This window comes from Lineus longissimus, chromosome 8 (genome assembly GCF_910592395.1).
Source record: "Lineus longissimus chromosome 8, tnLinLong1.2, whole genome shotgun sequence".
Classification (NCBI taxonomy): domain Eukaryota; kingdom Metazoa; phylum Nemertea; class Pilidiophora; order Heteronemertea; family Lineidae; genus Lineus; species Lineus longissimus.
Window position 1 is genome coordinate 13,942,487 of NC_088315.1, and position 144,179 is coordinate 14,086,665.

A 144,179-nucleotide genomic window follows, 5' to 3' on the forward strand; every position below is an offset into this window, starting at 1 on the left:
CTATTTAAAGGATCGTAATATTTACGCGAAAAATCTTGAACAATTTATACAGGGTGTCTCAAGACAACTGAAACCCCTTTCCTGCTAAGTCGCCACCTAGGCCGAGTTCTCCTTCCGTCCATGAACTCAATACCATCGTCCCATTCTCCTTCATCAATTGGCAGTGGCCCCACACCATTCTCCCTATCATGAAAGGCCGCTTCAAAATCGTTCATGATAACTGCTGCATCAACAGCATCCCAAGTCTGCCTCACGATATTGACAACATCAAGTAATGCGATTTTAGGACATTGTCTATCATTAGCTGTGTTTGCACTTCCAGTTCTTCCATTGTTTCTTATCATGTGACGTAAATGACTTCATTACGGTTACATCCATTGGTTGAGCGATGGATGTTCACCCGGCTGGAATGAAATCAATAGTTCCACTAATTTCTGTCACTGCATGTCCGAACATTTCAGTCCTATGTACCCGATATCTGTTCACGAGAATGAGGAACTGCTCACTGATTTCTGCCTCCACATGGGACGAAACACTTCATCAAGCCAATGCTCTATACAACTTTCCAGAAATGGGGTGCTGTGTGTAAACTAGGTTTACAGGCCACCGTAGACAAATTCACTGTAGTGAAATATGACATGCATTTATGGAGTCACGTGGTTTATATGTTCACCCTTATAATAATGTTGTAATAAAGATCACTTCGCATGTGGAGTCACAAGAAGCACGTAGTTCCTCTTGCGTTTGTCCCTGTGGGCTCTAACAGGAATCTGGTGTTTTAGTATTGATGTTTACAAATGCTGAGTGTCCGAAATAGTGATGTCATAAGGGGAAACTGGGCCTTATGGTGGAGGGACCAAGGAGATAGTCATGGTTGACCAACACACTTGAATGCCTTTAATGACGGACAAGGGGAAAAAGTTAGTTCCAATGCAAGCCACCAAAATATTCCTTCCGACTGTTTTTCACCATTAACCTCCTACAACATTACGAACGTAAATCATCCCAAAACACTCCATTGCAGACGGACCGGATGGTTGCGAAAACTCCCTATTTTCACCGTCACGTTTATTCGACTTTATGGTATGTAAAGCCCGTAGCACACTAGCCGCCAACTTCGGCGTTCACAGGCGTTTTTTGCTGCAAGAGTCCTGAACGCCTGAAAAATCCCTAGTCTGCTACGAACGGCGTCGGCGAACGCGACTTGCCGCCACTTGCCGCAACTAAACGCCAAATATCTAACATGTTTGATTTTTGACGCGTGTCGCCGCGTTTGAACGCAAGAAGAAGCCAGGTGTGCTACGGATTGCCGCCTGAATTGGCGTCGGCGGCGAGGCTATGGCCAATCAGTATGCGTCTTGATGTCACATGATTTCAAAATGGCAGCCTAAAGTGGCGGAAAAGACGCTACTGGACGCCGATTCTGGGCAGGTGTGCTCTGACCGGGATCCACTGCCCGCCAACTTCGGCGTCGAGAGGCGTCAGCTGAACGCTTCTTGTCGCCAAAGTTGGCGGCTAGTGTGCTGCGGGCTTTAGGTTCCTAACTATCCGGGTATAACTGACCAGACTCTATTATCGGAAGAAACTCGAAATGAATATGCAACTTACAGCAACGTCGGCCAATACCAAATTGGTTTTCAGACATTCACTATAGGCCAGTTTGCACAAAAGAGTATTCAACACCAGTGCATAATAAAAAGATGGGCTAAATTTAAATTTCTCCTTTGTAAGGTCTCTTACAACCGGGACAAGAATATTTCTGAAGTTATTAAATCTTGCTTAGTTTCTATATAGTTCAGTGTATTACGCATACCTGATAATCCCATCATAATAGGCTGTTTCCCTAGGTACCATCACTCCTGCTGTATGAACCGTAAATTACTAGGCAACCTGCTGCGGCAAATGATACAAGTAGGTACTGGATTTGATCAGGTGAAAAGGTTTTGAAAAGTCCTTTAGATAGAATGTCCAGGACACAACGGATTCTAATATGCGATCAAGTCTCAGTTATTGACAGTTATGGCCTCTATACGACCATATACCATAATCAGTCAGAATACAATAGGGCCCTACTCTTTTTCGAGGGTGACATTTCCTACTTCTACACTGGCTGTGTATGCTTTTATTCACTCGATGTATGTCCCTCTGTCCAATGCATAGCAGCACGCTGAATCGCTGTACGGTAGTCTAGTGAATGTTATCCCCTGAAGGTGAAACAATGAACGTAGTCAGTAACACGATTGAATGAACATACTTGTAATTCGAAAACGCTTTAGCGAGAAAACTTCACCAAATTATCAGCAAAACTCCAGATGATCAACGGTGCCTCACCGTAGGATATGTCAAATGCACGCGGTCAGTACAAAAATAGTAGATAGCCATGTAATCGGCGCAGCGAATATTTAATGTGAATCGTGACTAGCATCTGTGTTTATTCAAACCACCTAAACTGATGAGCCAGACATCTTGGAAGTATCAGCAAGTTGACTTGCCCATCTTTTCTCTCATAGTCAGTCAGTCCATATACTCGTAGAGGACTGTGATTTTGGATGATACGCCGCCATTTTTACCGTCATAAATTGTTGCCAACTACGAATTACGAATTATATGTACACTAGTAAAATATTAGCAACATTTTACCAACATTTTACCAACATTTTTACAACAATTTAGCAACAAGCCCTTCAAGGCCATGTGTACACTAGCAAAAAATAGCAACAAACCTTTTTTTTACAACATGTTGGTAAATTGTTGCAAACTTTTTAGCGGAAAACAGGTATTTTGGAGGGAAAATGGATGATTCCAAGGAGAGAAGATGTGTTTTGAGTGCTTCTGCAGCAAGTTTGGCTGTCATTGTTGAGAGGCGGAAGAGGCGGCGAAATAAACCAAAGAGAGTATGGACCAGGCCTTGGATCAGAATGAGGGTGGATCACGGGGCATATCACTGCCTGTTAAAGGAGTTGCAGCTGACTGACAAGCCATCATACAAAAACTTCCTGCGAATGGATGAAACTGCACTCGAAGAACTTCTTGAAAAGGTTTCACCACCCATTACGAAGCAAGACACTCACTTGAGAGTTGCTGTACCAACCGCTTGTTCAAGTCACATGACCTCAGGTAGATCACAAGATGCAAATTCTATTTCTGATTGGCTGAAGAGTTTGCAACGTTTTTACAACATTCAACAAAGAATTGCATTGCATTTAATTTGCAACAATTTTACAACAATTTTACAATATGTTGTGAGACGCGTTTTGCTCTGTACACACTAAGCAACGTTTTCGCAACATTTGTTGCAACTGAAAATGTTGTAAAAATGTTGCTAATATTTTACTAGTGTACACAGGCCTTTACGAATTATATGATATTGATCATACAGGGTGATAGTTGGCCAGCCGATATATATACACATACATCTATAGTTACATTTTGTTTATTCCCCTAGTGTTCGGAGTTCTTTCTTCTGGCTACCCAGTATATGGACTTTTGCGTTTAAAATTGTTAGTGTCCACAATGTCATTGATGTCCTGGTGCAGCACAAATGGCTCTGGTCGTAATCATAATCAATATGATTACGACCATTGTGTTTCGGACATACGCTACCGCTAATGAATGTGGTGTGTATGATCGTTGTTAAAGTTGTCAGTACTTATGGCCTGACAGTTCACACGGTTACCGGTGAAGGGCCAGTCAAGTTAATTCACATTGGATATCTCTTGAAGTTTGCTAAAAAGTGAAATATAGGGGACTCACATATTCGGGTGAGTTTGCTTATTCTTTCGATAATTGACTTGCGGCGTAACTATATTGAGATCATCATTAAAATCCCCTTCTGTTAATAGTACATTTCAATAAGTTCATGGAGCCATGGCAAATTTCAGGCTGCATAGTACATTTGTATTCTATGCCTATGATAGGTTCAAATAAAAACTATTAAAGATGTGCGTGGCATTGTATTTTTCTCAATAAAAATAGATTTTGTTGATTCCTTTTTGCCATGCTCGACACTTACCATTGCTATACCTTAGCCAAGCAATAGCCTGCGAAGGGATCGCTTGACCCACCTTGGCACTCAAGCCAGAGTATTTTTAAATTCTTTCCACTAAGGGTAGCCCATCCACGAATCAATGCTCGTATAGTGATTTTCTGACATGTTTGAGTTCATTTTAGAAGACTGTTTTGATATCATGCCCCATTTTATTTAATGCTTGAGCAGTATAAGGTTGGTGTAATGATGCCAGGGTTAAATTTAGCAAGATGTTAAGAGCGAATGCCGTCTTTTAAATGCATAATGAACCGTTGCTACACATAAGTGAAGTTGCAGTTCAGAAACGGATCATCCCTGGGCATTTCTTACGCAGATCGAGTTGGCTTCTTGTCATTCTTGTGGGTATCAGAAATCATTATCAGTTGTGCACCGAAAACAGTTGTGAGCTACATTTGTACTCCCGCGCAAAATTCGGAGATATTTTTGCTTGAAACCAACAAAACATGATCAGTTTGTGCCCATGTTTTCACTTACTCTAGGCAAGTAATAGGTTGAAAAACTAAACAAAATTAATTAAGTTTATAAAGGTATTGATACCGAACTGGAGGTATTGGCTGTCTCACCCAAGCCGCGAGGATGGGGCTAAAATGTAGACCAAAACCGAGGCGTAGCCGAGGTTTTTCCCAATATTTTATCTCCACCCGAGCGGTCTGGGTGAGACAATCAATACCGACAGTGAGGTGTCAATTTCTACTCTAAAACATATCAAATTAAATATCGGATATTGTGGTTTTAAATGCTTTTGAATGGTTCCACATTTTGCACAAATCCAAGCTGTTATGGTTGTCTCACCCAAACCTCTGTGGTGAAAACGAGGCTATATACATTAGCCATTATGAAAATGAAATATTCTCACTCGGGTGTTTTAGAATATCCAACTAATGGTTAAGGTGAGACACGCATTTTAACTTATGCCTCTCGAGTTAACCACAAACTGAAATTCCTTGAACTTATTGGTCCAACTGACTCACCCAGGGAATCGTTGGATTCTAAGATAGCCTGTCATTTGGACAATATCCATCAGGTATTATACATGCACTGTTTTTCTCTACGGAATACGTCCATCTGCTCTTGTTCCCCACTGAACCCCGTCAAATCATGTTTTAAGTGTAGTGTAAGAATGATAGATTTATTATCATGATCAGAGCTGTCATATTACAAGTGGGGCTGCATGTATAGTGATGCTTTGAAAAATGTAATGTCTATGCTGTGAAATTATCTATTGATGCATTGGAAAGTTTAATGTTCACTGTGCATTGAGGTACTGCATGTGTCACAGCAATGCACGAAGACAGTGTACCCTGTCAACATATTGCAATGCGATGTGTCAATTTTGTCAATTTGTACAAATCATATTCTTTAATCAATAGATCCAACTTTAAGAATTTGAGCCCAACTTTTTTTAGCCTACCTATCTCAAACATGTTTTTAGTCGAATTGAAAAAGGTAGATACACGAAACTTCGTTATCTCATTTTGGGAGTGTCCAGACAATGCCAGTTGTATCAACTTAAAGGCATTAATAACCTATTTGTAGCACAATATTTTGAACTACAATTGTACTACCACAGGAAGTTTGTCTATTGGTATAAAATAATTCTAATTTAGACACTTTAGATACCATTCTTAAAAAGTAGTGCAACAATATCCCTTTTTGGAAAACATTTTCATTTGACTTGGGTTTTACTAGAGTCTTTAAAAAAGAGAGTCAGGCAACTAGGGACCATATGGCTTCAACAGCAAAACCGCCGCCTAATTCGGAAGACGCGCGTTGTGACAGAGCTCTCTCGGGTCACGTGGTACACCCAGGCCAATTTCGCACAACTGGACTTTGAACAAATCTTTGATCAGCTGAACATGGCCATTACAAACAACCCGTTTTAAAGCAAACGCCTGCTTCAAAGTAACTGATCTCTATACAACTATTTAGATATAATTATATGACAAGTGATATGCTTCGCATTTTGCTTTACGACAGTTTGAGGAGAAGGGATGGCACTGGTTTGAACATAAATTTTCGGAAAGCGTTTTTCTACTCCACATTATCACATATTTTTGTGGTCGGCAGTTTAGTATGTTGTCGGTGCTGAATGGACCATCTTAAGGTATTACATTGTTCCATTTTGGTTGTCGTCTAATTGGATATTCATATCTTATTAATTTTGACCAACTGCAACCAGTTTGATAGCAGGTTTAATTTCGCGATCGCGGTAAAAAACGAAAAAAACATGAAAAAATGCAAAACGTCTCGTTTTTTGTGGTTAGGTGTTCACATGTTAAGAAATCGCATTTATGTCTATTGATATTATTCTAATTTAATGAAGCTGTTATTTAATGGGATATTTTATAGTTTTGTGATTAGGAGCCCAGTTTCTAGTTTATTTAGATAAGAAAACGGTTCATTTTCTCATTTCTTTGCAATTTGTTATAAAAATCCATAATTATGTTGTAATCAATGGCAACATATACTGTAAATTGTTTCTCATGAGGTGACTCAAAAATTGATGTGCACATCATAAATGTTTGTAAGGTTTAAGCATATTTGCGTGTTCAACAATATTGGACAGTATACTCACACCACTTTGCGCTTGTGTGCCAAAATAAGCTCATCGATGGGAAAATGAACCGTTTTCTAATCTATTCCAAATCACCAAATTATCAAATATCCCAGCTTATATAACAGCTTCATTAAATTAGAATACTGTCAATAGACATAAAATGCAATTTCTTAACATGTGAACACCTAACCACAAAAAACGAGACGTTTTGCATTTTTTCATGTTTTTTTCGTTTTTTACCGCGATCGCGAAATTAAACCTGCTATCAAACTAGTTGCAGTTGGTCAAAATTAATAAGATATGAATATCCAATTAGACGACAACAAATGGAACCATGTGATATCTTAAGATGGTCCATTCAGCGCCGACAACATACTAAACTGCCGACCACAAAAATATGTGATGATGTGGAGTAGAAAAACGCTTTCCAAAAATTTATGTTCAAATCAGTGCCATCCCTTCTCCTCAAAACTGTCGAAAAGCAAAATGCGAAGCATATCACTTGTCATATAATTATATCTAAATAGTTGTATAGAGATCAGTTACTTTGAAGCAGGCGTTTGCTTTTAAATTGGTTGTTTGTAACGGCTATGTTCAGCTGATAGAAGATTTGTTCAAAGTCCAGTTGTGCAGAATTGGCTTGGTTGTACCACGTGACCCGAGAGAGCTCTGTCCCAACGCGTGTCATCCGAAACGGGCGGCGTCTTTGATGTTGAAGCCATACGTTCCCGAGTTGCCTGACTCTTTATTTAAAAGACATAAACTGACGCTTGGCCTGCACATTCTTTTGATTGGCAGCGGTGAGTAATTAATATTTTGTGGTTCCGTTGTTAATCAATCGATTAATCATATGTTAAGGTCGACGGCTGTTGGGCTGCTATTGGCATATGCGATCATTATTACCGGCATCGCGACTTAATGGATTTTTGCTCGAGGTCATAATACCAGCTATTGCGAGCCTGGCCAATTAAGCCACTGAGCACACAAGCTAAATTGGTCATGGCAGACCTAATAGAAATGGATAGGAAATATCAATAAAGTTGGTTTTCCGGGCAGGGTGTTAAAATAATCCCAGCTCCCGACTTCTGACACAATTCTATATGTCAAGGTATTTGCAGACAAAAAATGGAGCGATTTGGATGCAAATTCGATGTGTCCATCTATAGGTTGAAAATTTTGGTAAATTGTTAATGCTTAGCTCATTGCCTGTAAAGTGTAAATTCTTGAGAAATCGGGATTTGGGGGCTTTTCTAGCTGCGCTAGCCCTGAAACTACTCATTTGATATGAATTCCCGACTTCGGACCTGGTTAATATTACACTTTTCAATTAGAATGACTTAAATTTTAGCAAACCGTCGATAAGTAATTAAGTACATGTACTTGTAACAATACGCGTAAAAAATTACTAGTATTCTGTAACACCTTACATTCAACCTCGTATTCATAGCCTGTTTATCTGATTTGTTGGACACACTACATGAGGTAGGATTAGAGAGTGTACTGTATTACGCTGGTTGTGCTCTGATTGGCTGAGGTGGTTATTTCTTATAGTTGGTGATGGCTGTCATACTATTCAGGTGGTGGATAGCAATGAGTCACAGTATAGTCTTGGCTGATCCAGTGTTTCCCGATCCAGCTTTTTCGAATACCCTGAAGGTATTGGCTCATCGGTGCCGGCCTGACTAACTTACTGAACTTGCTTAATTACTGTCGTTTTCACAGCGCGTATTGGTACATTTCGTTAGCCTCATAGCATAATTGCCTAACTCATATTCATTTTGAAGGTTTTGAGAAAAATTAAAGAACCATTTTTTTAGACAACGCTTAGGAAATTTTTATTCGAACTTTAACAAAAACTTATAACAGATGTCTCAACATTTTTAAAACCATTAAATAAGTAAACAATGCTTGAATAACACAGAAAAGTGACATAGACATAATATTTTCACATTATGGCCAAAAGATGACTTTAGGCAATTATGCTATGAGGCTAACGATTTGGTAATTTATCACTTTTCTTTAAAATGTCTACAACAGTTCCCAGTCATAAAGGGTTGATGACAGTTAAGGGACTTGCATTGACAGTGACAGATCAAATGACCTCTTCAAATACTGTTGGAATGGACGAAAACGTATTGCTTTCCAGCCTCTGTAACCATTTCGACTATATTTTATCAATTCTTTATTCGCACCAGTGAGTACAATTCAAAACCGTGCAGACAAGACACTTGACAAACTGTCCTAAATGTAACATAAGTGGTAAACTAAACATTCCAATAGCATCAGTGCCTGGTAGAGAGGATTAAGTTGAGCAATGATTAAACCAATGAGACATCAATTTAGAATACCGCAGTTCCCAAGCTTGTTTTGGAGACATGGTTAACCAATTTTATCGTAGATTGGCTTTTTCGGCTCATCGAATTACATTTCATATTAGAAGGTATAAAAAATTTAGAGTGCAATTGCAAACAAACGACATTAATAAAATTATTCTGTCTGGTATAACGCGAATATCTGCCTATCGACAACGCCGATTCCGTAATGGACTTTTTTTCGATCTAGTTCCTATAATATATAAGGATCTCGTTGGTAAATTTTGGTTAACAGAACAAGATTACTTACGTCATCGGGACCTTATTTTAATGATATTGACGAGATTTTACTTGCAAATGAAAAGGAAGTGTCCCCACTCTTGTCCTTTTTGGCATCTGGAAAATGACTGTGATAAACACCGCTGGTGCGACTCTCTCATTCACTCACTGCGGCAACATGACGTGTTTGTCTACGTAATGACACGTCTACACTCTCCTTTGTCTTGGGCAGCTGTGCTCAGTGCATTCCTCCCTTCACCTGCTGACTCAGCATGTCTTGTCACTGCGTCCGCTGGTGCGAGGAAACATGCAAATCGGTTCCGCACCTTTTCAGGGGTACATCTGTTGATAGTGAACTTTAATATTATCAACATCTTCGGTGCCAGAGAGTTGCATATGAATTACTACGTTGTTACTAGAAATGCCATAGCAAGGCCGGAAATTGACATAAACGGCAATGGACACTCGCCACTTGTCTACCAAAATTGAGAAAGACGACCTGTCGTTCTGGAGCATAATCAAACTTGTCATTGATGCCAACATCGGTTTGTCAGTCACCTGAAACATAACCCTTAACATAAACGCAGACATGTTTGCTCAACGGTATTTTATAAGGCAAGTTTTGCAGGTGCTCGAAGTAAGATTGCTTCAAAAATCACCCCTTTTTTTCTTCCAACGGTTTAAAGTGAAATTATAGTCATACTTTGCGCGTGTTTTTTTTCTTTTTCTTTGAGATTCATAATGTTTAAGAGCCACATCTATAAGTTACCAGAAAAATTAATGAACTTACTTAACACAGCGTTTCACCATGTTTTAGGGGTATTGATATCAACATCAAATCATGGGGAAGCTAAATAAAGTGCCTCTTATGCCCCTTTTTGTGAATTATTGCATAAAATTGAAATATTTCCGATAAATGTGGCCGACGTTAAAGCATTCCTTTTAGTATATTAATAAGAAGTGAGTATGGCTGTCACATTTCATCATCATCATCATCGTCATAATTTCCGGCCTTGCGAATCTTTTTGGATCTTTGCCAATAAAAGTTATACTGAACTGCGCTTAAAGACTCGAAAATTAAATGCAAATAAACTCAGCTTGTGCCGCAAACAACAACAAGATTGGTCAAAATTAGTCATTATGTTTTGTGTACTTATATTTCGTCCCAGACATTAAGAATGGTCTTTGGTTTTAAGGAACCTCTTTTTTAGACATGGCCCGTTTATTGCTGGTCATATTACAGAATATGCCAAAGATACCAACAATAAGACCCCTAAAATATAAGGAAATATATGAAGAAAAAAAGTTGTAAACATGTTGTAAACATGTTGTAAACATGTTGAATATAATTTCATTGAAATTTACACTTGTATGCCGCAAAATCCGTCAATAGATATTGATAGCATCGACGATTAGCAAGAAATTTCCCCGACTTGACCAGACATTTTAACAAAAGTCATCTGTCTTAAAAGTCATCTGTCTGGTCCCCACAATTCTCTTGGAATTAACTTGTGAAAATGACGTCAGGCGGAGAACTGACCCCGAACATGATTTGCACAGTGATTCTGGAAACATAAAACATATCCTTTTTTATCCACTACGGATAGTGCTGCAGATTTTGGGAATGGTCTGTTATCCATACATGTATTTAGTAAACAGCGTTTTGGGTGTTGATATCAATGTTGAAATGCATTTAATGCATTAATAAGCACTGGTGTGATTAAATCTGGGAAACGTTACCCTGCAATCTACTGTCCTTCTCTGGTAGGCCCGGCTGTTAGAAATAGATCTTGAGAAACAATACCATGTTGACATGTTGTTAAGTGTGTACTGATGTACATGAATCGGCATGTTAACATGCTGTAACGGGTTACCATGCTTTCTGACTACCGGGTCTGGTTCTTGACCTGACCGAAGATCACAACAGATTTGTGTGGCCACGCACTTCAACATCAAATATTATTCTTTCATTCTTCTTTTTGTATTACATGTACACTTCGTATATATTGGCTCGCACGCGCATGGCTTTTGAAGAACCGGACAACAAATCAATAGTGTTTGATCATGGGCACATTGCATTAGCACATTGGCCACCAAGGTTGCTTACACAAGCTTACAAACCTTTGCCATTTGATGATAATCTAGAAACCTACAAACTGACAAATTATGCAATATTGTTATTACTTATTCGAAGTCAAAAGTATTTCAAATTGATGTATGCCTTTGATTCCTGTTGTTGCTGATATTAAATTTCTGTATCATGGTGTAAACCAAAGTATTATTTACATATTGAGAAGCTATTCTCGTGTTGTATTTACATGTAATTTCAATGTGCACAAATCTAGCAAGGGGTATCTAATGTACAGTTCGGCTTCAACTTCGCTGTTAACACCTGGTTATTGAAGTACCGAATTTGACTGGTGTTTGCAATTCGATTGTAAAGTTCGAAGGCAGAAAACGCTTTTGACTAAAATTGGCTAAAACATGTCGTTTAATTTACTTTTAGCATGGCAATGCTGATTTTTTTAAACAAGAGTTTGCCAAAACTGTTGGTTTAAATAAAATCAATATTCCACAACATGGTTACATGTACATGAGATATTAAATGGAAGAAACGAAAGACAAAAATAACACAAAAGGTTATATCTATTGTAGCGATTAAAAAGCCTAATTCACATTCCGATATGCGACTGTTTTTGAAAGAATTGTGATAGTACTTAACATTTTAGCGATGTTGATACAAAACAGCTTCGGCAACACTTTTTGAATTTGATAGTGCTTTCATTTGCATTGTACGTACGCACGATTTTCCGAATTCGGGCGACCCAGGTCCACCGTTTACATGCACTCATGAAAGCACCACCTGCATACGTACATGTATGCAGACTATCGTTAGTCGGTTGTGTATATAGCTAGACAATTACACTGTTAAAATATCAACCATAATATGGTTGACATCTTATCGTACGAGAATGATTTAATTATGTAATAATTAAAATAACTTGAAGAGTGACAGGGACAATGTTCTGGATATTTGGAATAATGAGGATTAAATGAAACATATGAGCAGTAACACACCGCTAGGTTGAAACTCACAGTTGAAAATGGCAGTTAAATCAGAGTCCCACTACGAAGTGAAAATGAAATCAGATACATTTAGAAAAAAAAAGGTTTATCTTTCATGACTGGCTCACTGAGGATTAATGGTGGGATACATTTTGAGAGGGATTTCAACTCATAAAATCGTGTCACTCCTATTTTTGACAGCTAAATAGCATTATTCAACTTAGCAAGACTATTTTTTATCTATGCCATAACAATCAGGAGTTGTGTATCGGAGATGCGTGTTCGCAACCGCGCATGATAGAATATTTTGTCCAGGACACCTTATCCTAGGACGCGTTAAACTATAACTACGGATATAATTCCGTAGTGCCAACAACAATCTCAAATGATTAGTACAGAGTTACTTAAATCTCGAATGTTCTGAAAAAAAAATTTTGCATCCGACATGCACGTCCGGCCAAGCATGGGTTCATTTTCAGGGGAACGAAATATCTGATTCGTCAACTTCGTTTTGTGTTTGTACATTATTGCGAAATGACGTCTTCCATATGAACATCAGAGTCACCGGAAAGCTTTTGTTTCTGTAACCATGCTTAACTCAGGATCCTTGTTAGCTCAGGGCTTGAGCGAATCATTGTGTCAAATCGTGTTGCTTTAGCTATTGACACTGAGCAAAGACTAGTGTGCATGTATTTGCTTTCATGTGTTCATTATTAATTGGTTACATTAATATTGCCTCGTGAAATACAAAAGATTTTAGCACGGAATTGTCATTCTTTGTGTCGCCTGACAATCCTATGCAATGTTAGCATAATGTAAGCAAATATCATGAAGCACCATGTGACTTTTCACTGTCAATATTTAGTAGTTAGTTTTCATTGTCAATAGTTAGAGTAGTTCGGCGCCTGTTCGATCAGAGATCCCTTGTTACGTTTTGCAATAGACAGCCATCATGACGGGGTGAACTACCTTATTCTAATATATTAATTATATGTACATGTAGACACAAACAAACTGCTGCAGGAAACAGGAGATTCTATTGATGCGCTTGCGTAATCGGCCACTCGGAATTGTTTTACACTAGGAGTCATATTTCACGAAGGTAAAAATTATAACAACGGGCCACCAAGACAAAAGCTCACCTGATTAGACTTACATTGTCATGTCAACACTGGACGAATATCTCATCCCAAATGGATAAAACCTATAGGGTGATCAATAAAAGAGGATATATTCCAATATTGTATTACGATCGAGATAGCCTTTGACAGGAAAAAGTGCAAGTTGTTGCAAGAGTAAAACGCACATGACTCAACATGGATTTTTACGTCCAGATTTTTTTTCTCGTTAACGTACTTATCGGAATGGATTGCAGCGAGACGACTAAAAAAATTGGTAAGTACATATTTTGCTTTATTTCAGGTGTTGATTTAAAAGGGGTTGACAAATAGATTGACCAGCTATCTTGTTCTATTAATGTTTCTTAACAGAAATACTTTCGTAAGATATGATAATGTTGTCACTTTGAGTTCTAATTGCCTTATGATTTCAAGTTCTAGACAAAATGGCGGTGCCTATGGTCAAAACCTACAGACATTTTAAAGTCTACATGCTCATGAATGCGATTCCAGGCCAATATAGATGCTTCATGAGTCGAATCGTTGGTCGCCATAAGCGGGGGGGGGGGGCACTCCACTTGATCCGCGCCTGCATTGGCGTGTGACCCTCAAAAGTTTAATTTTGCAGTTAACATCGCAAAGTTCTACTATATTAAATAGGTGGCTAGTAGGAGTTTAGCGCTTACCTCTGACTCTATCAACCTTGATTTTTCAAATTACATTAAACTTGATTTCCATCGATCGATGCTCGCTTCATTGGCTACCCTTAAAACCTTAAAAGATCCCGGTTGAATTGGGTGGCAATATTTGACCAAGCAGATTGAGATGGGAAGTACTATACGGTGAAAGTGAAGAGACAATTTGATTTGACAATAACTCTCATTTCTTCAGAAAAGAAACCGTTATCACTCATCATATATTTTTGAATTGTAGATCCCATGACCATTCGCTAGCATACTGCCACTTATTACGCAATCGATTTCATTAGCAGTGTTTAATTCCCTCAGTTCATTTACTTGGAGTCAGACGTTTGTTATCAGATTTCAAAAATGGCACGTCAATGCCCATGACTCTTGGTGGATTAATAACTGTAACTGTTTATAGGGATTTCACCACATAAAATCATATCGCTGCTATTTTTGTGAGCAAGAAACCTTTTTACAAACAGTACTGAAGTTTAAACGTCGCAAGACTCTTTCTTACACTTTTTTCAAATGTTTTCAGGTATTCTCTACGATGGAAATGAGGAGTCGATGGAAAATGTCATCCGCTCGACCATCAACTTATTCACAAATGATTCTGCTGTTCAACTTACTGCTGATGTTAAAAAGATTGACCATGCTTCACCATTAGAAATAGGGTTCGAAGGTTAGTATAATGACAGCATGTAATCTATATTGAACATTACCTTATATATGACAGTCCAGTACAACCTCTCTAATGCGGACACCCATGTGACTGGGCGTTGGTGTCCGTAATGTAGAGGAGTCCTTTATAGGGAGGTTATGCCATTATTGTCCAAAAGGTGTAGTCATGTTTATGAACACGGGAGTCGTGAAGCCTGCATATTCCATATTCCATTTAGTTTGTCAAAAAAATGGATTCATGTGTAATGTGTATGAACATGGGGGTCGTGAAGCTTACATACTGTAAAATATGCGATAAGCGAACGGCCCACAAAACTGGTCGAGAGGAAATCATTGCGTATACATGTGCAGGTCCTTTGAAATAGGCCTAGATGACGCTAATGACATGATTTATTGAGCATGTACATGTACCACAAAATCCATGTCTGATATCACTTTGAAATTAAATGACATTGAATAACCCGATTTAACGCTGGCCTACTCGTGCATTTAAGATTGTCAATCGCAAGTGTCAGCAAGAAACCAAGATGATGTGCACTATATTTTTTGGCATTTTGATAATGTTTTCTGATTTCTTTCATCCAATGGATAATGGCGACATCAATAATGTTGATGAGAATGTCGATGCCTTATAACCTCCTGCTCGGCGTCACCGATCGTATTCACTGGCGGAGAAAATCCGTCTGCTCGATGACTATGAAAACGAAAACATCAGGCAGCCTCATGGGATTTCATCGGCCCAGTTTGCCAGGGAGCATAACATCCTCTCCGGGACTATGCGCCGATGACTCCGCGAAGAGGATGACCTCCGAGAGAGACATCGCGAAACTACGAGCAGGCAGGTCAACAGGCGCACACAAAGACAAAGGGGCACTGGTGAGTGCTGTATTGTACTTTTAACAGAAAATTAACGCCATCTTCCATGTCATTTTCTTTTCAAATTTGATGTCCATGAGAACCTGGAACTTTAAATTTGAAATTGTTCTTTTCTAAAGTCCACATTGTTTTCTGCCTTATTGCCAGAGGTTGACAGGTCAGTTCGTGAATGGATGGCAACAAGGCGACAACAGGGATGACCTGTCTCGGGCGACGACATGATGATTAAAGCTGAACAGTCTTTCCGAACATGGTGGGCAGACACTACTATCGTAGGTTAATGACAGTCTTCTCCCTTTTGTAGGTGATGCCTTTCCATTTTTGTTGATATGGGACATGTTCCCAGCCCATAGAAATGCCCAGGTTCAGCATCACATTGAAGATGCGCCTGGTTTTATCCAGTTGGTTCCAGGAAGATGTACTTCTTTGGTCCAGCCATTTGATAAAACTGTCATCCGTTCCTTCAAAATTAACATGCGTAAAATGTGGAAGGCCTGGAAGATCCAAAGTAATGATGAACATGGTCGTTGTGAGCCAATTACTAGGGATACGCTTTTGCGCATTATCAGCGACTCCTGGGCCCCTACAACGGAAGAGGCAATCCATACGGCCTGGCGTGCGTGCGGACTGCTTCAAGGAGATGAGCCAGTGCCAGATCACGTTGATCAAGACATTATTGATTTTGGTAACATTGAAATCGAAGACAATGATCTAGAATTTGTAGATTTGGACGAAGAATTGACTTAAACCCAGTATTAATCATCACATCCTGTTTGTCTTTCTTTTCATCCAATTCAACTCATGAATGAGCCCAAGTACTTTTGCACGAACGCGGTAGAAGTCTACCACCAATAACCTCTAGGCTATAACCACATGAAAACGACACTTGTCATCAGCGTCATCTAGGCCTATTTCAAAGGACCTGAACATGTATACGCAATGATTTCCTCTCGATCAGTTTTGTGGGCCGTTCGCTTATCACTACATATTCCATTTAGTTGTATAGATATTAACTACTTCAAATAATTTGATGCCATTTATGTATATGTGTATATAAATATGTTTATTCGTACTTTCAAATTGAAACGTACAGTTACAATTACAAATGATTGTGCAAAAAAGAATACAGAGTTGGGTGCAAGTGCAGAAATACATATATATAGTATAAATGTTAACCCGGACTGTAAACACCAACAACATACTAAACATATACCGTACTGTTAGATCAACCGGTACTCTAAGATCACCCGGTACTCAAAAACGTTATCAATATGTTAATCTCCTCTATTGTCAAAATCTGACCCCCTGTCTCCCTCATTTCAAGCAACTCCCTTACTTGGGTGGCAACCAGATTTTACTCTCCGATTTATTTCCCTTAGCATGACATATTCACCTGGTAGTTCATCCCTCTTCCAGCTATACCTTTGTACCAACTCAGTAATACTTTTCCCCACCGATGATGTGCTCCCGGCAAAGAGTAACCCAACAGTAACCTTCACTAATGAATTTCCTGACTTCCTCAAACCACTGATGAATTTTACTAACCTCTTCTCCAACTGAGTTTGAATACTGCAGTCTTTAATAATGTCCGGTAACAAATCGTTATGAGTGCGATAAGGCAAACACAATACCTGACGAATACATTTGTGCCACGCAATATATAACTCTTGCATGTATGGCTTCGGGACATCTAATAGCTGATAACCGAACAAAGACGTGCAAAAACTTTTGAACAATCTATATCTTATTTCAAAGTCGGCGAACCTAAACTGAGCCATTAATATGTTAGTCCGTTTGTAAAGATCATTTACTAAAACATGAACCCTTCTTCGACGAAGATCAGGGCCAATAACAATGCCCAAATTAATTTCTTCAGTAGAAATTTTAACCCTTGTACCCTCAAATACAATCTCTCCTGATGGGTCATCTGACCCGAAAATTAGAAATCTGCTCTTTGATGCGTATAAGATAACCTGAATTCAATAGAAAAATTATGAGCTGCACGATGGTGCTACCAGAATCACATCATCGGCATACGCACATTCACCACAAAATATGTTGCCAACATGGCAGCCGATTCCGTCAGTTTTTAGACTGTTGATAAGCTCTAAGTTTTGTACGCGAACTTGAAAGTAGTTAATTGGCATTTCTAGTGGAGGTAATATTAATTTGCCTACATTGATATATGCAGGTGGTGTTCGCACGCTACATATTACATAGACAGCGTACATCATTATAGTAATACTTGTTATTAGAGCACAAGGGGACAAACAACTCAATAGACTGCAATTAATGTTACAATATACAGTAGCTTGGCAACGTGATGCACAGTGAAGATGATTAAACAATACATTCTGTTTTAATTAGGAGAGCAACAATTAAAATTAATAATTAAAACAGAATGGATTGCCAAAAAGGTGTAGTCATGCTTATGAACACGGGAGTCGTGAAGCGTGCATATTCCATATTCCATTTAATTTGTCAAAAAAATGGATTCATGTGTAATGTGTGTCAACATGGGGGTCGTAAAGCTTACATATTACATATTCCATTTAGATATTAACTACTTCAAATAATTTGTTTACTGTCCGTAATTGTGAGGTGATTGGACCAAAAAGTCACCATGGTCGTGTCCGCAATTCGGAGTAAAGAGGTGTCCGCCCTCCGAGGTTTTGGTTAAAGCAAATGACTTAGAAAAAAAAATCGGGACTGAACGAACATGTCCGTAATGCGGAGGTGTCCGCCTGGCAGAGGTGTCCGCAACCATTGTCTAATTCATAACTTCAAGATCAAGAAGCTGACCTCGTGTCGTTTTCATACAATAGTTGTTGAGGTAATAGGCAAGTTTTGCAGTCATTACGATCGAAACAGTGCGAAGTACGGATGTAAATTATGGTGTCATGATGAAATAGGAAAAGGTGACAACGAATACAGTGCAATGAATTAGAACTCTATACTAGTTTCGTCTCATTCCGTCATATTGTACACATGTATGCTACTTCATTTTAATCGGCACTGGAACATCTTCTTTCGTACATAGTGGAATGTGGCATCGGGGCAATTTGCCGTCTTATTGAATTTGCTGTTTTTATCATGTCGAGCTTAGAAGAATCCCCCTAAAATGTGTTGATTCGATTATTTGTCAAAGAGCAAGAACTGCATTAACGAGAAGATACATGTACAATCATCTATGAGTTGTACGAATATCACTCATGTAGACAACGAGATGTACCACTGTTATGCAATTTAATTCCGACGACATGTCGTCAAGGTAGTGAATTAGTGTCGAATTCGTCAAAGACTCAATCGTATACTGTTTGCAATCGAGCCTCATTCCGGTAGATGTACTTCGCGATACACTTTTCATCATAGCATCCACAACTGACCACTGGTTTCATCTCGCCACTGATTTTAAGTGTCTCTGTGGTCAATATAGTGAGATTCAGCTAAAAACCTTTCGGTCTCATAGTGTAGCTCGTCCAGAATTAGTTCTGAAGAGTAACTTTCAAGGTAAATGTGGTCTGGCATTTTAATCCATATATTCCCTTAAGAAAGATATGTTATTTACTCCTAGAATTCAAATAATTTGTATTACACGTACTTGTATGTTGTCGAAAAAGCCAAATGCTGACTAAAATTACAACATGTTTTTGGAAACAGTTCAGTTGCCAAAAACCATACGGAAAATGGGATCCACTGGCAAGAGCTTAGCATCAGTTATTTTCCGGAAAAAAACAAGAGTACGGAAGCAAACGACGGACGACACGGGACAAGCGTAACAGGCAACGACTTTTTATTAACTCCACCCCGCCTAGAAGCGGAGTCATGAATTTGCATTGGTGATAGTTTACGCCAATTAACCAATGACATCATCCTTTTCTGAAACTCTTTCAGCGTGCAAACTTTTAAAGAACAACGTCACGGCTATGATATCAGTTACCAGCAGTTGTGAAGCCCAGTACTACCTTGAAGACATGTTTACTAGCTTGAATCAGCCTCTGCTTGCTGTTGAAGGTAGCATCTGTGAACATCCCAAAATGATGCTGACAGGTTCTACAATCACCATGCACCCAGCTAGATATCACCTGCAGCAACTTCTTGGCATGGAACTCATCAAGCATCTTCATGTTGGAGCTATGACGATATTTTTTGATGATACTACAGGTATGTCATGCAATAACTGCGTCGGGGCTTTTGCGAGATTTTGATTTGACATCAGCGTCCTGGTGTTAATCTGGCATTTGCTGTATATGGAATCGATGTTATTGGAACGATGCCACTTTAACATCGTTTTGCTACTAAAATGACATCAGGAAAAACGTGTTTTTTAATTGTAAACGGGTTTCCACCTGAAGAATCCTCATTCAAACTACCTTTATGGTTATTATAGTTGCATTCTGGGCTTCAAGTTAAGACGGATACTACGGCGTATCATGACAACTGAAGAAGGGTAAAATGATTATGAAAATGTGATAAATCTGTGTGAAGATCGTTCGATATATTCACTTTCAATCAGCTGACCATGAATTGTTTTGATCCGATAATTATTTCATTGAGATAGTAATGTGGAAACACCATACATAATTGCCCACCACAGAGGTTTTTAGTCAAAAGTTGAGTGGAACCAAGCACAAAAATTATCAGAAATATTGAAACATTCACCCTTACGACAATCAATCATTGATAATTCCTCTTTAACGATGGCTAATTTCAATAATTTGCGCCTTGCTTATCTCAATGACCAATGTCACCCATGCTTTGCTGGAACGTTACGCTTTTTGTTCGGTAGTATGTAAATGTTGAAACGAGCCAAATGAAACAAGCCAAACTAAACGATCCAAACAAACGTTTTAAACCTGAACTGAAAGATCCAGTTTACATGTAATATTCATTGCAGGATTCGGTCAAGTATGTTTATGGCAAAAAATATAATGTCATTCACATATATCCATTCGATTTGGTTCATTTTAAGTTTTGCATGGTGTACCATGGAATGTTTCATTTTCTCGTTTAGTTTGGCCATGTTTAAAACTTAAACGAGCCAAATTAAGTGGGCTTGAGTAAATAAAAGTGCTTTTTCAGGCAAATATCAACCTAACGCTTGCAATCATTTCATTAAAACGTGATCTTCAATTTCATGTTAAGAATGTTTATTTGGTTCGTTTAGTTTGGCTTATTTCATTTGGCTCGTTTCAACATTTACATACTACCATTTTATTCATTTTCTGCGTGCATTGCATTGTCTTATCGATGTCAATATTTAACTACAATGTATAATAGATAATTCAATTGAACCTGCGAAAAAAATCATCTGATCGTGAATTGTACCGATAACGAAAGTTAGTTTTTACACAATCAAAGTTATTCGTCAACTTGACCTTTTTAAATGGTTACACCATTTTTCTTCCGAAGTTAGTGTGACAAGGTCTGGCTAGATGTCGTAGCGGACAGACTATGATCCCACACGTGACTTAGTCTGTAAACCCCTTCGTCTCGATTAATGTTGGTGGTTGTACGAATCCAAATCGCCTCCTCACCCATCACGTAAATCGTGTTGGCTCTCTCTCTACCACCTTGCTTTGTTTCCAATCGGTGTAATGATTATCCTTGGCTGCACGATCTGTGATGGCCGAATCGTTGAGCTCGCTCAACGAAGATTTTCTATTGGCCAGAGTATATTTACGATATTTTGCAGTCTCTATGTCTTTCTGGTATTCTTTCAGCCTCACCGAGCATGTTCTGCTGTTCTGCCTGTCTCCCCGATATACGACTTTGATATACAAAGTCTGTAGTGTCAAGCATATCCCATTTCTCCTTTGATTTCGCCAACAATTGCCTTGGTGGTGTGTGTAGTGTGAGGATTCGGAAAGTGTGAATAAATCACTGTCCACTATGGTTACCAAATCGGCGAGGAGACGACAGCAAATAAATTGAAAGCACAGGCAGATTCAACCGTGAATATTTCCTGTTCTATGTCACTCGACGTGGATTTGCTGGTTGGTTTATAACAAGCACTAAAATCAGTGTTATTGTAGCCCGAAGCCCAATTAAGGGTACACATTGCGCTAATATCTACCATATCCGCCTACGCTGTGATTATCATTGCGCGGTCTGTGTAGTGTAGCATGAACCCCCGAATAGGAAGATGTGATAACAAGCACTTGGCTCAAAGTGGTTCATAAACGTGACTTAAAATGCAGTTAAAGGAGGCAGACTGTCTGTTATGGTTACATGTGGACACTGTCATGACTGTCAACTATGTTTATGGTGTAACCATAGCGGACAGTCACACAGGTGCACAGAGGTAACCATAGCGGACAGTCTGCCGTATATTTTGAATTTTAAGTCACTTTATAGAACACTTTAAGCCAAGCGCTTGTTATCACATCTTCCTTTTCTGGTGTATATGCAAGACAACACAGCCCCAGCAATAATCTCCACAACTTAGGCAATCATGGTGGAAATAAGCGCAAATTGCGCCATTAATTTGGCATAGAGCTACAAAAAACATTGATTTATCTACTTATTCAGGACAGCTTTATCAATATAAACCTATTAACAACTGTGTTTAAGCTGTCATATAGAAATGCCAACCAGCAAATCCACGGCGAGTGCCATTGAACAGGAAATATTCGCGGTTGAATCTGTTTGTGCCTGTCCGAATCCACACACTGGTGTGGCCTACATGCTGTTGCCATCCCTGCTATCCCCATGTACCGTTCTACTGTCTCGGTGACACCTTTGTACGTAAGGCAAGGCAGCTATTGTCGTTTAGTCCTGCTACCAGAATTTCGAGCGTCGCCTCTCTTCATCTCGATTCATGTTGATAACTTCACAAACTATCAGTCATGAGAACTGTTCGACGGAAAAACAACATCGATTCCCAGGAAAGCGACAGAGCCAGTTGAGATAAACACATACGTGTAGCACTCATGCTGCAGATGTGGTTATCCAAGTTGGTCGCCATCGTGTCGTACAACAAATCGCAAAACGCCAAGTTAATAAGATCAACCCAAATTGATTCGTAGAGCATTGGCTTTTTCTCTACAAACAAAATCAGATTTTCTTTCATGTCTACTGTTGCCATATTGACCTCTTGGACGTGTCTCGCCGACGCAAAGAAAGAGAAATGCCTCTGCATGGCTTACAAACTATTATTAGGCGGTATAACGAACATTCTGATTGGTAACCGTGCGGGTAATCGCATTAAAATCAGTCTGAAAGTGATTTCCAGCGATGATCGTAGCGGCTGACGTAATTTGACTGAATCGCACTGTACTGGTGGAAACTGTTATTGGGTAATCCATGAAAGTGATCCTCTGCGACCGTCGCAACGACAAACGGATCGCAAATCACTGCGATAACCGCGTTCGGTGGAAACAGCCCTTTAATCCGTGAAAGTGATCCTATGCGACCGCCACAACGACAAACGGATCGCAAATCGCTGCGATAACCGCGTTCGGTGGAAACAGCCCTTTAATCCATGAAAGTGATCCTCTGCGACCGCCACAACGACAAACGGATCGCAAATCGCTGCGATAACCGCGTTCGGTGGAAACAGCCCTTTAATCCATGAAAGTGATCCTCTGCGACCGCCACAACGACAAACGGATCGCAAATCGCTGCGATAACCGCGTTCGGTGGAAACAGCCCTTTAATCCATGAAAGTGATCCTCTGCGACCGCCACAGCGACAAACGGATCGCAAATCGCTGCGATAACCGCGTTCGGTGGAAACAGCCCTGCATGCTGATTTCTATTTTGTCCATTCGGGGAATGTTTGGTTGCGTTTATTATTTCAGGACGGATGTAGAGCACTGGATTAACGACTTCCAGCTATTGCTTTCGGATCCGATCAAGCGGAAAACTAGGTTTTAGAAGGCAATAAGTGGGACATTATCTGGCGCATGCGTATTTGCAGTCTGTCTATATTCGCGTGGAATGAGACTTGCAAAATAAAAATTTCGGATATCATTAATTCTATATTTGTTGTCGATTGTTATTTAGCTTGGTTTTTATAGTTTTTTGCTTTGTTTGAAAAGTGCCAAAACAAGCTATGTGTTGACGTGATTTCAGCATTTTTTTGTGCGAATTGCGAACATTATCATGTCTATGAGATAGTTCTCCTGTATTTCAGCGTTTTCGCCTCACCATACACTGCAATGCGATTCACTATGTCATGCGGTTGGAGCCTATTCCAAAATACACGTTGTCAGCGGTAGTTTTGGCAGAAGGAATGTAATGTGTTTCATATCAGAGCATTTTAGCTAGATGATAATATCAATGCTTGTATTTAGGAATTTTTAAATTTCGGCCAGATGCCATTTGCCACTGCACAACCTTGTGCAATGGGCATCAAAATCACATTATACAGATCACGTATAGATTAGATTTTTAATCCATATTATTACAGATTAATCACTAACATTGCTCGTTCATTCCCTAGGGCATAGATTCGTACAAGAACTTATATCTGTGTACACAGAATCCGTCATCAAAGTTCAACAGTTCTATTTCAAACGCAAGGACCAGCCAGACGACCACATCGCTAATTCTATGAAGATCATGAAGAATACATCGGAGCTGCATAAAACTGTCATTGTGCTGTGTAGTAATTACAATGTCATACATATCTTACATCAGGTGAGTATCCCTAATTATAAATCTCGTTGGGAATAACGGCAAAATGCAATCAATTTGTAGGATCAACTTTGCCCATTTGTCACATGATTATAATGATGTGAAGTATTTCATCCCACACCCATGCAGTTATCAGTAGGGTTTTGCACTCATTTGACCTTTGACCTTAAATATTTTAATCATGGAGGTCATAAATCGCCTGAGCCAACGGGTGATTATGTCCATTTGCAATTCGTGGAACAAACTTGGCGTCTTGGTCGGCCGATTATGCCACCTATCAAACCAGAATTTACATGTAATCAAGTGAGTGTGCGACACGCAGTCTATCGAAATGTAATTTCATCCATTACAGGCGCAAATAGCGGGACTTCTTCGACAAAACTTCTTCTGGATCATTGTTGGAAGAAACATATCAACTGATGAGGTCGGTGCGTATTCGCCCAGTGATAGCAACGTTGCATTTATCCACGAGCACTATACCATTGTGCCAGATACCGAGTCCATGAGAGAAGGCGAGCATCTTCCAGTCCACAATGTAAGTTGAAACGGGAAAAAAGCATTCCGCGAAGTTACTATTTATAGCTCACAAGGTCATTTGAATAAGATATTGATGACGTTTTAGTCACGTGACAGTCGGACATCGACACTTATTTCTACGCATTTGAGCTTATTTCAAAGTCAATTATCTTTGACCCTGCATTGTTTTTAGCATGAATGATACCATAGAGTCAGAGAGAGAAATATTCAGAACAATTATGTAGTATTTCCAACACTCGGACATGTGCCAGATTGAATCTAACTGCCCTAGCTAGAAAGCCTGAATCCATTACGAAACCGCATGTTTGTCCGACATTGCCTGTAATTCAGCGATGGGGAAATAGAGGGCAGCAGCTGCAGTGACCTCATCATCGCGGAATGCTATTGGATCGAGAAACTCAGTCGAGTGTTATACGGAAAACGAGTAACGCTAATGGAATACCGTGGATATATATCGGAGGTGAATTCGGGCAGAGAAGTGGATGAAATCATCAGAACCACCCTGGAGAATCAATTCACCACATTGCCGATCATCTTATCAGGCGTTCCATCTTGCCGAGCTTGCCTGTCCTGGGAAAGGACATTTTATTTAATAAAGTTAGAAAAACTATGTTCGGTGTTTCAACCGAATATTGTTGTGTTTATCTGGTAATGTATGTTGTGTTAATTCGGGAAGATCAGTGGCGTAGTGGTTAGAGCACCGGGCGCATAATCAGGAGGTCGTGGGTTCGATTCTCGGAAGGGGTTTCATCTTTGTGTACTTGAGAAAGGCAGAGCAACCTGCCCTAAACACGCTAAACGCAACGTCAAAGCAATGTTGTGTAATTACGTCATACATAACATTAAAATCTCGCCTAAAGTTTTTGAAACACACTTTCGACTTTTCTTTTCTAAATCATTTCTGCAGTGACCTGTTTTAAGTTATGTGCAAAACTACTGCAATTGAATGATTTAGTATAACCCAGTGTGATACGACTTCAACTTTATAACATTTCGAAAACATTTTAGAAATATATATTGCAGAAGTATTGACATTCCAACTAGTCTGAAAAATTGCTAAAATATTTTCAAAATTCAACAGTCACATTAATGAACGCATTCTTTATTTCTGCCTCCCAGGTTTTAGAAGCATCGGTGGCAGATGCAATATCGACTTTAGCCTTCTACTACCAGACCATCATGAAATGTAATGGAAGTACTAACGTTACACAAGCAAAAGCACCCAACATGACGATGTGTAGTGAAATCGGCAGTGACGGCAAGTCTACAATAAGGAACACAATTGTGAATATGGTAAGGATTTACAATTGCCCTGTAGGGACGATCCCCGTGTTTTTTAATTGTCTTTTGCTACATTACAAGAGGAAGCTTTAACGGGTGACTGCATGGTGGCCTGTACATAGTCATAATTTGGTATGACTTCACTTTGTCCTACTTTTTATTGGTACATGTATGTCACATTTTCTTTTGTTTTACTATCCGTTGGTTTTCTGATATTGAAAAAGGTGTTAAGTCTAGATCTACCATTATAGACAATGCTCCAGGCCCTAAAGCAGGCCTACCAACAACTGCAACCAAACTATTAAGTGTTAATTTGAACCTCGATTGTATCAGATACTGGTAGATTCGGCAGGAATTTTCTCATTAGGTTTAAGAATTCCCATTGGCCACAACATGCCGAGGTTATTTGAAGAGTGGTCCACGCTGGGATTTTAAGTCACAAAAAAACTTCTGGTGAAGTACTGGTGTTGCGTTAGAAGTAGCCATTACAATCAGGTAACCCCCTGAAGAAAAAAAAGAAATTCTATTTAATGCAGTATTTTTTGTTTCCTGTACATTTTCCTGAACATTCATGAACTGAAATGTTTTTCCATAACTTTATCGAAATTATTGGCCCCTTACGCAACATAAAAAAAAACATCTCCAAATAGACACTTCAATGGCCTCAGCTTCATTGTGAACCATGGCGTCGTCACGCGGGAAAATGACGTCATACCTAGTATCGAGCCGAATGTCACACCTTGTATAACACGACAAAAAAAACATACTTCCTCACATGTAAGTCACTTGAATGATTTTATCCCGTCTAATGTTTTCCGCATTTTTTCTCAACATATTTGTAGTAGGTTATATAGGTGACTTACCTGAACGAAAAAATCTAAATCAAATCTAAATGAATTTACATTTCTTCGACAAGACCACTCTTACTTGGGCATACTAGTTTAGTCGTTTTCCCGGCTGACGCCGTATTGATTATTATTTTTATGTTATCAAATTGTGAAACATTGAAAATGGCAGTTCATCTTAAATACATGACACTCTAAATATTTGTACTGATATCCAGGGTAATGAAGTTACAAACTCCCTTAATTATCATTCATTTGGATAGATGAGACTTCATAGCTAATAACTTTAATATCGTCTATAATACTCGGTGAAACAAAAAAGATTTTATGTTACTGATTGCGAATATATTTTAAAGTATTGATTTGTTGTCTAGCAAATAACCGTGAAGCTGAAATCCATAATACTATGCGAAATATTAGCCTGAAATTCATACATTTGTGGATAAAAACTACCTTTCGTTGCAGACCGATTTCAAAGGCTATACAGGTGTCGTGAGGTTTTCAGCTGGTGGTTACCGCGAGAATATATCCTTTGACATCCACAGTACACACACGGGCCCCGATGGTGTCACAACCATGAAGAAAGTGGCAACTTGGACAGAGGGCAATTTAACAGTGCCTGCTGAATTATTTCCAAATACTTTTAGCAGTTTGAACAAAAGGGAGCTAATCGTTGCGACAAGGGAGGTGAGAGAAATACCCAACAACACAGCTTTCCTTATCACTTAAAGGCCTACGCCGTTTATGTATACACTGGTGTTGTATGTTCCAGAAGTAAATAGAATAAACATCGCCGCCCAACATTAAACAAACATGTCAGCGTGATGTGAATTGTCATGCAGAGTATATCTATATCGCTGTACACAACAGCGATTTTTTCAAATTTGTATTCAATATGAATTTAGATGATCTCAAATTTAAGTTTATACTTCAATTTTTTAACGGCTGGTGTTGGCTTGAATCAAGAATAAAGTTACGCTACCTAGTAAAAAAAGAGGAACATTACATAGCTTGGTTGTTCAGACCGGCGTTAGTGCACTCTTAGAAATAAAGTAGTTTGGTTTGAGCCTTTGAAAACACAAATATGCTCACCGGAGAGGTCTATCGGTAAAATGAGATACCGCAGTAGGTCTTTCATTTCAAATACCGTTGTGTCAAAGATTGTACTGACGATGGCACTCATGTGTCTTTTTCGTGTTCTCCATAAGAGCAAGGTTTTTGCTTCCTTATCTTTCATAGTCATCCCTTCGAAATTGTGTGCTGACAAACCATGCTACTCCTCGCAGATATTAGTTACAAACTTACAAATATTAAATAACAATAGTAGGTTCTCTGTCAAAATGACATTTCATACTAGAGGAAATAAAAATAAACTGGTGTAAATAGGATAGGCAAGACTATGCTGTGGAGTAGGTAAGTGCAGTGAGAGCATCTTTCGAAAGAATTTTCTGATTTAGATAAACTGACCAAAATTTGGTCTATCACTGAACGTGCGTGTCGACGATAACCAATTCAAAAAGTAAACGATGCAAGGTGTCCAGCAGTGAAATTCTAAAAGTTCGGGCTCTTACCATGCTGCCTCAAACCTCCTTTGGGTACGCAGGGAAAATATGTTGATGTCTGTTAGACATTTATCTGCCTTGATATCTAATCGATATTAACTTTTGATATCTAATATTAGATGTCTTATGAAGTCATACCTATCAGATATACAATAGACATGATAATTTTTTCCTAGTAAAAGTGCGTGATTTCGTGTTGCAGCTGTCTTCCTCTGAGAATTAAAAAAAAAAATTAGTCACTGTTCTAATCAGCAGTAGAACTTAATCGACAATAACATTTGGTGTCTATGAAATGTCTCAAGAAGTCTGTTGTTATACATTTATTCGATGTACAAGAGACATTTCCATATTTTGACAGCTTTGAAATGTTTTACTCTTTTCATATTCATGGTGACAATAATGTTGAAACACCCTTGAAAAACCGATGTGTCTCATTTATGTATCGTCTTGCAGGCCACTCCGTTTATCTTTCGAGGAGCAGATCTTGAACCTCCCTTTGTTCAATTCACCGGGTTCTGCGTCGATATTTTGGATGAATTGGCGAAACAGTACAATTTCTCGTGAGTTACCAAATTTTCCAAATTCTACGAGATAATTATGACCTAGAAAACAAACCAATCCATCTGTGGGATTTATGATTTAACTAATTCATGATTACTGAAATATCAAGCTTTCGCTGATCACACGGTACTTTATGCTGCGTAACGCCTTTTGATTGTTTACGATTACTGCAGCTGTAGTGCCATTTGAGCGGGGGAATGTATAGATCGATCGATTTGCCAAGGTAACAGCTCTTCCATGCTTTAAGTCCTCCTGCCCTATCTGACGTTATCACATTGGTTATTCTAATAGAATATGCCGGTGTGACAGCGGATATAGTCCCCCTGGAATCATAGTCCGGTAGCATTGTATTTGATCAATTAAGCAGCATGATCTATTGTACCGCTAACCCTAACCAAAACATTTAGCAATGCGGGCTATTGTTACACGGACTATCAGCCCTAGGACTACTATCCCTTGCACACCTGTTCTGTGCGACAATAGACTCGCCGGTCTCGATGTGGCTGATGAAATTGAGGGCAGAAAGGAAACTAAAACGTGCCGTTTGCTGTATTACGTAAACGATGGATTCTAGCGAGTCTACTGTGGCCCAGACCAGTGTGATCATTCTGAAAAAAACAGTGTGGTTGTATACGGTCAATTGGTCAATCAATCACTTAACGTAATAATGAGAAGAAAAACCATGATATTCAGTAAACGTATGTAATATGATTATTTTATTTTTGTTTCCATCAGGTACAAAATGGTTGAATCGATAGATGGAAAGTGGGGTGCTCCAAATGAGGATGGTAGCTGGAACGGACTTATTGGTATGGTCATACGAGGGGTAAGTGTCATTTGTTGGCTCACTAGACGATCACCGATTCTGGCATTGTCTCATAGGTTTTGGAATTATATGTTTATATATACCGGATGGCCCTGGAACAACGTCCTGCCAGTAAAAGCTGAATAATATATCAACCAACCCCCGGCAATCAAATCTTATATGCCTGAGTGTTATGCAGAAACTGTCATTAGGAAACAGAATTTAAATCAGTTGGTCAAAAGTGCCACATAAGGATATTACAATATCCTGAATCCCGACCTCAAGTTTTTTTGTATCCACTTCTCCAGTCAGAGTTTACAAACAGTAATGCCTGATTACATAAGATACTGTGGCCAGCCGATGGCCCGAATACCCTATATTCACCTTTCTAAGACCGGTTATGGATATTCGTTTTAAGTTAGATAGTATACCGATAGGCGTTCGATGCCTTTCAACATGCTCAGTTTGGATGGACAATGGCATCAAAGCTGCGGCGGACTCTCTAACACCTTCCAATGCCATGCTTTCAGTTTAGGAAAGCTCGAAACAGTAAATGAATCCAACTACAGGCCTATTTTCCGCCAATACTCAGCCTGAAATCGGTAAGGATTATGAACTTTGAAAGTAAATTATGTGTGCCGGTGTGACAGCGGATATAGTCCCCTGGAGTCATAGTCCGGTAGCACTATATTTGATCAATTAAGCAGCATGATCTATTGTACCGCTAACCCAACCAAAACATTTAGCAATGCGGGCTATTGTTACACGGACTATCAGCCCTAGGACTACTATCCATTGCACACCGGTTTATTACTTTTTATTCCCACTTTAGCTTTTAGTTATCATTTTAGGAAGCTGACATGGCGATTGGACCATTCACCATCACTCATATTAGGGAGACGGTAATTGATTTCACAGCGTCCTACCTCCAGGACGGGGCGGGTATCATTATGAAGCGACCGGAGGACGAGTCCAAGGAGTTCCGTATGTTTCGTCCCTTTCATTGGACAATCTGGTCGGCTATTGCTGGAGCCGTTTTGATGACTGGCTTGGGAGTTGGGCTAATCAATCATTTTGAACCCAATGGTCGGTCAAGGAGGAAGGATGGAACTTTCATTAAGGATTTGGGAATACGGGGAAGCATATGGACGGCGTACCGGATTCTTATACATCAAGGTGGGTGAACCTTATGTTGGCTATACTAGGGAAATCATGTTTCTGATTTCTACTCAAAACAATTGGGCATTGTTGTTGGGTGATAGGATGAATTAAATCTCGGAATTTGTAGTATTCACTATCATCAGTATGCATAATATTGAACTAAAGCCGTTTACGAAAAAAATGTACTGTCATGGTCCATTCGTAAATGTTTTGTCCGCTTGGGGCTCATGGGGGCGAATTACTGTTCGGATTAATTTAAAATTTGGTTTTTAACATTTACCAATGGACTGTTGTTGGATTACCAAGTATTAAGTCATCTTGCGTTTACAAAAGTGGTGTATACTCCAATCGGTATGCATAACGTGAAGTAAATACTAGTACTACCATTTTTTAGACATAATTCATCTTACGATGGCGGAGATGTTTAGAAATATTTGGGAAAGCATATACATATGCATTCTATTCAGCCGCTTGGGGTTTGTGCATCGACCAGAACTGTTGCTGAACAGAAAAAGTCCCTTCCAATGCATTGAAAAACGCTTCATCGGCAAAGCAATCATTTTGCGGCAAGCCTAACTTTTGAATAGCGCAAATCAGATTCTTAATTGGCGGGCATTGCCAGGAATGACGAAAATCTATAGGGAGATATGACGAAACGCCTCCCTCACATGAACGTCTTTGGCCCAGAGAAAATTACGAAATCTCAGATGAGGTACGATATTCTCATATCGAGGTACCTAACATCGCTTCATTGAACGCACCAGTCCACTCAATTCAATCACTAAAAACCGTATATCAACCTATTATACACTCGTCTTTCTCCCACCTCAGGTGCAATGGCTTTGCCGACGAGGCACTCCGGTCGGGTTGTCGTCGCCTTTTATTGGTTCTTCACAATTATCACCTTTGCCACATACACTGCTGACCTTGTCGCCTTCCTGACTGTACCGTACGTCCCCCCACCTATCCGAACGTTAGATGAACTCAGTCAACAAGACGAAATCAGGCCAATATGCAAGGAGGGCTCTAACCTGTACTACCTGTTCAAGGTTTGTATCAAATAGTCTTGCAGAGTGTACGCCCGAGACACGTCCACTGTCTCTCCACTAAGTAGCCATGATTGTATCACTAAGGGAGAGTCCAACACACAGCAAACACGATTCTGATCATCCATTCATGGGTTGAAGGAGCAGCCCAATTCCATGTGTTCTGTATATAATGTTGCGACGTTGATCTGCGCAAAGATGTTATTTTTGCAAAATCTTATAAATCGGATCTGAGACCCTTATTGTAAGCATCCAACATACATGTATTACATTTTTCATATACACTGTGATACCAGAGTATTTCAAATAAAGAGTCAGGTCACGACAGTTTTTCTTTGATACCACCGCTCTCTCGGGAAATTGACTGGAAGCCATAATTATGATGAAGCCATTTTAATGCAGCTACAAACTCAGCTGAGGTGCAAAACAATGATGGAACGACCAGAATTCAATGAAAAATACTTTCTCTGCACCTGAGGTACACATATGAATACAGATACATACAGCGTAAATTATATTGATGAGAACGATCCAAGAATTTAGGCAGATGCGTTGATTAGCTGCTAATTGCCAAACATAACAATGATCAAACCACAATTAGGCTGCATGCACTCTCATCTGTTTGCAATTTGTTATAAAAAAACCATAATTAGGTTGTTATCAATGGCAACATATACTGTAAATTGTTTCTGATGAGGTGACTCAAAAATTGATGTACACATCATAAATGTTTGTAAGGTTTAAGCCAAATTGCGTGTTCAACAATATTGGACAGTATACCTCACACCACTTTGCGCTTGTGTGTCAAAATAAGCTCATCGATGGGAAAATGAACCGTTTTCTAATCTAAATAAACTAGAAACTGGGCTTCCAAATCACCAAACTATCAAATATCCATCACTTCTCCTCAAAACTGTCGAAAAACAAAATGCGAAACATATCACTTTTCATATAAATGTTATCTTTGACATTATATCTAAATAGTTTTATAGAGATCAGTGCCTTAAAGCAGGGGTTCGCTTTAAAACGGGTTGTTTGTAACGGCCATGTTCAGCTGATAGAAGAATTGTTCAAAGTCCAGTTGTATGGAATTGGCTTGGATGTACCACGTGACCCGAGAGAGCTTTGTCCCAACCCGCGTCATCAGAAATGGGCAGCGGCTTTGATGTTGAAGCCATACATTCCCTAGTTGCCTGACTCTTTATTTGAAAGACTCTGATAATACTAAGTATGTCGCAATTATTTTCATGAATCGGTAATTGACAAATTGAGTGATCAACGCATGAATATCTGGTCGTCTCCCAGATTTTACCTCAAATACCGCGCTTGAAAGCGATGGACCTTAATCATTAAACCAAAAGACGAATAAAGTTCATTCAAGAATCGGTGTTTTTGATTGAAGGGAACCGTCGATCAGGCAGGTTTTGTAATTCTAGGTACGAAGGACGAAGTCTTTTTTAATTCGTTTTATCGAAGGTGTGTTTGAAGTATTCCTTGATTCCTTGTGCTGCTTTGAAAGCTGATTTACGAGTGTGGTGTCAATGAATGCGAGCAGGACGTTGTTCATGAACAGATATTTTTGTACTTCGTCTTTGGTAATGATTGCGAAACCTGCGTACTACCAAGCACCATTTTAAACGAAGTACGCTCATTCGTCAAATTCGCTAGGAACTTTAACCCGACATTAAGTATTGGAATTTTGTTTGTTTTTAACAGGACGCGGAAGGAGGTGCTTACAAACGAGTTTGGGAAATGATGGCGGGTAACCCAACCGTCCTCGGCAATGAAGAGGGCACTAAATTAGTTAATGAGACAGGTGCATGGGCGTTCATGACTGATTACACTCAGCTAGAATACGTCTACAACAGGGATTGCGAAAACTACGTCCTTGCTGATGAGATATTTAACGTGGCTGGCTATGGGTTTGTTCTCCCAAAAGATTCCCCAATAAACACGGTGTTCTCTGCAAGGTTGGTATGACTATGATGTTTACTTAAAGGAGCGCTTAGAGTTTGGGGTTTAATAATATTGTAATCACCAAAGTCAACAGCAACGGACACCTTCTTTACGCTCTCGTTCCAGTTGTAAGAGACCTCGATCACAAAAGATAAAACTGGTGTTGAATATTCTTTTGTGCAAACTGGTCTATAGGGAATGTCTGAAAACCGAGTCGGTGTTGGTCGACGTTGCTATCAGTGGCATGTTGATTTCGTGCTTCTTCCGATATTGCGTCTGGTCAGTTAGGCCCGGATAGTTAGGAACCTTACATACCATGCAGTCGAATAAACCTGACGGTGAAAATTGGAAGTTTTTGCAATCAATGAGCGTTTTGGGATGATTTACGTCCGTCATGTTGTAGTCGGCCATGTTGTAGTAGGCGTAAAACAATCGGAAAGAATCCTTTGACGGAACGCTGCTGTCCGGGTTTAGGGCAGGTAAAAAGCATCTTTCTTGTCCGAAATATTTCTGAAAACGACTTGCCAAATTATGTTATGGTGACCTCATCCAAGACACGGGGTGGATGAACCAAGAAACTATAGAGCATTGGCTTGATGAAGTGTTTCGTGCCCATGTGGAGGCAGAAAACAGTGAGCAGTTCCTTATTCTCGAGGACAGATATCGGGTGCATATAGGACTGGAATGTTTGGACATGCAGTGACAGAAATGAGTGGAATTATTGATTTCATTCCAGCCGGGTGTACATCTATCGCTCAACCAATGGATGTAACCGTAATGAAGTCATTTACGTCAGATGATAAGAAACAATGGAAGAACTGGAAGTGCAAACACAGCTAATGATGGACAATGTCCTAAAATCGCGTATACGAGTGCTCATTGTTTGTTTCATAAAGCAGACCAGTATGGTTGGTTATTTCCGCATAAATAGAGGTTGTCTCAAATATGCATTTTATGTGGTGTTATGACTCGAATAGACGTTTGGTGGCGCTCGTTTTAACGGAGACGTACCTGAAATAAACATGGGCCAAATTCATAAAGGGCGTTTAAGGGTTAGACGTGTGTAACTTCTCCCTGATCAGTTTCAGGGCCTATTCATATTTTGCGAAGATTTACATGAAGGACCAGAATATGTCTATTCAGTAGTTAAACGCTGTTTTAAGCTAATCGCCCTTTATGAATTTGGCCCATTGTGTCTTATCTCAAATAGACATACACTCAAATAGACGTTTGGTGATGCTCTCAAATAGATATATATTGTCGTGTTTTCAGCTTTTTGTTAATAACTCGAATAGACGTTTGGTGGCGCTTTTCCGCAAAAATTGAAGTTCCCCAAATAGACGTTGTGTGGCGCTGGAATCAATTTTAACGACGGCAACAGCGATATTGACAGTATCATTGCGGTAAGCGGCGGTATTTCATGTATTGCATGTAAATTTGATGTACTTATGTATTGTCAGGAAATGCAGACAGCTAAATACACTGACAATCCAATTACAATTAAAATGAAATGATATTTAGCCTCGATTTTCCTTAGATACGCGCGCAAATAGCCATGTGCACTGCTTAGAGCAATAACAATAATATCGTCGTTGCAGATAAACCAATTCCAAACTTGCTCCAGAATTGCCGCGCGCCAGCGCCACACAACGTCTAAATGGGGAACTTCCATTTTTGCGGAAAAGCGACACCAAACGTCTATTTAAATAGAGGTTGTCTCAAATAGACATTTTATGTCGTGTTATGACTCAAATAGACGTTTAGTAGCGCTCGTTTTAACGGAGACGTACCTGAAACAAACAGTCTATTTGAGTTATTGACATAAAGCTGAAAACACGACAATATATGTTTATTTTAGATACGAGCGCCTCCAAACGTCTATTTGAGTGTATGTCTATTTGAAAAGCGACACCAAACGTCTATTTGAGTTATTAACAAAAAGCTGAAAACACGACAATATATGTTTATTTGAGATACGAGCGCCACCAAACGTCTATTTGAGTGTATGTCTATTTGAGATACGACACAATATGTTTATTTCAGGTACGTCTCCGTTAAAACGAGCGCCACCAAACGTCTATTCGAGTCATAAAATGTCTATGCGAGACAACCTCTTTTTATGCGGTAATAACCGCCCATAGACCAGGCCGCGCTAATTCATGCGTGGCACGCCAATTCAAACCATCTTTCGGCCGCCCGTTGATCACATCCCGAGGAAGGTGTTCCAATCAGGAATCATGAAGAGTGATCGTATTATTTTGGATGAATAATGAAGCAACCTACGTGGGCGGAGTCATGGTGTCTGAGGACCGGGACTGGAGTAATTTGAAGTTGTTATAGCTATTATATTTGGTGATCATCACTGAGTAATAATAATCCTGTTCCACTCGTACTCCGCACATGTAACAATTCTGTAAAAATAAATATATTGCAAGCCGACATTTATCTTTTCAGCATCGTAGCGATGCAAGAAGCAGGGGTAATTCAACGTTGGAAGAAGAAGTGGTGGTCAACTCAATCCGGAGCCGAATGCATCGTGTCAACGTCAAGCAGCACAGCACAGCCACTTGGGCTAGAGAGTTGTGCAGGGGCTTTTGTGGTTCTTGCAGCTTCAACGGCATTGTCATCACTGGTCCTTGTCATTGAGCTGGTGTTTAGGCGATGCACCAAAGCTTGCAGACGAAAATATGAACTCCGAGATACTACACCTAGCAGCAAAAGAGTCGCTGGAAATAATAACGATCAAGCTTAGTAATAGATTTTGAGGGCCAATTGACAATGTATCAAGAGACAAAAAAATTGTATCGGGAGGGGGGTGCCGCCTTCTATCCCAAAACACTTTTTTATCAGAAATCTGCATGTCAAAGAACATGTTCTTTAGGCGGCGTCTTGGGAAAAACAGTAGCCCCCCCCCCCCCCCGCTAAATACAACGAGTTCGTCATATTACCCAACAGTTATTTTACAAAGAAAACATAATATATTTTTCATTTGTGGCCATAAAGTTATTTTCTTAAGGTAGTTTCTTCATCCATCGCATTGTTAGCCATAGATGCATACGCACCTCGGAATTTCTCGTTGAAGATAACACAGCCAAGATGAACTCATACTGAAATTCCAGCGGTATTGCCTCCGTTTAATACCTTCACCCATACCACCGAAGAATTACGTGTAATTTTTCTGTATTTTGCGCGCCTCACTTTACCGTGCACCTCTCCCAAATTTGAACAGATTCTGCCGTATGCAATGTACAGTATCTCTATGCGGTAAATATAGCAGCATATGGTGAACCCGTTTTTCGATCGCACAGACCTCACTTTCAATGGCCACGCTGAAGGGGTTATTGTCGTCCTGGGTACACATAAAGTGTACCCAGGTTCAATGTCGTGCAGTGAAATTGTACCCAGGGTCCACTTTCTATTCACAAACCAGGTTCCGATTTAGAGACCAGGGCACGAGCTGATCACCGAGATCTCGTCGGACGCTTGAATTACCGCGATTTAGGTACGTTGGTTCCACGATCCTTCAGCGCCACTGCGCTGCTGAGACAAGACCACTAATGAATATTCATAGGTTGGAGGGTCCAGGCCTATCTATTAGACGAGTGCATGTTTTTTACTCTCAAGTACATATTTGGAGAGGTATTGAAAAAATATTTGCTGTGGCAAGTCTACAGATATAAATAAATTGTTTGGTAAAAAAAATAATTTTGAATTTTGACAACCTGGCCATAGGGGGGTGGTTCAAATTTGGAGTGAAAATGGCCGAAATGGGTAAAAATGTCCACTTGTGTCAAACTTGTCAATTTTAAAAAAAATTTCCGTGGTCAATCACCAATTTCCATCGCACCAGTTACTCGCAAGACTAACACGTATATCATATCCGAATTTCAGTTTCACTACCTGACGCATTCTTTGATGGCGGGCATTTTAAATAACTGGAAATGGCTTGGAAAATCAATTGTGGTCTTGTCTCTATTTAGAGGGTTTTGGGTTACAGGTCAAAAATAGTAAATGAGCTCTGAAATCCACAAAAACCGTTTGAATTGGCTGAAATGTGTTGAGAATGTGTGGACATATCATTGAAATTGGAAAATGTGGAAAAAAAGAAAATTCTCAAATTTAACCCCCCCCCCCCTGTCCTACAGGGCTTTTAAGTGAAAATGCCAAAAATTGAAATTTTCAAAAAATTTCAAATAATTTCAAATTTTTCTACTTTTTTGGGCTAGATATGTTTCATAACAATCATCAATTGTGAATAGTAATGAAAGTGTTGATTGTTTTGCATGTTATTTTCATTTTGGGAGGTGTCGGGCACAGAGCACGCTGGGTGGCAGGGTACCAAGCTTTCATTAATTTTTTTATTTCAGCAGGTGAATTCAAGAGAAAAGTATCTGAATTACGAGCGAGAATATTAGCAAAGACAAAAAGTAATGGTTTTTGTTTGAATTGGGAGGGGGCTAAACAAAAAAAGAGGGGGGTAACATACGGGTTTGTTAAAGTAAGTTTTTTGGATAAGCCGGTCACAATGACGGCACACCGGGCAATGTTTTTGTGTGACCATGATGAATTGAAATTCAAAACTGGCGCAGGTTATCATATAAGTCATCTTTGTCATAATCCTCTGTGCGTGAAAGTCGAGCACTTGACAATAGAAAGAGGAAGGGTCAATCAAAGTAGAAAAAGGTGCAATGCCAAGAAAGTCTGTGCAGGCCATGGCAACCGCCCTAAATGCATTTTTCCTGGTAAGCTATATGTTGAAGTTGAAAGAAAATATCATTATATTGAATTGACATTTGAAAGTTTTCTTACCGCGATGGCAACCTCTTGGATGTCTTGGTGGCTGGTTGGATCTTGAAGGATCGCCGAAAGTAGGAGTGGTCGTAGTTTCTGCTGTTTGGGTCGAGACATTTCCACTCTGGTACAGGCGGTCTGTCTCGTCGTGCAACAGCCTTCTTGACAGCCTTCCTTCGCAAGTCCGGCATTGTTATCATCACATGTTTCTTGTAGTCACCACCCCTGGTTTTGTTTTTCTTTTTCTTGAAGTAATCTGTTGCCCTGATGTTTTTCAAAACACCAGCTAACTTCTGGTGTCTAGCACTCCGTTGGTACCTGACTGTGTACTGCCTGTTCATTGCAATTCTGTCCAGCGCTTTCATTGGGCGGCAACAAGTATCGACTTCGATGTTGAACCACTTTAGTTTCCGTCGCCCGCTCTCGGCTATGTTATGGTTCATTCTGTGGGCTGCTGAATGGATACGAGGGGTTGAGTTCCTGCTCCTGGTCACAATCTTAGGATCGCTGGCCGACAGACCTCGATTCTTGGACTCAACCCCCTGGGTTGTCACGCCAAGACTCAGCTGTCGCAACGCTCCTTTACTAAGGCATACCTCCAAAACGAGATGTACCAAGTTCTTGTCAATCACTGTCATTTTAAACTTGGGAATCTCACCGTAAGATGACCATCGTGTTGATTTGTGCCACCAAGAACCAGTTGTGCCTGAGCACAGTGAGAATTCGTTCTGTGGACAACCAGTGCAGTCACCACCATAACAGTTCACAACACAGGCAACAGTGTCATACAGGTATCCCATGATCCTGTCGAGATCACCGTTGCAGCGCTTGAATAGAGATTGCAAAATCTTGGATGACCTTACCCTAAGATCATTCAGAAACGTTGTTTTTAACAGTGTTCTCTCCTCAGCAGTACGTCCCGGGAACATACCTTTACTGAATTCAGCTCTATGTCCTGCACGCGTCTGGGCTTGATGCAAATGTATAGAGTCAAGTTGATGCTTCACCGTGAACAAGCCGCCGAAGAGCTTTTTTGTTGCATCAGTTAACCCTTTGAATGAACTGGAATCACCATCTGTAGTCAAATGTTCTACATGTAGGCCCTGTTTCTCAAAAGTCTCGGCAAATGCAACCCCAAGATCATATTCTCTGAATGCATCTGCTTCAGGAAAGTTAGCCGTGCACTTCGAGTGTCGTTCATCAACGTTTGTGCCAGTGGCACCACATTTAACTTCAAAACCTTTCGCCCGCATTGCAGCCCCTATCCAGCAGAGTTTTGTTTTAACCTCAATGTCAATGATTTTGTGTTCATCTGTCACATTTTCAACACATAATCCAGTCATTGTGCTCGCACAACGGCCCATCTTGTTCCTCGAAGTGAGGTGTAAACTATTATAGCGTCCATCAGCTTGGACATTGATTCCTGTGTCGTCCTGATTTCTTAGGCGCAGTATCCTTTTCAAGTTCTCTCGTATGTCTGCCATATCGGCCACATTCATTTTAACTGTTTCATCACCAACCTTATTTGCCTGCTTTTGCATGATACTCCTACAGGGGGGCGGGATTCCCATCATGCTCAGTATGTAACTCATACTCTCGTTGCCAATCATTGTGTCCTGCAACGCAATCTGTAATGCAACATTTGGAAGAGCGGCTTTTCGTCCGCGCTTGCCAGTGTCTATGTCCTCAAAAAGTTTATACAATTTCGAATAAAAACCACAGTTTTTACACACAACAGTGACTGAACAACACACCCCCTGCTTACGTACCTCTCCATATTTGAATATCGGCTGACAGTTCACGTGATATTCGCTATGGGCCCTGTTAACGTCGTTGAGCACATCCATCAGTTTGGTTGTCTGAACAACGAAACTCTCGTGATCATGCTCCATGGTCTCATCTGGTATCTCCATCTCATCATCAGTGTCTTCTTTCATGTTCAGCCGTAGTAAGTTGACATTCTTGGCAGTACGGTTATTGATATCCGGTATGTGTCTTTTGCCGTCGTGTCCCATCGTTGTGACCTGTCCGTACTCCTGGGGCGTGAGTCGTCTCCATGCGGGTTGTAGGCCTACTTCTCGTTCGTCGTCGCTCACCACCTCGACACCTCCACTCCGCACGTGTCCGCTCTTGAACATTGTTCTCATTGCTGCATTCGATGCCCTAGGGCACCTCGGACCCCGTTTTCCTATCAATCTCCTCGCCTTTGTCCTCATCTTGTCTTGTCTTTTCGTAACTTGTCTCTCTTTGCTTAAAATCGTACTCCTAGGAGATGTCTATTTCGGGATGCTTCCTTCAACAGACTGAAAATACACAAGAAAGGACAAGAGATTACAAAAGGGTGGATGTTGATAGGACAATAGCAATGACAATGGTTGCTGTTGTGGAAGTGTCAGACTTGGATGTGACAGACAAGGAGATAACATATGGGTTAATCTTTTTCTCATTTCACACCTTACTAACAAGCTTTCCATGCTTATAATGCATCATATATTTGTTGTTTTTCAAATTTCAGACAAAGTTAATATTGTTCGATTTGAAATTTTGACATTTTCAGCATGATACGACTGTCACAACCTTGGAACATCCTTTAAAAAGACAACTTTTTTCCAAAAAATTGAAATTTTTGAATATTTGTCATGAATTAAAATTGTTTCAAATTCCTATTTCAGATTGACTGTAGACCACTGGTGATTTGTCGAAGATTCGGTACCATTCGATTAAGAATTCTACGAGTTAATGAGCTTAACTTGAAGACAGTCTGTAAACAATTTGAAGACGAAATATAAGGTAGGTTGTCCGTATCGGACAACATTTTAAAACGTTAATAGCTCGCTCAAATCAAGTTCATTTTTGATGAAACTTGGTTATGTTAGTCAAGACATCTCAAATGCTTGGGAAAAGGCATATTTCATTGATATCTCAAGATTATCCCTCTTCATTGAGACAAGACCACTAATGAATATTCATAGGTTGAAAAAATATTTGCTGTGGCAAGTCTACAGATATAAATAAATTGTTTGGTAAAAAAAATAATTTTGAATTTTGACAACCTGGCCATAGGGGGGGTGGTTCAAATTTGGAGTGAAAATGGCCGAAATGGGTAAAAATGTCCACTTGTGTCAAACTTGTCAATTTTAAAAAAAATTTCCGTGGTCAATCACCAATTTCCATCGCACCAGTTACTCGCAAGACTAACACGTATATCATATCCGAATTTCAGTTTCACTACCTGACGCATTCTTTGATGGCGGGCATTTTAAATAACTGGAAATGGCTTGGAAAATCAATTGTGGTCTTGTCTCTGCTAATATGAGCTGGATTTCAAAATAACTTCATAGGGTTTGCCCTTTTAATCTTCTCTAGACAACACAAAACATATTCACTTGTATCCTAAAACGCTACACTTGCCGAGATATCAGATCGCTGATAGAGATATTCAGTGGCATCACGCTGTTGTAACCATTGTCATGATTGTGTGTACAGCGATGTCGTTTATGAGTGAGTAATAGCCGATTAACTTCAGCTTGAAATAGATTGCATACAAATGCATGCTGTAATGCATGCTGTAATGTTGACAGCACAAAGGCGGTGGAGAGCGATGACTATCAGTCCAGACTTTCCCAGTCCAATCAAGTTTTGTAATCCATAGTTTTCCAATACCCTCTCTAAACATCCTCATTTGATTGATTTGATTTGATTAATGTCATGCATGTTCATCATATTCAAAACAGCAGAGAACAAAACCATTTATTTCGGTCTCATACACTGAAAAAAAATCGTTTTATTTAGCGACTCTTAGAATAGTTTTATACAAGTTCGAACATCATTCAGCTGACGGAGTCACATTTAAGAGGCAGGTCAACAGCTACTTCTACTACTACTACTACTACTACTACTACTACTACTTCTACTTCTACCATAACATGTACTACTGGTCAACAGCTAAAATCACTGTAGGCAATTTGGTTGTTAGTTCATATTTAGTTGGAGGCGTTAGTCTGTTGGCCCATGCGAGTCATTTCATGTACGGACTACTATCTACCCTCGTGTGGTCTTACAGTTTAAAGCATTTCCAGTTTAAACGCCAGATACAAGTGACCATGGGTTTAACCATTAGACTAGCATCTTTTTTGTTCAACACCGTGATAATTGTTTCAGGTTCCAGCGACAAACAACACTCGTTGGCAGGTCGCTTAATATTTTATTCAGGATTCAGGAGATCCTTGTTTTTTAAGTGTGAACGAACTAGCAGCACTTTGGAATATCACAAAATGAACCAAAATGTTGGATAAAAAACATGAGGATGTCTTCAAACCACATCACAGAAATTTATCAAAGAAAATCACTTACTCTGCTGGACCAAATACTAGAATTCGCCCAAAGCTACGTCACAATTATCATCGTTTTTCTAGGACTTTTCGGTAACGGACTCTCTCTCACTGTGTTCGTACGCTGTAGGAAGAGGCGAGATGCCAGTGTACAGTATTTAAGCTGCTTGGCTATCTCAGATTCGGCATATTTATTGGGGAATATGATCTTAGTGTGGCCCCAGCAGGGAATGCAATTCATTGTTGACTACACGCCAGTTGACATCATGAGAATCTCCACGTTATCATGCAAATTATCTAATTACCTCCTCATGATAGCTGGATGCATGTCTTCATGGCTAATTGCGGCATACTCGATAGAGCGTGTAATAGTTGTTTGGTGTCCATTAAAAAGAGTCCACATCACATCACGTAAACGTGTAACTGTCATCGCAGTACTGTTCGTCACATCAGCTCTGACTAGTCTTCACCGGCCAATGTTACAAAATATTTATTTCGATCACGGCATGACAATATGCTACTATATAGGTGGCGCCACAATGCAATTGGTTCTGTCACAGGTAGATTGGGTTTTGTATTTCTATATACCATGCCTCGTCATTATTGTGGCCAACATCGCCATTCTCGTCGGAATTTTCCAAGGTTCGCGTAAACGTTCAACGTCCCAGGCAATGCCATCGCATAAGGGAACATCTGATACGAAGGTTTGGTTGAGTCTCATGGTCGTTTCCACAACATACATCGTGCTCATGACGCCAAGTGCTTTTCTTTGGTTACTTTACGTTATTATGGCAAACTCAAACTCGACGCCACAATTTATGAATCTACTGGTAAAAGCTGCGGGATTCGGTAGCTTTATCAGTCTGTGTAATTTCAGCTTAAACTTCATTATCTATGGCTTGACACTGCCTTTTTACCGGGAAGATATATATCGCATGTTCCGTTGCTCCAAAAAATAGAAGTTGAAATGGAACTAAGCATGATATTATTGTTACGTGACTGAATCTGTTGTTTCCCCTAGAGTGACGACGTGATCATTGTTTGTTTTTTTTTGGATGATTGACGTATGTTGCACAGGCAAAATTCAGTGGTGTCGGCAGGTTGGATCACATTTCGCCGGTGTAAAAGGAATGGACGTCCTAGGAATGCAGGACCCCATACAATAGCTGTGTATTGTCAACGAATGTGGTTAATGGTTTGGTTAGGGTTAGCTACATAATCTTCAACAAAGGAACTCGGCGACTCTATTCACTTCAACAAAAGGACCGGACTTAGATTCCAGGGGGACTTGCATTTCTTTTACACCGGTCTTAAACAGTTTACAAAGGTTGCGCGTCAAGGAACACAATGAATTTAAAATTATTTTCCTGTGCCACAAGTGTGTCATGGGGACGGCGCCACTGTATATACGGGAACATTTGCTTTTTGACCAGCCAAGGGCTAGTTTGGTGTCCTTTGGAGACGGAGCCTTTTCTTGCGTCGCTCCAAAGCTGTGGAACCGACTGCCAAACAGCTTGCGGACACTGACCAGCACCCATGTCTTCAGGGTCACTTAAAAACCTATATCTTTGCTCGGTACAATGTAAAGTGTCACTGATCACTTTAGTCACTGGCACTATAAACGGGTATTGGAAAACTATAGATTAGACTGGGAAAGTCTGGACTGACAGTCATCACTCTCCACCGCCTGGAATTAATGAACTGGTGCCCTGACCCAGCTCATTTTCCAAAGTTGGTTCTCAAAGTTGATGAAACAGGAGCATCATGGAGCCAGAAAAAGTGGCAGAATCTTCCTCCGAAGGGGATCCAATCAGAATGGCAGGGTGCTGCATGGGTAAACTAGCCGTGCGTTGGATGTGCATCATTTAAAGGCATTCTAGTAAACGAGTGACCGAGTGACTAGCCCCCTCCCCTGTTCTTTTATAACTTTTAACACACCTTCTTGTTCTTGTTCCTTGTCTAGCCAAAGGCTGACCCACACCTCACATTTCGTAACCTTTCTACAAAGTGCCTTGCCAAGGACCTACACCTCACAGTTGGTGACCCTTCTACTGCATGCCAAGTTACCCAAGGACCCACTCCCCAACTACCAATATAAGCACATGTTCTCAGCTCCCAATTTCCACTCGGACATCATAATGCTGACAGCACACATGCGGTGGAGAGCGATGACTGTCAGTACAGACTTTCCCAGTCCAATCCATAGTTTTGTAAGCCATAGTTTTCCAATACCCTCATAATATGATTGCTTTTTCTTTTTGCGCCCGCAAGTTTTGAAAATATTTTGAAATAATAAATAATATTTTGAAAATATTCAAGAGATATGTTGGCGTTGGCTAATTTTAAAGCTACATTAAACAATTTGGTCGAATTATCTTTGCAAACCCACGTTTGCTACGGCCTAACTCCAGAGGTTGTATCCGACCAGTTAGCTTCAACTCTTTCGTTAAACATCTGACTTCTAAGGAAGATGCAAACAGTCATATCCAACCCTATATTTTGCAGGAGTGCAGGCTGGTTGACATCCTCCTTCGCCATGAAGCCTCCCGAATACTTTGTAGTGCTTGCGATAACCTTATATTATATAGGTTTTGCACTTGCAAAGACTGAAATGAAGTTCCGTGAGTATAGGCAGTTTAGTTAAACAATTATTGAAAACTTCCTTGGTCAGTTTATTTTTCAATGTGTTTAAATGCCTAGGCCGAACATGGTACATGTAGCTACATGTATTTCCAATAGAATCGTTCGTCTTTCATGAAAAGCCTTCGTGAAGCCGAATGATTCTTCTCAGAAAGGTCGTCAGAATCGGATATTAGTTGACACAGAAAGGGTTATAAACATGTACTTTAGTTTTAAAAATCCCTTGTCCATCTACCGCCGGTGTGCGTATCCATCTTTCACACCACGTACAGCTACCGTGAAAGGAGGAGACTTTTAAGGATGTTCACCGGCAAGTCGGCATGAGGGAATGAAATATCGATCGCATATTTACCAAAACTGTGCTACATGCAGCGGAAATAGATATTTCTTGTTTCCAGATCTCATTACCTGCATAATATATCATATGATATTGCGCAATTGGCATTTATATTCCTCGACACTTCAGCAGCCGAAGTAGTTGAATTGATCGAGTGCCGTCGTCGGGCACCATTCAACCCCTAATTCACATATGCATGGTTGTTTTGATGTAAAATAGAACTAATTAACACAAATTATAAGATCGGATAGACATTACAAACTGAAAACAAAACGTATTGATCTAATTTACATGTGGCCGAAATTGTATAAATTGATGAATTTACTACTTTTGTCATTGTGGGAGTTATTCAAAATAAAAGGTATATAATATTTTTGCATTGCCTCGTTCTGTTTGCGCTGGTCTGCGACAAAAGGTGAGAAATGGTGGCGGGGGCTTTATGTTTGACCCGCATGGTCATTCTGCTTAAAATATGTGAAAAAGAAAGTTTTGCAGACTGCTTTTTCTGCAATCGAAACAAATATTAACATCATTCGTTAAACTTACAACTATTAGATTAGTTCACTTGCTTTTCCAGTGGTTGTGACGGATGAAAATCGACCAGATGTCAAGTTATCCGTTGACAAGGCCATGGTGGACATTAATGGAGATGAGTCGATTCTTTTTTCCTTTACACTCACTGCAGATTACGTGGAAATTACTTCCTCTGACCTTTACACAGTCACAGAAAAAGGTAATAAATTGCATGTAGTTATGAACCACATACAATATGAAAAAAGAAAATGACGCGGAAACGGGGCATCTAAGCATATCATTGACCTTTCTATCGAACTAATCTGCCCATGGTTGTAGGCGCTTTCTGAACCGAATTAGAAAATTACGTTACAGTATACATGTTAACATCGCTTGACGTGAAGCGAGGCAAAAACGTGAAGGCCATATTTTCATACAGTTGGTATAAAATGTGAAAGCCTGTCTAAAAACTAAACTTTTTTCTTCTTTATATTACAATAATAAGCTGTAAAAGTACGATCTCAGGTCAAAAATCCATAAAATTCTTGGTTAAGATCTCATTCAGTTTCGTGTACATGCGCATGAATATTCGGTACGAGATTCTTGTCAGATTCTTCGTAAAGATCTTTCTTTAAAAAGAGGTTGAAGCAAGCAACAGCGCCACCCGTAGCAGAAATAAGAACTGCTTAGTGACGTCATGGTTTCCATATACGGCATCTCATTTGCATATTTTTACAACCTTATTTACTACAGGTTATAAATATTCCAGTAGCACGTGGATCATGCCGGGCGGCGCTGTCAGGTGTTTCCACTATGGGTTACATAATCGGCTACAAAGAGGCCAGTGTTCTTGTAAATGAAGTTAGCAATGATAGCGAAAGAATGTTAGTGCATGTTACGCAGTCAATAGCGATAGTAGTGAGTTGGAGAGAGGAGAAAATGGAAAATGGAGAGAATAGTAGTATGGATTTCGAGTCCCAAGAAGAAACTTTGCAAAGTTTTCATCAAACTGATAATCATATTCCTTCCTTCTCTGTCTCCAACAATTAAAAGTTGCTGCAGTCAACCTGATGCGTTTATCCGCGAGCGAATCGACGAGACGAGGCATTTTTCAAGCATCCGAATGGTACCTTACAGATCCGCAAGGGGCGCGTTACCGAAAATGTTGCAAAAATCAATAACGTGATCGTAAATATTGTCATATTTTTCAAGATGAGAGTATGTAAATGATACGCAAACGGTAAACCAATGAAAGGCCAGTATCTATTGAACCTTACAAGTGATTTGGGGGCCTTGAACTCCTTATATTTATCAATGAAACCTTATTCCCGCCTAAGGTTTTGACCTGGCCGTGCAAAACTCCCCTTTTTTTCCCGGGCAGTTTCCTTTAACTAAGAATCTTACAAGAATCATGAAACTATCATACCGGGTGGCTCAAAAGAAACTGGAACACACTTTACCTTTTATAACTTCTACAGTATTTTACACTGATCGAGTTAATAACGTTTGGTAGGGCTTATAACAGGGTCAATTCCAGTATGTGGAAAAAAAATCATATCCCATCCTCTGTATGGCAACAAAATGAAAATAGCCTGTTTAGAAAAGTAATGCTGGAATAATCACTCACTTTAAAAAACAGATGTTCAATACGACCTCCATTCCGTTCAGCTACAGCCCGCAGCCTCTGTTCAAATGATTATAATGGCTTTCCTGCATTCATCAATACAGAGCTTTCATCCCATTTCTCACGGATCTTTTCTTTAAGTTCATTTTCTGGGAGTTTTTCTGCACGGCTTTTTCACACCTTTTCCGATGAGGAGTCAAACATTGTATAGTCCATTGGATTAAGATCAGGGCTCTGCGGTGGCAACTAGATCCCCCTTCCGAATAAAGTGAGGGGATATTTAATATTTGTTCCTGATGTGCCTGGGTAGCATGACTTGTGCGAAATGGAGCCCCATCCTGTTAAAAAATTTAATCATTATTTGGACAGAGACGACTGCAACCAGGAATTAATCTGGCACCACGATAATTGCTTGGCTCTGGCACTGCAGATTTTGACACCTCATTGGAAGATTTCTGCAGTTAGTTTTTGCAATGTCTCTTGATATTTATATGAAAATGTTACCACATGCTCCAATTAACTCCTTCATACCACACATAAAATGTGTAAAGGTCTAAAATCTAAAATTTATGGCCTGATAAAATGTGTTCCAGGTTTTTTGCCACCCGATACATCCAGATTATACACAAACTGAAGATGATTAACTAAGAACACAATCATTGTCAGGATTTTCGGACTTGGATTAGTTCTTGTCACCCGATACATGTGATTATGTTTTTACCTCTACCTTCAGTTTGTTCTACTGCCAACTTTAACTGGTCAGGGGTTGTGGACGCTACAGCTAATGGGAATTCATGCATTTTGGCCAATCTGGCACAATATTTGGATACACCCTTCATATCAATTAGTGGCCGCCGTTGTTACACGACCGATGCGCCATCTATCCGCCCTCCGGATGACGTATATATGCAAGTAGCGGCTGCGGTTGCACTCTCTCAGAATGCAACCAGGGACAGCATAATCATCATGCATGACGACTCTTTCGGTAAGCAAAAATGGCAACCAAATCAATTATCTAATTGACAAGAAAAGAGATGATAGTAACTGTGGCTGATGAATAATTCATGATATGCTCTTATACATGTAGGCTACGTTATTTTCATTGAATAAAATGTACTTTTCTGGGAGGTGGGTGTAGCCACCTCTTCCCGAGTATTTCGGCACCTTCATGCATTACTAACATGACTAAGACGTATATCATAGTATTTACTTCTTATAGACTTTTTTACTAGAAAATGTCACTCGAATTTTCGGTCATTTCACAAAAAAAGAAGCAGTTATTAATAAACAATTCTCTTTTATCTGAAACTTTGAGCCTCTGCAGTATCTAAACGATACTTTATACTTTGTCAGAATCGCTTGCCATTTGCAGCGAAATAAGTATGATTGTACTGATAATTGTTTAATGGACCCACATGCCTTGGAAGATCTGTTGATTTCCTGCAACTTTACCGCAGTTTCTCGAGGACGAGACAACTCAGTTTCGTGGGTCTGGCCAATGAAAATACACAAATGAATCTGTTAAATAATGATCATCATAATCAAGGCGCCATGTTCTTCGAATATTGTTCGATATGCTTAGATCTGATCGTGCCAAGGGGCGTCCGCCCTTTGACGATGGTCATTGACACCTACTTACACATTTTAGCACCTGTCCATGACATTTTAACAAAAATATCTAGAAATTGTTCCAATAGAAATTTCGGTCATTATCCTCATACACAATTAAATCATCACGCACTTTTTAGTAAGTAACTCACCTAGGACAGTAAATGGTCCCCGGAAGACTAGTTACAGTGAATGATATAACTTTCGTTACAGGAGGTAACGTCCTATTACCAGCAGAAGATTCAGCCCAAAGTCCGGACATGTATCTCTACAAGATTCCATCTAAGCCGGCCGACATCTCAACGCTGCTGGAGAGGGTTATGACAGAAACCACTGCAAACGATTACATTATCATGGCCAATAAGGACACTGTGGACGAAATCCTGTCAAAGGTAACCAAGAGAAAATGTATGGTTTTCATAATGGGTTTGTTGCAAATCGGGGGGGGGGACTATCGGCAGGCGCTACACTCTCAAAATTTATTGGTAAAAACAGAGTCTTTGCAAGACTTTGGTAAAAACAGCTAGTTTGGTCGTTCCTTTTGCACCACCTGTGAAATTAGTAAAACCTAACCATAAATTAGCTGTTCAAACTAAAAATAGAAGTGAAAACTACCATTAAAATGGTTAAGAATTATTATGTTGATAGTTAAAACTACTTCTTTCACAGTCGGTGCAATAGCAACTACCAGAGTAGTAAAAAAATACAATTAGATAGTTTTTTTGCTATTTAATTTTAAAAGTGTAGGAGGTTTCGTTGGTTGTCCTCAGGTGAATGATGTGCACAGTTCGGGACTTTGTTGTTTTAATTAATCAAGTGATTGATATATTCCTCGTACAAGCCTGAACAGTGTCTACGTTCTGTGACATAGGAGACACCCCTGTTGGCGACTTAGTAATCTCGCCTACGTGGCTCCTGCCTGTTAGTCTCCATTTAACGTCATAAGTTTAATAGCATTCCGCGAAGTTACTATTTATAGATCACAAGGTCATTTGCATAAGATATTTATGACGTTTTAGTCACGTGACAGTCGGACATCGACACTTATTTCTACGCATTTGAGCTTATTTCAAAGTCAATTATCTTTGACCCTGCATTGTTTTTAGCATGAATGATACCATAGAGTCAGAGAGAGAAATATTCAGAACAATTATGTAGTATTTCCAACACTCGGACATGTGCCAGATTGAATCTAACTGCCCTAGTTAGAAAGCCTGAATCCATTACGAAACCGCATGTTTGTCTGTAACTTTGCCTGTAATTCAGCGATGGGGAAATAGAGGGCAGCAGCTGCAAAGACCTCATCATCGCGGAATGCTATTGCTGGTGACACCAAAATACTCAATACATTGACACTGGCGCTAATATATCTTGTGTCCAAAGTTGCTACATCACATGTTGTTCAACCGGTCACAACAGGCCATTTATTCTGAAACGTGGACTGATGATGGAGCTAAAAACTACATTGGAGGCTACTAATTGATAACGTTTCGTGTCAAACAACCACGCCTTTCTCTTGGTTCTGGATTATACTGCATAGAAGTGACATTTCAGAACAAGAAAAAACAGTCCTATTGGCAGTCTCTGATCCGCAACCACCCTGGAATAGAACCGATCAATAGAATTGAACCGGATCTAGCACAACGCAAATTATGCCCTTAAATTTGTCACTGAAACAAGAGAACGGATTAGGACTGTCAGCCATGGTCTAACTTATGTATGGTTAAACACGACCACTGAGCTTTTAATCACATAGAAATCTTAAAAGCCGATAACTCATTACAAAATCTAATAACTAGCCAAAATGTAGACTTTCCGGTTGGTACCGGTGTAAAAGGAATAGACGTCCTAGGAATGCAGGACCCCATACAATAGCTGTGTATTGTCAACGAATGTGGTTTATGGTTTGGTTAGGGTTAGCTACATAATCTTCAACAAAGGAACTCGGCGACTCTATTCACTTTAACAAAATAACCGGACTTAGATTCCGGGGACTTGCATTTCTTTTACACCGGGACCAGACACATGTTATTCAGTTCACTTGGTGTTGAAGCACCTTAAACGTTGAGAGTTGTAAACCCATTCTATGTTGGCCTGTACCGAATTTGGTGTTGTAGGTATATATTCCCTTGATATCTTCCCTAGTGGTAAATACAATGTACTTGTATTATAGCATCTACATGTACTCTCTCAATTACATTGCGTATATCTTGTACCCAAGAATAGCTTCAGCTGGTGTTTAAACTAGCACCTTCCTGCTGAAGGTGCTGTCAACTCGTTACAGTAAATTGTTCACTTTTCAAGGCTTCCGATCTTTCGATGATGAGTTCGTTGTATCGTTGGTTCATAGTATCACGAGACCTAGAGAGTTTGTCTTGTAGCAAGTGTTCTGCCGGGAACGTTGTCCATATCCACCATTCAATAACAGATTATTCGACTGTGGCGGCTATCACTGGGCTGACAGGCGTACCAAACGACCATCGAAAGGTAACTAGGCCTCTATTTAAATACGTTCTTCCTTGACTTATTTTCAAATATACGTCGATTTAAATCTTAAATACCATTGTGACAACGCCGAGAACATGGTGAAGAACGTTAAAAAGCAGTCACACATGCAGAATGACTGCTCGTTCAGTGAACCAGTACAGAGTACAGAGTATAGAGTCCAACACCGGTGAATGTTCATGAAAGAGTTTTGATAACTTTGCCGTATTCTTCTTTCTTTAGCTTGATGCTATATATTCCTATGAGGCGGTTAAAGTCATGAGTCAAACCATCAACAAAATGATCACGGCGGGCACGTGGACTACTGGAGATCCATCACTTAAATGTTACCAGGCTACAAGTATAGTCGATCCTGTTCGTTTCAACATCTACAGAGACGAACTCAAGAAGGTAGACCAGTTTGCGTTACACGACTATTCAATGATCGTTATTTTTTACACTTATAAGGCAATAAGCTGAAAGAGTGTCTAAGACTTGCATCGTTCTTGGACACTGTGTATGTGTAAAGTTCCCAAGTCAACAATCTTGACAAAATCATATAAGATTCTGAATTAAGGTTTTATTCAGTTTCGTGTAGGTGTACCATTACCACAAGATTCTTGGAAGAATCTTAGTTACGATATGAACTAAGAACCTGACAAGAACCTCGTAGTGTAGATGAACACTAGAGTAAGATCTTAAGTTAGAATCCTATAAGATTCTTATCGGAATTTTCGACTTCGGTAGTTTTTAAATGTTCTCTGCTTAAACACCGCATTTATTGTGTAGGTGCATTTTTATTTTGATAATTTAAGGAATTTTACGCGTATAGGTAATACTCGCGCGAATAAATGGAAGTACATCAACATAGACGTGCTGCTGAGGGAAATCCGTCCATACAGTCAAAGTCAATGTCCAGTCAAAGAATTTTTGTCATTTGCCTAAATTATGCCACACTACAGTGTTGCAAAACATACATGCTTATTAATTACATGTAGAAATCCCTCACAATTCATATTCAAAATGCAAGTATTAATCAAGTAATTCAAAAGTCATTAATCATGGTCAGGTCAAAGTTAACCTTTAGGAATCGATCATGAAAACTTGAAAACTGACAAAAATCAGGTTAAAAGTCGTGATTTATTAATCTTGCTAACAGTTACACCAGCATGACCAACTGGGCAAAAGTTGGCTAAATTGTTCGTAATTTACATTATGCGAAAAATGGATATCTTTCATAATATTTAAATCAAGATTTTCGCATGCGATTTTTTCGGACGATATACTATATGGCCTCTTGATATCATACTTTTCCATGTACGTGGGTTCATGTATTTCACTTTTTCTAGGGAAGCTTTGCGTCAGTCCTCGGATTAGTCGACTTTAACTCTGGAACAAATGGATATGTACAATTTGACGTCGAAAATGTCCAAGTGAAGTCTACCGGAAGCACATCAAGTACGGCGGGGACATGGGATCCAGTTTCTAAACTGACGCTCTCGACACCTCTCTCATTTCTTTATCAAAACAAAGCAAAGTTGCGGGTCATGACTACTGTGGTAAGCTTTTTACTGGGCTTTGGAGTCGTGTTGGTTAGACCAGTTGTAGGCCTGTAGAAACACTAATCTCAATTACCGGTATCATCATAACCGGATGAATTATCTACGTGATGGCCGCTGGATAGGCCAGGATGTCGGTCCCCTTTAAGCCACCCACCATTTCCTCTTAGGAGAAAATCAGGCCAGTTGACGTAAGTGAGAGAGAATCAGATTTATTCAAGGTATTTTCACTTAATTTTGGCACTGGGAGCTTGCTATGGGTGTACATATAAAGAGGATATCATTTGACTCTTCATTACGCCGAAACGTTACTTCTATGCTGTCACAGATCAGTCCAGTTTGATAACTTCCGTGCAGGTCATATGCGTCTGTTTTGAGTGAACAAAGTGGTGCTAAACTACATTTTACGAAACAATCGCACTGCTCGCAAAACAAGCTATGCCCGTGCGAAATCACAAAAAATCAGAGCGGCAGCTTTTGTGAAATGAAGAAGAAATGCTGGCTGTACATACTAGTATCCACAGTGCTTTATTTACCTCTAGGAACCCCCATTCGTGATCATGACAAATCATCCAAATGATACCACTATCTATAGCGGCTACAGTATCGATGTCCTCAAAAACATTGCATCCAGAATGAACTTTGACTTCGACATCTCCGCACCCCCTGATGGATTTTATGGTGCCCTCCAACCGGATGGAACCTGGAATGGAATGATTGGGGAACTGATTGCAGGGGTAAGGATATATTGAAATGCTGCACGATACACGATGTGATATGAACGGCCCTTTGTCACTTTGAATGGTGTACGTTGGTGCTGAGAGCATGATTTGCACATTTTATTAAAATGCTGGACTGCGCATCACTGGATTCGTAGCTGTAGACTGAACTATGATTAAAACTACAGTTCAAAACGAACTCTCTACCACACACAGTGGAGAAAACTTAGGCGCATACTGAGCGATTTTAGTCGCTGCGACCTGTGACTGAGCCGTGGCAACATTCACAACTGTGCTTTAATTGGTTAAATTGCAATCACTCGTTACACGGATGTAAAGCTTTGCTCTACATCCGTAATTGTTATGATGTCACGGCTCCGTCGCAGGTCGCAGCGACTAAATCATCGCTGTTTAGCGCGACGCTTTATGCTTCATTTGTATTCTTGGACCTCCTTCAGATTAATCAATGTTAATTGGTGGCAATCTTATAAACTATTGGCGTGAACGCATAACAATTCGAGTTTATCGGAATCAGGTGACTGGTGAATTATTTTAGATGATTTTGTAATCTGCATCGTTCGTTCAAATTCTTTGAAAACTGATCATGAAGTTTAGTTTAAAAACTCCCAATTCACTGTAAATAAAGTCCTTTGATCATGATAATATTGTACCAACTACTATGAAGACCACAATTCAGCAAATTTGCTTGCATTATAACTGTGTTTACATGAGTCACAAAAAAATTCAATGAACACAAACGGATGTGCAATGTGATATGTTTGTCTTTCATTCTCCAAAGATAACTCCTCAATAAATCGGACACTAGACACATAATGTAATATAAGGCATGCGAAAAAAACACAGCCATAATTTCCTACGTAACGTGTGTGGTGCTAACTTGTGACTCAAGCGCTTAACCATTATGCGCCCAAGCTCGCAAATGGGGGGGGGGGCAAATTCGATGATCTGAGGACCTTTCTCTCCTGTTCTTCACCCTTGTTAAAACCCCACATTGAATGTGGTGCATTAGTTTGTGAAATATCGCATGAAGTAAGTTTTCATAATAATAATAATAATGAGTTAGACTGCTCATAACGCAAATCCTTTTCAATTGACAGCGAGCTGACATGATTGTGGCCCCGCTCACGATGACGGCCGAGAGGGAAGAGTTTGTTGACTTTACCATCCCTTACTATGACTTTGCTGGCCTTCAGATCCTAATGAAGAAACCTCCGACCCTGACGTTCCTATTCAAGTTCATGACTGTCTTCTACTACGACGTGTGGCTCTGTATTGGAGGAGTCCTCACGGCAATGTGCATACTGGTGTTCTTATTTGACAAGTTCAGTCCCTATAGCTACCAGAACCGAAAGCCTGGTGACTCTGGGGTCATGGGCAGAAAATTTACCATAAAAGAAAGCATGTGGTTTGCTGTCGGGTCGTACACCCTTGCAGGTAAGGAGTTGAAATAGATGTTAAAATTCGATGTCCCAACATTGAAACCAACCTCACGACGTTTATGTAGGATTTGGGAATTCGTACCCAGAATGCTGGTTAGCCTACAAGTTAACTAGCGCCCTCATTCAATTGGTAAGTACATGTATCATGACTTACATGTACCACTATCCGATACGAGTCTTTAGAGTTTTTAGTATATGGATGGGTGGCGAGTTCTCGTTGACAAACATGTAGGTTTGGAGAAAATTGGCCTATTTGCCGTATTCAAGAACGAGTAGTCGAACCGTCGTTCCCAGAAGTCTCAAATCTACACTTTTGACAGTCGATCAATTAATATATTTCATTAAAATCATGAAAACTGTGGTGTGCGAAATATTATTATGGGTAAACGTGATTTTGGCCATCGCTGAAGGGGTCTGGTCACCGTGGGTTGCGACTGACCGAAAGGATGTACCAATAATGTATAACCTCTTTGTTTTTTCTTCAGGCGAAGGTTTTGCTCCACGAGCCACGTCAGGGAGACTTCTAGTGGCGGGCTTCTGGTTCTTTTGTACAATCATGATGTCCATGTACACTGCCAATCTGGCTGCCTTCAACACTGTTTCTAGGTTGACAGTATCAGTGTCGTCGATGGACGAATTGGCTGCCCAGACCGCAATCAAGTATTCCACTCTTGAAGAATCGTCGATGCAAACATATTTCAAGGTGGGCGCCTATTTTATTGATCTTGATCGCCGTAATGCATAAAAATAATTGTGTTGTCATCACTTCCATGGCGCAAAGGCCTATTATGGGTGAATAAAACTGGTGGCCAAAAAAAAGAAGGGTCAAGGTTTAAGTGCAATTTCTAGTTCGTTTATGACATCTGTAAGAATATCGCTTACGACGATTTCTATTCGTGTTACATGAAAGAGAGTGGTATATATTTTTCGGTACGCCGGGATCGCCCGAAAATAACTATCGAAATTTTGGGATAGAAGAAATAATGCCGGGATCGGGAAAATATAAGTAGGTATAAGGGACTTGGGAAATATGAGAATCGAGAAACGGGATTTTAAAAATGCTTCTCGGTTCCTGTTTATATTTTGCAAGCTCCATATCCCGACGGCACCCCCGTCCCTATTTCCTCAAGCCCGGTATTTTTTTCTTCTATTTTTTTCGAAATAGCTTTTGCACATCATTTGATTTCGTTTTCGTAGCAGAAAATACGAAATTCCATGCAATAGAGGGTCATGTGTCTGCTTATGACAGGACAGCCAAGTTATTCGCAATATCGTAAAAGCCAATAAAATGGGTTCAAATGGATTTGGATAATAACCGTCTTCGCCTTTCTCTTTGAACAGCGAATGAAAGCCATCGAAAGCAACTTTTATGAACTCTGGAAGGACATGACTCTTAAACAGAGTGCCTCAGCCTCAGAACTTGCCAAGTATGCAGTGTGGGAATATCCCTTAGGGGAACACTACACGGACATATGGAAAGCTATGTCATCATATAAATTCGTCAAGAGCTCGAATGAGGGAATGGCACGTGTGTTCCACAGCACCACCGATGAGATGTACGCCTATATCCATGAGTCACCAATGGTGAAGTATGAGGTGTACAGGAGCTGTGATCTTACTGCGGTTGGCGACGTCTTCAGCTCTAAACCGTATGGGATCGCCCTGCAGCAGAATTCGCCATTAACCAAACAGGTCAATGACATGTAAGTCGATACGATTCATATAAAGACACCGCACAAAATGATTTATCCGGTTTATGGTTCTCTGGATAATAGGAAGGTTGTTTTGGCAAGGAAACCAGTTTTCCTGAGAACACGAGGCACTCCAACCTCACAAAACGTTCATTATATGTATGCACTGTGCTTGTGAAAAATCCTTGAAACTCCGATCCCGGGACTCTCATGAGCGTGTGCCCCGAATCAGTGTGCATGCATATTTTCATTTGAAGGTACACGATGGATCAACGTATTTTCTGGGGATTATTTTCAATGAAATATTGTTTTAATATCTCTAAGTACAAAAAGAACCGGACCGTACGCTGCAGCTATTTTGCAGCAATGTGAACACCGTAAACCCAGCCTAAACGTAAAGTTTTAGGAAGTGACTACTTGGCAAGCCCGGCTTACCAAACAGCGACTTTTTCTTGTCCTGAATGGAGAGCCGAACTCATTAATATCAAAGTAAAGTCTCCAGCTCGCCAAACAGGGTAGATTTATTACCTGTTTGGCAAGCCCGGCTGGCCGAACAGGGTGGCTTTTTAGTGCTGTTTGGCAAGCGGCTCTCCAAACAGTACAAAAAAAGATGCCTGTTCGGCGAGCGGCTTGCCAAATAGACCCTGCCAAGATTTTGATAACTTCATTCAATATGTATTCATATATATTGGTGATGACGTCATTGATGTCATTGCCTGTCAGAAGACGGCCGATGGTGCTCCTAAAACGAGATGCCATGGCATCATCATTGATGTTACACTTTTCAGAATTCTTGTACTAGAGCGAGATCGAATCTTGGAAAGGCTGAAGGTTGAGTGGTGGGACAATGGACGAGTCCAGTGCCCGTCTGAGGACACGAGTACGGGTGTAACCATGGACACACTTGGTGGTGTCTTCATCTTCATGGCTATCGGGATTGGTCTCGCCCTTTTGATACTCGCCATTGAAATCCTATGGGATAGGCATGCGAAGGTAAGTATCCCGTACGCATTAGCACATTTTCTATGTTCTTGGCATCGTACAGGTTTGGTGAAACGCACGGCTTCCGTCATCAAATATTTTTGTGTGCAGTACGTTTTTGTGAGTTTTAAGTGAAGTGCATGTGGTGTTGTTCATGGCACGGCTATGGCTGGCGGGAGTGGACAAATATCTGAATTAAGGGTCGGGATAAATCAGATTTATACCACGACTATATTCATAATAGTAGACAGCCAATCAGAACCCCGCATTTCATGAATTATGGTGACCATTAAATCTGAATTATACCACGACATAAATGAATCAACCCACGACTATAGTCGTTTTAGACCCACGACTATATTCGTAATAGCAGACAGCCAATCAGAGAGCCGAATTTATGGACGGAAGTGCGATTTATGGACGCCGGAAGTGCGATATATGGACGCCGGAAGTGCTATTTATGGACGCCGGATGTTAGAGATCCGATGTTTTGATTGGTTGATTTATGGTGCACCACAATTCTGATTTACTTCCGTCCTCCATAAATGACACTTCCGTCCACAATTCCTATTTATGCCGCGGCATAATTCACGAAATCCGAGGTTTTGATTGGTCGATTTATGGTGCACCACAATTCCTATTTATGCCGTGGCATAATTCTGAATTCTGTCCACTCGCGCCAGCCATACACGGCGTGTAGGCTTTTTATATGCTATACGTTTTGATGATAGCATGACGATGACGACGACGACGACGACAATGACTTTGGTTGAAACAGCGTACGTCATTGGATTATATAAGTCGAACACGTTCATTTGTGGTTTGAAATAATGATATTATTTCAAATAGTTTAAATTTTTATTTGTGTCCGACTCTACGATCTCCATGAGACCTCCACTGGTTCCCAATAAGACTTGCCGGATTGAGTGAAAAAGTGTCATGGCGTCGATTGTAGTGTTTTATGACAGCTCGGTACCAGCATACATGTATCTCGGAAAAACTCTTAGCGCCAACATGTGACCCATGTGCGGATTTAATACGTCTGTTGATAAAAGCCTTTCTTTCCATGCCAATTGCCCAAAGCTCGAGTTTTAGTTTTAGGAATTGAACCCAAGGTAGAAGATCTCTAAAGGGAGGATAGGCAAAGTGAAGTTGAAATCGGAATTTTAGGTATTTCAACATTGACCCGACGCTTACTCGAGAGGGTTGCATTTCAATGCTGAAGTGCCTCCTAAGGCGTGAATATTAGTTATCAAAGCCAGAAGGGTATTGGTTGAATTACCAAAACCATCTACACTCAGAACAAGGCTAATGGATTTTCCCAATGTAAAAATCATTTTACCAATAAAGTATTCAGGATGGCGCTTTGGAACAGTCTCAGAACCAAGGTCTACGCCAGATGGAAGCTCTGAACACATTAAGAAAATTGCGTGTCCTGCACTGTTAGCCTACACTCTTAAACAGTAAAAATAAAATAACTATATAATAGTAATTTTTACTACTCTGTTAGTTGCTATTGCACTGACTGTGTTATTAGTTGTTTTAACTATCAATATTGTAATTCTTAACCATTTTAATGGTATTTTTTTAGTACTTTTTTCAGTTGAAATAACTAACCCATAGTTAGTTTTTACTTGTTTCACAGTTGGTGCAATAGGAACTACCAAATTAGTTGTTTTAACTAATAAATTTTAAGAGTGTAGACAAAATGTTTCCAAGTGTGTTCTTTATTTTCTGCCACTGCGTGTGCAAGTTATCAGTTTTACACCGGGCAAAATTAGTGTGTCTGAATTCAATCAGTGAACACATAACTTTTTATGCACCACTTGTTTTCCAGTCAAAGAAAAATACGAATTCGTCACACAAGGCTCCAGCGAACAGCGTGGTGAACACTATCAAACTATGACCAGTACTGCGTTTATTGGGTTGGTATGTCTATGACTTATTTCACTAGTACAACCTAAAAAAATGCTTCATCTCTTCATGAAACGATAAGAAACATTTTACCTTACCTCATTTTGTCAGAAGAATGTGTCTTTATTCCACCGCTTTCTGCTACGAGTAGTCGTCGACCAAAAGGTGGTCCCATGCCTGAAGTGGTTTGAAGGCCCCTTCATTTCTGTTCGTGTTGGAAGTTTTCAAGATCAAAATCGTCTCCTTCACCCAGCAGAGGCATCGGTCCGATTCGAACTAACTGCTGTCCTTCCAACTGATCGCAAGCTTGCTTTGGGCAACGTGGTCCGTTATCGCCGACTTGTGGTATTCGCCGGGGATGTTTTACTCTGGCGCCGATTGAATTGTTTATTTTCCGTGTTTTGAGATACATTCTTTTGATGCTCTTCAATACGAATCCAAAATTTGCTCCCCTTCACCATTGAATGACTTGTAACAATTCCTGCTTGGCGTCTCGTGGTATACACAATCCGTATATTTCTGATTTATGTCCCCCCCCCCCCCCACCGCCTAGCATACACATTTTCAGGCATGTCTTAAATGGGATGGACGAAAAGTGACCATTATAGGCGCGTATTCAGTTGGTCAGGGCCATTTTCCTCCCGAGCAGAGTATAGTTCGGGACATATTATTTAATGCATCTGAAGGGCAGTGATATTTTACCTCTGAAGTGCTGGGAAATGCCGTTTTCAACCTGCCAGTTTGAAAAACTTCAGTATTGCGAAGGGATAACTCGTGCCCCCCCCCCCTCAGTGATTTTTAATTTTCATAGGCCACCCTTCTGCTCTAAATCCCACTGCCACTATTCCGACTGGTCAATAGAAGAATCATGTTACTTTTCTTCGCGATCGCATAAATGCGCTAGAAGAGGTGAAGCTTGTCTATTCTTTCGCCAAATGTATTGTTGTCTCGTGTGAGCACTATCAATAGTCCCATTGTCGTGCCTATGTGGTTAGAAACTGCTTCATAAGCTAATAGCTGCAATGACAACTATTTATTTATTTATTTATTTCAGCTGAGAGAAACAAAAAGGAAGGTGACTAACGTAGAGCCGTTCATGGATGATTCAGACATAAACAGGTTGATCATGATTATTCATAAGCTTTATCTTGGTCCACCTGAGAAGGAAGAAGAAGCGAAACCTGGCGTCACTAGTGAAGATCCTGTATAGATAAACTCCGCGTACCAGTTATTCTTGGCTTGTTGCACAGACTGTTATGTCCCCCAGGCTTTGACTTGGTGGCAAATCATGCAAAGACTTTCTGTTAATGTGCACAAAGTTCTATGCAAGTGTCGGTCAAACCGTCTTTGCAGCAATTATTTTCCAAGGAAGTGATTTGATTGACCGAAAAATTTCAAGCACATTCACAAACAGGTGGTGAAATTCAATACACCTGATTCAGATGTCTCGGTTTCTAATCGTTACTGTTTCCTATGCAGAATTTCTAAGAAGACAATTGCCTGTCATGTAATGCATGTGAGCGAGGTTTCGCAAATTACACGGATTACGAATCCCAAATCGTTGTTTATCCGAGGAATTCACAACACTATCGTTGTGTTTTAAACTAATCAACATTTGTTACTCATAGACGGGCACTTTGAAAAGCATTTTTGTCAAATCGACTGGCAGAGTCATTACGAATTCGTTTATATTTTGCAGTGTGTGGCTTTCAACAAGCACAGATCACTGGGGATATAATCATTCATACACATGTATCCATTTTCAATTTTCCATTTTCTTCGGAAGTGCATACGACAAAAACTAACTGAAACTTGGTGTGCAAATCATGCAAAGAATCGAGTCGATGCGAACAAAATTTGGAGTCGATACCCACAGTCAAGTTCATGATTAATCTCACTGTACTTTTGGGCGTCTGGTCAAAAACCACTGGCCCGATTTCTTTAAGAGTTGTTTCCACCAGAATCGATGCGACCGACGGTGCGATATTCGCGACGGTTTTTTCGATTTACAGTTCCCACCGAATACGGATCATCTCGCGAGAAATCGCAACCTGCGTCCCCCACAACATGCTTCAGAGCTACTACCAAGGCAACGAGGAGGGGCCTTCTCAAAGTGCATTTGGGTTTGGTTTCGTTTGATTATATAAATCGTGCAGATAATCGCACTAAAATTAGTTTGAAAGTGATTTCCACCGATAATCGGAGCGGCTGACGCAATTTTAGCGAATCGCACTAAACTGGTGGGAACTGTTATTGAGTATTCCATGAAAGTGATCATCTGCAACCGCCACAACGACAAACGGATCGCAAGTGGCTGCGATAATCGCGATCATTTGAAACATCACTTTAAAGTTTGTTTTTTCTTAAATCAAGTTGGCGACAGCGTCGGCGCCGGTACTATGTGTACGATAGGAAAACTTTACAACCTGTGTATGATATGATAACTTTGTAACATTCTCAGTCTGGTGTGATTATAAAGGTTGACAAAACCAATTAAACTCATACATGTAGTGTGCAGCATTCATTCCATTAATTAGCCTCCTTGTGGGTTTTGCCCATTTTCTCGTTATGGACGAATGGTACTGCCAGAGCAGGCAATGTATCCGTTTAAGACATAAGTAGCCGGACACCTATATCATAAAGATTTTTAATGAGGTTCCATTATGGTACTTTAATTGAAGGATTTAAGTCCACGGTAATGCCACGTCATTAAACACCTTCATATAGCGTTTTTATCGTGTAATTCCATTAACTTTAGCAGCCCTTCAAAACTAAGGTGTACCATTATGAGAATGCATAAAAGTCTGTTCAAACGCGGGTTAGGATTTTGTGCTTGTACCGTAATTAGCGGATCTGGATGTAAGAAAATGATTGATCTATTGTAGATAAAATGCTACAGCTTGATACAATGAGTCCTCGATACAAAATTGAGTGACGCGATGGCTGCAGGCAAGTAGCAAGCGTATTGATACTAAACATGTACCCGTCTACCACGATATTCTGACGTGAAATTACTACCCTCTATTAGTTTTATCCGAAGCAACCAATTGATGAAAAATCTCAGTGCGACAGAAGTTTGGTGACAGACGTTTTGATACGGAGTGGTGAACTCTGTATCAAAACGACCTTCTGCTTTGAGTCGTGTCTGAGATTAAGGATAGCAAGGCACATAGGCTATGGATCCTTTTTAGAATAGACATGCAAGCACTGAGTTATTATTAACCAAATACAAACAAACTTTGAACAATTTGTGGGCATAGACCGCAAAGAAATTGAAAATAGCAAAGGAAAAGAAATCATCCTGATGTTGTGGGCAAAGCAAAGCTGGTCTTAGTTCAATTATATTTTTTCTAGAATGTCAATAATGAAAGTAATAAATAGATCAATGATATGTTTTTGCCAATTTAATTACTAGCAAATTTGATTTAAAAAGTATAATTAGAATGATTTAAGTAACGACTTAATCAATTATTTGGAACCAACTGAAATTTATTCAGTTTATATTATCAGGTCCCATCTATAACTGACCAAGATTAAATACTATCAAATATTCTACCCGAGTAATGACAATAGGCCTACCTTTGCCTGCCCCGACTGACCCCACACCAACATACACTCAGATGGCCGCTTTTTACATCTTTTAGCCGTACAACTGATGTTATAATAATATGTAAACCGTTTCTCAGGCGTCCACGATAGTCTCCACGTTTCAGATGCTGACCCTCGCATTGAAAATCCAGTATTTGGGTCGGCTAAAGGAACCCCAACCTTCCATTAGATTTAAGGCTGTCCTATTAGTAAAAGACAGGATAAAAGCACTACCTGAAACGCTGCTTATTAGTGTTACCATTAACCTAGGTATTTTAAAGGTACCTTCTTGATATGCCATGCTCTAAAAGTGACCGTCATCAAGGTGCCATTAGCACTAATGGAACTATATTATGCGTTATGATATAGGCGCCGAGTCCATATCCCCGGATGCATGATAAGTTGGTTATGGATTCCTTGTGCGATCAAACTATTGGCCGTGAGTCCGGGCCATACGTATTACAATGCTGCCATGGAAAAAGACACTGGTATTAACTGATTTTTGAACAGTTTTACGAAAATCAGTATTATGTAGACCCATTAGTTGATTAATGGAAAGATTAAAGAAATGAGACAGAGTTTTCTTCCCTTTATTTATATCTCCATTTATTCAGAATAAAGTCTACTGATGAAACGCATTTCAAAATGATACGATGGGCCGTAGACATGCATTTTTCTTCTAACTTCATTTAATTTGTTTCTCGAATTACCTATTGAAACCATTATCACCGTGATGGTATTCGCGGTGATTACTACCACCGCAGTGGAAATTATTTACAACCGCGAGCGTGATTGGTCTTTAAGGTGAAGGTCGGAATACTGCAGTTGAAAATACCTCCGATCAGTTCGTAGGCTTAGATTTATACAAAATATCGTCCTGGTTGTGTCCTTCGCCAACCTAATCACTTCGAGCAGCGTCATGACAACGTTATTTCCTTGATGTTCGGACCATTAGTATTGTGTTAGTTGAAGGGTAGATCAATAATAAAACGGCCAGGGGCCATTGTGCTCACCGCATAGATATTTGGTAATTTGAAATTCATCCTGGTTAAGAAACATGCTACATGTATAGTATAGATCAAACCAAAGTCGGTATGACATGTGGTGTATCGTTGCTTGGAGTAACTACCATAAAAAAATAATCGAAAACAAGTCACTAATATGCGAGATATTGCACTTTTTACCTTTTTTAGTTTTGGCCTCCTGGTGGCAAAGTCGAGAATCAGATCAGATCGAAATTCGGTGTCTGAGGTTGCATGATGTAGGGAGTTATGTGTACCAAATTTCGGTTAAGAAACGTTCCGTAGTTACAATCAAACGGACAATTTACGCCATTTGACCTCTGTAACCTTGAAAAGTAGGTCAAATCAAAAACCCGTAAGATATGTGATGTATCCTTGCTAGGAGAACCTACCATAAAAATGTTATCGAAAAGAAGTCACTGATAAGAGAGATATCACACTTTTTAGGTTTCCACTTCTGGCCCCCCTGGGGCCAAGTCAAGAATTAGATCGGACCGAATGTCCGTGTCAGAGATCACTTGACCTGGGGAGTCCTGTGTGCAAAGTTTCAAGCTCATAGCTTTAGCGGTTAAGAAACGTGCCACTGTTTTTGAAACAGGATACAGACCACGACGGCGACGACGGGCGATGGACACTGCGCTGTTGTAAAGACTCCCCTATGGTGAGCCAAAAAGGTAATCCTGAAACAAACAGCTTGTATGTGATAAGTATTAATGCCGTGGATATACCATTGCATGGATGATAAAGTAGGAGCGAGGCCCTTTCGATTGTTGTCTTCATATCTCCAATAAGTGCCCACGGATGACTGCACACCATTGTCTTGAAAAGGACATGCAGAAATCTCATTTTTCCAAGTCACCAGACCTATTTCTTCCATTCTTTTCAGGTTGTGTTATGCAGGCGTATCCCTGGTGAGTACGTACATGAATTAAATGTGGAAGAAGAGTGTCTTACCCGATTATCAGTTCACTGGTTAACTTAAAGCTAGCGTTCGTGGCAAAAATTGTTTTGAACAACCGGGCCATGCAGTGTAATTTTTAACTCACGACGTACCGACGCCGTTAAAACGTAGTCAATGGAGAGTGATGATCCCAAGGCTTCACCGTGAACCCAAGGCTACACGGCTTTCTCTAATTCGCATTGGACGGAAGCAACATTGTCTGACTAACAAGCATTCAAACCGCACGCTGGGTAGTCTACATCATTTCCTGTGTTGCAAAGAAATATCGTACAAGCACTACAATGATTTGATCTTCGCTGAACAGATTCATATAGCATACGTCATCAAGCTCACCTAGAGCAGGAGGAACTTGAAGCTGGCCAATTTGTCTACAAATTCAGGATTCCCTGTTGGCGAGGCAGGTCGGCGCTGCTTGTTGAAAAATCGATACACTTATACGTCGAAAAATCTGAGGGCGAAATCTCATTCGCACAAAATGTAACATTGACCCTTTCTGGACGGGGATTGGAGAAATATCGTTTATTCAGCTCGTCAGGGAGGAAAACAAAATTTTGGAACAGCAAACAATTTTAAAAATTTCTTATTGGACCTTTTCATAATGAAGTCGTCTTCCAAGTCGGAAGCTAATAGGGTGGTTTCGCAGGCGCACGGATAGCGCGACGTGAACAATTAGCAGCGGTGACGTCATCACTACTTGCGGTGTCGTGACGTCGTACGCAACGTCCCTTCGCGTAAACGGAGGGAAAAGACGGATAGCGGGCTCGATACACGTAAGTCTAAACGGACAGCAAAATTGACGAATTTTCACTGACACAGAAGTCGTACATCCTGAGTAGCACCTGTAATAGTTATTAGGAATATTGTGCTGCAAATAAATGGCTTTTGTAGTCGATATCGCCTATCCTTGCAGGCGAAAAAAGATGATGAAGTGCGGTTGCCGATGTTTCACTCCCATGGATGTACACTTGACACTTGTGCCGCATGCATTTCATGCATGTCATGATGTGGATATTTCCCCGGCCATCCATGGTCATGATGATGATGGAATGTGTTGTCTTGTGTGTTCATGTTGTGAAGGCAGGTCTAGAGTGGTGCACGGGTGTGGCACAGCCAGGGGCAGGCTCTGTAAACTATTATGCATTGACAGAGCACAGGAATGTCATCTTTACGGAATCTGAATTCGTTCCAACATTGATCGTCCGTGTAAGTCTCTAAATCGAATCTAGGCAACGCTGGATCATATGTTACCCCCCTTGGCACCGCCATTTCTTCAAAAAGTAGGTACACAAACTCATCATCTTCATTTTCAATCGCCAAATGCAAGAGTTCTCCGAGTGCCGCCATTTTCAAAATTCGCGGCACCTAGACTTAAACGTAACCGTTTTCTCGGGTAGTTGATAAAGCTTGGAATCAGTGAAACCTTGGAAACACTGATAAACCTTGGAATATTCAATGTAAACCATGGAATCACTGTGCAAATAGCGCGGGAAATCGGGTGCGTTCCTTCCACGATTTATACCCTCCCAACTGACAGTCTCGTCCCAGCTGACTTTATTGATAGCAATTTGCCAGTTAGTTCAGAAGCCAACATTTTTAATGTGGAGGATGACGTCATCAATTGGCAATGCGCTGTGGTCGTTAAAATATTTTATTTCTCTTCAATGGAAGCAAAAATTAGTTTTTATGATTGTTTTGTATTCCATAGACGATAAAGTATTATGCTCGGTACTAGATGCACGAGATCATAGGACAAACACACACGTGAATAAAAAAACCGCTTAGAACTGGTGACGTCACAAAGATCTCTGCATCCCTCGATGCGTACTGGAAGATGTAAGAAATCGCTCACGGCGAAGGAAATTTTCATCCGCAAACTTCGGTAATAAACATACATGACTAGGCTTCTTTTATTCATCGTTTGTTATAAAATATCAGTCAATCATAGACAATTAGGCCTAGACATAGTCGTCAACCTTATCCATGCATAATGCATGACAGGCCCCCAATTTTCTCTGTATCACCCTGTATGAACAGACCGATCCGTAGTTCAAATAGGCCCCGCGTGGTGGTGGCGTATTTATAAGCGGAGCGCTATTGGTTCATATTATGGGTGTGTGGTGGGCGTGTCTTCCCATATTTGGGAGATCAGTACTGTACACTGGAGGCGAGGTACAACTGAGTTGTTCTAAAATATAGACTATTGAATCGGATATGCGACAGATTTCTAAATTACCATAAAATTCCGATCTGATCATGTAAGAATAAGCTCCAAATGTTGATTCGTAACCACGTTAGGTTCGAATGGCATTATTTCATGTTTTTATGCATTTTTAGGACTGATTCCAAGGTTTATCACTGGTTCCAAGGTTTCACTGATTCCAAGCTTTATCAACTACCGTTTTCTCGTGCGCAGCGAAACCACCAAAATGACGCAGCAGTAAATAAAACGGTTACGTCTAGCTAAACGTTCACGTCGTGCTATCCGTGCGCCTGCGAAACCACCCTAATGATCGCCGCACACAGACGACGAATAGTGCTCAGCCTTATTTGGCACAGCCACGAAAAATTTCCGTCTGCGCGGCATTATTCGAGCTTGCGCCACATTGCACAGCCATATTTTTAAAATCAGATCAGTTTGATATCAAGCGCCTATTTCGCACAGCTTGTACGTGTGGCCGATGTCACGATGGAGCCAATCACAAAGCGCCTTTACGTCACATGACTCTCACCTGTTGCTGGTACCGTAAAGCCATTGCTGGCCACAGATTGCCTTTTATCAATGTAATTATCAGTTTACGCAGATGAGTGCAAAATTATGTGGCAACATATTTTTCATCATTCTCCAAAGCAGCGTAATTCCATTGCACGTGTAGTGCGTGTATAATGTACACACTTGATTTTTTTCAGACAGAGACTTGAAATGCAATATTGCAAACTTTTAACCCACAAAAAGTATTTTAGTTTCGTGGATGGGGTATTTCACCACATTTAGCCTAATACCATTAGGCCCCGCGTGGTAGCGCTGAGGCGGCCGCTGCTGGGGCCTAATTCTAAGCGATTTTGATCTTGTGAGCCTTGACCAGAATGGGAGGATCTTCGGCTAGGAATAAATTTTAGTGTTTTAACGACGCAAAATCTTTTCTAACGGTTGGTTTTTCATATGAGTTGACTGTTTCGGTCATAAACTACACAAATTTGTTTGTTAGTATTGACAAGCAGATTCAATTCAATAAAATATTCCATGTTTGAAAATCGACGACCAACTTCTGTTATATAGGTTGTCCCTTCATATAAGCTCCCGCCAAGAGCCAGTGTGTAACCACTATTTGCCAGTTCCGGGCCACTCTCTGTAATGTAATCAAGAGAGTGGTTGGAGTCACTCCAGATATTATCACATAGGATATGAGTTGTAATTTCTCTGGATAGGGGGAACTGCAAGAGTGGTTCGCTATTTGAGTACATCATAGCCTGCAGTATTTTTGAACTGCGAACATGCGAACATACGAACATCCGCAAATTTCTTGCTCTGAAGAAAACGTCCCAGTAAAAATGTGGATGTCCCAAAGATTATAAAAAATATAGCAATAAAATTTAGGGGCCTACCTAAATCATTGTTATTATCAGCAGCCGAGCAGCAGCAGCAGCAGCATTTCAGCCAGCTTCATCGCATAGTAAAAGAGACATAACATCAGTTCTACAATTCGTCTTCATGTTGATTTGCAGTCCTTTATGCTCGCAGGTCCTTTATGCCCGCGAAAAAGAGAAGGCCCTAGTCCGGAATTCGTTTAACTGCGAGGTAACCGGGGAAAAAAACGTTATGAAAATATGGGAAAGTCTGGATATTTACGGAAATGCAGCTCAACGGCTATTGACAATAAGAGATATAGTGCTGATTTACAGCAGAGGAAATTAATTTTGAGACTGATTGACAAATTCAAATCAATTCTTGCTGTGATGCATATAAGGTAAAATGGGGTATTTGCAGCCCCGGTCTAATTGTAGCCCCTGGCAATGTTTTTGATTCATATTCCAGTAACCATGGAATTATTCAGCCAACGTAAGAATGAATATGAAAGAGGTGACTCTTGAGCATCACAACATAAATAGTGTTGGATTATGCAACAGGTTATGTAAGAGCATTGGCTATAAGAAGTAAACAAATCAGACACATGCACAAAAAAGTTGGGATCGAAATTTTTGCAGGTATTGATATATTTGAAACTTGGATCAAGTGATCAGTATTGAGTGTAGAGAATGTTGTATGCGGCATTTGATGTAATTATCAAAATTAAATTTTTCAGAGACACTTTTCTGACCAAGGTATCCTCGGGTTATTTGTAGCCCCTTTCAAAAGCTCAATATATCCTGTCATAACTCATGAAGATGCTAGGTTTCTTTATATTTATACCTGAAGTACAGTGGAACCCCGGTCGGCGACCACCTCAGTAACGCGACCACCCCGCGAACACGACCAAAATTCTCCGGTCTCGAATGGTTTTCTCTCTAATTCCCATTAACTGGCCCTCGCTAACACGACCACCCCGGTACCCAAACCGCGACCACCAGCTTGGTCGGTCCCAAACTGCAAATTAACCCCGCTAACGCGACCATGAGGCCTAATTGCCGTAATCAACCATGACCGCATCGTATCAATTGGCACCTTCTCGCAAATCCGTGTTGATAGTTAGCACCTCGAACACAATGACCATGGGAATCCATATGAAAATAAATGATGTGTGAGTGAGTTTGATCAAATGTAAGCGCAAATAAAATGAAGAATAAACTTTCTTTTCGACTCACGGTTTGTTTTCATCATTTAGTATTAAATGATGTCAAGAGGCATGCGCACGTAGTTTTTAGGACAAATAAATTATGTTGATTAGTAAGAGTACCAATACTCAAAGTAAAGAATGCTTACTACGTCGTAATATTGATAAAATACGTTTTTAAAAAGATGATTTAATCAGTACCAGTTCAAATTGGCTGAAGTTAAAGCAGGAAGACATCAGGAAGAATTCTCAACATCTTCTCACATCACCTCTCTCAATGTTAGCGGGAATATTAGCTTGACATCAAGAAGGGCAGCTGCCGATGGTGTGAATAACATGCTTGCTCTAATTAGCATGCTCAAGTTTTAATGTAATGTTTGGTCTAATTAGCTCTCGTCAGTTTATTTACTCATTTACATAAGTTGTAAATTAAACGCAAAACACTCAAGAAAATGATTTTTTATTCGTAATATACACACAAAATTATCGAATCACCCGGTGGCGTAGTCATTAATGCATGTCAATGTACACACAGCATATCTGCCAGGACGATGTTTTGGCGGGAAAACCTACTTATCATTCTTAAATTCACTAACGCGACCACCCCGGTAACACGACCACTTCGGCTTAGTCCCTTGGGTGGTCGTGTTACCGGGGTTCCACTGTATATTATTTGATCATAAATCTGCCCGATTTAGATAAAATGTTAACCCTTTATGTACCAACAATGATATATTTGAGGTTTAATACTAGTTTATCTAATATTATTTCGAAATAATGTTCATATTTTCAAAGTTACTGGTGTCTCTAGTTAAAGTCACACCATTGACTAGATAGCAGCATTTCTTATGGTACATTGCATTACCGTTTAGTGATGCCAGCTATAGTTGGAGTTGATACATGACCCATACCTGAAACTACAGTTTTTAATGGAGCACGACAAGACCGTCAGTTAATTCAGAATATCACAAGATGTTGTCTGACACAAGGTGTAATTACAACAGAGGTGATAAATAGAACCTTGTGTTTTTACACCAGTTTAAAATTCATCTGATTTGCGACGATATTGTTTAAATTGTTGGTAAGTGATTGCATCGAACATCCCTTAATGTGTAAATACCGTTTGATACCAACAAAATCTCGTCGTCAAACTATATTGGAATAATACGGAAAGTTTTATAACCAATAAAGACCATAAAGCTGTGAAAAAAATGTTCTTATACATAAAAACATGCAAATTTAAATTTTAGTCAAGGCCACAGGGTATTTGTAGCCCCTGACCACGAGTCTTGTATTGTCTCTCAGAGGCATTGTTTTAGGTTAAGTGTCCTAAATTGCAGGCTGTAAAATTGGAAGAAGTGCCACTACAAGATGCTCGCCGGTTTTAGTGAATCTGCCTGGAAATCTATTGCGTAACCAAAGTTATAGGTGAAAAAGAAGCTACAATTACCCCCATTTTACCTTATGTATCATTTTCAACATTGTCTGAAGATGGCACTACTATTCGCACTAATAGTAAAACGTCAACACAGCAGATTATGGGTCAACTATATTCACGTAAACATGCTTGTCCTAGATTTGTGAATGATCACGAGCGTATGAATCAGAATATTCTAGAAATGAGCTGCACTATCAATCTCGCCCGCAGCCACAAACAAGAATCAGCCCATATATCAGGCTGTGTTATTAGAACCGCAATTAAGATGAGAACGAGGTGTAATGTGCTGGTGCGCATGCTCGTGCTATATTCCACTATGATATCTACCAATCAGAGAAATATTCTTCATTCATCTGTATATGATAGCCATCTTCATATCTCAAAACATTTTCTTGAAGATTGGAGGGTTATGACGTAATCTGTTCATTAAGGAGTAAAAAGCAGTGGCCTGAAATGCGAAATTCCTTGCTTGACCTGAAATTATTGTCAATTTCTGGGAGAAATACAAAGGAATTCAGAGACATTGGATAGAAACGGTGTGTGGTCATCTTTGGAGCAAGAGGACACTGGCAAAAGACCAAACTATAGGCTATTTGGAAGAAAGACAGACTTTGCATGAACGCGGAGCTCGATACTTACATTGAAAATTGCTGCGTATAAAAGGACGAACTAGGTAGGTTAACTTTTCTCTTTGACCAATTTCTCACTGTTCTTACTTCGTCCGTTTATTGTTTGACAGCGAGAATCGAGAGTCGTCTGCTTGCCCTCAATAATATATACACGGATGAATTTTTATGACCTGAACACGTTGACATTTGCTACGCTTTTATCGCAATTGCAACAGTTTGCAAGATGTACCTTGCCTCATAGATCAATGTGGTGATTCTGCCCCATAAGCCAACTAAAAAGACGACCGAACGTAAAAAAAGTATGTCGCAATAATCGCCAGTGCGCATGTGCGTAAAATCCTTCTTATGAACGTACCCCGCCATCGGTCACACCACAACGAGAGACAAACAATATGACGTTATTATAACTCGAATTTTTCAGATTTTTGATTAAGCAATATTGTAAATATTGTTATAGGCCCTATGCTTTTTCCTGATCAAGATCAGGCCTTCTGATGACTCTCAATGGCAACTAACGCTGGCTCGATCTGTTGTCTGTGTTTATTTCTTGGAACAGCTGGTTTCATGGAATATTCCAGAGTTGTTTTGACACGTGAGAAACGCCAACAAATGTTATACGGATATTCAAGAGCCACCTAAATGTTTAAACTATAGAGTCTGCAAAGGGCGTTTTGTCTTTGAAAACTACCGGAAAATTGAATCACTGGCATAATATACAGTTAATTTAGGATGTGTAATCACCGGCTTCCCATCGAAACGGGGAGACATACGGGCATCCCACGAGGAGAACGACTATGTCTCTTTTGTGTAATAATGGTATTGGTGACGAGTATCATTCACTGCTTGAATGTTATGTTGTTACAGCAATTAGAAAGATTGCCTGTCAACGTATTATTGTTCACAACCAAATGTCATCAAAAGGAAAAGTTTGTTCAAAAGTCTTTTTTTGTCAAATTAGCCAAATTCCTTCTGGCGTTCTTATCTACATCTCAACCCCTTTGCCTGTCAACCCTTGATCGAATATGTTGTATAACGTCTGCCACCATTGCATACTATATCGTTTATGTATTTTTCTCTCTACTTTTAACTAAGCTGGGAATAAATTCAACTGATTTGAATTGAATTGAATTGAAATTGGTAGCAACAATTGGCTGAGGCTAGCTGCAACATGTCGCATCTGTAGAAATCGCGTGGTTTGGCGTGGTGTCACCATTTTGATGCGCAGATGTGTGAATTCTAAAACGGTAATCCCCACCGTCATATGCCCATCACCTGAGCCTCGTGTCGTCAATGGCGCGCCATTATATTGCAAACAATCCTGGACGTGTGTACAGGGATAAACGGTATTGCTTGCAATGTAGATAATTTGGGCATTTCTCTCTTGTGTTGGTTTTTGGAAATTCAAGTGACCTGATTGTTTATTCATGACAGTGACTTTTAATCGATCAATACGCTCATTCATAACGCTTATTGGGTGAGTTTCGAAAAGTGAACTCCTTCTGACACTTTTATTATACACTCGCATGAAAAAACTAGCAGGGAAAGCTGTTCAACTCGAATCTTTGAAATGCGTGTAAGGTACAGCCATTGAGGTGTACTACATTATATAACAAAACTGACATTAATGTTGAACCCATTGGAGCCTTACAATGTACATGTATATGTACATCAGAAAGTACTTTACTACGAACTTTCACTAGTAGGAGGCTATTTCCGACTTGTTAAAGATTTCGCTCTGATCACATCACGCCTGTCCTGAAGGAATTGCACTGGCTGCCGGTGGAGCAAAGAATGATTTACAAGTTGTTGGTCCTGGTCTACGGAGCGATACATGGCACAGCCCCCGGGTACCTTTGCAGCCTCATCACTCCCCACGTGCCAACCCGGCCACTAAGATCAGGGTCGCAGGATATTATAACTCAGCCAACATATAGACTCAAAACGTTTGGTGGGAGAGCATTCGAGATTCTTGCTCCCCAAATGTGGAACACTTTGGACGCCACACTGCGACAAGAGACCTCATTGGCCACATTCAAAAGTTCTCTAAAGACATTTCTATTTCGAGACTATTTCGGGGTGTGATTCAAACTAGGTGGGGAGCGCCACAGAACATTGCGACAGTGATATGGGGCGCTATAGAAATGCTAATTCTATCTATCTATCTATCTATCTCTTATTTTCCTGATTGATCCGACAAAAGTCTGACATTGTCCAACCTTCCCCGAAAGGTCGGATTTCTAGAAAACCTGTGAAAAATACCAGGGCTTCCCAAAATGGCGCACCAAAGGCATGTGTTGAATGGGGTTAATGAGGTGTGAGCCAAACACTCAGAGTGTCCTAATTTTGGAAGCCCTGCTGGTATTTTTCACAGGTTTTGAGAAATCTGACCTTTCACTTCAGGGAAATGTCGGACTTCTGTCTGATGAAACAGGAAAAAGTTAGAGAAACGGTTAAAAAGTCCGAAAAAGTCTCCTACTGGTGTTACGAGCCTTTAATCTTAGCTATCAAAAGGGCAATGCACCATGTACAATCCAAATGTCATCAAAATGAAAAGTTTGCTCCAAGGTAATTTTTTTGTAAAATGAGCCAAATTCCTTCTGATGTTCTAATCATCTCAACCCCTTTACCTGTCAACCCTTGATCGACAATGTTGTAACGTCTGCCACCATTGCATACTATACCCTTTATGTTTTTTTTCTGTACTTTTAACTAAGTTGGGAATGAATTTAATTGAATTGAATTGAATTGAAATTGGCAGCAACAATTGGCTGAGGCTAGCTGCAACATGTCGCATCTGTAGAAATCGCGTGGTTTGGCGTGGTGTCAAAAGCAAATGGCACCATTTTGATGCGCAGATATGTGAATTCTAAAACGGTAATCCCCACCGTCATATGCCTATCGCCATAGCCCTGCCCCGTGACGTCAATGGCGCGCCATTATATTGCAAACAATCCAGGACGTGTGTACTGGGATAACAGGTGTGCAAGGGATAGTAGTCCTAGGGATGATAGTCCGTGTAACAATAGCCCGCATTGCTAAATGTTTTGGTTAGGGTTAGCGGTACAATAGATCATGCTGCTTAATTGGTCAAATACAATGCTACCGGACTATGACTTCAGGGGGACTATATCCGCTGTCACACCGGTATTGCCTGCATTGTAGATAATTTGGACGTTTCTCTCTTGTGTTGGTTTTTGGAAATTCAAGTGACCTGATCTTTTATTCATGACAGTGACTTTAAATCGATCAATACACTCATTCATAACGTTTGTTGGGTGAGTTTCAAAAAGTGAACACCGTCTGACACTTTCATTTTACACTTCAATGAACAAGTAGCAGGGAAAATATGTTCAACTCGAATCTTTGAAAAGTGTGTCAGGTGCAGCTATTGAGGAGCACTACATTATATAACGAACCGACATTGATGTTGAACCCATTGGAGCCTTACAATGCACATGTAGATCAGAAAGTACTTTACTACGAACTTACACTAGTAGGAGGCAATTTCCGACTTCTCAACAGTTTCTCTTATTTCCTAATTTATCTGACAAAAGTCTGACATTGTCCAACTTTTCCCAGAAAGGTCGGATTTCTAGAAAATGTCTGATGCGCTATTTTGGGAAGCCCTAGTATTTTTCAAAGGCATGTGTTGAGTGGGGTTAATGAGGTGTGAGCCAAAAACTCAGAGTGACCTAATTGATTGAGCTAGTATTCAATTAGCGTCACTCTGGGTGCAGTGTTTGGTTCACATCTCATTAACCCCATTTAATATACACCTTGCTCCGCCCTAATTTTTGAAGCCCTGCTGGTATTTTTCAGAGGTTTTGAGAAATCTGACCTCATTCAATGTGAATGACAATAGATCAACAGATTAGGGCCTTACAAATTAATTAAATTTACCGTAACGCGCTTATTATCTGATACGTTAGCTTTGGGATGGGTGATCCTCAGTCAGGGCTTCCGCTGGACCACCAAAATATAAATTTCAAGGTTCTCACATATGTTTGGAGCGTCCCTATAAATGTTGTCTTTGAATAGATTTCCAATTACCAAGGTTCTTTTGCGGCAGAGAAGATGTTTTTCAGAGGTGTGCCACCTGCCAAACCGTAATACAGTACCACTATTGATTCTTTTTCAGGTAGCCGAAAACACCAAGCTCATAGAAAATGAAAAGAGAGACGGCACTGTTTATCATCCCATATATTTGGGCCATTCTTTTTCTGGTGCCAATATTTGGTGGGCGCTGTCCTGGCGGAACGGACTCTTACTATAACCAAGAGTCAAACCAATGGGCGTGTTGCGTTGATATAACTTGTGACAAAGGTGAGAGCAAAAAAATCGACACACTTAGAACTCGATAACGAATTAAGACCACTGTAAAAGCTATCAACAATGTTCAAGAGTGATCTGGTCCATTGGTCTATTAACTGTTTTTATGTGTATCATCAGTTTTTTATAAATCTCCGAGACATTTCGGTGTGAGTGAGTTGCTTTGTGCTAAATACAACGCACGATATGGCATAGTAATATTTTTTATTAAAGTATTTACACCATTTACACCATTTACAAATAAATTAATTCAATTAGAAAGACATAAGTGACCTAATACGGTACTGTTTTCGGGAGTATTTGATACCATTATCAACAGCAATTGGCTGGGAGGGGAATGCCCCACGATCCATGGTGCTATTTGTAGTGGTTATTTTCGGCTTTAGTGGGACGGATATCCAGGTTTTCCCGAACCAGATTGTCGTATGCTTACTTGTAAAAATACCTACATGTAACATTGACCTTTTAGGCTACCAGCCAATGCCATGTGAGAAGGGCAACATGACCAGTAGCTGGTGCAAGAAATGTGACTCAAACCAGACGTTCAGCGATAGGAAAATGTCACTAACGGATAGGACAAAGTGCAGGAACAAGTACGATCACCTTTTGATATTATGACCTTTTTCTGCTCGAATAATATTATCAGAGTCATCCATTTTTCAATTCGATACACTATACACTCTTACAATTGATCAGTAAAAACAAATAATTTGGTATTTCCTATTGCACCAACAGTTAAATTAGTAAAACTAACCATCAATTAGTTGGTCCTGCTAAAAAACTAGCATAAACTACCATCAAAATGGTTAAGAGCTACTATTTTGATAGTTAAAACAAAGCTAAGTTCACAGTAGGTGCAATAGCGACTACTAGAGTATAGTAAAGAATAGAATAGTCTACAAAAAACGTATGTTATTTTTTACGATTTCATTTTAAGAGTGTATACGTCCTTGTCAGATCGCCCAACAACACAAGGGATGGGACGTTTGAGGAAGAATTCCTGTATGTCTATTTTTTCTCCAAACGTCCACGAGTATCTAAATCCTAATCGAGATATTTCATCAAAACATCTCGACACTGATGCACAAATGAAAAACATCGTCCGTATCTTCTCCTTGTAAATCCGCAAAAACATCACCATGCTTTTCTTGATTAACTACATGTAACAAATTGTTGAAACGTTATAACAAAGTACCGCCGAATGAATTTATCTTTTAGGATTTGAAGACTTATGAGGACATGATTTTTTATTCCTTCCAGGAAGCGCTGTCACCACTTTTTCCTAAAAGGCGATGAGACAACCGACGCCATCTGCCACTGTCCGGAGAAATGGCATCACCTCGAAGATGGTGCAATGTGTTTGCCAAATAGGAACTGTCCGAAGGGCTGGGGACAGACACATTCGGGTATGTTTCATTCTAAAATACCCTTCTTTCAATTCTTTCTTGATATCAAAAGCAGTTAACTGCAAATATGGCACTGTTTCTAATACACTGCGGATACCAGCATTCACACATTTCTTCAAATGAAGAGTATGTTCTGCAAAACGCTTTTTTACCATTTTGAGAAAATCAGATCGATCCCATGACTACACTGACCAATGATAGGATGGCCTGGAGAGATCTGGTCCAGACATGCGCAATGTCCAAAGCCGACGGAACGCGTATTTGATGATTTGACGATTATTTTCTAGTGCTTGGAATAAAATTCGAAGCACAACGGCACGAGAAAATTAGGCCACCTGGTTTATGGAAAGTGTTGCACAAAAGTTATCATGGGATATGTGTTGTAGGACTTTACCATTAAAGGCACTTTTCATTCAGTAAATGTATGGGAAAACCTACTTTTCCTTTTAGGACTGTTGTACTTTTCTACTCTCATTCCTGCATGTCAACCGGATATAAAACCACTTCAACAATATCTTCAGTGTTTGACTCATTCAAGCAACCACAGTCAAAATGCACTTCATGCGAAAACAAACTGACTCGGCGATATTTCCACATTGGATTTTACAAAAGACTTCGAATTGTAAATAAAACATTCTTACATTTTGTTATGATAATGTGCTCATTTTGCTTCAGGTCGTTGTGAGCGGTGCAAACATGGTTTGACCTTCTCGAATGAGAAGAACAATCATCAGAGATGTATGCCGGTGAGGAGGTATGTGGCTACCTAGTGTGGCATAATTCATCATCAGGTTTCGAGCGGGAATTCTTGGGTTTAAAATCTGGATATGCATGAGCGTTGTCCTGAAGTTCAGGATGAGCTTTCTTGACCTGGTTGTTCCAAACAAGATAAAAGCCACTGATTGGAAGTTATGTTTAACTGGGCATTAATTCTATACATGCTTCCCGAAATTGGTGGCTTGCATTGGAACTAACTTTCCCCCCTTGTCCGTCATCAAAGGCATTCAAGTGTGTTGGTCAACCATGACTATCTCCTTTGTCCCTCCACCATAAGGCCTAGTTTCCCCTTATGACATCACTATTTCGGACTCTCAGCGCCCCATTTCTGGAAAGGTGTATAGGACTTATAATAACCGAAGGAGAAAACATTGAATCAAAGTTATCACCAAGTGAGTGACATAACCTGTTTTGAACAGCATCACAGCCTTGTTGTACAACAAGCTCTTCCACTTTCTATAGCCAACATATCTCCGAATCGTATTTTAAACTGGAAAGAAACTCATTGCAAATCAAGCTTTCTATCGATATGACAATTCTCTTACACCATACGAATTTTACATGTGAAAAAATATGCTAGCTCTTAAAGATAGCAGTTCTTAGGAGTAAAGACATTGTGAGAAAATTCCTCGGAAACTATTTTCAGAGTTCAGATAAATTTTGCCAAGCATTCGCGCAATGCATTCTGGTAACGCCGTTAAAAAAGACACTGTTTTAGTATTTTGATTAAATGCATTCCTTAATATTTCAAGATGCAAAGAAGAATATAGATGTACAATCCGGGAGGCCAATATCACATCAGATGCAATTTGCACTGCGAAAGTTATATCAGGTGAGTCAAACAGACATGGCTACAGCATCTCCAGTAGGAGGCTTTTTCCGCCTTCTTAACCGTTTCTCTAATTTTTCCTGATTTATCCGACAAAAGTCAGGCAGAATGGACGTTCTGCCAAGTGGTTTATTGATCAAATAGAGCCCCATAAATCGAATTCAGTCCATGAGTATCAATGGGCTGGCGTCAACAATTAGAGGTTTTTTCCGACTTTTTCACGGTTTCTCTAACCTTTTCCAGATTTTCCCTAGAAAACCTGTGAAAAATACTAGGGGTTCCCAAATTAGGGCATAAAAGCCTATGTTGAATGGGGTTAATGAGGTGACCCAGTTGAGTGAGCTAATTAGTATTCACACTTTTAGAGTCACTCTGAGTGTTTCGCTCGCACCTCATCAACCCCATTCAACATAGGCATTTGATCTTTATTGCCCATTTTGGGAAGCCCTGGTATTTTTCAGAGGTTTTTTAGAAATCTGACCTTTCAGGGAGAAGTCGGACTTTTGTCCGATAAATCAAGAGAAGTTAGAGAAACCGTTAAGAAGGCGGAAAATGCCTCCTTGGTGTGACATTTACTCTCAGGATTAACCAATCATATGTTAAACTGACCAAGTCGGTCTTGTTGATTTCACAAAATCATACATTTTGTCTTAGTGGCAGGCTGTTTGAATGACCTGTTGATTCTTTTGAGTTACAATGTAGTTGATTAATAGTATCGCGGCAGTATGTCTGCTATTGATTAGGTACTATGCAGTTTACTATTTTGATGTACAGTTATTTGTGTGTGTTTTCAGACATTGAAAATTGCCCAAAGCCAGGCGAGATCACTTCGACAACTGTTCAACCAACGCCTGTCGCTCCGGACAAAACTTCAGTCGACCCGAAATCTGATGTGAAGGATGAAGATAGGTCCAAGGGACATGAGGGAAGCAGGCCATCCCCAGAAACAAAGCCTCCAAAAACAGACAATAATGGCGATATTGTTATCCGTGTAATGGTCAGCCTGCTAGCAATAGCTATTTTTGCGATATTATTTGTACTTGCAATCAAAGCCTTCAGGAAGGAGCGATACGAAATGCATCTGGCCATCGTTGAACACTTGGAAAATGTCCTGGTGATTAATAGGAAGCAGGAGAGTATAAAAGGTATTTTGATAAAAATTGAATCATCATTTCATAGCTTAGTTTTGAGTAGTCATGGACAAGCATTTATCCCGCCAACTTTTGCTTCCTCCCCGCTCGGGTATTAGAACAGATTTAAAGAAAGCTGCTGATTATTTAGCATGCAGCCTCTTCCACGCACTCATAAGACATATAAGAGAGGGAACCGACCAGCGAGTTATATTCATTTTTGTTCCCAAACTCTGCTTTGTAACGACTTCAACAAAAGCTGATGGAATGAAATACATGTCGGCTATAATCTAAAACATGTGCTACATGTACGAGAAAAAGATACTTCCGGCATTTAATTATCTGTTGGGTTTTTGTGGAAAGCATGCCGAAATATTACTATTCATTTTACTGTACAATTTAGTCGCATCGGTTTTTTCTTTAGTCTACGAAGTGGTGCAAGATTACCTGACGGACGAAAAGTGTCGACACTGGCGAAGTCTCGGAGAGAATCTCCTTGGAGAAAAGCTCTCAGGGATAGAGAGTGAACTGAGAGGTGAGTTTTAAACATTTCGTAATTATTCATTAGTTTGCTAATGATGACCCGAAACGAATCCTTACACATCTATCTGTTTGAAGCATGGTGGAACCAGTCTTTTTATTTAGTGGGACATTGTTTTCACTGACCTTCAAGTATCAGCGTCGCTATTGGTGGGAGTGGACGATAAACAGCATTGAAACACATTTCCAAAGGTCCTGTTCTAATCAGCTTGTAAATTTATCTTAAATTCATATTCAAATCATTCATTCGGTCTATTTTTCTTTAAAATTCCAATTACCAGAGGAACTAAATGACCGAGGAAGGATGTACACTGTCCTCGATAACTGGAGGGAATCATGTTGCAGTGATGGACCAAACCTAAGGCCCCTTTTTGATGCAATGTTCTCACCTAAAAGGAACTGGTGGATACCATATTCTCCACTGAGATCAAGGATAATAGCTCAGTGCAGTAAGTTATCGTATCCAATGCAGGATGAACAAGAAATAATTCCGGGTCATTAATAGGGAGGTTAAGATCGGGCCCCCGACTCCCACTCCGGGTGATTCCCTTTCTGTGAACTACGTCATCAAAAATAACGGGGTTATGTTCTCTACTCGCTCGTGAAAACGACTTGCACCTGCGTGAGTCGTAAGTGATCTCCAATATTTCTAAATTAAGTATCACCATTAAATCGGTTTTAACTCTTTATAATGGTTATGTAGAACAAGTGCGTCAAGCTTGCAGATGGAAGGTTGGCTCATCCTCTGAATTCTCGTCTATTTGTAAACCCGATGCAGCCAAATCTCCTTCCATTTTCCAGTTTTTCGTCTGTTACAGGGCAAAACACACCTGAGAACTGAACCCGGAAGTAACTTTTTACACCTCCTATATTTACAAAGTCGTCGCGCCATCTAGCGCTAAAGAGTAGAACTGATGCCCGACTCGGGGAATTTCTTAACCGCGTCAGCGCGTACTTCGACTCCGCTTGCGAGTGGTGCGCCAGTCGGAGTCGGAGTCGAAGTCGGGTGCAATCTTTACATCCCTATTGTCGGAGCAAAGGCGTCCCCAGGCCACTCTCTTTTGGAACATCCCTGTAGTTCTTCAAACGAATGATGCTTTGAAAGTCCATCGGTGTTAAACGTTTCAATGCTGGAGACCTGATAATTACGTGGACATGAATTCATGAATTATAGTAATAGATTGTGCCATGCACACGTTCTTTCAGCTTAAAAAAGTGTCAGGAAGATGACATCAAATTAATTAGAAGCCGGGTGAATGAATGGGTAACCTTTAATTTTGATGTGAAGATGTAGATGATAAATCAGACCGGTTCAAGTTAATCATGTCTCACTATTTGTTTCCAGATCTACCGATCCCACGCGAGCACAACATCTCCTGTTTTCGCCGTCTGTGTCGGATGGAATGGCTGGACTGCCTGTCAACCTGTATACGTCGCCATAGCCATAACCATCAAAGTCGCAGCACAAGTCAACATAATGCAGACCAGTCCGTCCCTAATAGCACTGACAACAGCCAGTATCTGCTTGTGTAGTACGCATAGTTTCATATCCAATGTAACAAGAACTCATCTTATATATACATGTATATATACGCATGTATATTATATGCAACTTAAAACTCATTGGCTGAACAAAGCGGTGATGGTGTGAGCTGGAGAGGCATCATAGGCCCGATGCGGGGGTTCTAGCATAGACGCACCAATAGGATTTACCTGACTATAACTACATCATCGTGCGCATTACAGGGGGGGGGGGGGAGGGGCTTCACTTTGAAAATCGGAGTAGATATTATGACACTCAATTTTCAAACAAAAGTTTTGTATATTCTGTTCACTTCTGGCAGGATATTTGCGCTTCGGGCATCATCACTTCCTGAAGAATACGTAAGGATGGCTAGTCAATAGCGACTTTCAGCACCGACAAAACGTATCATGAATCCGTATGGAAAATACTGGTAGGCGATACGTAGGTAGGACATAAAATGAGCTGCAGCATCGGTAGTTCATCCGTGTGCAATTTGTGAACGGCTGAAGGGATAAGTGGCAATGAAAACGCCTCTAATTTCTCCCAAAAAACATACCTCACAAACGAAAGCATCATCAACGTAATCTACAATATTTCTCAAACAATAATATAGAGATGGAAATATGATAGAAGTCTCAATTTAGCAGCAAATGCGAGATAAATTGTTCAATATCATACGTATTGCTTCCCGCATGGAATACAGTTCTTGCGCTTTGCCGTATACTTATGGGGTTACACTTGTCGTCGAAACTACACGCCCTGATGACGTCGTACGCAAAATTGATAGGAATACATTATACGGGCAGGATATTAGACCTTGCTGAAAGTCTCTATTTCAATCAGTCTCTACTGGTGCTAAGTACATTATATGTAAAGCATTGGTGCGTCTCATTTGCAAGAACTTCCAGTATGCTTTCTTGCATCTCTCGCTCCAAGTCCTTTATTCATTGCGTGTAAAATAAGGGTTAGTTCCCGATCAATTCGCGCTATTAGAGAGGATAAGAGATCGTTCCCCTATAAACACTAACGATAACGATAACACTATTTTGAACGTTATCGTATTAAATAACGTATTTCAGGTAAAGAAAATGTTCGCTATTTCACCGCTAACGTTTTTTTCCAATTGTAATTACGTCAATCACAACCATAAAAAAGGGACCTTCTTTGCGATCATACTGGATCCACTCACCAATAAGATCCCAAGCCCGACAATACCCGATTTGTACCACCGCCTCGATTGGTAGAGGCTAAAGAGCCGAACACAATAGTAGGCCTTTCGCAGCGATAAAAGGGGTGGGATATATTCTATTCAAGAGTTAACAATGTAATCATCATGACTAGTCATGACTCTACTGCGAAACTTTTCATATTACATTTAAAGACCAATTGGAAGAAACGAAGACAAGATATCACACCCTTGTATAGCTGCGAAAGGCCTACTATTATGTCCGGTTGTCAAGGCTCGACTCATCGAGGCGGGAGTAGAAATCGGGTATTGTCGGGCTTGGATATTATTGGTGATGTATAATGCGGGTTGGACAATCGGTTTAAAATACCATTTTCGGATCACAATAAACTAGGCAGATGTCCTTCCACCATTATCACCTTCAATTTCATCAACCGTAAAATAATAGGACAGATATTGGCATTGAGAGATTCTTCGCAGTTTCCTGCCAAAGCCATTTCTTTTTCTTTTCTCCTTGGGCAAAAAGCTTCACCGTGAGTACCTCGCGCAGCAGTAATACGTCCTGGGTGATCGAGAAGCGTCATCGCTTGCCTGCCATTTTAATTATGTGCTACATTGAAGAGACGAATAAACAATTAAATTCAACTCGAACAACCCTCTGATAAAAAAATGTATTGCAATGGCCATGGTGGAGCTGATTTCACGCACACCAACCTCTGAACAGTGGTCGACCTGACCGGCGAGCTTCCTCACTTCATGTAAGCCGAATCGGCGTCAGAGAATTGCGGTGTGCACGGTATTACAGCAAGAATCCGCGGACCAGCATAATGCCCGCCGTTCACGATCAAATTTTTTGGTCAAATCTGTTGGTCAAACTTTTGTGTCAAATTTTCTAGTTCAGCCGCGGGTCGTGCACGATGGATTTATTTCATCAAATCTTTTCCAATATGGCTCCCGTGCAGTCAAGACTGATTGCGGCAGCTGCTGCATGTGCAGCCATAACTGCAATTGTTGCGAGCCCTATACTCTTCGATCAACACATCTACAGCATTTTGTGTCCAAACCATCTTGGTACAAGCCTGCGTTTCGACCGAGTGTGCAGGTATGGTGCGAGTTGCTTGTATAAAGTGTACCTGAATTATTTCTTGGCGCATAATACTCATTATTATAACTATATTAACTGTCTTTGTCGCTGTCCCGGTGTAACATCTGTGGTTGTTCCCCATGTTTCAGTGTTTCCAAACAATAGGCAGCTAGAGAGACCATGACTTTTCAATAGGAGGGATACACAGAAAAACTCGTCAATCTATTTTTGAGCGTTCCCAAACAATGAGGGGAAACACTCAAAAACAGAAACACTCAAAAACATTACACCGGCTCACAAAGGATCGGTACAGTATATGAATAGGCCTACCTATTTGGACAGCTCGGATAGTGAAAGACCATGCTTTAATTGTTACTAAAAACGCCAATGCGCGTCACACCTGAAAAAAAACCCATCTAATTGATGTGTTCATTGATTGATGGCCCGATAATATTGAAATGGCTACTTTGACTCAAACGGTTAATCGTACAGAAAAAATCCAATCCCGCCGCTCACGATCCAATATTTCCGAATCGTACTAAATAAATAGGACCGGTTCTATCCACAACAATTTTTATCCTAGGAACATATTTCATCCACTTTCCCGTCGTTCACGATCAAACTTTTTGGTCATATTTTTTTGGTCAAATTAAATTTGATCGTGAACGGCGGGCATAACATGTCGTAATAGGGCTGACAAGACTCGGTACTGATGTCACCGCACAAAGACATCAATGAATGTTACCAAGTTGGTTTTGAGGCAATGTTGAAATGAAATTTTCATTAGAAATACCAGAGAGGGCCTGTCCTCGCAACTACAGGTGATACCAGCCACATAAGCTCTACGTGTCGTCAAAGTACTATTTGTATGGATGAAGATGATTTGGGGACGAGATTTTTGGTCGTGGCATGACGAATTGCGTATTAACGCTATAAGGGTCAAGGTCACGCGACACAAAAAGCGTTTGCGTTGGTGTTAGTGTTAGCGGAACAATCTCTTATCCTCTCTATTAAGTTGATGTTTCGTGGCCTATTATCCGAGTGGTTTGGACATTCCTGGAAGTTTTTGAAATTGCAGGCATGAGTGATTGTCTCGTTTTGTCCTGTCATTTTTTGAGCCGATCGGGGTATAAAACATGTTACATGTACGCGTAGCTCAGAACATCATGTTGGCCTGTCGTTACATCTTCATTTTAATGAAGATTAAAGTGCATGAATCCTGGTCCCAGTAGCTCAACATGAAATAACATGTCAACATGATATGTGCAAATACCTGAACATGCTTTCTAACCCTGATAATCATTCATGCTGTTCATAAATGTTTATCATCGGATTATATATAAATACTGATACCAATTATGTTTAAAAAGTATATCAATTGTTGAATTTCGGTTTTTGATATGACCTGAATTTCTGATGAATTTCAAGAACGTCAGGAGAGTCCATGTCCAACATATCTTTGGTTACTAAAGTTATACTCTTGAGAGCTCTTGTATTTGACCTGAACTATGGCAATAGGCATGGTCAGGAATTGGAGATGGTCAGATGCCTGACATGGTTTTAGCTGCTTTTTTAATATTGTACCACGTGCTTCTCGAGTGCAAAGTAGTTTCTACGGGCATTCTTCGTGAAAGTAGTAAGGTTATACTGGATGTCCTCTCGTATAACATCCTCAAACTCCTAACATTTGACATTTGCCTCCAGCATTTCACACTCATGTTTCCCAGATTTTTTTCAAAATTCCATAGTCAAGTTGAATATTTTTTTGGAAGGGCGCTGAAGTGCCGTTCCCCTGTGATTCCCCTTTAGGCCTTAGAGGATGTTATACGGCAGAGAATCCAATATAAGATTATCTTTATTTCACATCATCATTCCATGAGTTTCATTGCAAAACGCGATATCTCTGTTTTTGCCATTTTGGGGAAAATTATTTTAAGTTTGGAATTAGCTGAAAATGCATTGGACTTTTTTATCGTCAAAATTTTTTGATTACCAAATGCTCTAAAATTATGAGGACTAATTAGATTTCAAATAGGCATTGCTGCAGTGCGGTTTACTTCAAAATGTTGGATATGGCGGATATCGCGTTTTGTGAGTATGTGTATATTTTATCAAAATGATTTTATATAATCTATGTATATTAGTGCAAAACCTTTACACATATATTCATATCCTTTTTCATGTTTATACATTTCTACCATGAGCTAAATGAAGAAATCATTTCAATAACATGGTGGGACAGTATATTTTGGTACACATATATTTACTTGTCAGATGGGCAATGAAAAAAAAGTTGGAAAAGTTGATTCATTTTAAAATTGGTTTCAGTGCTATATTAAAACAAGCATTCGAATCCTGCTAGGTAACTATGCTTAAAACGAAAAGTATTTTTAAAGTCATAACTAATCCTCATCTGCCAAGTTTTATATTTTGTACAAAGATTTTTCACTTGGCAAAGAAGTATAAGCATGAAATGCTGTCAATATGTACAATATAGTGAAACAGCTGCAAAGTTGACTGGGCAATTCTGTTGCAACATGTTATGAAAGGAAAATGTCTCTTTTTATTATACATGTATATTGAAAAAGACAAACTCGACTAAAATTCTCTTTAATGTTTTATCATGATAATTGTTTCATTTTTTTGGAAAGGGCTTAAACAGCATTTGCATGGCCTGAACTCTTGACATGTATTTTGGTTATGAAGGAAGCTTACAGTAACAAGAAAAAATGCACCTAGTCTTTTGGTGATGAAAATGATGAAATGGACAAACAGAAATTGCATTTGAAAAACATTTGATTTGAATATGAAAATACCACATTTGTTTACTTGGCAGTTTGCTTTCATAAATATGATTGTGACAATCTAGATGTAGACATTCTTACCAACCTACCATGAATGTCAACAGAATTTGTCCAGATAACAGAACGGTTATGTTTTTCCTTTGTCATCAGCTTTAAAAAAAATAAAAATGTTCATGTATGTGGAAATCTGTGTTTGTTTACATATTACATTTTGTATCTATATGTAATATGCTGTGATTATTCAATGTGTGCCAAACTTAACATTCTTGAGTCAACAAATATTTTTTCTTATGGAAAATTGCATAATTTGTGCCAATATTTTATTCGTTTTTCCTGGATTAATCCCTAATTTGAGGGACATTTTAAATTATTTAGTATTGGTTACCGTAATATTTTGATGTTGAATTTGTGAGATTAGCTGGGGGAACTCATTTTACAGTTATCCTAAACAGCGTTTATCAGAGTACACCAGGTTTAAAGTTATCAAAACAAATATTTAGTATAGTCATGAAGAAAATAAGTGGGCCATCTTTTCACACTTCCCAAATTTCATGACATATGGGTGTAAAAAAATGGGTTTGTTGTCTGAAATCACAAGCGTCCAGCAACTTTGGAAGCCACAGCACTTCTTCCAAGCCGAATTCTGACGATGGCCGCCGGCTGTGCTTTTATTTCTCGGGACGAACATTTTAGCCAACAGCTCTCTCATCTTGGTAGTTTTTTTGAGTAAAATTTTGGATGAATTTTGCTGGGGGAATAGAATAAGAAGCAAAGGTGTGAGGTCTTTGTCAAGTTTGCCTGATTGAAATTTACAAACTCCAGTTGTTTAAAATGTCTTGATATGATCGAGCGTGTATTCAAACAATAATGCATTTTGGCCTGTAATCTTTAGGAGGTGCCAGTGTTTTTTTTAATCTGTTAGTTCCGTTTTCTCTCCCAATATTCCTGAACAGTTGTCGCTTGTTGTTATCAATTATGACCTTTATCTGATGGTTTAATAAATAATTTCCACATTTTCATGAACACCAATACCCTTGTTCGTGTCACTCTCTTTGAATTTCCATCAGAAAAGCTACTGACAGGGCTGAAAGCCAAACAGACAAATAAAATTTTGGAGAAGCCTAATAATAGAGTGTGCTATTGATTTGGATGTTGTCCAGTCAAGAGCATCCAGATTAAGTGGGTTTTGACTGCATCAGCTAACAATTACTTACAGGGTTATCTCTATATCCCCAGATTGTCCCCTGATTCTATGTATATTCCCTAAGATCCCCACTAATGTAGTGTACGGGCTTTCGCCCTCCAGGTTCATTGATGTTCCTATTGGCTGCCACCAGTGAACCTAATACATATTCATGTTACACTAACGACCAACTCATTGCCATTTTTGCAACTTATACTTAATTAAAGAGTTGTCTACGACGTATTTGGAGATACATGTAGGGATGATTTTTGACCCTGGCTGCAGACAGATAGGCTAGCTGGCTGATATTTCGATGAAGGACTGGGGTAAGGAATCGAACTAATAACAATAGATTGAGATTGGCTAGTTTTGGTGAGGGATAGAGATGGGGTAATGGTTTGTGGAAATAATTTGTTCCCCTGGTCTTATGCTCCACAGACACAGATGAGCTCACAAAGATAGAACCAAGAGAATATTGCCCGGGTAGAGTCCTTGCTGTTTTTGGTGAATATATGACCAGAGGAAAATTATGACTCAGGATGAAGGAGTATAACTGCCTAACCCAGGGAAAATAGAACCTGCATGTGACTGTGCCCGTGGCATATTGAGCCAGCTACGGGTGAGACATATCCATGTACTTGTGAGATGATCCCTGATTGTAAAGGTGTTCAAATGACCATGGGCACTTCCAGGAGTGTTTGTGTACTGTACATAATACACTTACTTATCCATACTGTAAACACTCCTCTACCCCATCGACAGTGCCTGGAACTGCCCATGAAATGACCTGCACTGTTGACGGAGAGGCGGACAGCAAGGTCTCAATTGAACCAGTGAAAGCAGACAATGTGATAATAGCACTCGCCTTATAAATATTTAGTAAAACCCTATTCTGCGCACATCGAGCAACTTCAACGTTTCAGGTCACAAGTGACATTGCGCAATGAGCATTGATCGTGGATCACTTGTTTGGTAGAGATCACGAGTGACATTGCGCAACGAGCATTGATAGTGGATCGTTTGTTTGGTAGAGGTCACGAGTGACATTGTGCAACGAGCATTGATCGTGGATCACTTGTTTGGTAGAGGTCACGAATGACATTGCGCAACGAGCATTGATAGTGGATTGTTTGTTTGGTAGTGGTCACGAGTGACATTGTGCAACGAGCATTGATCGTGGATCACTTGTTTGGTAGAGGTCACGAATGACATTGCGCAACGAGCATTGATCGTGGATCACTTGTTTGGTAGTGGTCACGAGTGACATTGAGCAACGAGCATTGATCGTGGATCACTTGTTTGGTAGGTCACGAGTGACATTGAGCAACGAGCATTGATCGTGGATCACTTGTTTGGTAGAGGTCACGAGTGACATTGGGCAACGAGCATTGATCGTGGATCACTTGTTTGGTAGAGGTACGAGCATTGATCGTGGATCACTTGTTTGGTAGAGGTCAGGAGTGACATTGCGCAACGAGCATTGATCGTGGATCACTTGTTTGGTAGAGATCACGAGTGACATTGCGCAACGAACATTGATCGTGGATCGTTTGTTTGGTAGGTCACAGGTGACATTGTGCAACGAGCATTGATCGTGGATCACTTGTTTGGTAGAGGTCACGAGTGACATTGCGCAACGAGCATTGATCGTGGATCACTTGTTTGGTAGAGGTCACGAGTGACATTGGGCAACGAGCATTGATCGTGGATCACTTGTTTGGTAGAAGCCGTGGTGGAATGACAGAGGGAGATGGTTTGGAACCTTAAAGGTGTCGTTGACAGGGGGTATACAATATTCTGGGCACTAGGAACATTTTTGCTGTTAGGCTTTTTTATTCCCCGCCCCCCCCCCCCACCTCCTCTTTCATTTTGCTCCTTTTGTTTAGTTGGTCATCTCTCATTTCAGTGTCACTCGGGAACCCCTAGATACACGAATCTGTGATTTGTATTGCCTTTTGCTTTTTTAAAACCTTTTTTTACATTTTTAACTTCTTAACTTTTTAACTTTTTTTGCTTTTGTTTTTGTTTAACTTTTTTGTTTTTGTTTTTGTTGACTTTTGTTTCCTTTTTCTTGTTTCTAATTTTATAAGTTTTGTTGTTATCTAGCAACAGTGTAGTAGTTGCAATTGTATAGTTGTTGTAAAATCACTGACACATTTTAATCGCAGTCTAGTGACTCTTGGACTTGAAGGTCTTATCATCAGTAATTTAGGAATTCAGTTCTTGTTCATTTGGTTTTCCACCTCTCGCAATGTGGATCTTTGGACTAACCTAATGCTCTAATTAGAGGGGAGGAATGTTATGTCTTAAGTCTAGTTTAAATAATATGATACCACGAGTAGTGGTCACCCAGAATGTTCTGGTGTATTTCGTGGCTTCAGATAAACCACTTTTCGATATTCAGATGCAGTGAATAAAGATCGTATTGTTCCTATTATACCAGCAGTTAGTAATCATCTCGGCAACTTAACAAGTTTGTAAATAGCTTCGTCGGTTTACAGCTCCATCTCTTCATCTGTCAGGTTAAGGAACTCTAAACTAAAAGCTACAACAATGGGAAAATTAGAGCAATGCTTCTGGTGAAAGAAAACCAGAAAAAAATTGGTCAATAAAAAGGTTGATAAGGGGGTGTCCATAGGAATCACATCACAGCATCATTACATCATAATACCTGTCGGTATATTTAGCCTTATCTTATAGCCTAGGAATTTCTTTAAACATCGATAGTAGGCCTACCCAGGCAATTTTTGACCCAGTGGTTTTCGAGAAAATCGAGGAAAACTGGTGTCCATAAACTTTTGACCATGAGTGTACATGTATATGAACTGAGTGTGAATTTTTTACGAGTCGAGTTCTTTGAGATTATAGCTCACTTGGTGAGGGATTGGGGTATGAGAAGACTCCGGCAAAGTTCGCGACCGAAACATCACAATGAAATGCTGGCCAAAACCTTGGTTCTGCCTCGGTTTTGGTCTATATTTTAGCTCCACCCGAGCGGTTTTGGTGAGACAACCAATATCTCCAGTTCGGTATCAATTCCTTAAATGACCTTATTTTGCTTGTATTGTCACTCTGTGTAAGATGTTGTATTTTTAGCACACATTTTTTATCTTTATAAAGATTTGGTGTCAAAGCCAGTGATTATCTTCTGGCAAAATAGCAGCCAGAAGTGTTTTATTAATATCTACATGCGTTTTCGAGAGGGCCCTATTGATATCCAACTGGAGGCAATTTTACTTTGCCGACTTACTTCAACTTTACATGGACAGTGTACATCCTTGATTGGTTGCATCAAATCATTGAACTAGGTTACACGACAGGTTTTATCTTAGAGTACAAGGGGCAAACAACTCAACAGACTGACAGACAGAATCAAAGACGATAGATTAAAATGGTTAATCAATAATCAAAGGCAGTAGGCTATGATTCACAGAAAAGATGAACCAACAATACCTGCAGCTTTAAATAGGCCAATGCAACGCCGGGGCATTAAATTTACTCAACCCATGAACGTAGCAGAGGTGTCGGCCCAACAGAGGGTTTTGTTGTTGGAATGAAACGGCCAGGGGCCATTGTGCTCACCGTATACATCTTTTAGTAGGCAGGATCATGCTTAGTTTACAGGTGAATATGGTGAACACAATCAGGCATGAAGACTTTTTTTAGATGTGTATTGATGTCAAGTAATAAGACAGGGCAGTATATATAAGTTTATGATCCAACCAATATTTGTCTATGACATAAACAAGATCAATATCGTGTGATTGCTAAGAGTCCCTGCAATAAAAAATTCATCGAAAAAAAGTCATTAATAAGCGAGATATTGCACCCCCTGGTGGCCAAATCAAGAATCAGATCAGGCCGAAATTCAGTGTCAGAGTTTATCTGATGTAGGGGGTTACATGTACCAACTTTCAAGTTCATAGCTTCAGCAGTTAAGAAACGTGCCATAGTTACACTCTAATGGCCAATTTACGCCATTTGACCTCTGTGACCTAGAAAAGGAGGTCAAATCCAAAAATCGTAGGACATGTGGTGTATCCTTGCTAAAAGTCCCTGCCATAAAAATTTTATCGAAAACAATTCACTCAAATAAGCAAGATATTGCACTTCTTCCTTTTTCCATTATGGCCCCCTGGTGGCCGAATAAAGAATCAGATCAGGCCAAAATTCGGCATCAAATGTTATCTGATGTAGGGGGTTATATGCACCAAGTTTCAAGTTCATAGCTTTACTGGTTAAGAAACGTGCCATAGTTTACACTCTAACGGCCAATTTACGCCATATGACCTCTGTGACCTTGAAAAGTAGGTCAAATTGAAAACCCGTAAGACATGTGATGTATTCTTCCAAAGAGTACCTACCATAAAAATGTTATCGAAAACAAGTCACTAATAAGCGAGATATCACACTTTTTAGATATCGACATTTGGCCCCTGGTGGCCAAGTTGAGAATCAGATCGGACCGAAATTCAGTGTCAGAGGTCACCTGACCTAGGGGGTGCTGCGTACAAAGTTTCAAGTTCATACTAGCCCTAGCGGTTAAGAAACGTGCCACTGTTTTTGAAATAGGTTACGACGACGGACGACGGACGACGACGACGGACACTGCGGTATTACATAGACTCCCCTACGGTGAGCAGCAAAAAATAATAAAATAAAAAAATATTTTTGGCCGTCCCTGACCGGGGTTTGAACTCACGACCTTTGGATTGCCACAACACGAAAAACACAAAACATGCAATTTCGGCCATATCTGTGTCTACGTTGTGACCTCTGTGACCTTGACAAGTAGGTCAAATTAAAAACCCATATGATATATGATGTATCCTTGCTATGAGTACCTACCACAAAAGTTTTATCGAAAACAAGTCATCAATAAGCGAGATATCACACTTTTTAGATAGCCACATTCGACCCCCTGGTGGCCAAACTGAGAATCAGATCAGACCGAAATTCAGCACCAGAGGTTATCTGGTATAGGGGGTTATATGTACTAAGTTTCAAGTTCATAGCTGTGGAGGTTGAAAAACGTGCCATAGTTACACTGAAACAGCAAATTTACGCCATTTGACCTCTGTGACCTTGAAAAGTAGGTCAAATTAAAAACCCGTATGATATATGATGTATCCTTGCTCTGAGTACCTACCACAAAAATTTCATTCCAAACAAGTCATTTTAATGACTTGTTTGGAATAAAATAAGCGAGATATCACACTTTTTAGATATCTACATTCGGCCCCCTGGTGGCCAAATTAAGAATCAGATCGGACCGAAATTTAGTGTCACAGGTCATCTGACCAAGGGAGTCCTGTGTACAAAGTTACAAGTTCATAGGCTTAGCGGTTAAGAAACGTGCCACTGTTTTTGAAACAGGATACGACGACGACGACGGACGACGGACGACGGACACTGCGGTATTGTATAGACTCCCCTACGGTGAGCCAAAAATCCTAGACAAAATCAGGACTAGTACCGACATGTACTGAATGTGGAGGTGTCCGTGAGGGGAGAGTATTTCTACTGTAAATACAAGTATTTAATTGAAACAAGGACCGTTACAAACTAATATCAGAACGACCAAACTGTAGTGGATCTAGAAATTAGGGAATGGGGGACACAGCTCCACCCAGAGACCAGCGAAGCGTAGGGGGTATCGGGCGCTCCCTTGGTAAATTCAAGTGCCCAATTTGCATTTTCTGGTCATCAGAGGGGAAGAATTAAGAGTACTTAATTTGCTTCTGGGGGTGAGGCAACCTCAGAAAATGTTGCTCGCTGATGAAAAGGAGGGAGTGCGCCTCCTGTAAACTGCTACATGAACAAACTGCATAAGAAATCACCAAAGAATACCATGATTTATCATAAAAATCTTTATTTGACCGATTTGTGAATATATATGCTCTTAAAATTCAGGATAAAATTGTCATAAATGCAAAGGTTTGGATGACCCTTCTTGTGAAAGATCACTCAGATGAGTTTCCATCAGATCTGATATACTATAAAAATACTGATAACTGATGGCTACCTGATAGAAAATATGACAACATCTACAGGAAACACATTTGCATAAACATGACAAACAGTTCAAGACTGAGAGGAAGACTTGACCACAAGGCACTTGAAGTTTTGTCAGTAAAACACGACAACACTAGGATCAAAATTCCAAGAAAACACCTAATCGATTCTTTGCTGTGAGTAATAAAATAATAGATTGATTCAATCTATTTTTTTACGACTGCGAGTCATAAAATCTATTATTTATGACTCACAGCAAAGAATCATTATCCCACCAGTGTCACCGGCAAAATTGCCAATGACAGGAAGACATCACTCTGCATACAGTCTCTTTTACAGATAGTGCCAACGCCATTATCTTCTATGACATAATCAAACATTGTAGCACAACAGATTGTGACGTCGCAGTGTATTTTATGGTTATTTCTGTTCATCTGGATTACCAGTACTTAATTAAATCAAATTTCTATTATTGACAAGACTTCAGGCTCCAGTGAATTGACCTTCGAGAACTTGCCCTATTGTGGTTAGGCAATTACCAATAGTTCAAATCAACTGCTTTATAAAATTTACACCATTACCGCTGAGGATTTTCATTATGAGATGACATGCAACATTGATGACGGCTGGGCCCAGTTGGGTGTTGAAATGGTGAAACCAGTCCCCTTTCAAGTAACAAATGCCTGCATCAAATAATCAACCACAAACACACACACCAACTGATAATGTTACCTTATTTAACTCATTAACAATCATCCTGGTACTTTCACCATATCCCAAATCAGTCCGTTGAGGATTCCATATGAAATACAAACAGAATACAGGTGTAACGTTCTCGAGTGTTTTCGTTTCCGAGTCCTTCTCATCAGTGTTTGGGAACACCGACAGACAGATTAACATTTGTTTCTGTTTCCACCGACTGAAAACAGGTGGGGTGATATGAATAAAGACTAGCAAATGCTTTTACTTCAATTTTGTAGAGAAAGGCCAAGTGTAAATGTACATGGAGTTTTAGATAAAAGCATTTGCTAGTCTTTATTCATATGGCCCATGATTTCCCTACCTGTTAATTGGATGGAAACACTTAGATATGGGGAACAATAAAAACTGTTACACTGGCAAAAGATCACTTGATAAAAAGTTTGTGGTTTTTTTGCCTTGGGTTGGAAATTTGAATAGACATAAATTGGCTGAGGAATGATGCCTCAAGAGTGGCCTGCTGTTCCTATTATTAGAAATAGAAATTATTATTATTCGCAATTAGCGAGTTGTGATCAATCGCCAATCATAATCATGTTTACTCTAGGTTACTTACATGAAGATCAAATGCAGTTTTTCTCATTTCTTTTTGTAAAAACCTTTTGGCAAAAAAATGTGAAGACAACAAAAATGTCTATGATCAGAAAGAGCCAAGTCATGATAATTTGCAAAATTCTACAGTTACATGTACCGTATCAAGTGACGAATGAAAACTTTGGGCAGTTTAAGATTTACATCTAAGTATGGAGTTAAATCAACATCAAGTGAAGGTCGTATGAGCAAAACAATGCCCTTAGCGTACCTCAGTCAGTATCAAAACAATTGATGCATCATTGAGTCATATGCTATATCCTATTGCAGGCCCTGTTGTACATGTACATGATATGTTCAACAGGCCAAATCTAGCTTAGTGATTTGTGCCACACTTATCTGAAATGAGAAGATTAATTTTCACCGCCTGTAAATTGTATGCCGAAACGTTGGTCATGTGACACCCCCTGTAACATTCCTAGAGCCATCTCACTTGATTACAGCTTTATTGCGGCATGTGCGTAATTTTCTTTTCTTTCCATAAGCAGACAACAGAAAAATTAATATTCGATGTAAACACAGATTGTTGAAACAAGAGGGCAAGGGCCTGGTGCTCAGCTGAAATACACGGGTACAATGTACAAAACATGGAAAGTACATGGTAGGAAAGCCAAATTAGGTTGGTGGGTACATTGAGACATCAGTAAGAACCGTATCGAAAATTAGGTAACTGCGTCAATATCCAAGATGGCTACCACCTTGCATGTTGAAATCTCGAGAGTGCATTTGTGAGTGCAATATTTATAAACATATTGATATGCCAATATCACACATTTGGACAAATAATGACAAAACGTGCCACTTATTATAATATTAGCAAATTTTAAGAGCTTGAGTCCTATGACCAGGAAGAGTAGGTCAAATCAAAAACCTGGATGATATGCAATGGAGACTTAGTAGATACACCAACCATTTAGTCACTCTAGCTGCAGCCAAAGGCTTAAAATGGCAAAATATGATTTCCAAATTAAAAAATTATAATAAAGAAAATGAAAATATACAAGTGAAAAAGCAAAGAAATTTTTTTTTGCCCTAGTGCTTCGGAGTAACAAGAGCGGGAAATCCAAAACAAGTTAAAACTAGGTCACCGCAGATTTTTGCTCAGTAACACCAACTGTTAGTATCAATCAAAACAATTCCAATACCAAAACCTACTTGCATGCAGACTTCCTCTAAATTAAATTAACTAAATTTCAAGCCAATACACGTATCTATTAGAAAAAGCGTTAAGCCCAGATTCCCCGTCGCTAAAGGGGAACTCACAAGATTATGTGACGCACAAGATTATGCGACAGGTAAGGTGGTAGCCATCTTGGATTTTGACCGTGACCTACCTTTCAATAGGGTTCTTACAAATGCCTATATGCACCAACACACAAAATTTGGCTTTCATACGTCGCGGACTTCTCCAGATATTGCGCTCACCAGTGCACTCGCAAGATTTCAACACGTAAGGCCGCAGTCATCTTGGATTTTGACGTGGTGACGTACTTTTGACAGGGTTCTTACTATACTTTTACCTCCACGCAAAATTTGGCTTTGATACGTCGCGGACTCTCCAGATATTGTGCTAACAAGTGGCCGGACGTACTGAAGGACGAAGGGTATTTTCATGTCCCCCTTTTGCTCCGATGAGCAAGGGGGGACAATAAAGCGTCAACAAAGTCTTTGTAACTTACCCCTTTTGCCCCTTGGTGAGAAGAATTTAAGTCAAACCGTGATGAATTTTCTTTCAGGAGCATTTCCTTGGCTATTCTTCCTCACGGCCAGATTTGAAGTGCCTAGGTCTTACAGTTACAAAACATGCACCCACTTTGACAGATGGAGGGACTGACACCATGAAATATGACAGGTCCCAAAGCCCACTTGGTAGATGATTCTTCTGCCCAACAATGTTTCCACAAAATTCATTCCGTGAGCACTGCTCGTGATTGCAAACCTCCATCATACTCGAGAGTAAGAACCCATGAAATTAACTTTTGAACAGCAAAAATGAGACCACACCATCAGATTTCCCCATATTGCTTGTTGTGTGACCCATCGTCATTGAGGTTACAAAAACTACCCCTCACATTTTTCTCATCAACTTTAAAATGACTTTGTGTGCCAAGGTCAGCATATGGGCATGATGAGTGAACCCAAACTTTTTTTCTCCAAATATTCTTAAGATCTAATCTTAGTATAAAATGACAGTTTAGAGGACAGGTACATGTACATGATTATAAAAGTAAAACTGTACCTTTGGAGTTATTGAGCAAAAAAAACAACTTGTTACTGAGCTTCATGCTAGAACAATTTTGACAGTCTCACAAATGAACTTTTCAAAGCTCCACGAGTCAGAATTTGCATAATTCTAACGTGCGCATTACAGAGCAGACCACTTTGTGAATATAGAAAAATGAAACGGCCAGGGGCCATTGTACTCACCGCATAGATATTTGGTGGTTAGGAATTCATCCTGGTTAAGAAACATGCTACATGTATAGTATATAGGTCAAACCAAAGACGGTATGACATGTGATGTATGCTTGCTTGGAGTACCTACAATAAGAATCATCGAAAAAAAGTCACTAATAGTAATAAGCAAGATATTGCCCTTTTTACCCTTTTTAGTTTTGGTCTCCTGGTGGCCAATCGAGAATCAGATCGGATCAAAATTCGATGTCAGAGGTAACATGTGATAGGGAGTCATGTGTACCAAGTTTCAAGTTCATAGCTTTAATGGTTAAGAAACGTGCCATAGTTACATTCAAACGTCCAATTTACACCATTTGACCTCTGTGACCTTGAAAATTAGGTCAAATAAAAAACCCGTAGGATATGTGATGTATCCTTGCTGGGAGAACCTACCATAAATATAATATCGAAAACAAGTCACTAATAAGCAATATATTGCACTTTTTACCTTTTTTAGTTTTTGCCCCCTGGTGGCCAAGTCGAGAATCAGATCAGACCGAAATTCGGTGTCAGCGGTTATATGATGTAAGGAGACATGTGTACCAAATTTCAAGTTCATAACTTAAGCGTTTAAGAAACGTGCCACAGTTACACTCAAAACGGCCAATTTACGCCATTTGACCTTGGAGACCTTGAAAATTAGGTCTAATCAAAAACCCGTATGATATGTGATGTATCCTTGCTAGGAGAACCTACCATAAAAATTTTATCGAATACGAGTCACTCATAAGAGAGATATCACACTTTTTAGGTTTCCACTTCTGGCCCCCTGGTGGCCAAGTCAACAATCAAATTGGCCCGAAATTCCGTGTCAGAGGTCACCTGACCTAGGGGTTATGTGTACAAAGTTTCAAGTTCATAGCCCTAGCATATAAGAAACGTGCCACTGTTTTTGAAACTGGATACAGACGACGACGGACGCTGCGGTGTTGTATAGACTCCCCTACGGTGACCCAGAATTATTTGCAACCATTTCATTTTGCGGCTTTGTTAAAATTGCAATCTTTGTGAACTTTGATTTTTCATTTTGACCCCGCAACAGTTACCTTTAAATTGGTCTTTTTCACGACCATTTATTTTCAAGATTATCTGTGAACACAAAAAACTGGAAAAAAAAGGCACTCTTAAATTTCAAGCTATAGAGTATTAGACACACCCAGCATTTGGTCCTGTTAGAAATCACTCATCAAGCAATAAAAGGCATTCCACTGTTATTTAAGTACAGGTACCTGCCAAATTCTGAATACAAACAAACTAGCAGAGGTATGACGGGGTCATCCCAAAGCTTCAGTGGACAGTGGGTTGCAGGGGATTCATTTTACCTCTCAATATCCTTCATAATTCTAGTCCGATGTGTTTTCGAATCATCAAATCAATGAGAAGAATGATGAGAGGCTCCACAGCAGAACAGCATCTGACAGTCAGAATATGCTGTAGTGTGTGCACTTGTATGGAGCAAGGCATCAATGTACAGCTTTATGCAAGTGATGAACGTCAGTTATAGGTCTTGTGTGGAGCCTCTCATCAAACTTTCTGTTGTTATGGCTGATACCTTTACACATTGCACTATTGAGCTACAAACATGCACGCACACACAAGGCAGTCAACTGAACAAAAACAATAACCCATAACCAAGAACATGACACAGTCCAGCAATTTACAATAGGAAGCACGATGTGCTGGATACAAATACTCAGTCCACTACCTCAAAAGGTCAGTCTCGCATTCATAAGTTATGGCCTTTTTCTACCATGTGGAATTTGATATGGGTTTACCAGTCAAAGAAAGATAGACAACTCAAATAATTCATGCATATCACGAGATTGTTGAACAATGAAATGGCCAGGGCCATTGTGCTCACCTCATGTGGAGGAAAGATGGATAAAGAGCATGGTATTGTGTCATGTAGTGTTAGGTTTGATGTTGGTCCAAGCAATTACAATTTCCCCAAAATGGCCAATTTACAGTACATTCGACCTCTGTGACCTTGGAAAGTAGGTCAAATCAAAGAAGACCCGGGTGACACATTGAATGGTTGTTAGAATTAGATGTACCTATGATATAAAATTGGTGCCAATCGGGCAAGTCATTACTAGGAATAATGGCATTTTGATGAATTTAGGATTTGGCCCCCTCCCTGGAGGCCAAACGGCAAATCAGATCGCACCAAACTTCGGTACCTGAGATCACCTGACCAAGGGGTACATGTGTACTTAATTTGTGATCAATAGTCATTGCAGTTAACAAACGTGCCATAGTTACGGCCTGACGGCGAATTTACGTCATTTGACCTCTGTGACCTTGACAAGACGGTCAAATTGAAAACCTGCGTGACATATACTGTATGGTGGTTAGATGTACCCATGATATCAAATTGGTGGCAATCGGGCAAGAAGTTAAGGAATAATCACATTTTTAAGGTTTTTGGATTTTGCCCCCTGGTGGTCAAGTGGTGAATCATATTGGACCAAACTTCGGTCCCTGAGATCACCTGACTAAGGGGTAAATGTGTACCAAATTTGGTATCAATAGTCATTGCAGTTTAGAAACGTGCCATCGTTACATCCTAACGGCCAATTTACACCATTTGACCTCTGTGACCTTGAAAAGGAGGTCAAATCAAAAACCCGGAGGATATATGATGCACCTTTGCTAGAAGTACCTACCATATTTTTTTCAAAATTTCCCAACTACTATTGAGGGAGATATTGCATATTTTCACTTTTAACGTTTGGCCCCCTGGTGGCCAAACCATGAAACGAATCGGACCGAAACTTGGTCTCCAAGGTGTCATTACATAAGGGTACATGTGTACCAAGTTTCAACTCAATAGCTCTAACAGTTACGAAACGTGCCCTGCTAACGGACGACGGACGACGACGACGACGACGACGACGACGACGGACGACGGACGCCACGGTATGGGATAAGCTCACCTCTGCTAAGAGGTGAGCTAAAAAGGTCGGAATTCATGAATATAAAACTGACTTTTGAAATCAGGGGTAGAGTATAATAAAATATACAATATCACTCTTTGCGTATAGAAGAGTGTTGATATACAATCTCTTGTATTACAATTTTAGGCACAAAATGTGAACATGATTAATCTTGTAGATTAAAATTTGTACCTTACTTCAAATTTGATGGAGTTTCATCAGAAGATATTCATAACAGAACGAGATATGCACCACTATCCAACATGTTGGAGTAAACCATATCAGGACTATAAAGGCTTAACTGTCCTCCAAATTTTAGTATATAGAAGCTAACACTATTAAAACCTTGGACAAAATGTTTCAAAAAAATTTGAAGTATTTTCAGTTAAATTCAAAATTTTGAATCTGTTTTTCTCAATAATATACATGTACAGTGAAACCTCCCCTAGCGGACACCTCTCTATTAAGGACAACCTCTCTATTAAGGACACTACTTTTGTTCCCAAAGTGGTTGTTTCAATTCAATTTGACCTCTCTAATCAGGACACCTCTCTATTAAGGACAGCACTTGTCAATCCCAAGGGTGTCCTTAATAGAGAGGTTCTACTGTACCTCATTTTGCGACAGAATTCTTCATTTGTATCTCATTCGAATTCAGTTTTTTTCCCAAAACAAACAAACAAACACAATACATTCGATACAAGTGTAATTTAGCCCAATGTTAGCAGATAATATCCATCATTTCTGAATCAAAACTTCAATACTGAAAAGTGCATTTCAATAAACATTAAAATCTATCTGCACCAAACTCATTTGGTTGAAAATTCTAAAACACCTGAATGAGAATATTTCACTTTCATAATGAATAATGTATACAGCCTCGTTTTCACGACACAGGTTTGGGTGAGACAACCCAAACCGATTGGGTTGGTGCAATATGTGAAACCATTTCAAAAGCATTTAAAACCACATTATTTGATATTTATTTTGAGATGTTTTAGAATAGAAATTGATACCTCACTGTCGGTATTGATTGTCTCACCCAATCCACTCGGGTGGAGCTACCTCCAGTTTGATATCAATTCCTTAAACCAAACCCTGGCAAAAAGCTTAGGGCACAGTAAATACAATGAAGTGTACATATTAGTGGCACATGGGTTTTTGGCCATTTATCATCGAAGTGTCTTGCATTACAGTTAAATTTTGGCGGCCAATGCAAGTGAGGCTATCATTAATTTCAATTTATTTTTGAAATATGACCAGACTTCTCACATCAATGACATCAGCATCGCTTTGTGTATTTCAAAGTTTCAATTTCTAGTATGGTGAAAAGAAGTGAGAAAACCGATTCTCACAGATTGAAGTTTGAAAAAAACTCGATTGTAAAATCCACGAAATTAACAACTAACAAAGCAATAGGCCATTTTCCAGATGAGCCGGTACCACCTCAATTATTTTGGTCGGACCAACAAACCATCTTTACAATAGATCTTCATGGTCAATGATGCCAGACAATGCCTCCCGGCGTATCTGGCAAAGGGCCTATGGCCAACATCCTGCCCTTTTGACTGAGAGAGTGGGGTGGGGTTTGCCACACCTGATTTTGGGCGAAAATCTGCCAAAATTACCACTTCTTTCAAATTTTTTTGAAAGTACTCCAAATATGCCCCAACTGCTGTTTTATTGAAACTGGGGGTAAAGACGAAGGTTTTGAAGAATTTTGAAGAGTGTATCTCAATTATTTTCTGTCAGATTATGGGTGGTGAAAATGCCTAAATTCTGGGAACAGATTACAGATAATCTAACGTAGACCTGGTAATGATAGAGACGGTTGAATTTTCTCACAATTTGGAAAGCATTTTTTAAACTCGCCCAAATTTCAGCTTCACTGAACATGCTGAATGCATAACCATATGGGAGAAACAGAGAAATCAGTCCACTGTCAAATTAATATTATAAGCAAATTCGTGAACTTAAGCTTTGTGAACCTTACATGGTTTACTGTATTCTGCGTTAAAGGCAACTGAGATTATGTCAAATTTGTCGGGATCTTGATATAATTTTGCCGTCATAACACACTTTCCGAGCTATTTTGAGCCTAAGTGCAGAACACTATTGGAACTAAGTGCTAGTCTCTTCAAACAACAGCTAGTTTGACATTATTCCCTAAAGCCATACCTGAAATATACCACATTTCAATTCAAGAAATTCAGTGATAACTTTCACATCACATATCTGCTGACAAGATGTGTACCATGCCTTACTCCATCTAAATTGAGGCAGTGATGGGCTAAAACCTGAGATAGAATGGGTAGAAAATTGTCAGCAGTTATAACATTGACTCAATGCAGCAGAATCTTTCTAAATCTGCCAAATGAATAATTGAATTTCCCCAACATCAAAACACCAAGAACCATGTGCATTAAAGCCAAGCCTTCCAACTACGGAGTGGCCTTTCCTGGGAAGGTCTGTGGTGGCCCAGAAAAATGTGCGCATCAGCGAAAGAGAAGGCAAAAGATGCCCTCATCAGCCAGAAGTTTAGTGAATGATTTTGTATCCATCTGGTAACAAGGATAGGACGATAATATGACATCAAATGCACTAAATTTCGGGTGGTGCATGATGAAAAACATGCTTGAAGAACATAATTACCAGATATGAACTGGACTTTATTTTGTTGAACACTCAAAGTCAAGGAACGCAAATTTCCAACATTATAATAATGCAAAACTGACCCCTTTCCCAGGACAAGACAGCTCCGTAATTTGAGAGTTAGGCCTTATATTATCAAGTTGGAAAATTGATTCTCCAGGGCCAAATCATTTTACGCTATACCAAGAAGCAATTTGAGACATTGTTACTCTGATATGTAACAATACTGAAGACATCATAATGATATTGATAATAAGGCCACAAGACATCACAAAAGTTTATCAAGGCAATGCTGTTTCTGCTCCAAATAGTTTTTGCGCAACCCTCCATAAAGATAATTGTTGCAGAACAAAACAAATTATTACAGCATCCTTCCAAACTCACTAATTTACACGCAAGTAGTTCTCAAATGAAACAATCATAATTGTGAATTTACAGAGGGACAATCCTGTGTGGACCGATTGCAGGCCCCCGCCTCGACATCAACAAGCAAATGTTTCGGGGGAGAATGATGCTCCACCGTAACCGTGATCACTGAACTGTCCTGGCATGGAGCACCATCTGCAATCTGTTCACTCTCCGTACCAGTGGTATCAACCTCTGCATCGCTATCATCGTCCACCTCTACAACCAGCTGATTATCCATGCCCCCATCTTCATCTCCATTCTGCTCTTCCAATTCACTGTATTCAAACTGAGATGAGGTCCTTGACACCATTGATGTTATCGACTTTAAACTTAGCTGACGACTTTTTCGAGATTTCTTGGCCTGTTCCTTAGCATGCTGGCGCATACGATCAACATCACCTGCAGTTTCAATTGTTCTTTCATCCGAGCCATCCTTGGCAGGATCTTCCCCGAAGATTTCATCTTTATCAGGACTTATAGTTACCTTTTTTTCTTGTTGGTCAGATTTTTCCTCAAAATCCTGCAAAAAAAGACAATAGTTCACATGAATTTTCGAGACCATTTTGAATCCATGGCATGGATATAGAGCACCGGACTCCTAATCAGGAGGTCATGGGTCGAACGTCTAAAATTACTACCAGTATCAGCTTTAAAACAGTTCCCTCTCAATAGTGAGACAATTCACCCTACTTACTTCTTTCCACCAAAAACGGGTACCAGTTTTGACTGGCAAGTAACCCTTACTGGACAAACACCTGATCTATCCAGATGGAGATTCTCCCGTTGATGCCCAGGCTTGGGCAAGGCTGTTACACACAATGATAATAATGTCCTCTAAGACTGTTCATATGATCACCGATTTCTGTGAGAAACTGTAAGAGGTCAAGATCACCAGGTGGATAATCACACCAAGCACAAATGAATCACACCTTGCAGCACACTTCCGATAAGACATAATTACTGTAAACCCCTTTATTTTGGGGCCTGAAATTTTTAGTGAAAATGTCCTTAGATTTCACTACCATAAAAGTTCCACGAATGGATGGGTTTTCAAATTATCATTTTATTTGATTAGTAATTTTCTTGCCATCAATGTTAGAGTACTGATCCCCTTGCCATTCGTATGGAAAGCTTGCAAACGTTATTCATTATTGGCGTCAGAAAATATCAGGGGTTCACACTATACCTGTAGGTAAACAGGCTATACTAAAAGGAATGAAATCTCAAAAAAAAATGTGCTAGGTACAGTATGAAACTTAGTCACAACTTACACTTTTTGCAGAAACATGTAGTCGTACAGGTACATGTAATGGCAGATGCGACTTCCTAGTTTTTACGAAGACAACAATTAACTGGATGAGAACGAACAGTATGATCATAACCACAGGAACACCAATATCGACACCATCTGACCAGGTTTTGGTTGCTTCTGGCAATGGCATACTACTAGACGGCACAGATGAATTTGCCAACATCCCTAAACTGCTTGAATTCGTCAAATCCATAGAACTGGTATTCACCTGCAACAATACAAGACATGTAATCAACTTTGAGCACAGTTTTGTCCAACTTAATGTGAGCAGATATTTCATGTCGCCGCCAAGCTATTTATATGCATTGCTTTAGCTACTATGCCTTTTGCATCACTTGCAGCTTGCCGTTAAGCTCACAGGACTCCTACTTTAAAATTAATATTATTTATGCATACCCGGTATATTATAATCCTGTTCTGTTAGTGTTAACCAATCAGCGAACTTCCTTTATCTTTGTAACTTGTAATAGCATGTTGACAGAATACTAAAGCAGATTCAATTTAGTCTTCGAGAATTAGAGTTTCAAGTGTTGTTTCTCACACTCGAACCTGATACCTCAATGCATGGAGGTATTATTAAGAAGGAGAGAGAACGGAGCCCGCTTCAAAGGATACAATCATCCTTCCGATGTTTGGACAACAATAGATATGTGTATTCGAAACCCCTCGCGTTAATGCCTTCCAATACCCCGGCCAGCCGAGCGCGTTATGTCGGAAAGTATCGGAAACTGCCGAGCTAGTTTCCGAGTCGCGATCGGCAACTTCCGTGACTAATCGGCCATAGAAAGTAGCTAGAGAGAGGGGTGCGGCCATACTGCTTTTCCAGAAAACGGTGATCTTCAGAAACAAAATTCTAAATGTTCGCATCAGTTCGCATGCATTTGACAATATGTATACAATCATTCAAACCTTCATCTATTTATTGGTCAAAATCGTTCTTTCTAGAAAGTTTTAGAAACACTTAAAATCTTAAATCTACTGTGCGTCTGGAATCTTTCAACCGATTTTTGCGATATTGGTCTCTTTTTTTCGAGAATTCTGTCGTGAATTCGAAGAACTCGCGGCCATAACTAAATCAACAACAACAAAGCAGGAAACACGAGAATAAAGCTTTCGACTACGGGTCGAATGTTATAGAGGGCGCTGCAGTTCGGTTCGCTGTCGGAAGGGATGATCGTACTCAAAGAGCGCTGCCGCGAGGAATGTGTATTGGAGAACAATGGGGCAAACAATGCAAGCCGGGGATTAGTAGGGGATTAATTCTGAGGTCTTAGGCCGTTCTCTCTCCTTCTTAATAATACCTCCATGCTCAATGTAACTCACTGAGCAGACAAAAATTACCTCAAATGTGTCCCCAACTCTCGTTCCCTCAAACTTTGATTTTTTGAACCCCCGACAGAAATAAATATTCACTGTGGATATGTCGAAATCGAATGGATTGATTTGATTGGATGCAAAAAGTCGTAGACAGGTCACAGAACGTCACTCCATGACTTTCGGGTTTGCGTCAACAATTTTTTGTCGTGGAATTTACCACTCAGTTACCTTAAATCAGGCCACCTGGGCCTATACCCACAACACACTGAGTATAGTGCACTGCATACCAGTAGTCTGTATGCCTTGTGCTCAAGGAAAGTCAGTACAATGCATGAATTCTATAAGGCCTACAATGAAACACGTCACGTGCTACAGTCAGTGCCTGCGTTTGTGCACAGCGAACGTACATGTATGACAGATATTGACACCAGTTTCGAGGCCCAGACCTTTACCTTGACATAAGACATGATGATGTAAAGGATTCACCCATATCATTGGGTTATTGACTACTCATACATCAATTCACACACGATCACTCGATACTGTGGTTGGCTAATGTTATTGAATCAATTCTTTCGCCTCGTGCAAATGATGCACAGAGCACAATACACTGCTCGCACTGCTTATACTCAATGAGGTTTAATGAGGTTGGTTCAAAACAGGGCAGTGGTATTGGCACCCAACGTGTATCGCTGGAATTCGCATTTGCACTGGTGGCTTTGGTCAAATTTTTCAAATTCAAATTCAAATTCAAATTCTTTTATTACACTAAAAACGCCCACGAGGGGCCAACGGTAACATACAATAATTATGACAAAATATATCATAAGAAATTACAGGGTATACAGAATAAGCTCACAACTATTTAAAGATAAAATCATAGTCAGGGCAATACAGAGTTACGCTGTACAAAGAACTCATTGATTATCTCAGCAGAGGGGGGGTGAAGGATTTTCTAGATATATTTTAGTCAGATCCGACACAGACAGAAAATGGAGATTACTCGTATCGTAACTGGCATTGAGCTTTGCCCTTAAAGAGGTATATATCGGGCATGTCGCAAGGAAGTGAGACACATCCTCAACCTCCCCTGACTTGCAAATCTCACATACTCTTAGTTGTCTATCTAGACCACAGTGTCTCCCAGTTTCAATTTTTAGACAATGGGCTTCAAGCCTTAATTTTGTGATACAAGCCCTGTGCTTCACGGATTTAATAGCATTTAAATATGTTTGAAGTTCAAATTTGACATTAAGGTTCTTATATACATCAAGTTTTCTATTTGTTACAATTTCACCAAAAAGTTCTTGTTGACAGATATCTCTAATCCTTGACTTGACATTAGAGTATAATAATTTCCAGTTCTCCATATTAATATTCATTTGATCAAGCCATAGGTAGCCCAACCCGGAGGAATCTAGAAGTTTTTTAACATAAGCTGCCCAACAATGTTTGAATTGATTAGCTTTAGCTGAAACATTGGATACGTCCAACAGATAAGCCTTCTTGACCAATGAGTCATCAGGGAGACAGAGTAATCTGAACCAATATTTGAGTAAACGACATTTAATCAGTGATTTTAGAGGTAGTTTTCCAAGTTCAGTGTATACGGGAGCAATTGAGGTCCTTTTATGGACACAAAGTATTTCTTTACAAAATTTGATAAGGACTTTTTCTATTGGGCAATCTTTGGTAATCCTCATCCCCCAGACCTCACAACCATACATAAGAATGGGTTCAATCATAGATTCAAATAACTTGAGACTGATGCGAGGGGAGTCTTTTAAAGAGAATTGCAGATTTTGCCTGAGTTTAAAGAGACCTCTTGTAGCCCTTCTGGACAGGTCTTGTGTAGTCTGTAAAAATTTACCAGATGGAGACAACTTTAAACCAAGGTACATGTATTTGTTAACAATTTCAAGTGGTACACTGTTGAATAAAAACCTGTAGTAAGCAGCTAAAGACTTATCAGATTTGTTAAAGATAATACACTTTGATTTATCAATGTTAATGTCGAGGCCCCATTTTGAACAAAACAACGACAGGCCATCCAGGAGTGACTGAAGACCTTCTTTAGTAGCGGATAGAAGGATAAGATCATCCGCATAAAGGAGACAGCTGAGGATAGTGTCATGAAGAAGTAAGGGAGATGAATTACACTCATTTAAGCAATCGGGGAGGTCCGCTAAGAAGAGATTAAATAATAATGGGCTCAGGACGCAGCCCTGCTTCACACCTATATCAGAGGTAAAACAGTCTGAGAGCATCCCATTGCTTTTAACACGACAGTTGGATTTCGTATATAGATTTTGTATGACATTGAAAACTTTGCCCTTTATACCAAAATTGAGAAGTTTTGAGAGAAGGCCCTTTCTCCATACTGCATCAAAGGCTTTCCTAAAGTCGATGAAGGCAGTGAAGAGTTTCTGATTCTTACGGTAAAGTTGATTGTGGATTATAGATTTCAGAACATACACGTTATCGGATGTTCTACTATTTTTCACAAAACCAGATTGCTCTTTAGGAAGAAGATTCTTGTCGGAGACAAACTGGTCCAGTCTTTTCAATATAATTGAAAGGAAGACTTTGCTCACAGAATTGGATATGCTTATACCTCTATAATTATTTGGATCAGAAACTGAATTTTTCTTGTGAAGTGGTAGAATAAAAGACTGGTGCCAGTCATCAGGTAAAACTCCATCTGTGAAGACAGAATTAAATATAGCGGTTAAAGGATCAATCAGCAAATGTTTACAGTGTTTAAGCAATTCATTACATATGTTATCAGGTCCGGGTGCCTTGTTATTTTTCAGTTTGTCAATTGCCATCTCCACTTCTTTCCTCGTAATATCGGTATTAATTTCAAGATCTGGTCCAACATAAAGTGGAGAGGAGTTGTAAACATCAAGATTCTTTGTCAGATTGTTGTGTTCCTCGGAGTCTAAATACCTGGTTTCTTTGTGTAAGGATTTAAAATGACGACAACTCTCCTCCATCATCCATGGGAAGATAGGTTCAGGGGAGGGGAAGTTCAGTCACTCTAACTTATGAGAAGACTTTAAGCCAGGATGCACCCAAATCCAATACAATCCAAACCGTCAAGATTCCCTGAGCGTCGCGTGAACCGCATCAGTCATTCAGTGCCAAGGGGGAGTGACGCCGAGTGTGGATATTCCGCCAGTCATTTTATTTCGCCAGTCACCAGTCACCAGTCACCAGTCATTTTATAAAAACTTATAAATTCGGCACAAAAGTGCCAAAACATAGGCCTATGATTGCAGGTAAAACCAAATATTTTCATAGCTTTTTAGATTACTACGCATTCCTAAAGGTTCATGTGAATATGTTGGAACCATACACTCCAAAAAGTAGGTCAACGGTGAAAATGATTGAAAAAGGCGCCCCCTATGTTCAGACCCCCCAAACCTTGAATTTATCATTAATAACGTAGAACGAAAATTTCATGGTTTGACAGGCTAGGATAGGTCTATTTGCCTGTGAAAGCGTTCCTCCCAGATTACGTCTGGGAAAAAGTTATGAGCTGATGGATATTGCCTATTTAACTGGAAAACGGCTTTAAACTTTATTACCTATTAGGTACGTGGCCTAGGGTAAGTGAGCGGGAAATTAGGGGAAACAATGGCGGCGGATGTAGGTCAAGCGGGCCTATCGGTTGGACAAAAATTCACCAATTTTGCCCAATTTCAATCAAAATTATCAGAATTCGTCAGCAGACTTGCGCCGGACGGGCGGGTGAATAGTACCAAATTCCTTCACTCGAGACACGACGGCGTCGGGTCTGGAGTGAAGAATTTCAGTATTGGTCACCCGACCGTCGTGCACACAGGACCGATTTCCTCATTCACTCGATATCCGACGGTCGGGTCAACGAGACCGATTTCCTTCAATGTAGATCCGACGGTCGGTGAAAACCGAAAGGAATTTCGGAGTTGAGTTTGCTATGACTTATACGGTGGCCTATAAGGCACCTTTTCCATAGAGCTATACCCTATACTATACTATACGCGAACAATAGTTTCATGGTCATGCACCCTTTGTGAAGCCATTGTTCGCGTACCTCTATGGAATAGGTGCCTAAAGCACCTATTCCATAGAGGTATACGGAAGGCACCTATTCCATAGAGGTATACGGTATACTACACTATACGCGAACAATGGCTTCACAAAGGGTGCATGACCATGAAACTATTGTTCGCGTATAGTATAGTATAGGGTACGAACAATGGCTTCACAAAGGGTGCATGACCATGAAACTATTGTTCGCGTATAGTATAGTATAGGGTATAGCTCTATGGAATAGGTGCCACAGGAACACATGTATATTTGTATTGTACATTCATATTAAACTGTACAAACGCAATTTATTGATTCTTTTGATAAATTAATGTCATGGTAGGCCCCATAATCAAACTTTCTATTTCTTCTACTGTGTATTTTGGGCTGATATGAATGGTATTTATGGGCCTTCCCATTATGTGGGGTTGCTAATCCCAGGCTTTAACTTGAAAAAGTTAAAGTTAGAGCATGGTATATTGAAAATGAATTCATGATCAAGGACACTAAAACTGAGTTTGCCATCTTTGGTACATGGCAGCAGCTTGCAAAGGTGAGCATTGCATCAATAAATGTTGGAGGGACAGATATCCAACCAGTCCAATGTGTCCGCAATCTCGGTGCATGATTTGATTGCAACATGTCCATGGAGACACACGTAAACAAAATGTGTGCCAAGGCCTACTATGGTCTCTATCGGATACGACAAATCCGAACCTTTCTGTTGGAAAAATCCACCAAGACCTTGGTACATGCTTTTTATCATAGCCCACCTCGACTATTGTAATGCTCTCCTAAATGGTATCCCCACCAAGTTTTTGAACCGAATCCAACGGGTTTTCAACTCTGCCGCAAGAGTTGTGTGTTTGAGGGGAAAGTTTGACCCTGTGCTGGTTCACCTGCACTGGCTACCAGTCAAGCTCAGGATCCAGTACAAGATTCTGCTCTTGGTGTTCAAGTGCTTGACTGGGGAGGCTCCAGGATATCTCAGATCCATGATCCTGTTGCGCCGCTTTGTCGGGGGGGGGGGGGGGGGGGGGATTCTAGCTCTTGGTCAACGTTAAGACGTCTTTCCTGTACTAACTTATTACTTCTCTTGTATAATCCGACACGGATGTAGAGCAAACATGCTCTACACCCATGATTCTGATTACACTGGTTGTTCTGGGTACTCTTTCTGGGGATTTTCTGAGGTTCTCTCTTGAGGGAAAGAACCCCCCCCCCCCCCATATGTATACATTGGTTTGTTGTTAACATGTGTCTAAGGCGACAGTGATATCTCTCCATGGCACAAGTGACGTGGCGGCCCCTCGAAACGGCCCAAGTTTGGTATCGGTCACGTCAACTTGCATCATTGGATTTGTGAATCAATATCACCTCTCTTTAGAAGAAAAACTCAGACTCAATAACCTCACGTTCCGTAAACAATTTCAAACTCAAAAGTAAATATTATAATAAGCTTGTTTCCTTTTCCGTTTACCTTTCCTTGTTTGCTACAATACAAAAGTTACTTTTAGTATTTCGCTTGAAACATGAATGGAAATCAATTGAATTACCTTAATTTGAGAGGCCATAAACGAAGTACTTTTACAAGGACCTTTGACTTTAAAGGTTAACTGGTGTCGATACTTTTAAAGGAAGTACCCAATATTCTCACAATTCAGTTAAGAAGGATCGATCGCGAGAGCCAAAGCCATCAGGATCTGCGATGTTCCTTGAGGTTCCTCGGTTCAAGTGCCAGACTCTTGGTGGTCGTTCCTTTGCGGCAGCTGTTCCAAAACTGTGGAACCGGCTGCCGCAAAAACTCCGTAACATTGATTCCCTCCAGACTTTCAAGTCCCTCCTAAAGGCCCACCTTTTTGCAGTTGCCTTTGGGGAAAAACGCGCTCTAGAATACTCACTCGCTGAGTAATTTAGGCGCTCTACAAATGCCAACATTGATTGATTGATTGACATTTTGATCATAAATCTATTTGATTCAGATACAATAAATGCAAAGGTAACCCTTTATGTACCAACGATGATACATTTGAGGTTTCATACTAGTTTATCTGACATTATTTCGAAATAAAATATTTTCAAAGTTGCTGGTATCTCTAGTTAAAGCTACACCATTGACTAGATAGCAGCATTTCTCATGGTACATGTACATTGCATTACCAATAAGTGATGCCAGCTATAATTGGGTTTTAATACATGACCATTACCTGAAACTAAAGTTTTTAACGGCACACGACAATACCGGCGTCAGTCAATTCAGAATATCACAAGCTGTTGTCTGACACAAGACGTAATGTAAAACAGAGGTGATAAATAGAACTTTGTGTTTTTACACCAGTTTAAAATCAGTCTAATTTGCGACGATATTGTTTAAATTGTCGGTACGTGATTGCATCGAACATCCCTTAAGTGTTCAATAAATACCGTTTGATACCAGCAGAATCACGTCGTCAACCTAGCTTGTAATAATACTAAATGTTTTATTACCAATAAAGACCATAAACCTGTGAAAAAAGTGTTCTTATGCATAACAAACAAGTACATGTAATTTGAAAATTCAGTCTTGTATTATCTCTCAGAAGCATTGGTTTAGATGAAATGCTCTGAATTACAGGCAACATTATTGGAAGAGGTGCCACTACAAGATCCAGGCTGGTTTTTGTGAATCTGCTAGAAAATGTCTTGCGTAACCTAAGTTATAGGTGAATGAAACGGCCAGGGGCCATTTTGCTCACCGTATAGATATTTGGTGCTTTAGAATTCATCCTGGTTAAGAAACATTGTACATGTATAGTACAATGTATATAGGTCAAACCAAAGTCCGTATGACATGTGTGACAGTCAGAGATTTATGTTAATCATTTAGTATTTCAAATTTGGCGCCCCTTGTTGTTTTCGCGCAGACTAATTAGCGAGCATGCGCATTTGTCATTTCCGCCCACCGTGGCGCTTACAATTTTAGACACCTTCGAACTTCAATCATGTATTATTACAAAAATAAGAAAGAGATAAGGCTGGGATAGAGGTAACTAAAAGTAATGATAGTATAGACTCTTTAGGTTGCACTGTTACTGTACAGGGCCTTTTTAATTGGCCCGAGACGAGTGTTTTATTGACACGTTCTTCAGTGCGCGTGGCGTGTGTGAAGTGAGAGTTTATTAATAGACGGCGCCACCGTTAAGGTATAATTTAGCTGATGAAACTAGTGTTCAATTTAGTGAAGTTTCAAAGCTATTCTGAGTCTGTACTAATGTAAAATGACAGCAGCTTAGTACTACTGCTGATAGTCAATGTCTGTCCTCTGTCCTTGGTAAAAGATGAAGTCACAACTGGTCCTTTTTAGAAAAGAATGTCACAACCAGTCATTTGTGAGACAAAGTCACAATCTGTCTCCAGTGTATTTAGTGTCGGTATTTTTATCTTTTCAGTTTTTACGTGCTCTGTGGTGCCCTTTGTAACGCGAATGTGAACAAAGTTTTAAACGAAAGAAAGTCTTCATTTCTTATTGACTTAAACTGCCACAACATGTGTTGTATTGTTGCTTGGAGTAAGTACCATAAGAATATCATCAAAAACAAGTCACTAATAAGCGAGATATTGCACTTTTTACCTATTTCAGTTTTGGCCTCCTGGTGGCCAAATTGAGTACCAGATCAGATTCGGTGTCCGAGTTTACATGACGTAGGGAGTCATGTGTACCAAATTTCAAATTCATAGCTTTAGCGGTTAAGAAACGTGTCATAGTTACAATCAAACGACCAATTTACGCCATTTGACCTCTGTTACCTTGAAAAGCAGGTCAAATCAAAAACTCATCTGATATGTGATGTATCCGTGCTAGGAGAACCTACCATAACAATTTTATTGAAAAGGAGTCACTAATAAGCAAGAGATATCACACTTTCTAGGTTTTCACTTTTGGCCCCCTGGTGGCCAAGTCGAGAATCAGACCGGATTGAAATTCAGGGTCAGAGGTCACCTGACTTGGGGGGTCCTTTGTACAAAGTCTCAGTTCATAGCCTTAGGGGTTAAGAAACGTGCCACAGTTACGCTCCAAAGGCCATTTGCGCCATTTTACCTCGGTGACCTTGACAAGTACGTCAAATCAGAAAACCGGTATCATATTTGATGTATCCTTGCTAAGAGTATCCACCATAAATTTTTTACCAAAAACGAAACAGTAATAAGCGAGATCTTTTAGCTTTGGCCCCCTGGTGACCAAGTCAAGACTCAGACCGGACCGAAATTTAGCGTCCGAGTTTATCTGACCTAGGGGGTCATGTGTACCAAGTTTAAAGTTCATAGCTTTAGCGGTTAAGAAACGTGCCACTGTTTTTGAAATAGGATACGACGACGACGACGACGACGGACACCGGACACTGCGGTATTGTATAGACTCCCCTACGGTGAGCCAAAAAGTGGCTGCAATTACCCCACTTTACCTTACATGCTGTAATGATAAAAATTGTCAAAATCTGTGTCAACAAGCAAAAAAGTGGGTAGATTTATGAAAGTTCGTTCACCTTTTGACTTGAGTTCCCAGTGAAGATGGACGTAATTGGGAGGAACTGGATAAACGCCAGAATTGTGATTGCGTCTGTATTCGGTGACAAGAAGAGCAAGGTCGCTATTGCAGGTAAGTCTGCTCGCACTTTCATCTGAAATTCATCAATTTCTGTATATCGGCAGCAGGTTACTGAATAGCTTAGTCGCATACTCCCACTGAGAGAAATGGGCAACACGTACCAAAGCTGGCGTTATAGTTTGATGGGACGACTCCATACCGCATAAATTGGTAGAAGTCTCGTCAACAAACTGGGTAAAGGCCACCATTTTGATGACAGACACTGGAAAGACATGAAAGAGAGGAGGAAATACCTAAGATCAGTACACGAAGGTGAAAAAGTCTGTTGAAGGTGGTTGAAGCGGTGACCCGTGAGGCAAAAAGATGAAATGGAAACTTCTACATGTATAGTATGAATTGAAGCGTAACAAAAACGCGTCCACAACACGCTAGCCGGATCCGTCACTGCCTGGACGAAAGTGCGCGCATTGCGTTTTTAGTCGGACGATTGGTCCGCTCAAGTCGGCGGAGTGCGCGGACTACTCGCCTACCAAAGCGAAACTGTGGGTCGGCGAGCGAGTATAAACTGGCCTTAACGATCTCTTGCAGAGTGTCGCGCGCACGTGTGGCAACCAATAACTAAAACAAATGCGTTCATTAAAGATAATCTTTAAAAAATATTATGTCAGCATTTTTGGGTTTGGCATTCCGACTTTTTAATACAAAAGGTCTCGCCGCAAAAGGATAATTTGGTGAGAGAAGGGGGTCACATCCTCTTGGCTGACCTCACCAGGAACGACTTTTTTTTCATTTCTTTAGGTACAATAAAGTACTAGTCTTTAACTGAACAAAACTCGTATTCCAACCATGGACTCCGATTCAAAATGCTCAACAGCCGAGCTCCAGAAATTACTGGACAACAAGCTATACACCACACGATTGATCAGAACATATGAACGCATCTACGGCGAGACGTTCCTCAGTCCGGGAGGCTCAGAGGCAAGCAAGGTATAATCACCATTTACAATTCTTTCCAAAGGAATTTGCATAAAAATTCTTAACCTGGTTCCTTGATTGGTACAACAAAACTCCGCCGGTGAAGCAGGATTGAGAGAATCTGATTGGCAAATGAACTGACGTATTTCGAAAATCCCTGATATGGACCATAGGAGGTGTTGATTCGCCAACCAATACGACAGTGAGATATCAACTGCAATTCTAAAACACCTAAAACTAGACTTTGAAACGAGATTTTTGCTGCTTTTTACTTCTTCCATATTTTCAATCACTTGGTTTTATTATATCGCTCGATAAACTGCTGACGATTCTTCTTCTTTAGGATATTGTATCGTATCTTGACCTGGCTCCGGGTATGAAGTGTCTGGACGTCGGGTGTGGCACTGGAGGAAATGCGTTCTACTTGGCCAAGGTATGTGAGACTGCAGGAGATGCTGTCACAAAAACGTATGAATCCTATCATAGCTAACGAAATACCATCGAATCGATAAATAGGATAAATAGCTTGTGATGACTTCCCCCTTTTTTTGACCAAGGCAAGTCAAATTATGACCGTCACGAACCCCTACAGCATATCATTGGGCGAACAACGACACGTGACCGGTCCATAAAAACTGCTGTTACCCGATAGTTGCGAGCAACATTTATGGACCTTTAGAGTAAACAGACACTCTAAGATGGACCACTCATGAGTTAGAAGGGTGCTCTGAAGTAACGTGTCACTGAATTTTCAGCATCATGGTGTTGAAGTACACGGTTTGGATCTTTCCAACAATATGGTGAATCTCGCGAGAGAATACGCAAATGGGCGATATAAGGACGCGAGGTTATCATTCGCAGTTGAAGATGTCACAACAAGCGAGTTTCCTGATGAAAGTTTCGACGTTATCTACAGTCAGTGTGTATTGTCACATATTCAGGACAAGTTGAGTTTATTCAAGAAATTACGGGTAAGAAAAGCGTCCTAAATGACGGGTCGTGTTCCTAAGATTTTGAAGTAATTTAGACCTTGCCTCTCTCAAAATAGCGCGTGGTCGAGGCAGCCATGTGGTGGTGAAATCGATGAGGTTTTCGACCTTCACGAGCAACATCTGCCATTGGTTCCGTCAGGTGATACCATTTGGTAACCTGGACGAAACTGAACAAATATGGCTATGCGTGCGGCCATATTGTATGTACATGTAGGGACAACTTGGGCGTGGTAGTTACCTGGCCAGGAGGATAATGACTCTGCGCCGCCACCATGGGCCGCCACCAGTAGGCCCTAGTATCACACAGATGCCGAGTTCTAATAATGATTTTGGACGGTGTTGCGAGGCAGTTTTGGACATGGCATGTGAATTTCAGGCAGGCCTATGGTTACACCCCGTTCTAATGCATTGTTTATTGCAGTTCAATGACTTTTCAATAGTTTGGGGAAGTCACAGTTGTGCTGGGAGCCATTTTGTATTAAAAACCAACATAGTTCATGCCCAAGTTGTCCCTTTAAGATGAATACAGAATCGTAACCAGTGTTTTAGGCTGCTGTCAAACTGTAAATTCTTTACTCCAACAATCCTTGGATCAACAGAAAACAGACTTCAGCACTTTGATAATTCTTCACGATATATACCTTCGTGTCAAAATGTGATATTTCAGACTTGGCTGAAACCTGGGGGTAGACTCCTCATCGCTGATTACATATGCAGTTCGGGGAACCACTCCAAGGCCTTCACGGACTACATCGCCCAGCGCGAATATCACATCTTACCCGTGGAACAATACTCAAAGGTAAGCGTAGTTTATCCCCGCCAAATGACGATCTCCCAGTGAGAGGAACGGTAGCATCTGCTGCGGAGTATAACTACGCTAGTATCATTAAATTGCCCCAATGACTAAACCAGAGGGCTACAAGTGTTACAGCAGTGAAATCTCCCTGGTATCGAAGTCAAGTTCTACGCTATTATCTAAATGAGTGTTCAGCGGTTTTTATTCTCGGTCGACCACATCCACCGCCTTACTGCTTCCAACAGTCGACCTAGCATAATATGAGCCCGGGTGTATCTGACAACTAAACGACTAAATGTATTGAGTCCATATCACAGACCAAACGATATAGATCCGTGCCCTAACATAGAAATTGGGTAACCACTAATCAATGCACGGAGTCTATAGCTTTTTTTAAAGGTATCTGCCTTCGGGCCAACAACTTCATAAAGATGGTTTTTTTCCGTAACAGCAACTAATGCGATCAATTGGTAACAGCCCACCAACGCAGTGTCCGTAAAATTCAGTATCGCCTAATTGTATAATCTAAATCGTCCAAACACAACTTTTTATTTCTCTTGGTTGATCTGTCTCCTGAAAGTTACTAAGGTCTCGTTAGGGAGTTTTTCCCGAATGTACGCGATGATGACGTGCCCCGTTAACAGGACGGAACATCTATTTTAAAATGCGTTTCGAATGTGATTGCAAGAGGATAACCCATTTGTGTCGTATATCACTGAAAATGCCCGATTTCCCTGATTCTGCAGGATGTTAAATCGGGCATTTTATTTCTTTAAATAAATCATAAGCATCGCATTGGCTCTTAGCTCTGCTCACCATCCCAAATGGCAATATTGCCAATTGGGTCGGACAATCACGGAAAACCCCAAATATTATACATTGCTTCCTGTATAATTCTTACAGTGACCATTCTCTCGTTAAAGATATTAGGTTACGCTACACAAAAATCAAAAAGAAATCGAGGGTCAACCATTGAACTTTTGAGATATGTTGAATTTTTCACAAGTCAGCGAAAAACGCACCAACTTACTGGCACTGGACGGCATTTCAACACGGGCCCGACGCACATCCAAAGTTCAGTGTACACATACGTCGGCAACAACAGTAAAATGCGTAGTTTCTTGTCAATAGCCGCCTATTGAGTAGCGCTCCAGGTTTCAGAAACTCCAAATAACATGTATTTGCCAAAACAACTGCTAAATCAACACTGGCGTACTGTGAGGACCAAGAAATCTGTGATTTTTTAGGAAAAAACTCCCTAATGAGACCTTACATTGATAAAGAATTTAATGATTTCAGGTGTTGGAATGTGCAGGTTTCAAGACTGTCATCGTCAAAGACAACACTGGCGTCTTCGCTTGGACCTTACAGACGGATTTGGCGCGAATAGAGAGCAACAAGGAGGATTTTATAAATGTAGGTAAAGGTTTCATTAGGGACTTTTTTGTATTCATGCGCGGCCAAGCCCTAACCGTAGTTCCTTAAAGACCATTGATTTCTTGGCCGTTGTTTTGGCAAAGACACGTTTTTTTGGGAGTTTCTGAAACCTGGAGCGCTACTCAATAGGCGGCTAACAAGAAACTACGCATTTTACTGTTGTTGCCGACGTATGTGTACACTGAACTTGGGATGTGCGTCGGGCCCGTGTTGAAATGTCGTCCAGGGCCAGTTGGTGCGTTTTTCGCTGATTTGAGCAAAATTCAACATATTATCTCAAAAGTTCACTGGTTGATCCTCGCGAACATTTGGGAAAAACTCCCTGACGAGACCTTAGGGAGTTTTTCCCAAATGTACGCGATGATGACGTTTCCTATTAACAGGATGTAACATCTATTTTAAAATGCGTTTCCAAAGTGAATGCATGAGGACAACCCATTTGTGTCGTATATCACTGGAAACGCCCGATTCCCCTGATTCTGCAGGATGTTAAATCGGGCATTTTATGTCTTAAATAAATCATAAGCGTCGCATTTGCTCCTAGCTCTGTTCACCATCCCAAATGGCAATATTGCCAATTGGGCCGGACAATCACGAAAACCCCCAAATATTATACATTTCGTCCTGAATAATTCTTAGACAAAGAAAACGTGCTCTTCTTCTCGATTTACGTACTTTACTTCAAAAAAGTCAGTTTTAACACTACTGCACAAATATAGAGTGGTCTTAAAGTTCCATTTGGATAGAGAATTGACGGACTGATTTGGAAATTCATTCCAACCATGCAAATGTTTCAGAAATGAGAAAAAGCTCCTGGGTGTCATGACATGCATGATGTGTCTTGCCTCTGCATTTCTGTACTCAGACATGTCAGAGGGTTTTCAACTTTCATATCATTGAAGAAATAATTCATTCCAATCTACAAGTATGTCAATCACATCATTTATTTAAAAATCGTCTGCTAGGACATACAGGACAACGTCGGTGGAGACAGTTGTGACATTTCAATTTTCATTGCATAGAGATTTGACGGACTGATTTGGAAATTCATTCCAACCATCATGGGTGTCATGACATGCATTCAATTATTATTTCACCACAAAGAGCTGTTTCTGTCAGCAGATATGAGACAGCTACCGGGGCGGGGACTATTTCTTTATGGGGCCTTATTGTTCAACGTCTCCAAGGAATTCTATTTTTAGAGTCCAATGGGGGGGGGCTTCCCCCAATGTACTGACTAAAACCTGTCACTTTCAGAGAACGGGGAGGGGGTTTGGGGGACACATCCCCCAATGTACTGGCTAAATATGTCAGAAGGACGGGGGTTTGGGGGGGGGGGGGGCTCCCCCATGTCAAACAGTTGTGTGAGTTCACTAGAGCTTGCTCTTTACATATTAATGAGAATGAAACACGGTAGAACCTCTCCTCTTGGGACACACTCGGGACTGACAAATGCTGTCCTCAATAGAGACGTGTCTTACGATACTAGTTGCAGGTCAAACAACCTACAAGAATAGACGACAGCGAAAATGTCCCATGTCTCATTTCGTTATCTAACTTTCTCTGTAGGAATTCAGCCCGGAGGAATACGACCACATATTTGAAGTCTGGCAGGCCAAGTTGCGGAGGGCACAAGAGGGGGAGCAGGGGTACGGATTATTCGTTTACGAGAAGTAACAGATCTCGAGACGTAAGAGAAGATGAGACAGTCATATGCAGGTGTAACGTATTTGATTGTCTCTCAGATCTCAGTCAATACTCCCCGACAATAAATTAGCGAAACGAGCTATGACCGGACAATGAAAAAATAAGAAATTAAAGATCACGAGACGTAAAATAATATGCAGGTGCATTACCAACGCTGTTATTATTATTATTATTATTATAATGCCCTAGTATATACAAAAGTCTCGGCCTACGGCGGAGGTGTTGCTGCTGGATCCCCCTTTTCCAAGCTCCATACAGATGTCAACATGCAGCGCAGTGTGGAGAGTACGTGAAGATCGTTGTATACTGCACGAAAAGAGATTCCGTTGTGATTATTTCCAAAACGGTTCTTGGTTAAAAATTGATCTCTCACTTTCAGTATTTGGTTGTCTTACCAAACACTGGAGCAGCCATTTTGTCAAAAGCTTCAATGAACCGTCTCGGTTTTGGTCTACCTTTGAGCTCCCGAAAGAATAGCGAAAGTCGTTTTATATTTTGATAAATGATGAATATAACTACTTTTCTCCAACAACAAATGAATGTTTGTACAATTTTACAATTTTTAAAAAATAAAAACATTTCGATCTCAATTCTGTCATCTCAATTCTGTATTGAAATAGCCAATAGCAATCCAAATGAATATTCTCTTAGAAATCTCTCCTCCTGTTTCCATTGCTACCCTGTGAAAAACGATTCTTCAACAAGATGAATTGATCGGTATAGCACGTAACATCATGTCTGCTTTCCGATTGGTCGAGAGAGGTCCGATTCGTCCCGCGTGATGATTGGGAATCATACTCCTACTCTAGACCAATCAGCACTTGTTTCGCTTCAACCAGTTTTATTGACCGTCCTTGAATACACACCATAAACATAGCACGACAATAATTTATTGAAAGATGTACACACTGAAGTATTCTGAATAGATTTTAAAAGCAGGTCTTAAACCGCAACTGAATTTTTTGTATGCCCCTTCTGTCCACCCATGCTGTAACAGTGTGCTCAAACATCGTAATTAGCGACCGTGATCGAGAGATGTCAATCACTTGTACAGCCCAAAGTCGGCGCAATGGTCGCCTTGATTGTGATTTTTCCCATTCTCATTTCCCCTCCCCGTTTCAGGAACGTTATAAAAGAGAAAACGTGTGTCCCGTTAGTAGCTAGTACCGCACGTTAGTGGATACGGCTAAAAATCTGCAGAAATATTGGCATCTGGGCTAGAGGAACATAGTGTAAAAATACTACAGCGATAGTCCACCCCCTTCCTATTTTGTTGTCCAGGGTCTTCGTTTTAAAGTTGGTGGGGTCTTTGTTTTATAGTTGGTAAAATTTCGATAATACTTGAATATGTCGTTTCATTATATGGCAGGTTTTTGTTTGAGTGGTATCTGTAACTATGCTGACGATTTTGTAGCAATTGAGTCATTTTAAGTAAATTAGGCTACTGTACAAAAGGTGGTTTCGTGCACGTATAGCATGAGGAAAGGGACATCTGCCTGTAGGAATGTCACCAGTCGGTGGATATGGCTGAAAATCGGCAGTAAATGTATCTGTAAAGTGACTGCGGTCGAATTAAAAAATTGTACTTGAGCACATAACACATAGCACACATCATATAGTACAGACCAGATTTAATTTATTCTATTCCATCTACAAAAATCGAGTGGAATGTGTAAAAGTAAAGTTTGTTTATTATAGTGTCACCCCTAATGAAATAGCCAGCCATCTTTTTGGCTTATGAGACACTCTTTACTTCCCAACTCCTATCTCTAATGCCAGGCGCCTGGCGAAGAAGGCAGTTTGTAGTCTATATTTAACTAGCTGGCGGCTAACCAACCGGCCGCATCGGAAAGAGGTAACCAGCGGGCCTCGAACCTTCGAGACCTTCCGTTCACGAGGCAGACGCCTTAACCACAAGACCATCGAGATCGGTATATTTGGTCAGGGTCTTAGGTCTTCGTTTCATAGATGCCCTAATATTTTCTAGGGTCTCAGGTCTTCGTTTTATAGATGTCCTAAAATTTAAGGGGTCTTATGTCTTCGGTTTATAGATACCCTAATTTAGGAATGAAACAGTACGATAGTAATTTTTTTGCTCGTATACAACTACATCTAAAACTTATCAGTTTATTTCGAGGCGAAGATCATGCCACGACATAGTCCTGTCGGGGATAAAACAAATAAAATTGCTTAGAATTAGGCTCATGGCGGTGCCGTGTGGTATTAGGCCATGTACACAACTACCTTGGTGACTTCAGCTGATAGACCAAATCGCGTCCTTTATGATTCATGGTTTAATTCTGGTCCCGGTTTTGAAATTTTAATGGTTCCGGTAGGTACTTCTGGTAAGGGTACATCAGACATCCGCAAGGCAAAATGCCAGGTTTCGATACCCACTATCGAAGGTCCAAACACTCAAATGGCATAAATTGCCCGTTTGAGTGTTTGGACCCATGAGTCCTTGGGCCCAAACATGCATATCTAAATAGAGGCAGATTCCTATGGACGTGGCCGCCTCTATGATACGAGTTATTCTGGCCCATAGTTCCCATCTACGACTTGGCCAACTAACCCTAGGCTGAAGATACTGCGTAACTGAATAATTCAATCAACGAAGTTTACTAGTGTAAATAATAATTTTATTCATCTTAGAATATAATGCATGTGATGTGCTTTAAATGAAGCTGACAACCTCAGTTGATCTAGTACCAGAAATCACAGGTTTTTGGCGAGGGTCGTGAAATCCCCCCCCCCCCCCCCAATCAAAGGATGTTTGTGTTTACTGACTTCGAAAAAGTTTTACCACATTCCCCAATGTTCCAGAATGGGATTTCATTTGTTTTATTTGTTGCTCAAAGTCCAGTAAGCCATCTCATCAATGAGTCGCCTGTGTCACATGGCTCTTTGTGGCTACATATATTTGGTACTTTGCCAATAGTTCACGGCATTGAAATATATACCGACAGAAGGTCTGACCTCGCAGGAAGCTAACTAGCTACAGAGACATAGGAGGGGGAGTTGGCTTCATTAGTAGGAATGTTCATGTGATCATCAGGAGACTGGTACGGAGAGGGACAGGGAGATTTATTAATAGCTAAATGATCCAATATCGTAAATACACCCGGTATACAAAGAAGCTCCAATATACAAGCCTTAAATACTTATTTGGTTCTGGACAAAGTGTCTGGCAGAGGTTATTGTTGTTTGACAACAGTTCGAGTTTATTACTTCTTGGTAAAGAAACTGCAATCTGATGACAGATTGCTTTGAATCATGTTTTAAAATAACTGAGAGAAAGTGATTTTTTTGGAGAAATGAAAAGGCCAGGGGCCATTGTGCTCACCGTATTAGTAGACAAATTGTGCTTGTTAAGAAACGTGCCACGTGCATATATATAGCCAAATGGAAATTGCATGCCATCTGTGACCTAGTTCAAATAAAAAACATCTGTGACATCATACCATATGGTGGTTAGACGTACCCATATTATCAGATTTTTAGCATTCGGGCAAGTAGTTAAGCAATAATCACATTAGGGCCATTTAGACGGCAGGTCTCAAAAATTTCGCAATTCGGTATCATCTGAACGCATTTCTGTAGATATGGAACTCTCCAATACCTGTTGCTTATGGAGGTAAAAAAAAAAAATTTTAGTTCGATGCAGCCAGGTAAAATGAAGCCGGTTCGGTATCCATTTGGGTTTAAACGACGCTTTTGATCCGGATGCATCTATATTAAAACTACCTCGATCGATGTTTTTTTAAAATCCGGATGGGACCACATTGATCCGGATCATTTTGCATTTAGACGAGAAAAATTTAAACCACATTCGGATTCAATCGGATCGCATGTGGCTTTTTTCCCGTCGTCTAAACGACCCTTTTATTAGGTTTTCAGATATAACACGATCGAGGCGAATCGCAATGTATGCCCCCGCTCCGTGGGCACCAGTGTCCTGGTTTTGAAGTTATGGGGTGTAAAGGAAAGATGGCCTCTTGCTGGCCATATTGAATTTCCGAGAGCGTGACCAAAATCCATAGGGAACCTTCCCCCAATCCACCCTATTAAACCATGGAATTTAGAGATCAATCGAGATAACTGTTCTTGAGTTATAATACGGAATGGGAAATCCAAGATGGCCTATTGGTGGCCATATTGAATTAACATTTGGTTCACATGTACAGTATCCTATAGTCAGGTGATTTCAAGAACCGAAGTTCAGTTTGCTCTGATTATGCCCCCGCCATAGTGGGGGCATTATGTACTTGGGTGGTTACCTTTACAGCATTGGTTGCGACACGTCTTCTTCCTGTATATTGGCAAATACAACCCAAACCACATCTTGCTTGCTTGGGGACAGGTTTCCTCCTAATCAGGCAGAGGAGTTCTGCCAACCACTTATTGAAGTTGGAATTCTACTGGGTGATATTCCAGCGAAGTGTACTTCTTTGGTACAGTCTCAGGACCTTACAATAATGAGAGGTTTTAAAGTCCTAATACGAAAGTACTGTAAACAATGGAAGATAGAAAATACTGACTGTTACGGCCAAAACACAGTTTCCCATTCGCTTGTAGGATGCAGTATGCCAGATCCTAAATTAGCCGCCTTTGTTTACTTTTAATTATCTTTGGCTAGCGCAGACGCAACAGCATCTGTTTACCTAAGTAGCTTGGGGGAGTATCTAGGTCACTTCCTCGCTAGATCTGCAACACTGAACACACTAGAAGTCAACTCCGTTTTAAGTGCCAATTTACAGTACTATAATGCTCCAATAAGATGCAAGGAGGACCCACCAGCCAGCCAGAAGCTCTGCGAGACATTTGTCATCCCACGAATCGTGTATGGATTGGAGGCCACAACCGCCACAGCCACACAGCTAGAGTCACTTGACAGATGCCACAGAACCATCATCCGCAGGATCCAGGGCCTATCAGAGAATACAGCTTCAGCCGCCGTCTATCTCCTATTAGGTGCACTTCCAATAACTGCCACTGTTCACATACAACCCCTCTGCCCCCCCCCCCCCCCCCCAAGAGAGACTGCAGTATCTGCAATTTTGACCAAATTGAGATTTTTACATATCATGACACAACTCAACACACTCTTTCTATTGAACACTTTAGTTCCCATAATTCCCACCAGGGTGGCCTGTTACTGTATATCACATTAGCAGTATCTACATATCAGACGTGGTAAAACCAAGCAAAAGAGCAGTATCTTCACTTACTGCACTTTGGCTTGGGATGGCGTTATAAATCTGGAAGATACTGCAGTTTTGCTTGGGAGAAGTCACATTTCTGAAAGTGAGGCTGCACTTACTGCAGAATTGTTTACATCTCAATTTGACATTGTTCTCTCTCATTGCATGATTGTCTCTGTTTCACAAGCCATTTTTCCAACAAAATGGCTTGTTCTCGCGGAAGGATCATCTTAGAAATGGCGCTGAAGGCACAAAGAAGCAAGAGGGTCAATGATAATGGTAAGATTTAGTCAAAGAAAGTTACAGTGAGGCAGAAAGTTTTCAGTTTGTTTCAAGGTTAGGCCTACCGCCCGACCCTAAATGTACATGGGTTGTTCTATAGGAATACGTCCACCTAAGGTGTTATCAAACCAATTGGTTCTGTCTATGTAGTGTAAAGCTCCCATATTGTAATGGTTGCTTTTATCTATGACTTTTGAAAGGATTTAGGCCTACATCGTCCGGAAATAGTTCACGATCATCCGACAATTGATTTCCTGTGTATTTTGCATCTGCAACTGCTTCAAAACTCACAATTTTATCCCCTCCATAAGGTCATGATAGGCCTAAACTATTCAAACACGGGTATATCGGAGAATCATGTTAAATGAAGGCCATACTGGTACAAAATGTAGGCCTATGCCTACATACCCGAATGTTCCGTGGGAGAGAACGTGACGCTATTCCTTTTTTTTATTTGGTTCAGGCTGGAGGTGTCAGGCAATTCCTCCCCCCGCCGGTTGCCCATCCGCAAGCCTATTGCCAGGCCTCTGAACCTGGTGAGGGAGGGGGCACTGCCGAGGCTTTTACTACTAACATATCCTCAAGTAATAGCCATCCTAGGGTATGCAGGTGCTGGGCCCTCTTCCCGTGTGGACCCCACTTCGTGTAGTACACTGTTTCAGATTCTGCCAACAACCCATCAAAGCCATAAATCCACCCAGCCCAATTTTTTGGCTTTCTAATCGAACTTGGGAGGAATGATGCAGGGATGAATCACTCCAATAAGGGCCAATATAGCCCTAGTTATTGATTGGGACATCTCGCCCATATCTGTTCTCTCTGGAGGAACTTTAGGGTACATGAAATCTAATAATTAATTTACTCATTTCATTTTCAGATAAAGTGGTCATGCAAGACACCTTTTCGAGACCTTCCGCAAGACCTCCAGTAAAACATCAGAATGATGGTGAAATAATGCAACCTGCACACTCGACTCCTGTAACGCATCACACTGATGGAGAAAAAATGGAATTTCAACCAACCCCAGGTAAGTGTATAATTCATGGTTCCTGTTAGCCACATTCACTTTTAATGATTTAACCCTTTCGCTGCGGATAAACGTGCAGTGCACGTCATGACACATGCACTGTCCCGTGCGGATGACGTGCACCGCACGTCATGAGGTTAAAATTTTCTCATTATGTATCTCTTGATCGCACAACGCAGCACACAGCGTATAAATGCTCCCTGCATGTGGATATCATCAGTACGATGTAAAATCTGAAGGGAGAGACACATGACACTATTATTTTGGCGGTCAGCAGGATGGAGCAGGACATGACACGTGTTTGAAAAAATGCCTCAGAGGCAGAAGTTTTTGTCGAACGGCGCCCTTGAATACCTTGCTGATTATGATGGCGGGTATGATGTTTTAGATGAAGGAGGTGGCTTTTAGCCAATGGACTGCGGCTGTAAATATGATTGAAGCACTGAAGGGGAATGTGACTACCCTGTAGACAGTGTTGTAGCAGGGATGGTCACATATTGCATGTGGAATTACCAAAGGACACAACATGTTCATAGACCTTGTTCATCCCACGGCAGGCCCACCCTATGGACATTCAGAGGCTGAGGGCAATAGCAATGATGGGTATATCAGATTCCCTGTGCAATTCTTTTGAAACAAAGGTAACGAAGTGCTCCAGTACATGGACCTTTCATTATAAATTTAACTCTCTTATTTTCAGCTGCCACTCCAAGGATCAAACCAACAAGAAGCCCTGTTAATCCTGAAGCAGTCGTACCAGCAGCCATCTTTCACGCCATGCAGTACGTTGTACCAGAACCAGCGGTTGAGATAGCGGTGGAGGCTACAGCAACAGAGGTAGAACAATTAGCTGCCGACCTTGAGATAGATCAGGAGTTGCTTACTGGTGTCCTTCCCGGCGATGTCTCAACAGATGAACCATCCATCGAAATACTGGCAGAGAACACTCTTGGTGACGCAGCCGAGACCCACCGAGACGACCCAAATGAAGACCTTCCAGCAGGACCGGCCGATACTGAAGTCGAGGAGCCACCACACAAGAAGTCGAAGACTACTGAGCCAGCACAAACACCAGTCTGGCAATCCTGCAAATTATCTTGCAAAAGAGGGTGTTCAGAAAAGATAAATGACAACCAAAGAACGAAGATTTGGCAGGCTTTCCAGAGTTTAAGCTACAATGGGAAACGCCAGATGATCTTCCGTCATGTTTCGAGGATTCCTAAGCAGAGACTATCTAAAGGAGAGCATGAAAGTAGACGTGACAATACATTCTTGTACAAACTGACAAATGCCGATGGTGTTGATCAGCAGGTGTGCAAAGCATTTTTCCTGAACACTCTTGGGTATAACACAAAGAATGATCGCTTGATAACTACAGTTATGAAGACCACTGCTCCAGCAGATCTTACGAGTACACCTGACATGCGAGGACGACAACCTTCTACCAAGAAGATCGACAGGGATCCCATCAAGGAGCACATATTGTCATTTAAGCCGTCTACAAGTCATTACAGACGAGAACATGCCCCGTACAGGAAATATCTTCCTAGCGATATCACATCGGAGTTTATGCACTCTGACTTTCGAGAGAAACACCCCAATTTCAAGTGTGGATTAGAGACCTATCGGAAAAGTGTAAGGGATATGAACATAAGCTTCGCAAAATTAGGTGAAGAAGAGTGCGAAACCTGTACAAAACACAAAACAAGAGCAAACATAGGTCGTGAGAAATACCAAGAGGACAGCAACAAAGATTGGCCTGATGATTGCGTGGTCAAAAGTGCCGATCTTCAGAAAGTGATTATGCTCCCGAGAATGCCGGGTAATAAAACGGCAATCTTCACGCGCAGGATCATTGCCTTCCATGAGACATTTGCCACGCTTGGCAAAAGGAAGAAAGGAAAGCCCAAACAGAAAACCATTTCTATAGTGTGGCATGAAGGGGTCGCTGGCAGGAAAGCCGAAGAGATAACATCTGCCTTTCTGACTGCATTGGAAAAAGTCCGTGACAAAAAGCATGTCATCTTGTGGCTTGACAATTGTTCAGCCCAGAACAAAAATTGGTGCATCATCACGCAACTTGTGGCACTAGTCGACAGCAACAGGGTCAGTTTTGAAGACGTCACCCTCAAATTCTTTGAGCCAGGGCATACGTTTATGTCAGCAGACTCTTTCCATCATGGCGTTGAACTCGAAATGAAACAGTGGAAAGGTGTCGTTGAATCTGAAATGAAATGCCGGAAAGGGGGAAATGTGTACGATTTCCAAGAATTCGTTGACGTCATTGCAAGTTCAAATTCAGGGAGTGCAGACGTAATTGTTCTTGAGAATGAAAAGGTCCGTGCCTACAAAGGTGGCCAGTCGCAGCCCAAACTCAAGAGAGCACAAGTCCTGCTTGCCGCCATCAGTGTTATTCAATTTCGCAGAGGTTCTACAAGTTTCTTTTACAAAAAGGAACACAACGACGTAGATTTCACTGAGGTCGACTTCTTGAAGAATAGATTTGATCTTGAGGTACCACAAAAGCTACGTGAACGTGGGAGGGGTATCCCTGCTGTCAAAAAAGCTGATATCATGTCAAAGCTTTGTCCCATGATGCCAGCTTCTAGAAGGTTGTTCTGGAACAACCTTATGGAAGACAACAATGCAGAACTTGATGTCTTGGACTAATTATTGAATCTGCGTGTGTGTGCCTGTGGAATATCGCTCATTCATTAGTCATCTCCCCTAAGAAAAACATGAAAGCTGTAGTTGATTTCGAGCTACATGTCGGAAGCAAAACTCAAATGTCTTACGTGTAGCTTTTTAAGGAAACTAAACATTCCTCCCCTATGCTAACATTTGAGATTGTCTTTGTGGCAGAGTACTTGCTACCAGGTCTTGTAGTTAAGAGACACGAACAGGAAACATAAAGCAACATAAAAAAGCATTTGTGAGGTGAAGAACCTGATATCGAAGTGCACATTATATGTGGCTTATAGCCCATCTTTCTACAATGACGTGGATGTGGACTTGTTAAGTCCTTTGATGGATTTCTGTAAAGCGTTTGGGTCGAAACATTAGTGTTTATGGCAGTTTTTTTTGTGCCAGTTAGCAAAATTTTTAAATGAGTTTTAATTGTTTTTATTGTTTTTATTGTTTTTAATACATTTTGATACATTCATATCTCTAGTTGTTGTTTTTCTAGGTTGCTGTAGATATTTGTCCCAATGGAAGCTGTTTTGCCACAGATACTGCGGTCTCCATGTTGCCATTTCCATATAAATACCCAAGTAAAACTGCAGTATCTACATTACATTCTTTGTAGATAAACTATTTCATACCATTTCTAACTCCTAAAATGTATACACCAATATAGTATCTAATCATCCCATAAACCTTTCAATTCACTCATATGCTTCACAGGGCAAGCAAGAAAACTTTACACTTGATTTTCTCAGTTCGAGAAAAATGTAGATACTGCAGTCTCTCTTGGGGGGGGGGGGGGGGGGGCAGAGCTGTCACTCTTTGGGGCTATCACAAGACTAGACACGGTTAACCCACTGTATCAGGTGGCACTTAGACAATTAGCGACGAAGACAGACACTTCCAAGAGCTGGTTTGCACAGGTCCGCAAGCTGGGATGGCACTATGGCATTGATGTGAATCAGGCAATAGTGTACCCTTGGCCTAAATCCTCCTGGCGAGAACACACAACCCTACTAGTAAAGGACAAATGGTACACAAAACTGTCAATCGAGGCAGGCAGTAAGAAGACTCTCAAATGGCTGATTGTTCATCAGACTTGGACAGGCAAACCTCACCCATTATGGCTTCCGTGCAAAGGCAAACCATATATGGTGGAGGCTGCAACCACAAGGGCACGTCTACTGGTGGGTCGATACGGCCTACAAGTCACAAAGGTCCAGTTCTTAAAAAAGGAGATCTCCCCAATCTGCCCCCTGTGCAACGAAGAGGAGGAGGATGTTGTTCACTTCCTGATCAGATGCCCAATCATGCAAGAGATGAGAGCTGCCAGGATAGAGAACCTCCAGAAACTATACACAGAAGAAAAGCTGACGCCACCAAGGACAGACGATGAAGTATGCTCTGCGGTGCTGAACGGATGGGGATATATCACTCAAAATAACACTAGAAACAATAGAAATATTATCATGCTAAAGCTAAACAAAAACGTAATAAGTGCCAATAAACTCTCAAACTTGCTGTGCCACAAACTGCACACTACGCGAGACATTAAGATAAACGAAAAACTACTTGCAGAGGATCAGGATATCGACCCGAGCAAGGTGCTCCGATCAAGCGGAGGGATCTACTAATACAAGACAAGGAATAAGATGTAATGGTTCGGATTTATATGGGCCAAATGTATCGTAGTCGTAGGACTTAGCCTGTATTCGAGATTCAAGTAATAAAGAGAGGTTTAGATGAACAAAGACGCTTGATTTCGATACTACGCATTGATGAAGCCCGAGATCCCCAATTACCCCCGGTCATTACATTCATTGACGATACAAGGTCAAGATTTAAGGTGGTAAGAAAAGCATTTTATTATTTCGCATCGACAATTTAGAAGTAAGAAGATGGCCTCAGGCGCTGATAGACCAAAGCGGGCATCAAAACCAACAGAGAAGGGCCTAGAGTATGCCAAACAGTTGTTAGAAAGGACTCAAAGAAGGGCAGCCCCGGCCTTCCAATCTGATATTAAATCGTGGGATCAGGATCAAGACTTCCAATCCCAGGAACATGATCATCGTGATGATGATGTGCGTCCGGATGACAGCGTATCCCAGGCAGCATCCAGAAGTTCAAAGCACTCCAGCACCACCGCTAGCTCCCTTGCTAGGGCTAGGATGAAGGAAGAACAAGCTGTGTTGGAACTGTCTGCCAGAGCATCCGCTATGAAAGAGCGCAAGGCTTTGGAAGAGACAAAACTAAGACTCGCCATGGAACAAGCCATGATCACGATGAGAGAAGAGGAATTAGAGATTCGCACCAAGCTAGAAATCGCCAGTGCAAAGGTTAAGAGTCTAGACAAGCTGGATAGTGGCAGCTATCAAGCGCCCTCTGTCACCGGCAGGAGTCCACGAAGTCTGTCGAGTGTGATGCCAGCAAGAATGGATACTGGTGAGAAACTAGGTGACGCAGCTATTGGTCAGAATTCCAGTGGTGCACCAGTGGGTGAGAAGCCCACCATCACAACGGCGGCTCCGAAGAATACAGTACCAGAATTCCAGAAGATCGAGGTGCAAAGCAAACCAATGGCAGTGGAGAAGCCTTTAGTAACAGCTGAGATCCCCAAGAGTGCACCAAGTATCCAGCAGCAACAAATGAATCCTGTAGCCCAAGAATTCGTCTTAGACCAAAGGGACGTGTTCCAGTATGTTCCAGCGTACATGCCCATTCAGCAAATGTACCCGTCAGGCGCGCAACAACCAGTGATGCCAGCTTACCCAACTGCTTCAGGTGATGTCCTAGCTACCATGGTAAGAAAGCTAAAGAAGCCACAGTCGGACATCAAGACCTTCTCTGGGAATCCCCTGGACTATCGAAAGTTCATACGTCAGTTCAATTCAAGAATTGTGGCCAACACGCTGACTAACTGTGACGGGGCACAATTAACAGTGTCCATTATCATCCAACATTTATGTTCAAATCATATCATCTTATATATAGTTAGTTTTATACCAGTTAAATGAGACTTCATTTAACTCAATGTCATATATTATACTTAGGTTAGTTAGTTCACTTTTTACCATAACGTGTCAGGATGTTGTTCTCACAAACAACCATCCCAGCAGGACACAAGGTATAAGGAAGCTATCATATATTCTAAAACTTCTAAGCAACTCCGGATTGGTACCAGTTGGTGACAGGTTTGGAGTGGTGCGTGGGCGTTTTAAGCCTATGAGATGATCAGCAAGAGGGAGAGTCTGGCACAGGAAGTTAACTTTTCCTGTCTCTGCCAGTTACAGTTTCTGGGAAATTGTGGAGTCATTCTCACATGGTCCTAAGATATTTAGTTGGGGAACAAGGGCCAAACATCACTTGCGTCTTGATCTCTTGCGAGGCAAGACCGTTGTTTAAAGAGAACTCATCATTAGATTAGATCCAATTTATGGAATTTTGTGAGATCATTCAGGAGATTCCAGTATGCTCTTAAGTAGCCCAGGAGCGAGAGAAAGATTGGTTCAGGAGAATTTACATGTCATTGTAAAGGAATAGAGGACCGCGTGATTGGTCAAAGGAAATAGACTGTGGAAAGGAGTATCCCACGTCTATGGGATCGTAAGGTGACCTGTCATTGCCCTTTTTGTTCGGTTCTTTTGGTTGCGTATGCAAACGTGTATATAACATGCTCAAGAATATGCTAGTTGAATAAATATACCATATCCGGAAAGAATCTAGCCTTAGTTTAATTCTGCTTGGCTATAAATGGCGTTGTCGACAGCAGGATTTGGGTTATTTGTGAAAATTGAGCATAGAGCATGTACACAGTTTACAAAAGGGTAATGACAGAGGTTGAGAACTGATGAGGCATGAGCACAGTGCTGCTAAGACGGATGTTTCCAGGAAGACTATCCTAGAAGTGACACGTGTCGGTGATGTTGTGACAACCTACCAAGGAGGATACCGCGGTGACGTCACATCACGTGATCCTGACCCATATTAGTGATCGCTATGGCCAATCAGATTCAGCCTACTGACAGCACCAGCACTGAACACATCTCCACGTCTCACTGTCTGGTGCGCTCCTGTACACAAAAACACCAATAGACATGAAATATTGCAATACCTAGTATGGATTCTTCCTGTGTAGAATAAAATTTACAGAGCAGATTACTTCCACGAATAAAAAAGACGTTTGGCGTGGCCAAAGTGCGGAAATAATGGGAAATAATGTCTCCGCTAAAATACACTACGAAATACACTAGGCAATGCACTACGCGATACACGGTAGAGATGCAGTTGAGTTTGTTATTGTTTTGACTTAGAAGCCCGCCCATATCATAATATATTCATGTATTTATGAAGTATGAACTCATTTCTGTCCCATACAACTCTAAGAACAGTCAATTTCTCCTTAAATCATCACCGAAACCGCGATATCCGCAGGAAGATTTCGTTCTAGTGTCCGAAAATGCATGATCTTACAGGGGCGCTAACTCGACAAATAGAGGGGATCTATGCGAGTTTTAGGTATTACAGGTCTCGAACTTGTAAAATCTGTAAACATGCCTCCAAATCCCATTATGATAATGAAGAGATTGCCCCATATCTGGGAGACTGTTTTGAAACCATCGCTAATTTTGGAAGATCGGTGCCGGCTATTTGGTTTAAAAACCCTATTTTTCCCCATCAAAACAGCACTTTTCATTATTCAAATGATAGCTTATTGTCTGAAGACTTATTTCATAGCAGAAAAGTACTAATAACTCCTATTCGATGCGAAAAATCTAACTTTTTTGATGACTTGATTTTCCCTTGGCCGTGGATCGAGTTTGTTTACAATATGCAGCGCCATCTTGGAAAAGCCGTGACGTCACCGCGGTATCCTCCTTGACAACCTACTTAGGGATGACTGCAGCAGAACTTGATCGAGTGGAGCCGGATCAAACATTCCAGGAACAATTAACAGGTGCTGAAGTGACATTGTTTACATCATATGAACTATTTTAAGACTGTGGCTTATAAATAGACTTGATGTTTTTATATCCGATTGCTGAGGTTGATTTTGTTGCGTCTAGACGACACATGCCATGGGACTGTGAGTTGTGCTCATCATTCTAGGGTCAACGTGAGGTTACTGGGCCACAATCCTTATTTTGTTTTGGTTCTGTGCATATTATCTTTCCAGTATTTAGGTTAAGTTGCAGTGAGATTTGAGGATGGCAGACTTACAAGACCTGAGTGAAGACCAACTGAAGCAGAAGATTGCTGACCTGAGGGCTGACCTGACAGCAGCGAAGCTAATATAAATGAAGCAAATGCAGTTGGGAGCATCCGTGAGCTTAGGGGTGAGTCCAAAGCCTTAAAGGAAACTGTAGATAAGCTTAAAGGTAAGGATACTGTATATGCGGGGAGGGACCGAAAGCTTGAGAAGTTGAGGGGGGCACCAGTGGCCAGTAAAGACCCAGAAGTAGAAGAGTGGGTCAGAGATGCCCAGGGCATCATAGAGTCCAGGAAACTGAAAGGGCAAGATGCCATTAACTTTGTAACTGACCATTTGGCTGGCGACGCCCGTGTGGAAGTGGATAGTAGGGGGAAGATCGACGATGTCAAAGATCTCTTCAAGATTTTGAGGAATGTCTTTGACATTGCCGATTCTTTGCCTCAACTGAGGCGTAAGTATTATGCGAGGTTGCAGGCGGAGGAGGAGAATTCGGGGCGAGAATTCACCAACGCATGGAGATGCTGGACTCCGCGCTGAAAGCCACTAAGGAGGAGGCCCTTAGGGCACAGCTCGCGGAAGGGTTTAAAGACCCTCAACTCCGGCGAGAAGCCCTTCGCTGGATCCGCGAGAAGAACGGCAGCTTTTTCGAGTTGCGAGACTGGGCAACAGAGTGGGTCCGCCAGGGTGAGGCCAGTGATCTAAAGGTAAAGGCCAAAGTTAGGGAACATCAGGCAGAACCAGCCCTGATGGAAATGCTCAAGGAACAGAATGTTATCTTGAAGGAGCAGGTGAAGGCTCAACAGGAGTTGGCAAAACTCATTGCAGGAATGAATGGGCCAACTAGTAAAGGGCAGAAATATGACCAACGGGGACGGGCCTGTTTCAAGTGCGGCAGCCTGGATCACCTAATTAAGGACTGTCCAGATGCACAGAAGAAAGCCAAGGCTAAGAAAAATACGGGTAAGCCCAAAGCGAAGACAAATGAACAGGCGGTCACAGGGGCGTTAAACTTGTTCGAGCCCCTGCTGAGGGCCGAGCAGCGGGCGATTTAAGAGGCTCTGTTCTTGCCAAGGCAATTGGCAAGTGCCCGGAAGCCGATATTCAGGTGTGGGGCGTGAGTGTCCGGTGTTTATTAGACACTGGGGCCCAGGTAAGTACCTTGACAGAGAGTTTCTTCAAGGAAACTCTCAAGGGTCAGGTAAGGGTTCTGGATACGTCTTCCTACCTGAAGATTACCGCTGCCAATGGCCTGCGTATCCCTCACGTTGGGTATGTTGAATTAGATATTGTAGTGCATGGAAGAACATTTGAGAAAATGGGTTTCCTTATTGTCAAGGATACTCCAAGCTTTAGGAAGAAGGTTGTGCCAGGTATTTTAGGCAGCAACATATTGAGGTGGTTGAATGATAGTTTTCAGGGTCAACAATTAGACACTGATCGGGATTCAGTGTTACATTTATACAGTCATTGTGCCGTAGGTGACCTACCACCGGCGGTAGATGCAGACGACCATGGATTAATCAGTCAGGTGAGAAACGCTAGTTCTGAACCCCTGCTTTTGCCAGCTGGCACAAAGAGGATCATCAAAGCTAGCGCCCCTTTCCCAAAAAGGGGTACCTCGTACTGTGCCTTAATAGAAGGCATACCATCAGAAGACTGCTCGCTCCCAAAGGGACTAGTAGTAGCAGCTTCGTATTCCATGGTCATTGACGGCCAGACCTGGGTTCAAGTAGCCAACTTTGGGGAAGAAGATGCCTACATCCCAGGTAAGTGTTTATTAGGAAATTTATTGTTGGGGGAAGTACCCTCAGCTCCCATGAACGTAGAGGTAATGGAAGTCTCTGCGAATGAGGTCAAGGTTGGGAGACAGTATGACCCGGAACCAACACCAAGCAAAGCTACCACAGAGAAGGTAGCCCGACTGATGGAAACCATGCATATTGGTGAGTTGACTAGATCCGAAAGGAAGAGATTTGAGCAGTTGCTTCAGCGGTTTCCTGATCTATTCAGTGATGGTGATCATGACTTAGGGTACTGTGACAAAGTCAAGCATAAAATTGTACTAACTGATGATAAGCCTATCAAGGTCCCTCATAGGCGTATTCCACCTCATCAACTGCAGGCTGTTAAGGAATACCTGGAGACTCAGCTTCAGGCAGGTATTATTAGGCCTAGTACATCAGCTTATGCTTCAGCGATAGTTTTGGTTCGCAAGCCGGACGGTAAAATGAGAGTTTGCGGGGATTTTAGATCGTTGAACGCAAAGACAGTCAAAGATGCCCAACCCGTAGTTAGAATACTAGAGGCCTTGGAGGCATTGTCTGGCTCAAAGTTCTTTTGTACTTTAGATTTAGCTCACGGTTTTCTACAATGTGGAATCGAGGAGGAGGATATCCCGAAGACTGCTTTTCGGGCTGGGTTTGCAGCCCTGTATGAATACACCCGTATGCCGATGGGGCTCTGTAATAGCCCTGCTACGTTCTCCAGACTGATGCAAACTTGTCTTGGAGATCAGAATCTGGTCTCTCTTGTAGTGTATTTAGACGACATTTTGATCATGGGGAAAACCTTTGATCAAACCCTGGAGAGGCTAGAAATGGTTTTCACGAGGTTGCAAAGCTTTGGTCTGAAAATCAAACCAAGTAAGTGCCATTTCTTTCTTGCAGAAGTTAACTTTCTTGGTCATGTAGTCTCAGAGAAAGGCATAGCAACTAATCCTGAGAAAATTGCAGCTATCAGAGACTGGAAAGTCCCTGAAACCGAGAAGGAGTTGAGGTCATTTTTAGGGTTAGCCTCCTATTATCGCAGGTTTATCAAAGGATTTGCCACCATGGCTGCACCCCTTCATGTTCTTTTGGGTGGTCCCAAAGGAAAAGACAAGACCAAAGGTAAGAGGTTAAGAGACGAGGAATTTCGGGCTCAGTGGACTCCTGAATGTACAGAGGCATTCAGAAAATTACAGGATAGCCTGTGCACCTCCCCAGTACTGGGATACACAAAGGAAGAGGACACAGAGGTTACCATGGCAATCATCCCAGTTAAGGTCAGGCTCAAGAACACAAGAAAGGAAATCAACACCTATGCTTTCTTTGACCCAGGCAGCACAGTCCACTTCTGCACGTAGATCTGATGAGAAGACTGGGAGCTGGAGGAAAGCGAGCGAAAATAACCCTCAACACGATGGGCTCAGAGCATACGATGCAGACCTACATTATCAAGGGCCTAGAAGTCTGTGACTTAAACAGCAGCAACCCAGTGGAACTGGGTAGGCTGTACACGAAGGATACGATTCCTGTATCTCCACGACACATCCCCAGGAAGGAGGATATCCAGAAGTGGCCGCACCTTAAAGAAGTGGACCTACCAGAGATCAACAGTGAAGTGGGACTCTTGATTGGGAATGGCGTCCCTGACGCTTATTCCCCCCTCCAGTCGCTGACAGGCCCGCCAGAAAGCCCACATGCAGTGAAGACACGACTTGGGTGGATAACCTGGAACGTCGTACGCAGCACCAACACCAATGCAGACATGAGCCACTCGGTGAACCGGGCTGAAGTTTCAGCAGTAAAGGAGCTAGAAGATTACGAAAGACTAGACAGACTAGTGCGAAGCTCAATCAACCTTGATTTCCTGAAAGAGGAGTTGACGAAAGTGAATACTCATTGGAGGACAAACAGTTCATGGAGATGATGGAAGAGTCCATCCACCAGAAGGAAGGCCAATATGAAATGAAATTGCCCTTCCGTAGAGAAGACGTCCAATTGCCTAACAATCGTTCACAAGCCCTGCAGCGTCTAACTAGCCTGAAACACAAGATGAAGAAAAACCCGAAGTTCCATCAAGACTACAAGGATTTCATGCAGCATATATCAGATCATTCTTATGCAGAAGAGGTCTCCGAGTCAGAAGTAGATCGAAATGATGGCAGGGTCTGGTATATCCCACACCATGGGGTATACCACCCAAGGAAGGCTAAGATAAGAGTCGTCTTTGATTGCTCCGCTAAGTATGCTGGCCTGTCCCTTAATGACACTCTACTTCAGGGCCCCAACCTGACCAATAATCTAGTTGGCGTGTTGCTGAGGTTCCGAAGATATCCGGTGGCGATCACTGCAGACATTGAAAAGATGTTCCATCGGGTGAGAGTTAGCAGCGAAGATAGGGATTACCTGCGATCCATGTGGTGGCCAGATGGCGACGTGGAAGCTGAGCCCAGAACGTACCGGATGAATGTCCATTTGTTTGGGGCTGCATCATCCCCAAGTTGTGCCAACCTGGCACTCAGAAAATTAGCAGAAGACTATCGTGAAAACTACAGCGAAAAAACCATCAAGGCTATCCTGAAATCTTTCTATGTTGATGACTGTTTGGAGTCGATCAAATCAGAGGTCAAGGCCATCCCCCACGTCAAAGAACTAACAGGCATCTGTAATCAAGGAGGGTTCAGGTTATCACAGTGGCTAAGTAATAGCTGCATGGTTTTGGAGTCGATACCTGTGGAAGAGCGATGTAAGGGCGCTAAGGATCTTGACCTCGATAAGGATCATCTGCCAATAGAACGAACACTTGGCGTGACATGGCAAGTTGAGAATGACGCCTTCAGTTTCGCTATAAAGATAGAGGATCGCCAGCCTACAAGACGAGGATTGCTGTTCGTTATTAGTTCGGTGTACGACCCCCTTGGTCTAGCTGCACCTTTTATCCTCCCAGCGAAAATCCTTCTCCAACGTCTGTGTGAAAAAAATCTTGGCTGGGATGAAGAAATAGACGGACCCGAACTTGAGAGATGGCAAGTGTGGCTACAAGACCTACCCAAGCTAGAGAAGCATGTCGTTCTCAGATGCGTAAGGCCTAGGAACCTTGGGGTCATTCGCTCAAGTCAGGTGCATCACTTTGCTGATGCTAGTGAGGCCGGTTACGGGACTGCCTCTTACCTCAGGCTCGAGGATACAAATGGTAATGTGTCCTGCACTCTGTTGCTAGGCAAGGCCAGGGTAGCCCCGTTAAAGAAGACCACCATACCCAGATTAGAGCTGACGGCAGCTACTGCAGCAGTTAAGATGAATCATCTCATCATGAAGGAGTTGGACTACCCAGTCGATAACACCTTCTTCTGGACAGACAGCACCGCAGTCCTGAGATACATCAGAAACGAGACAAGCAGGTACAAGACGTTTGTGGCGAACAGGGTTGCCGCAATCCGTGAGGGTTCTGTCAGTCATCAATGGAACTACGTACCAACTGGGGACAATCCTGCGGATGATGCTTCACGCGGGCTGGCAGTGGACCAGTTTCTGAAGAGCGAGCGATGGATTCAAGGGCCAAGCTTCCTCTACAAACCACAAAGAGAATAGCCGCCCCATAACAGCTGTGCCAGAGGACGCCAACGACTTGTTGGCACTGACTCCCAACCATTTGCTGCTTTCGAAGCCAACAGAGCCCTTTCCGCCAGGCGTATTTACCAAGGAAGACAATTATGCCAGAAGACGTTGGCGCCAAGTACAACACCTAGCCAATGTCTTTTGGAGGAGATGGGTGAAGGAGTACCTTCCTTTACTCCAAGTCCGACAGAAATGGTTGAAGACCAAAAGAAACGTTCGACAAGGGGACATAGTCTTGATGGTTGATAACCAGGCTCCGAGGTGCCACTGGCCCTTGGGTAGGGTGCTCGAAACCCAAGAAGACAAGCAGGGCGTAGTTAGGACAGTCAAGCTCACGAACAGCACAGGCGAGTTCATCAGACCAATCCACAAGCTTTGTCTCATACTTGAGGTAGATGACAACATCCGTGGCATCATCGAAGAGGACGAAGGAAAGAAGGTAGTGGGGTAGACCAGGTCACGTAAAACTGACTCGTCTACTTTGGGAGATGTAAGACGGCTCCTGCCTTCCACTAGTCTGCAGGGCCTCTCTGGCAAGGAGGTAGCACCTGCTTTGCCCCCTGAAGCAGGGTTACGCATCGAAGATCCAAGATGCAAGTTGAGAAGTCACCCTTCCAGCAGACGACTAGACGAGCAGGATGTCATCTTCAATCCCACAGAGACATTTAACAAAACTTAGAGACTCTAATTTTTAGTTATTAGTATATTCTCAGAATGAACAATATATACCTTACATATTAGGTTTCATGGAATTTCCATGGTTCGCGTATAATAATCAGGGTAGGAAACTATATTAGTTGAATTTAAGGTTTTGGCCTTTCGTTTTAGTTGAGATTTTTGGTAATTGCTGCAGAGCTGCAATTAGGGGCCCGGGATGTTACGGCCAAAACAGTTTCCCATTCGTTTGTAGGATGCAGTATGCCAGATCTTAAATTAGCCGCCTTTGTTTACTTTTAATTATCTTTGGCTAGCGCAGACGCAACAGCATCTGTTTACCTAAGTAGCTTGGGGGAGTATCTAGGTCACTTCCTCGCTAGATCTGCAACACTGAACACACTAGAAGTCAACTCCGTTTTAAGTGCCAATTTACAGTACTATAATGCTCCAATAAGATGTAATGGTTCGGATTTATATGGGCCAAATGTGGGTCAATTCACAGTAATTTACCACTTTCAGTCCCAGGTGCATTTTTCCTGCTTAAATTACCTGGCAAAAGAAAATATCATGTTTTTTATGAGCATTTATGTACCGCACATATATCTGACAGTTCAACCTAGTAATTATTTTTTGGAGGAAATTTTTTAGACATTTTTTGAGTCGATATATTGCAAATTATCACTGTCCCTGTTATCACGGTCATAACATCAAATGCACATTTCCTCCAAAATATCATCAAAATTATAATGATCATTGTGTGTTCTTGTGTTAAAATATCTTTTGCAAACTCACATACTATGGAATTCCTTTCTAATATCAGTAAAATATAATTATTAGCACATTTTGCCCTGTCCCC

General features: G+C 40.7%; 6 protein-coding genes across 7 annotated transcripts; 5 read left to right on the forward strand and 1 right to left on the reverse strand.

The window, feature by feature from the left end:
* Positions 1-3,651: 3,651 nt before the first annotated feature.
* Positions 3,652-63,126, forward strand: LOC135492604 (ionotropic receptor 25a-like). Of its 2 annotated transcripts, none has more exons than XM_064779154.1 (15): positions 3,652-3,761; positions 45,644-45,759; positions 46,693-46,848; positions 48,986-49,237; positions 50,074-50,252; positions 52,165-52,347; positions 52,588-52,755; positions 53,694-53,903; positions 54,446-54,640; positions 55,741-56,077; positions 56,568-56,785; positions 57,424-57,785; positions 58,562-58,766; positions 60,592-60,683; positions 61,723-63,126. In XM_064779154.1, the coding sequence occupies exons 2-14, from the start codon at positions 45,675-45,677 to the stop codon at positions 60,658-60,660; spliced, it is 2,619 nt and encodes an 872-aa protein (XP_064635224.1). In that variant the 5' UTR covers positions 3,652-3,761; positions 45,644-45,674; the 3' UTR covers positions 60,661-60,683; positions 61,723-63,126. The 2 variants fall into 2 exon arrangements, with proteins under 2 accessions (XP_064635224.1, XP_064635223.1); XM_064779153.1 differs by having other exon boundaries at positions 60,592-60,679.
* Positions 13,627-37,055, forward strand: LOC135492943 (glutamate receptor ionotropic, kainate 3-like). The gene is made up of 13 exons (XM_064779690.1): positions 13,627-13,657; positions 14,605-14,748; positions 19,518-19,787; positions 24,069-24,265; positions 24,615-24,797; positions 25,919-26,092; positions 27,391-27,612; positions 28,941-29,047; positions 29,784-29,874; positions 30,705-31,029; positions 31,846-32,063; positions 33,777-34,030; positions 36,471-37,055. The coding sequence occupies exons 1-13, from the start codon at positions 13,627-13,629 to the stop codon at positions 36,766-36,768; spliced, it is 2,514 nt and encodes an 837-aa protein (XP_064635760.1). The 3' UTR covers positions 36,769-37,055.
* A 9,674-nt stretch (positions 63,127-72,800) lies between the features above and the next one.
* LOC135492046 (uncharacterized) lies at positions 72,801-89,714 on the forward strand. Its single transcript, XM_064778152.1, has 10 exons — positions 72,801-73,119; positions 77,214-77,398; positions 77,874-77,997; positions 78,665-78,810; positions 79,486-79,564; positions 80,340-80,419; positions 81,211-81,561; positions 81,971-82,081; positions 82,368-82,535; positions 83,432-89,714. Exons 2-10 carry the CDS (start codon positions 77,242-77,244, stop codon positions 83,617-83,619), a joined length of 1,404 nt encoding a protein of 467 aa, XP_064634222.1. The 5' UTR covers positions 72,801-73,119; positions 77,214-77,241; the 3' UTR covers positions 83,620-89,714.
* A 6,009-nt stretch (positions 89,715-95,723) lies between these two features.
* LOC135492195 (uncharacterized) lies at positions 95,724-108,911 on the reverse strand. The gene is made up of 3 exons (XM_064778478.1): positions 108,768-108,911; positions 106,958-107,206; positions 95,724-106,206 (listed from the first exon to the last, which is right to left on the reverse strand). Exons 1-3 carry the CDS (start codon positions 108,780-108,782, stop codon positions 105,697-105,699), a joined length of 774 nt encoding a protein of 257 aa, XP_064634548.1. The 5' UTR covers positions 108,783-108,911; the 3' UTR covers positions 95,724-105,696.
* Positions 108,912-115,847: 6,936 nt separating this feature from the next.
* LOC135492727 (uncharacterized) lies at positions 115,848-123,408 on the forward strand. Its single transcript, XM_064779332.1, has 8 exons — positions 115,848-115,936; positions 116,734-117,025; positions 117,773-117,961; positions 118,293-118,382; positions 118,705-118,920; positions 119,609-119,740; positions 121,037-121,153; positions 122,744-123,408. Exons 3-8 carry the CDS (start codon positions 117,821-117,823, stop codon positions 122,849-122,851), a joined length of 804 nt encoding a protein of 267 aa, XP_064635402.1. The 5' UTR covers positions 115,848-115,936; positions 116,734-117,025; positions 117,773-117,820; the 3' UTR covers positions 122,852-123,408.
* A 17,566-nt stretch (positions 123,409-140,974) lies between these two features.
* On the forward strand, positions 140,975-142,639 carry LOC135492944 (uncharacterized). Its single transcript, XM_064779691.1, has one exon. The coding sequence runs from the start codon at positions 140,975-140,977 to the stop codon at positions 142,637-142,639; it is 1,665 nt and encodes a 554-aa protein (XP_064635761.1).
* Positions 142,640-144,179: the final 1,540 nt, after the last annotated feature.

Coding starts and splice junctions, on each gene's coding strand:
- LOC135492943 (XM_064779690.1), top strand. CDS start 13,627: ATGGATTGCAGCGAGACGACTAAAAAAATTG. Junction 13,658..14,604: donor CGAGACGACTAAAAAAATTG/GTAAGTACATAT, acceptor AAATGTTTTCAG/GTATTCTCTACGATGGAAAT. Junction 32,064..33,776: donor ACCTGTACTACCTGTTCAAG/GTTTGTATCAAA, acceptor TGTTTTTAACAG/GACGCGGAAGGAGGTGCTTA.
- LOC135492727 (XM_064779332.1), top strand. CDS start 117,821: ATGGACTCCGATTCAAAATGCTCAACAGCCGAGCTCCAGAAATTACTG. Junction 118,383..118,704: donor ATGCGTTCTACTTGGCCAAG/GTATGTGAGACT, acceptor CTGAATTTTCAG/CATCATGGTGTTGAAGTACA. Junction 119,741..121,036: donor CCGTGGAACAATACTCAAAG/GTAAGCGTAGTT, acceptor TAATGATTTCAG/GTGTTGGAATGTGCAGGTTT.
- LOC135492195 (XM_064778478.1), bottom strand. Junction 106,207..106,957: donor TACATGTTTCTGCAAAAAGT/GTAAGTTGTGAC, acceptor CTTTTTTTGCAG/GATTTTGAGGAAAAATCTGA.
- LOC135492604 (XM_064779154.1), top strand. CDS start 45,675: ATGAAGCCTCCCGAATACTTTGTAGTGCTTGCGATAACCTTATATTAT. Junction 52,348..52,587: donor TACCAAACGACCATCGAAAG/GTAACTAGGCCT, acceptor TTCTTTCTTTAG/CTTGATGCTATATATTCCTA. Junction 52,756..53,693: donor ACAGAGACGAACTCAAGAAG/GTAGACCAGTTT, acceptor CACTTTTTCTAG/GGAAGCTTTGCGTCAGTCCT.
- LOC135492944 (XM_064779691.1), top strand. CDS start 140,975: ATGGAAGAGTCCATCCACCAGAAGGAAGGCCAATATGAAATGAAATTG.
- LOC135492046 (XM_064778152.1), top strand. CDS start 77,242: ATGAAAAGAGAGACGGCACTGTTTATCATCCCATATATTTGGGCCATT. Junction 77,998..78,664: donor AGGACAAAGTGCAGGAACAA/GTACGATCACCT, acceptor TATTCCTTCCAG/GAAGCGCTGTCACCACTTTT. Junction 82,082..82,367: donor GATAGAGAGTGAACTGAGAG/GTGAGTTTTAAA, acceptor TCCAATTACCAG/AGGAACTAAATGACCGAGGA.